We start from the raw sequence: 144179 nt of genomic DNA on the forward strand, positions 1-144179 counted from the left end.
TGTATCCTAATGATAGAATCCCTTTAATAGGGCAAGCCCCCAACTATCGAAAAACCATTTTATACTCCTGGTGTCCTTTCAAGTGGTAGAGAGGCAGGGCCGGCTCCAGGTTTTTATGGGCCCTTGGGCGACAGAGCCTCAGTGGGCCCCCTTGTAAAGAAGGCGGGGGAGTCGAGACACTGTGCGTCGCAGATGAAGCGAGTGGCGTCACGCAGGAGTGTGGCGTCACTAACGCCATACCTCTCAACTTTTGAAGAGTAGAAAGAGGGGCAAAATGTGTGCTCTGTGGGCTCTGCGCGCCACGGCAAATTTAGCTCCACCCGCTTTTATGTTGACTCCGCCCATTCTCATTGATTTTTCATGTGCTCCTACACAGTATAATCCTCCTACAGTCACCCGTAAATTATATGCCTCCTCCATCTCTCCCCCAGTTTCATATACACCCTTCCTCTGACCCCAGTTTCATGCCCCCCGCTCCATCTCTGTCCCCAGTTTCATGCCGTTCTCCCCCTTCATCTGCCCATAGTTTCATGTCCCCCGTCTCTGCCCCAGTGTCATGCTGTTCCACCCCCCCATCTGCCGCAGTGTCATGCCGTTCTCTCCCCACCCCCTTCATCTTCCCCAGTGTCATGCCGTTCCCCCCCTTCATTTGCCCCCCAGTTTCATTGGGCCCCCTCCATCTCTGTCCCCAGTTTCATGCCGCTCTCCCCCCTTCATCTGCCCACAGTTTCATGTCCCCCGTCTCTGCCCCAGTGTCATGCCATCCCCCCCTCATCTGCCCCAGTGTCATGCCGTTCTCTCCCCACCCCCTTCATCTTCCCCAGTGTCATGCCGCTCCCCCCTTCCCCTTCATTTGCCCCCCAGTTTCATGGGCCCCCTTCATTATGTTCCACCTTAATGTTTAATACAAAACAAACACTTACACTCACCTTCCATCGCTCCCCCGCCGCTCCTCTCTCCTACTCCATTCATATAGTTGTAGGCGCAATGTGACGTCATCACATCGCACCTACACACGCCGAAGCCGGGCCGCAGCGTTAAAGCAGGAGCTGAGCTCACAGCTCCTGCTTTAATCGCCTATGTATTCAGCTCATCGGCGTCCGTCGTGGGCCCTGGCACTTGCCCAACTATACTGTGCGCTGACGCCAGCCCTGTAGAGAGGCATTAGTTACCATGATCCAATAGAAATCTGCACCTACAATGGACATGCCATTTAGTTCTAATTAAATTAATTCTGTCCATCTGAATTTTGGGGAGACATGATGGGGGGCATTATGAATCTCCTGCCTTGGAGATTGTCCCACCACTTGTTTTAGGGAGCTATTTTCCCCATTCGCTCTAGGCTGAATCTCTGTGAGGCTACAGCACCCAACATATAGCTATCACAGTATACATACTAGGAGTTGTAATTTTGCAACAAATAAAGTGCGCGGCCTGTTCTAACATAACAGAAGAAAAGTCTTCATCCGGCTTCCAATGCATAATGATGAGCAGATCCACTTAATGTTAAAGTCAGCTGCATCCAAATATGACAGGTTCAGCAGACATTAGAAATTTTTTTTTTTTTATAGCACAAACTAATATATTCTCTGCCTCTGGTGAGAAATGTATCCGCAAATATCTAAAACTCCTAAATTAAATAAAAATGCAGATGAATGGAAACATCTCTGAGTTCTGCGCAGCTGAGGTCCCCAGTGGTGACGGGATTGTGATGTTTCCAGGGCATTTTACATTTCAATGTTTCTTTACTTTCCCCTGACGCTCCCTGATGGAGAGAATTGTAGGGTTCTAGTCATGTGGATAGTTAAGTTTCTTATTTAGTATGTATTTTGTGGCTGGGGAGAATATCCTACATTAAAGGGGCTTTCTGGTAATGCAACTTGATGATCATCTGTGTGTTATTGTGGGGACCAGACCCTAGGATGCCACCAGTCAACAAAACATAAGGGCTGCAGTGAGAGCTGAACCTCCTTATGTGTGGACTATACCTGGTACTGCAGCTCTGCTCCCTTAACATAACCGTTTTTGCTTTGCTGATCAGTGGGGGTCCTTGGCGTTGACCTTGATGATCACACATTGATGCCAACTAGAGATGAGGGAACACTAAAATGTTCGGGGTTCGAAATCCGATTAGAACAGCCGCACACTGTTCGAACGGGTTTCGAACCCCATTATAGTCTATGAAGCGCACTAGAAGCGGGCATGCGCAGTCGGCTCCGCCCAGGCCCAATGTCTGGCAGAGTGAATGAACAGCCGGAAGACACCGTGGGGAAGCTGCACGGAGAAGACTTCTAAAGGTAGGAGAAGATCCAGCATTGATTGGCCGACTGTATAGCATTTGGCCAATCAATGCTGGTTCTGCATCGAACTTTTACAATCGAACAGCTAGTAGTACTCGATCGAGTACGAGTATTTCGAATACCGTAGTATTCGATCGAATACCTACTCAATCGAGTACTACTCGCTCATCTCTAATGCTAACCTTAGTGTCATATGAATTTGTGTAAAGCAGAATATATGCAGCTCTGACCACTGTGGAATGACCTGTATATGATTTCACTAGATCTGTTGAACGAGCAAATGGGCTGCACAGAGAAACCCCCGGACTGTTTCACGGGGTATACAATAGTCAAAAAACCAGAAAATTACTCCAGCATGCCCAATTATGTATAAAATTTAACTTTTACTTCAAAAATTTAAAACCATAGTACTTTTTTAGCCCCAGTATGGGAATTGAACATGTCAATAGGACCCTTCACCATGACAACGCATTGCAGGGGTGCCAATGATGAGAGCAAACACTAAGAAAGCTTTTAGATTCTGCAGTCATTATTGAAGGTGGCATTTAAATGGTTAGACAGCCGCAAACATTTTACCACTTTTACCAGCATTAGAGCAGCTGACAAGCACTCTCATAGTGCTGGCTATGTATAGACCCATCTGCTGGCCAGTATGGATGCTTCATTGTGTAATTCTGAAGTGGGTTTCAGGGAGCTGGATATAATAAAGGGTAGTGAGTTTGTGAATGCTAGTCTATCCCGGCTTCTGTTATTACACAGGCAGATGGAGCACAAGTTAATGCAGAATGGCCATTGCTGATGCTGATGACTGCTCTAGCCTATTATTAGAAGTATGTCTGCAGCTATATGCCTCTTTTCTACGTTGGAACATGTTAATGTAAGAGGAAAGTGAGTGCCACACTCTCTCTATCTTCATCTCAGAGAAAGAAGATGGAAGACCCTACTAGACTTTAAAGAGGACCTTTCATGTCTTCATGCGTATGGGGTTTTATATACTGCTAGAATCTACTGCAGAATTCAGCACACTGTTGACTTTCCCAGTATTTGCCCCGGGTTTGGAGATATTGGTGCCATTAATTTTGGCACCGATATCTTCCCACTGTCAGAAGGGGGTTCTTCACAGCCTAGCATCATCACTGGGCTGTGAAGAATGTCTCCAATGACAGTACTCGTCGACAGAGTTGTACTGGGGGGGGGGGGGGGCGTTTCAGACAGCTCAGTGTCATCGTAGGGTGGTAAAGAACGCCCCGTCTGACAGTACAGGACAGTGAGACGCTCTTTTGACAGTGGGGAGCTAGTGATGCCAAAATTAATGGCACCGATATATGCAGCCCCGGGGAAAATACTGGGAAAGCACAGCGTGATCTGTTGGCTTCTTAGCGGTATATAAAACCACATATGCATGAGGACTTGAAAGATCCTCTTTAAAGTAATACATAAAGTGTAACTATATATAGAATGGAGAATGAGGATACAGAGCATGACACAGATTCGAAGAACACCAAAATGATAATCCCTGTGTCATTCCCTACTCTAGACTGACTCCGGCTAGTTGTCTGTTTATAAAGCCTATTTTGCTAAGAAATTCTGAATTAATAAAGGATTTTTTAATGTAGGTCCATTATCGTTTTGCTTGAGGGAGTCTATCTCTCTGAAGGAATTTGCATTGCCCAGACAGCCCACTGATTTCAATGAGAATGATGTAATGCTTCACTTCCCTTGTGCTACAGGGAAATTGGACATGTACTCCGTAGATCGTAGCTGATTTCTGGGGGTCCCAGAAGCCAGGACATCGTGCTGTGATCAATGCGCATACCTTCTTATAATCGGGAAATGTTCAATGCGGAAAACTTCTTTAAGGCCATGGTCTTACACAGCAAGCTGCTCAGAAAAGACTGCACCGGATTGCGGTTTTGTCCACAATGCTTTTCACAGAAAGTCTACAGAATTTTCCTCTGCGGACTTTCTGTCCTTATTATACCTATACAGAAAATGCCAGTGTTTCTGTAGGGATAATTGACATGCTGCGATTTACGAAAACGCAATCGCAGCATTTTCCTGCACTGTATGGATGGGACTAGCCAGGTATGGTAAATGTGGTGCCCTGCCCAAAGACTATTCGATTTGTAACTAAAGTTGTGCACTTATAGATAAATGAATACTGGTACTTGTGGTTCCACATCACCCTGATCTACTCTGTTTTCCGTTTCCTCGAGGAATACAAATGAAGAGGATTTGTACATCTAAACAAGTAAAGCAGGAAATCATTGCAGGGACAATTTCATTAGGAGATGTGGTTATCGGTTGAAGGTCTTCATTACACACTGCTTATCATCCATTTAGGAGGACTTTGTTTTTCAGCGAGAATTCCTCTTTTCAGACAGACGTGCTGGATATAATGATTTGTTTGTGTCAGCTGCGGCTGCCGACAGCTGCTTAAGAAATTGTAAAGCAATTGAAAATGGGTACGCCAGGGTGGGAGGAAGAAGAGGAAAGATTCCATAGCTATGGATGAGCAGGAATAGTCATGAAGTCCCAATTCTAGTTTAGACATATCAGGCTGAGAAAGGGTTAAAGGGATCCTCATTAGTGTTGAGCTAACCGGTGCCTGCAGTGCGCTGGTCGCTCCCTTTCATTCCTATGGAGCGAGGTATTCGAAACTAGAGTTTCGATTATTATTCGCTCATCTCTACTCATGCCTTGCAAATGAGGCTTAGCAATCGCACAATGAAAAGTTATGCAACTTTCTCATACTTTGTTTCATCATGAACTGGTTTTTCCCACACAGCCTTGTTCTCGTATATCTGATCTTTCAATATTTCACACTTGTCTTTGTCAGTGAATAAAATTTTCTTCCTGTGGCTAAAAAACAACACAAACCTACTTGTAGGCAACGAATCCACGTTGCGAAAATGGAGCTTTTTTGGTTGCAGATTTGCCACCAAGAATGGCCACAAGGAATGGGAAATATATAGCTAGTAGTTATACTTCTTCCTTCTGTTCAATCCCATGGCTAAAAAAAATGCTGCAAAATCTGCAACTAAAAAAAGCTGTGTCTCCACAACATGGGGCCAAAGGCTGGTCAGTCCTTCTCTGGGATTTTTGCTTTATGAGTGGTCTTTCGGGAACCTTACAATGTGTAGTCCTTCTCCATGTAAACGCCACTCTTGGTAGCACAACATCCACACAGCATATATACAAATATGACACAGTGGCTATCACTGCAGCTTTGCAGTGCTGGAGTCCTGGGTTCAAATCCAACAAAGGATGACATCTGCAAGGAGTTTGTATGTTCTCCCCATGTTTGTGTAGCTACTCCCACACTCCAAAGACATACTGATGGGGAAGAAAAAATATATTCATGGATGACGGAAACATAACATGGGAAACATAAATCGTATAATACGCTCCACCATAATCCAAAGCAATAGTCAATTGTAAACTTTAGATGGGGGGGGGATGCTGACAATAACCATCTGGTTTACCTCTCCTATGTACTACTAACTAAGGGATTGCTATAATTATGTCTATTTTAGACAATGCTCTGTGAGCTACATAATTCAACTGCACACATCTCCTCATTTGTTACAACATATTAGTGCAAGTAAAATGAATCAATCGCGAGTCCAGGCAGTTTACATCACAGATGATGGATACCTGTGTTACAGACATTCAGCTATAAGGCGTATTATTAAACTGGAGCCAGCTCTCAATGGCCGCAAGCTCAGATCTTAATAAATGGCAATAAATGTATACAAAAGATAGATTAGTAAATTGAAATTTTCATTATGTGACAGTTAAGTTTTAGATTATTTTCTAATGACCAAAATGTATGGTGAGTCCATTTCAAGCTACACAAACAGACGCCTTCCAGGCATGGTAAGTGAGCGACATGCATGAGAACTAGTGCAAACCATATAATATTCCATAGAGCACCAACAAAAATATATAGGGGGGGGGGGAGGGGTATCAAGACTGCTGTTGTGTTCACCAGTCTTAATCTAAAGTATGCTGTAATTTTATAAAGAGGATCTTTCATGTCCTCGGGCACATACAGTTTTATATACCGCTAGAAAGCCGAGAGTGCGCTGAATTCAGCGCACTGTCAGCTTTCCCTTTATGTGCCCTGGCTATCGGCCCCTCCTGACAGTACTGTGTGTAGCGCTATACTGTGAGGGGGTGTTCCTTAGATGCCAAGACCCCCCATCAGTACTAGTCTATGGACGAGTAATATCAGGAGGGGGGGGGGGGACACGTTTCTCACCGTTCAGCGTCTTGGCTGGGAGGTAAGGAATAGCCCCTCTGACTGTATAGCGCTATACATAGTACTGTCAGGAGGAGAGTTCCCAGCTAGACTGCAGGAATGCCCTTCTGACAGTGGAGAGCTATCGGTAACTGCACCAATAGCTCTTCCCCCGGGGCACATCATGGGAATTCAGTGCACTGTCGGCTTTCTAGCGATATATAAAACTGCATGTGCCCAAGGACATGAAAGGTCTTTTTTGAGAGGAACATTTTTGTTGTATGACACCTCTGGCTGTCCATTAATCTTCCAATCTTCTTCAGCTATGAGTTAGCACACATGAGTATAACAATTCACACCAATTTCTGACATAAATGATAGCATAATTGTTGAAACACAGGAGGTTCTGCCCCCACCCTGTCCATTTTTTACAAAAATGGTGAAAGCAGTGTAAAATTGCAAAAATAGGGGCCACATGATGGCTCACTGGTTAGCACTGCAGCCAAGGGCAAAAAAACCATCTGCAGGGAGTTGTATGTTCTCCCTGTGTTTGCATGGATTTCCATCCCATTTTCCAAAAAAAGACATACTGATAGGGAAAAATGCACATTGTGAGCTCTATGTGGGGCATTTACATTTAAAAAATAAAATAAAATTGCAAAAATGACCAATTCATACACAAAAAATGCATTAATTTATAAAAATGTTGAATAGCAGATTTAACGATTAAATGCATAGAGATTTCAGATATCATATAATAATAATCAAAATACTGTACATCCAGATCAAGTGCAAGGGCAACAACTTAAGCCAGGTAGGAAAGAACAAACAGAATAGAAATAGAAAAAAGATACCATAAAAATGTTTAAAAAAAAGATCAAAATTGTATGAAAAATTAAGTATGCAGTCCAAGGTTTACCCCCCCCATTCACAATGCACATTTCAGAAACAACTTTGTCTTATCACCCAAAACATAGCTGTTAGCGCTGCAAATGGAAGATCTGCTGATGTGAACCCAATACTAATCTATCAACAGACTTTCTATCCCACATAAGATCTTCTAAAGATAGAATATCTACAGATACAATGTTCTCTAAGACAATATAACTGTCACTGGCAGAGAAAGGACTCAACTATAGAATTTGGACCAATCCCAATTGGAACTTCAAACCTTTCAAGGAAGTGCATGCAGTGCTTGGTAGGCTACATGACACTCTTAACTATACACCAAGTTGTGTAGGATTTCTATATCCAGTCATAGCTTGGTATTTTATAAGGAATAGGTTTTCTCATGGTGTGTGAGTCATACATTATAGTCACCTACCAATCTATGACAACCTCATAGCCCTGGCTGATATCATAATGGATAATAGTTCTGCATAGTAAGGACTGTTAGAGTGAGGTCCCACGTTGTGGAAATGCAGCTTTTTTTGTTGCAAATTTTGTTGTGTTTTTTTGAACCAAAGCCAAGAATGGATACAAGAGGAATGGGAAATATATAGGAAGCTCTTATATGAATACCTTCTGCTCAATCCACTCTGGGATTTTGCTCAAAAAACTGCAGCAAAATCTGCAACAAAAAAAGCTATGTTTCCGCAACGTGGAACCATAGCCTTAGTGTGGCCTGATCCACATTGTGATATTGGTGCATTTCTTGTCCTTCAAGAGTCAAAGAAATGATGAGGATATATCAACCATTCATATCATCCACATGATCAGGTAGCTACTTCATGTGTTATTCAACCAACTGACCTCAACAAAGCTAGCTTAGTGGACTAAAGGTACAGTGGGGGTTACTTGTAGTGAAATACTCCTCACTATAAAGTCTCTATAAGAATACCGTCTTCCATTCCTACAAATTTCTGACTCGACTGCACTATTCGACGGTAGAAGTGGAGAACATCTAGAGCAGTTGTGACCAGTGGTTCCCACATAATATTACCACAAATTTACTTCTTGTTCTTTTTGTGGCAGCTCCAACGCATATATACAGTATTGCAGTCTATGCAGATTTATAATAAAATCCATCAGTTAAACCTTTTTTTAGTTATAATTCACCCATTATACAGTCTAACACTATTAAACAGTTAATACATTATACAGTCTAACTCTGTAAAATAACGGACGTAAAATTACGGACATAAAATTACGGACGTAAAAATACAAGCGTATTTTACTATAGAACTCAATGGAAACGTCTTTTTACGGCCGTAAAAATAAGCACAAAATAAGCACAAAAAACGCCTCGCGTTACTCCGTGTGAATGGAGCCTTAGCCTGTGCTAATCTGAAAAAATAAACCTCTTGTTATTTAATGTTTTTTTCCTTCTTTACTCACCAGTACACATAAATATTTGCTCTTTGTTGCTGTTGAAATATACTGTACTGCAGCCTGTACAAATTAGGGCGGGTTCACACCTGCGCCCGTGCGTGCTTTAAGCAATCCAGCTGGGTTTCCATCATCTGCCCCGAGAAACTGGACAGGGGACGGAAACCCAGCAGTCAGTTTTCAAACCCATTCAAGTGGATGTGTTTGAAAAGTGAGTGCCCGTGTGCGTTTTGTACCTGTCAGCGGAGAAACCGTTTTTTTTAAACTAGACACACAAAGTCCTGCATGTCTGACTTTGTGTCCGCTTTAAAAAAACGGTTTTGCCGCGGAGACCACAAAACGCTCACGGGCAGACACTTTACTAATCCATTCAAAAGAATGGATTTGAAAAGTGACTGCCAGTTTCCGTCTTCTGTCCAGTTTCTCGGGCAGAAGACGGAAACCTGAAAGTGGTGACCGGGCGCAGATGTGATCTCGCCCTGCCACCTCTTAGTCAACATCATTGCCCTGGTTTGATGGAGGAGAGTGAGGGTTAGGAGGAACTGAAGAGAAACTGAGACTCCTAGACTGGAAGAGGAGATAGACTCTCTCTTTGATGAAGAGGGTTCCCTTGATATGTCACATGCACACAAGATGATGATGATGATGATGATGACCATGCTGGACAGGAATACCAACTATGGCAGGCCCCTGGGTCCATGCTAGCAAGCATGGCAGGCTGTATGCTCACCCACTTACACAGTGACAAGCGTATTATTAGCATCTAGCAGAGAGATTAGTATTGGTTGACAGGACTCTTACCACCATCTCTATAAAACCAAAGCCAAGGAACTCTTCCATGCCTCCCAAAGGGAAGAAAAATTGAAATACTATCAGGTAAAGCTTACTGCAGCCAGTCCCACATGTACCCGGGTTACTTCTGCCAGCTCCTAGTTCACCTCCTCAGCCAGTGCCACAGCTACAAGTGTCTCAGCTATAAGAGTAACAAGCAACAGCAACAGTAGCCAGGCCCAATACAGTTTCTGTAACATGATGGGCCAGAAATCTCTCAGATCACAGCGCCAACCGGAGCCACAACAGGTAACAGACACTCACCAGCTGCAAAAGAATGGACCTATATTCTTGCAGATAATGGTGACTCCATGGAATTATAGGCCAATAGGTTACAGTAGTGGAAGGAGCTGGCCCATTTTGCCATGGGAATTTTATCTTGTCCAGCCTCAAGTGTAATGGTCGAGAGAGTGTTCAGTGCTGCTGGTGACATTGTAACACCTAGAAGAACGAAATTGTCCAAACCTAGTGGGGAAAAATTACTTTTGTGAAAATGAATCAGGCAGCTGATGCCTGTCAATGGAGGTGCCACTGTCCCCCTCTATCATCATTCCCATTTACTGTAATACTGATGCTACCTGCTACTCCTACCCAGCTACCACCATTGCCACCAGTCAGTCAGACATGTCCTGTGGTATGGTCCACCATCACATTCCACTATACCACACTATGCCACAGCTTCATGTGTGTTGTAGCCAGAACGCTAGGCACATCTTAGATAAATGGAGAGCTATTCTGTCAGCCTGATATACAAGAAACCAAACATATGCTCAAGCATTTGGTGTCGTCCTCCTGACTGTACGCCTCTGTAGAATATGTCGGCAGTATGTGAATACTTTTCTTCAAGTCTCATGATGCATCAGGGGAATGCAAAACATTTTGACAGATGATCATTCTAACAGTTTTCTTCCTCCAGAGACTCCTTGCTATGTTGTTTCATTTGTCAGATTTCCACTATATATATATATATATGAGCCCTCTGCTGGCCAGACATGGTAAAAATGTGTCACATGCACAGTTGGTTAAGGGTTAAAACATATTAAAAGTTATTCACTGGCTAGGTAATGTGGTTGTCTAGCCCTTTCCAATTGCACTTTCCACCATAGGTTAGAAAATATTAAAGACCTTGGCCATGAGGTAGCAAACATAACCCTTATACTAAAATTCTATTTATGGCTAAGGCCCCGCTAAGCGCTCTTCACAGAAAGTCCATAGAGTTTTCATTAGCGGACTTTCTGCTTCTATTATACCTGTATGGTAACTGCCAGCGTCACTGTAGGTGTAATTGACTTGCTGCGATTTACAGACCCAGACACCAGAACCCCACACAAATCAGCTGTTGTAGCAGCCTCCAGGTGCCATAAGCTTCTGTAGTGGACTGGGACTGTATGTAGATGCCCTATAGCGATGGTTTTGGGGAATCACATCACTGTTCCTATGATGCTGGGTTCACACTAGCGCCCGGACTCCGTTCTGAGCTTTCCGTCTTCTGCATGCAGAAGACGGAAAGCTGTCAGACCGGGTCTGGCCGTGAGCTCTGGTGAGCGTTTTATGCACTCCGCCGCAAAACTGTTTTTTTTTTAAACCGGACACAGAGTACTGCATGTCTAACTCTGTGTCCGGTTTTAAAAAAAACGGTTTCGCGGCGGAGAACATAAAACGCTCACAGGCGCTCACGGCCGGACATCTTTCAAATCCATTCAAATGAATGGGTGAGAAAGAGTCCTGCAGCTTTCCATGTCCTGCCTCTGTTTTATGCAGGAAACGGAAACCTGCAGAACAGAGACCGGGCGCAGATGTGAACGAGCCCTGAGTTAGACATTTTGCTAGAAGGTAGAAGTTAGAAGTGGTGCTAGATGTGTTGTCCATCCAGTAGCAGCTTCCACCACCTGGAGGCCTCTGCAACAACTGATAGGCCGAGAAAACCCCTTTAGGCTAAGGCCCCATGCAGCAGGCTGTAGTAAAAAAGCGCTGTTGGAAAATGCGGGGTTCACAGAAAGTCTGCAGAGGTTTACATTATAACACAGTGTTTCTTCCACGATCAAACCGCAGCACTTATGCCACATGGTGCCCTGGCCTTGAAGTAAAGACCTGCACAATGTACATACATAAAGATCATTGCCAGTTCTGGACTGATTCATTTTAATGCCTTGTATATCTTTTGAGTCAATCAGCCCTTCCTGTAATAAGAGGAAATTATCCTATAAAACCAAGAGCGTCTTTAGATTTATAGAAATGAAGGAACTGTACACTATGATGCACTCAACTCTAACCAATGCTTCTGTAAGTAATAACAGACCATTATACAATCACGACAATCATACATTTCCATACAGTCATTGCAACAAGGGAGTAGTGACTCTTAATACAACAGTATAAATATTATATGGCCACGAGACATACAAGAATTTCATCCATAAATCTATCAATTCCATTAAGACAAGGACTGATGGTTTATGTCAAGTCCATAAGAGCATTAGGGAAGTTGGGTCTTTAAAGGGAGTCTGTCACCTGAACCTAACATGTAACAGATAGGTAGGTTATGGTCACCTGAATTAAACTATGATTTCCCCTAGTGAATTGGTGTCCCCGTGGCTGAGATATTGCTGTTTTTGTCAATATGTAAATGCAGTCTTTGGAGCGATCAGAGCATTGTTGTTTTCGTGGCAATGACTTTGCCTTAGTTGCTCTAAAGAGCTCATTCTATATACACAAAAAAGTAACATCTCAGCAACGGAAGAAAACCCCTTTTGATTTGGGTAACACTAACCTATCTACAGCACTAAATTCATATACCGAGTTCTGGTGATAGACTCCCTTTTAGGTAGCTTAAAGGGAATCTATCAAGTGGTTTTTCCACCATAATCTGACCATCATGTGCTGCATTAAGTCATCCTCTTTCCTTTCCTGCCCTGCTGTCATCTTTCGGTTGCAGCAAAGTGAAGTTATAAATGTCTGAAAGCATAAAAAGTCATCTGTAAAGTAACCAAAGTAGTCTCGATGGGCAGGGAGTGTCAGCCCAGTCACGCGGCCCTCTTACTAATCAAACCACCTGGGCAGGACTGATATCTCCTCACAGTCCCCTCACTCCCCACATCACCAGGGAGATATCATTACCACCCAGGGGGAGTGATTAGTAAGGAGACAGCGTGACCACACTGATGCTGCCGCCCGTCCCCCATGACAAATTAGGTTACTTTCCATATGACATTTTATGCCTTCAGACATTTATAACTTCACTTGCTGTAACAGAAAGATTACAGAGGGGCAGCAATGGAAAGAGGATGACTTAAAGGGGTTTTCCGGACAGAAAATCTTTTTTTTTTAGAAAGTTGTGTTAGTGCTAGTAATGGGTTAATAAATACACCCATATACCTTTGGCAGTGTTTAGAGTGATTTCTGGGTGTCTCTGATTCCTGCTGCACCCTCTGCCTTTGTTTACTAGGTGTTAGCTTCCTGCTGTGCAGCTTCCTGTGTAGCTCACACAGCCCCCCCTCCTTTATCACTCCGTTACAAAATCCTCCCTGTCTCACTAACCTAGCTCTTCCCACTCTCCCTGTCTCACTAAGACTAGCAATCCCACCCATTACTAGCCCCTCCCAGCCCCCCTCCATGTCTCCCTAGCTAACCTTTTCCACAGGACAGGAAGACAGGAAGAGGGAAGGAACAGTTCCCCGGACATAGGAATGCTTGGTAAGTATCGATGGGGATAGGGGTGGGGGAAGAGTAGTGGTGATGTTCCATTTCAGAAGCAGTGAAATGAAACGTCACATGACTGCTCCAGGGATATGGATAATTATAGATTTTTTTTTTTTTTTTTTTTTTTTTAAGGAAGTAAATTAGAAGTTACGTAGGGGGAAGGAGTTTAGTTTAGGGGTTAATTCTCAGTTTATCCTGGACAAACCCTTTACATGATGGGGACAGTTTATGGTGGAAAAACACCTTACCTGATCTGTCCAGTTATAGGTGTCATCTCATATAGGAGACTCCAGTAAAGGGTCATCCACATACTATTACCATACAGGTTACAGTAGTGTAACATTGTTATTGGGATGACCTCTCTTCAGTGACCCAAACCATAAACTGTCTCAGCTATTATACCTCTCCACCAAACATTATGGTTCTCTCCAGATATTGTATTAGGGTAGGAAGTCTTCCTGGTATCCACCAAGCCCAGATTCCATTATCATAACATAAGATAGTAAAGAATGTATTACCACTGACCCATAGACTGACCTTTGTATTATGCATAGTAATCTCAGGCTTGTGCATGAATGGTCCGCTATGGTGACTCCGCTCCAAGAAGCTCATATTAACTATTGTTAGGGTGACTGCTTGCAAAGTAGATTTATGTCAAGCCCAGGATGGAGGAAATGGTTCTGGGTTGCCCCCTACCACAGAAGGTGTAACATCCACTTGGAATTGCAATGTAATATTTCTTGTTATCATTGCCCACATAACATGTATCATCAATAAGGGATCATAAATTATTTCTGAATTAACCCTTCCAAAAAAAGAGTGCCTTGATCCTAATTCATTTTTAAAAGGGATTGTCTACTGCTGAACCTTTGGGACCCTGCCTTAAGAGCCCTCCAGGGGATCCTCTGGTATTCTGGCGGGTCAGTCCGACCCTGGCTGCACCCTCTATCCTTCCCACAGAGACTACTTGTAGAACAATCCTGACCACAGAGACTACTGTAACCATAGCAACAAAGACATTTTAACGTTATCCAGGGACAGTTCTGCCGTATCTTTTATATGTGCACAAAAATCCCATCACCAGAGTGTCACCTCTTTCCTAGGAATAGCCGAGACTACTGTGCATTTACTCACTGTGTCACTAGATTTACATTGGGGCTGTTTTGTAAATTCCTTTAGCTACTTTCATTTAAAGGGTAAGTCCATTTTAGACAATTTTTTTTTTGTATACCCCCAGAATAAGCTTACACATGCAAGACCCCACGTAATAGTAGTGTAGTGAATTGAGTTTAGTGAACTGCGTAGCATTTTCCCTATATATCCTCCATAGGTGAAATAAGGTCTGATCAGAGGGCTGTCCATGTAGACAAGGATCTGTTCTTGACATAGAGACATATGCTTTGTATAGCTGTTCTCTAGTAAATAATATCCCCCTTAATATCCATACATTAAAAATAGGGCTCCCATTCAGTGTTATTGCGCCCCCTGTGGGTGGAATAGGTAGATTATTATTGCATTGTTTGTCTCGCTGCGCTTCTTCGGATGGGGGGGTTCGGATGTCCCTCCACACTTGTACCTCTCTCCTCTAATTTGCACCACCGTCTTCTTACTTCTTCCCGGGGTCTTCATAAATGATAATGCCAGATGCAGCGCAGCTTACTAAAGCCAGGATAATCTCATACTCTACATGAGAAAAAAAATCTTTTCATTTATCAAGATTGTGTTTTTCAGATGCCATCCACTAGAGGGACCTATAGCTTAGATCATATTGTTCTTCCACTCATATGAATAGAATGCCAAATTTTTAGTTAAGACTGACATATCAATAGAAAATTAAGGGAGAGATGATATTCATGATCCATGGAAAACTAGAATATAAAGGACATCATAAGGATCTATAATTCAAGAACTGCATCTGAGGATCTGCTTCAAAGAGAATGTTATCAGATATCCGAAAAATCCTTATCGCACCTTTCAAATAATTAGATTTTGGGAAAGTTGGGTGGTAAGCTGCATGCTATCAAATTATACTGAGCAACATCCCATCCTAACCACTGCAAAGTCAGCTTAGCCATTCAGGAATCTAAAAAAGCTGGGTCATAAACTTGAAGAGCAGGGCTGACTTCGTCTTGGCAATGTCCTAGGGATAGCTTTGTTATTACATAGAGGGCTATGGATGAAACCTAATGAGCTTTGCTGTCACAATGCATAAATAATGCAATGTCTAGAGAGCTGACTGACACATTCAGCTCTGCTACTTCTGTATTCATTGTACTTGAGCTGCAGACGGATGGCTGTCAGTCTCATCCCCCCACCCTAAGCACTGTGCCCGCATCAGGCATGGGGGCTCATGTGATGTAAGACCCCCTGTCTGCCCAGCTGAGGAGTGAGTGCCAGCTCCCTTCACCAGTAGAATATATAGGAGGGCTTGTACCAAGCGCAGGCAGCGCAGGGAGGTGCGGACTCCTCCAGGATCCTGCGCCCCGGGCTCTGCTGCCTCCTCCAGGCACAGGCTGTGCTCAGCACCAGGACAGCTCCCCCCGGCCCCGGCTGCTGCTCCTGTGGCGGGCACTGATGCCAGGAGGAAGGAACCTCGCCCCCTCTGTCGTGCAGCTAAGTGGTAGGAGCCCAGATCAAAACAAAGGAGAGCGCCACATAAAAGCCTATAGAAGCCGAAGAGAGCAGTGTGCAAGCAGGGAGCAGCAACACAGGCAGGGAGCTGGCGCTCTACTCTATCACCAGATCCAGCAGGGAGCCCCCGGCAGCACCCACACAGCACCCTGCTCAAGGTAAACACAGGGGAGGGGGCGTAATTGTATGGAGGGGATTCTCCAATACATCAGGCTAGGGGATGCGAATTATGTGTGGAAGTTAAGACAACTATATGTGTAAGTGCATGTATATTGCTCTAGAGAGACAACTATACTGTATGTACTGGTGTATATGCATAATGGTACAAGGATAGCTATACGGTAAGTACTACTGTGAGTAAGAGGGGATGGGGGTAACTGTATGTGTAAATGCATGTATGAGAATACAATAGGTGTAAGTGAATGTATGTGACTATGGAGGGTAACTATGTGTGTGTATGTATAAGGGTATAGAGAGGTATGTACTGGTGTATATGCATAATGGTACAAGGATAGCTATACGGTAAGTACTAATGTGAGTACGAGGGTATGGGGGTAACTGGATGAGTAAATGCATGTATGAGAATACAATAGGTGACTATAAAGGGTAACTATGTGTGTGTATGTATAAGGGTATAGAGAGGTATGTACTGGTGTATATGCATAATGGTACAAGGATAGCTATACGGTAAGTACTAATGTGAGTACGAGGGTATGGGGGTAACTGGATGAGTAAATGCATGTATGAGAATACAATATGTGACTATAAAGGGTAACTATGTGTGTGTATATTTAAGGGTATAGAGAGGTATGTACTGGTGTATATGCATAATGATACAGGGACAGTGATAAGTACTAATGTAAGTATAGGGGTAACTGTATGTGTAAATGCATGTATGAGAATACAATATGTATAAGTGAATGTATATGCTATTGGAGGGCAACTATGTGTGTGTATGTATAAGGGTATAGAGATAGGTATACTGTATATACTGGTGTATATGCATAATGGTACAGGGATAGCTATAAGTATTAGTGTGAGTATGAAGGGATGGGGTAACTATGTATAAATGCATGTATGAGAATACAATAGGTGTAAATGAATGTATGATGTCATTAAGGGTAACTGTATGTGAAAGTATGCAAGTATAAGGACAGCTATATATGAGGGTATGGGATATATGGCTATGTTTGAGGGAATAGGGAAAGCTATATATGTGTATGTATAAAGGTACAGGTAGAGCTATTATATATGTACTAGTCTGTATGAAAATATAGTGGATAACTGTATGTGCAAGTGTGCATATGTGTGAGGGTATGGTCTATAAGGGTATGTATGAAGGTATAGTAAAATGCTATATATGTCTGTACGTACAGGGTTACAGGTACAGATATACTTTATCTACTGTTGTGTGTATGAGAGTATAGTGGGTAACTGTATGTGCAATTGAGCATATTTATGAAAGTATGGGCTATAAGGATATGAATGAAGCTATAAGAGGAAGCTATATATGGGTGTAATTATAAGGGTACAGAGACAGGTATACTGTATGTACAAGTGTGTATGAGAATATAGTGAGTAACTGTACGTGCAAGTGTGCATATATATGAGGGTAAGTGTATGTGTAAATGCATGTATGAGAGTATAGTGGGTATTTATTTACTATGTTTGTGTATTTATAAGGGTAACTATATCATTAAGTGGGTGTATGTATGAGGACATAGTCGTAACCATGGGTATAAGTGTATGTATGAAGGTGTAGAGAGATAATTATATGTGCAAGTGAATGTATGAGGATGTTGGGGTAACTATATGTATAAGCTAATGCATGAGCTATGGCAATATATATATATATATATATATATATATATATCTGAGGTACAGTATAGGGGATAAATATATGTGTGAGTGCATGTATGCTGTGTAAAGGATATGTATGAGAGTATAGGTGGATACATACTGTATATTGTGTATGTTTTTATGAGTTATGGTCGATAATTATAAGTGTAGGCATGACATAACTATGTACAGGAGGTAACTATGTATAATAGGTATGATGATAACTATATGTTTAAGTTTATGCATGAGGTATGGGAATATTTATATGTATAGGTGTATGTATGAAGTATAGAGGATAATTATATTTATAAGTGTGTACATATGTTGTATAAAGGATAGTTTTATGTATAAGTGTATGAGTAGATAATTTTAGGTATATGTGTATTGATAAGCTATAGTGGATTATCTATGTATGACGGTATGAAGAGTACAGGGTGTGACTATAGATGAAAGTATACGGTTTTAGGAGGTAATTGCTGTACATGTAATTGCTGTACATTGCTGTACATGCTGTATATGTATAGTATCATACCTATACCTATATACATGTGTGTAGGTATAGGGGAATTATTATTTATATAAGTGTATGTATGAGCGTATCGGGAGATAGTTATATGTATAGGTGAATGTATATGGGCGTAGAGGGATAACTATATAGATACATGTATGTATAAGGGTATGAGAGGTAACTATATATGTATAGTCTTTCTCCCTCTCTATATAAGTCTATGTATAGAGTTATAATTATATGCATAGGTGTAATTGTAATTTTCTGTTTAGGTATATAAATGAGTGTTTGTAGGTACAGAATGTTTAATAAGTGTATGTATGAATGTGTATGAATGTATAGTGGGATAAAGGATAATTACCCTAAATGTATACATTTTTGTATATATGAGAGATTAGGAAGTTACTGCATGTCCAACTGCATATACATGTGTACAGTGAAATATAGGAGTAACTGTGCACAAATATGTACAGATAGATAGATAGATAGATAGATAGATAGATAGATAGATAGATTATAGATAGATATTCTTAATCTCAGTTAGTATTTACATTTGCATAAACTTATTGCCATGCATACACTTTCCCCTTATATCCCATATATGCCTGTTATAGATATGCATGTGTGTGCATAAAATCTTAGGATATGTATATGCTGTGTTTATCTAATGTATGGGAAATACAATTTTGTTATTAATTATCAGTTATTACATATCAATTGGGGTTAATCCTGCTACTACCGCAACCTCCAATTTCCAGTATAATTATTTGATACTAATATTACTATAGATACAACTGCAGCAATGCTGGAAGTTTGTGCGGTGGAAAGTAGAGTTTCGATTGTCTACAGAGCCACATGGATGGTCTAGTGTTGGTGGTGGGGGGCTCTCACTGCTTCATATAATGGCAGAAACCCCCATCTAGCAATAAAGACCACATTTCATAATGAGGTACACAGTATAATCCATGATTTTTATACAGGTATCTAAATCTTTGCCATGTCTATATACAATGTCTCAGTATAATATCTGCATATATAATATCTCAGGATATAATGTATCTGTATAATATGTTTCCACATTGTCTTTCATGATATAATGTTTCAATATAAAGTTTCAGGGTATAACATCTCAGTAAAATGTCTGTGGATCTAATATCCTTGGATACAATGTCTCAGGATATATCAGTTTATATCTCAGGATATAATGTCTGTTCCTGTGCACACCTGGCTATTCAGGTCTCCTCTCATCCTAACAGTGTCTTCATTCTCAATTCACTGTAGGAAACCCCACTCTGGCAGTGCCCTGGTATTTTCCTGGCAGTCGCTGTGCTGCCTGTGTAAAATGGGTTTATCACTACTTGTCCTGACATCCAGTTACATGCAGGAGAAAGCCTTTTTCATATCAATCTCTCCCATTAGCCGTGCCCATCTGCCTCTATAGCCCCAAAGTCCCAGTAAGAATCAGCTCTCTGACCCCGTCCTGACAGGGCATCATGCCCATATCCCCTGTGTAATCCAGTGTTTGACCTCATTACACCACCACGGAGTGTATTAGTCTGATGTGGAGACGATGCAGAGCTTGTGCCTTTTATACACAGTGACATGCATATTAATGCTCTGCCAGTCTACTTTCTGACTACCTCTCACTCATTACCCTCATAATCACATTTTAGTCTTTGCAATTAACACCAAGTTCTCGGAGCCAGATTGGCGTGCCCAGATCCCCTGCTATACAATCGCCCAGTCTCTTTGTTCAGGTCCCTTGTGCCTGTAATGGAAGCCTTTGTCCTTTAAAGCCAGTTTTATTGTGTTTGCTGCATCTTCCTGCCATGGAGAGAAATCTAATTCTATGCAGATCCAACCGTAGTAATAGCTATGTGGGGAGAAAAATCGCATGTAACTCCTTCATTACTGAGGCATTCTCTGTCTTTACATTTACCATTGCATATAACTTTTTTCTGAGTGATGTTTGTATATTTGCTCAGACCCTGCGCCTTGGTGTTGGCTGTGCCAGCCCTTTTGAAGGTTCCCTGCAGTCCCGCCACCTCTCTGCCTGCGTATTATTAACTCCTTTTAATGCATATGGATTAAACCAAAATTTAGCACTGGCTCATTTTTAATATCTATATAAGGGTATTAATATAGAGTTTTATATAGACCACAGACATCAATATAACATTTTGAGTTTTTGCAGTCACCACTAGGGGGAGCTAAGTCAAACATTTATTTATTTATTTTAAATGTAGATTGTGAGCCCCATATATGGCTCATAATGTACATTTTTCCCTATCAGTATGTCTTTGGAGTTTGGGAAGAAATCCACACGGGGAGAACATACATACTCCTTGTTGTCCTTGGCAGGATTCAAACCCAGGACTCCAGCACTGCAAGGCTGCAGTGCTAACCACCGTGTTGCCCCCTCTAAGGGTCTCTGAAACCCCATTGATGTATAATATGTAGCAGCTGGAGTATAGCAATAAATAGAAATCCATGAACATTTAACAGCATGGTGTCTGCCATTATAGTCCTAGTGGATACAGGGAGAGGGAATCAGGGTTGAATACCTGATATCGTATGCAAAGTTGCTGTCAATTCAGAGGACAAACACTGTCCCATACGCAGTCAGGTATTGTTGTTCCCCCACAAAGTACTAGAAAGATGCCTGGTGAAAATAACAGATCAGTTGATAGCAGCTTGCTGATGGTTTCATGTAACAGTCAGCGTACACTGACCTTGACAGTACATAGTTATCGGCTTTTTTTCTTTTGTGCAGTCATTTCATGGTTAATCCACTCTGTATAGTTCTTCACCGGTACAACATTTACCAGTCTCTTTATACTGGTAACAAAACTTTACAGCGATGTCATTGACGGTTCCCGATGACTGAGGGGTCTTATAGGCTTTTGTTGCAGCTGATAGGACAAGGCTCTGGCAATGTTTTGACCGTGATGTTTTTGTAATATTTCCTTATATAAGAGGAGTTACCATGAGGACTGATTGTACAAGGTCGACAGGACAATGTTGTTGTCTCTACTTTCAAGGTTGGAATCTGCATTACTTTGCTTGCTAAGTGAGTCTTTTCTAATGTAAATGAATCTGTGCTGAAGTCAAACAAGATATTTACATTGAATTTGGAAATGAATGATGACAGAGCGATGGATTCTGTGATTAGAGGTTACTTTTGTAGGAAGACATTGAGAAATGTAAAGATTTAAAGGATTTTATTTTACCTTTTTACAGAAACAGCGCCACATTTGTCCATAGGCTGTATTTGGTAATGCAGCTTAGCTCAAGTGTACATAGTTCTAATACCCTAGAGCTTGTCCTAGAAATCTTAGAGTTTGCCATCCTACTGACACTGAGAAGGGTCACTGCTCAATTCTTCTAGCACCTCAAGTGTATATAGTTCTAATAACCCAAAGTTTGTCTTCCGTGGCCCTCGGAATATTATTGTAGGGTTTGCCATCCACCTGAAACTGAGAAGGGTCATTGCTCAATTCTTCTAGCACCTCAAGTGTATATAGTTCTAATAGCCTAAAGATTATCTTCCAATGTCCTAGGAATATTATTGTAGGGTTTGCCATCCTACAATAATACGATAATACAATCCTCAATTCTTTTTTGCACCTCAAGAGTTCTTAGTTCACCTACGTGCCAAGGTCCGAGGATCCCAACCACAGGGCGTACAATACTAATGCCACCTTGATTTTTCCCCAAATATCCATACTTTTTAACACACAGGTGCCATTTTGCAAAGGTCATAGGAACATGACCATAGGGTATTCCAAAGATCATAATAAGTCTTTATATTGGTTTGTGCTCCATTTTCCTGATATACAGTTCCTGCACAGTCATTGTGTATAATATAATTCCCGCCGTCTACCACTAGGGGGAGCCTACGATCTTCTGGATACTGTTTTATTACTGAGTTAAATTTATTTAGGAAAATGAAAAAAGCTCTTAAGCTCCCTCTAGTGGTGGCTGAAAGCAGCTATAACTTTAGTGTTTACTTCTACTGTTTGTCTATACAAGGTTTTCAGAAGTGTGCATCTGCAAAAATAAGAATTTCAACTGCTATAAATCTACTTATATAGATGAGAAAAAATGAAATGGTATGTAAGATTGGTTATTTACTGTAAAAACGTGGTACACATGCACATAAGGAGACAGAACACATGTAATTACACTATTTTTAACCTAAGGGTTGATATGCATGAACACATTACGGCAGTGTACATGAGGTGCGTTAAGGGGAATATACTTCCATAGTATTTGATGACACGATCCGTAGTACTAACCCTAGGGACTACGTGTTGTTGTGCTGTGTGTATGAAGCCTAATTCCTCTTGCATTTCTTTAATGAGCATGGAATTGTGGAAAGATGACATGCCGACTATTTTTCAGGTTTTCCACAGTTCTGTAGTTATTTCCTGCATCTACTGTAAGAATCATTATATAGTGAATGCAATCAGGGGAGTCTCTGACAAACCCTAAATACCTCTTCATCATTTCGCCAGATGCACCAAGAGGATTTTTATTATTTTGCCTTTTGCTTTTCTAGCGTCCAAAAGATGTATGCATGTGGGGGAGGGTAGTGTTAACTCCCAATGTACCCTGACAGCTTGATAGAGCATGTATCTCTAGAGGACCAGGTAGTAACGGTGCGGGGGAAATAAACACTCGCTTCCAGGTTTTTTTGCAGATCATGTCTAGCAGCAGGTCACCCTGTCATCTGCTTTTTTTGGCGGTCAAATCTAACAACAAGAAAGTGCTAAAAATGTCCACATTTTCTTTTATTAAGGTTGATATCTGGAAACCATCAACAAGAGCTGTTGATGGATCCGGTATTCTCATTGTGGCTCTCTATTACTTTGAGTGTGATCATTAGGATGTTCATGCATTGTGTCCCATTTGGTTTTTCCTGTAACATTTTTATGGCTGGATTAGAAGTAAGACATCTTGAAACACAGTGTACAAACTCCGCAGCCACAAAAACACATTGTAACAAAATGGCAACCAGCACACAGTTTTGCTTGTTTCTGCCCATGTGGCGCACTACTGCTTGGTCTACAGGAAACTTAATATCTGATGATGATGGTTACGGTTTCAGTCATGCCGAACTGGGTATTCACAGAAGCCAGAATCAGAGTAAAAATAAAGCTAGAATAAGATCTGCCAACAGCTGCTACCCTGCTTGTTCATAGAATAAGATCTGCCAACAGCTTCTACCCTGCTTGTTCATAGAATAAGATCTGTCAACAGCTTCTACCCTGCTTGTTCATAGAATAAGATCTGTCAACAGCTTCTACCCTGCTTGTTCATAGAATAAGATCTGCCAACAGCTGCTACCCTGTTTGTTCATAGAATAAGATCTGCCAACAGCTTCTACCCTGTTTGTTCATAGAATAAGATCTGCCAACAGCTTCTACCCTGCTTGTTCATAGAATAAGATCTGCCAACAGCTGCTACCCTGTTTGTTCATAGAATAAGATCTGTCAACAGCTTCTACCCTGCTTGTTCATAGAATAAGATCTGCCAACAGCTGCTACCCTGCTTGTTCATAGAATAAGATCTGCCAACAGCTGCTACCCTGCTTGTTCATAGAATAAGATCTGCCAACAGCTGCTACTCTGCTTGTTCATAGAATAAGCTCTGCCAACAGCTTCTACCCTGCTTGTTCATGGAATAAGATCTGCCAACAGCTGCTACCCTGCTTGTTCATAGAATAAGATCTGCCAACAGCTGCTACCCTGCTTGTTCATAGAATAAGATCTGCCAACAGCTGCTACCCTGCTTGTTCATAGAATAAGATCTGCCAACAGTTGCTGCCCTGCTTGTTGATGGCTCTATATAGAAATGAAAACGAAAAGGACAAAGTAAATAATAAATTATTACATAGTTGCTAGATCTGCAGACTGTACCCGACATTAGCCAGCGGTTCACTTCTCAAATGGATTGTACAAGATAAAAAACAAACATGGCTGCTTTCTTTCACAACAATGCCATACTTGACCACAAAATGTGTGGGGCTGTGCAGTTGAGCCCCATTTAATTCACTGGAGCTGAGATGCAATACCAGACAGAACACATCGACATCGATGTGGTTCTGCTTTTAGAAGAAAGTAGCTAGATTTCTTAAAACCTGGAAAAGCCCTTTAGGCTGAGCCCCTACTTTTTTGTTGCAGATTTTGTTGCGGTTTTTTGAGCCAAAACCAGGAGTGGATTGAGCAAAAGCTAGAAGCATAAGAACTTCCTATATGTTTCCCATTCCTTTTGTAGCCATTCTTGGTTTTGGTTCAAAAAAATGCAGCAAAATCTGCAGCAAAAAAAGCTGTGTTTCCGCAATTTGGGGCCTCAACCTTAAAATGCAGATTTCATCCCTTAAGATATAAGATACTAGCTTCTGCCTGTGACTTCATCTTCGTGGTGTTGGTGTAGATGATCCGCCTATATTCAGCAAATTGCTGCCGTTGATGGTTTGCCTACTGTGGCATTGCGGCAGCTCTCAAGTTGGCCTGCCGCTGAACTTGTTCCTCGTGCCGTGCCTGTGCCTGTGCCTGTTCCGGCATCTCAGCAGCTGACTTGGAGGCCATATAATGTGCGTGTTGTTGGCTTCGATAATCTGTCTGCTCCTGCGTTTTGGCAGCTCTCAAGCTGGCCTGCCACTGAACTTGTTCCTTGCACCGTGCCTGTGATTGTTTCAGCATCTCAGCAGCTCGCTGGGATGCCATATGATGAGTGTGTTGTTGGCGTTGAGCTCCGCTTGAGGAGATGTCTGCTGACTTCTGGCTAACTTCATAGCTCTCGTTTTTTGAGAAATTTGCGACAAATTAGATTTTATTTTTCCCAAAATGTTCAAAATTGGGAAACTGCCAATGTGGATTAAAGGGGTTTTCCTATCTTAGTGTCTCAGCACACTGCCTGGAGTGTCTGCTTCTCACTTCGTGTATTTGCCTTCCCCCCTACTTCCTGTGGCTGAACAGGACAAAAAACACTTATGCAGATCAGATAATATGCAGATGCTTGTACAGAATGGACTTAGTGTTATCTGTGTGTTTACATAGAGAGATCACAGACCAGGCTTTTTCAGCAACGTGCAATTAGATGAGATAAAGTGCTGCCAAGAGCAGTTTAATATAGTATATGAACATAAATTCATAACAGTCATGAAGCCATGTCATTTACCGGGATAAAACTTAACCTATATGTTAATCGAGGTTACAAACTATATGAATTTCATCCAAATCCATTCAGTCGTTTTTGTGTGATTGAGTAACAAACACAGAAACATCCAAACTTTCAAATTTATAATATTAGTAGGATATACAGAAAACAGTCCTGTACGCATTTCTCCTGGAGTAGTAGAATCTGAAATACAATAAGATTTTTTGGAAACTGATGTCATTGTGCTTTCTACAGATGTCTAGGAGCAATTTTTATGAATGAGGAAGTGTCACCTCTTATAAAACCATTGTGGGAGATAAATTGGAGCAGAAGTGCCAAGGGTCTTAATATATCATACGGCTCCGTATTTCATGTATTACACATTGTGAAGGTCACTCCATGTGGTTGTCCATCTCTCATCTGAGGTCTTCAGGGCATTGTACCTTGAGAGAGCATAGTGCATGTAATGGTCTCGCTGACATTGAGCAAACTGGCTCGTCTCCAGTAGGTAAAACAACTTTGATATTTACACACCCATGTGATATTTGCTAACCCCATCTTTCCTTTACCTAGCATTACTGTCAGTACCCAAGGCAATTCCATTATTTTGAGAAACAGATCAAATAATACCTGACTGTTCTCATAAAAACCTTATGAATGGTTGCCTGACTTATAAACCTTTTCTACTATCTTATTAGGGCATTCTGGGGTAGTAAAGGGTTGGCGAAGTACAGGACACTCATCTATTAGCCATGTATGGAGCAGATACTAAGAGCAACTCTCTAGATGACTATACTGTATACTCCTGTGATAAGTATATAGTCAGGGGACAAGAAAAATGAAGGACCCTTTACAGGATTTCCCCTTTTGCGATATGGTAGTTGTCTGTATTTGGTACCTTGCAGTCAGTCTAAAGTTGCTTCTTCTTACCTTGTTTCAAAGTTCAAGGGCGAGTAGAAAAAATGAGTGACAATGTGTAATTATTGGTAGAAGTAATGAATATAAAGTGAATTAAAAATGTAACATGCATATAAATTGATACATAATCTTATAATTTGTGCCAACATCTCACGGACTCTTCAATTTCCCCTCTTGCCAGCACTCCGACTGCATATTAATGGGCACCGTCCACAATAAAGACTATATGTAGATATGTAGTGACACTGACCAGTGCTGAGGCTGCAAATTCTAAAAGATGGAAACCTTGAAGACTGTTCTGTAAAAAGGTTGTTCGTTCTTAAAAAAAAGGTCTGCCCTTTTCCCCAGAATATAGCACCACTTTTATTAATAAGCTATATCTGGTATAGTAGTGGAACCCTATACAGGTATATCTCAATAGGGATATGCTGCAATACCAGACACAGCCTGTGGACAGGTGTGGCACTGTTTCTGCTTAATCCTGGAGAACTACTTTAAGAATTCTTTTTAAGCAATAGCTCAGCGCTTTGGCACTTCTGCTGTCTTGAGACTAAAGCTCATACACACTTACTTGGCTGTTTTCGGAATTCCTATAAAAGTAAATGGAGCATGCTGGGAGTCACATTTACACAATAGCTTTGGTGTTGAAGGTTTCTGAACACTGCGAGCGTAAGTCATAAACCCAGAATAAAAATGAACCTCCATTATTTTTTAATATGAATTATGGGCATTGTAACATTTTACATTAGGAAGACAGTATTTATAGGGGAACTATGTATGTAATAACAATGTGGCTGATTTATTAAGACTAGATTTCCACTCTAGTCTTGATAAGCCCTGCCCTGCCAGAGTTTGCACCTTAAGGGTGCATGCACACTACGTAACGCCGGGCATGTATGAGAGCCGTACACGCCGGCATTACAGCAGGGCTGCCGAACACTTCCCATTCACTTCAATGGGAGCGCTCGTAAACGCCGCTGTTACGAGCGCTCCCATTGAAGTGAATGGGAAGTGTTCGGCAGTCTGCCGTAATGCCGGCGTGCACGGCTCTCATACACGCCCAGCGTTACTCAGTGTGCATGCACCCTAACTTTGCAAAATTACGGCCGCAAAATAATGCGGCGTATACGATCCAGGCTCCCATTGAAATCAATGGTAGCGGATACGGCGCTCAAAGTCTCACACGTCGTATATGTGCAACATCACGTGGCACGTTACTCCGTGTGAACTCCCCCTTAGGATTGGCTACAAAAGGAATGAGAAATATATAGGAATCTGTTATACCTCTACCCACTCAGCCCACTCCTGACTTTGGCTAAAAAAAAACGCAACAAAATCTGCAACAAAAAAAGCTGCGTTTCTGTAACGTGGGGCCTCAGCCTTAGGCTAAAAGCCTCACATTGTGGAAACGCAGCTTTTTTTGTTGCAGTTTTTTGAGCCAAATCCAGGAGCGGATTTAACAGAAGGTAGTGTGAAATGACGTTCTTTGTTTTGTATCTGTCTGTATCTGAACCCTACAAATTGTACAGCGCTACGGAATATGTTGGCGCTATATAAATAAAATTTATTATTATTATTATTATTATTATTATTATTATTATTATTATTATATACTTCCCATTCCTTTTGTAGCCATTCTTGTCTTTGGCTCAAAAAACTGCAACAAAATCTGCAACAAAAAAAGCTGCGTTTCTGCAACGTGGGAGCTCAGCCTTAAAAGGTTTTTATGACTTGTACAAAAAATGTAACTTTTTCATGGCTTGTACGTCAATTTTCAAGTTCATAAGGTGCGTAATACATCAGCCCCAATATTCTTCTGTACCCTTTATGTCATCTCTTACTTTTATGAAGAGAATTATACAGATTCTGTCTGTCGTCTTGATTATAAAAATCGCTGTCTCCAGTCAGTCGTTCTCTTAACTACAGGCTCCATGATGTCTTATCCGAACAGGGAGATGTGTCCAGGTCTCAGTTATTAGAAAATACTATGCTATGTTTTAGTTATAACACTGGAGTCTTATTATTTAGCATAGGCAGGACTAGGCCCCTCCAGGAATGAGGGCCAGGTGTAAGTGCTACTAATGTAAACCCCTATAGCAATGTCTTTGGAAAGGCCTGTAACTTCTACTCTAAACATATCACTGACTGGTTCTGAAACTAAACTGATATTTCAGACCTAATATGGGGAACAGTAGACGTTGCATTTTATGTAATATATGGAAATGTCAGTGGTTTGTCAATGTTCCACATCAGGACTCAGTTGTCATAAAACCACATTATAATATGATGGAAATCTTACATCATAAAATTGAATGAACATTCATAAGTCCCTGCCGAAAATCCTAGTAGAGGAATAAGCAGCTTTGCTGTACATTAGGTAAGATGAAATCTAAAATATGAGAATTTAAGATGAGATTTATTGCTTGAGGTTGTAAAATTTCCTTTTTCAGTTAAGGATACAGACATACGCTGACACAAATGCCTGGACCGCCGCCACATCCAAAGCCTTGCCATCAGTGACCTGAAACATGGGATGGCCCTTGGGATGGAATGTAACCTGTTCTGTACCCTAAGAGTGACGGGTTTAGTGTTTGGGGGGTTTGTGTTTGTCACAGTTGTGTCTCTTGTGCCAACAGTATAATTTTTCCAAGAGAAGGACTTAAGGAAGAAATATTTATTTGATCAGTGTTAAAATGGTGAAAAATTGACCATTGGGATCCCTCAAAGTTTGCTTGCTTGGACCACCCTGGACCCCTGTTTTTCCTAGATGTATGATAAAGATATGGAGGAGTTTAAAAGGGGAAGGACACAAGATCATCCTCTCCTTCAGTCATACTCTTCCTCAACATCATGTTTCTGTCATAGATATGGGACAGTGGTTTCCACCCTGTAGAAATCGGTGAGGGATCAGTGAAGGTTGTGGAGCTGGTTCTGGTGATCAATAAGAGGTCCCAATAGGAAGATCCCCACTGATTTAACAGTCAGAACCAATGCAATGGACAGGGTCTTTAAGTTTATGTAATAGAAGGTGATGCATGAATTTCCAACTAAAAGGCTCCTCCCATCTGCTATATGATAGCTGAAAAATGATGTGTCTTATGATCCCTCTTGACCAATCCTTATGGCCATTTATCATTGACACATTTTACCTCTTGGGTTTCTTATTGGCTAATAGAAATACCAATTTATATATTGCAGTCAGGACATGGTAAAAGTTGTAGTTTTGCAACTTCAGATCAGATGAGGAGTAGATCACTGTTTGCAACCTTTGGTCATTCAGCTGTTGCAAAACAACAGGCCCAAGCATGGCCAACAGCACTGTCAGGACATGGTAGGAGCCAGTGGTGTAACAGTTGCAGGAGGTACGACTGTGACTAGTCCTGGAGAGGTAGAGGGCCTACATCTAGCTGGAGATGCACCTTGATAGCTGTCAGAGAAAAACTGGTTCCCTGACCACTATACAACTTATCTCTGCTGCCTTTGGACAGTGCCGTTACCGGAAAGGGGCCTGGCATTATGTGAAGTATGTACATACTGCCCGGCCCTTTTCCAAAAGAAAACTGCCAAGGGGAGGTGAGTAAAAATAACACTTATACTCACCTTTCCTGGCCCGCCAACCATCCCAATGTCCTTCTTTGGGACTCTTCTGGTCTGTGACTGATGTCACTTGCCCAAGGGTTCACTGGTGAGGCCTGTGATTGGGTCTCAGTGATCATGTGGCATGTGCTGACATCAATTGCAGGCCGGAGAGCACAGTGTATAATAATAGCACTGAAACAAACTGGAGGGCTGAACCTCACAAATCGGCTTCATGCTTCCTTTATATACACTTGGGACAGGGGGCTCTTGTGAACATTTTATACTGTGTGGGACCACTGTAGGGAATATACAGTATTATACTGTGCTGTGTAGGTCCACTGTGGAGCATTATACAGTCGGAGGGCTCTGGGGAGCATATTATACTGTGTAGGGCCGCTGTGCAACAATTTACTGTATGGGGGGTTCTAGGGAGTTTATTATCCTGTGTGGGGTCCCTTCACTACATCATACCCCATCTCTTGTATAGCAGCCCTGTAATGTAATTACATTGCACAGTCACTATAAAACAGATACTGTGCAGCTTTGCTTACATGTCTGACGCTGCACTGCTCACTCACCTATTCCTGATAACTGCAGTTATATCTATATCTGTATCCCTTTCAAGTATCTGAGATACCACTGCAATACCCATAACCATTGCTATCAAGAATATACTGTAGGGAGGGGGTAAGGAGCCCCCAGTCAAAGTTTACACCAGAGCCCACAAGACTTTAGTTATGCCACTGCTTGGAATTGTAGTGTCACAATGGCTCAGCAGCATGGTGGCTCAGTGGTTAGTATTGTAGCCTTGCAGCGCTGGACTTGGAGTCCGACCAAGAACAACTTCTGCAAGGAGTTTGTATGTTCTCACCATGTTTCTGTGAGTTTCCTCCTACACACCAAAGACCTACTGATAGGGAATGTAGATTATGAGCCCTCTATGAGTTAATATCTGTAAAGTGCTGCAGAATATGTTGGCGCTATACAAGTAAGCGAAAGTAAATACATGATATGGTCTCTCTAGGGTGAGATCCCCTTCACCCCCATACATTTTGAGAGTTATCATGTAGTTAAAGGAATATACAGTTTCATTTTGAGGATGAAATTTCTTTTTATTGATAATTTCCTGTTAGTGCTGTTAATGTGCTCGAATTCCCTGCCAGAACCTTTCGCACTGCCATATATTGACTCTGCAGAACAATGTGCGCTGTGTTCATTGACCACCTAATGGACTGGTGCGTTAGTGGTCAATATTCAATTAGCTGTATTTCCCTGTTTCGTCCATGACTCTGGTAGTGGTACAAAGAATGAAATTTACATTATTTCATATTCCTGCCATAATATAAAGTATGGATATATCCTGAGACAGCCCTCACCTCTGATACCATGTCGGATTAACAATTATGTAATACTTGAACGATGTGCTTTTGCGCCTCCTGATATTGAGTTGCCAGAACAGATTATGGGAATTGTGTGCTGTAGATTAATTTTTCCCAATATTGTTCTTAAAGTGTATGTCCACCTTGGGAGCTATTGTATAGAAGATAATTGCATAAATAAGTATACCATGGATAAAAAGTTAAGTAACTATAAATAGAATACATTTCTTATCTTTTATTGATCCTTTGATTACAATCTTTATTATACTCCAGAGCTGAACTCAGTATTTTGCTGGTGAGTTCATTGTGTATATACATTATATCACTTGTCCTGTACTGATTCTTTAGTTACAGATTGTAGTGCAGTCACTTCTCTCCATATTCACCCTCCATTCACTGTACAGACAGCATTAGAAATACATTTCTGTCCTGCTTGTCAGCTAAAGAACAGTTGCAATAGCATGGCAGTATAGCTGAGAAGGCTTCTGCTGCAGGGATTGTAAGAATGGACTATATTACCGATGGCTAGTGGGGGAAGGAGACTGATTTGTCTAGAGCCCACCCCAGCAGCAGCTTTGCAGTGTTAACAAGTGGGAGAAATGGGAAAAAAAATTAATTTAACAGCATTTCACAACTTTTTGTATGAAAATAAATCATGTGATAACTCTTTAAGAAATGTGAATTGAGCTCTGGAGTATAATAAAGCCGGATACTCAATGAGTGGCATGTCAGTGAGTGAGTTAGACAACATAGTCAATCATTGAGCAGGTTATGTCGACAACAGGTAGATGTGGACCAACTGTGTCCCCTAATCTTTTTGACTGTGAACCATTCAGGTATTGTCTAACGGGTACACTAGTTTTCACCCTTTACCCTTATAAAGAGATCTAGACTTAACTGTAGGGCCTGCAGGTTGCTGTCTCTAAGACTGATCACTCTGTAGGTGTCAGCTGGCCTTGTGGGCAAAGAAACAGACAAGAAAGTCCGGGTACAGGTTAAAGTAAGCAGAGTTTGTGCATGGTTAGTAGTTAGGGAAAAGGTGAAGGTGGGTAGCACTAGTTCAATAGTCAGACTGGGCTCAGACATGGCCATCCAGAAGGCAGAGACAATGTCAAATCCAAGGATATACACAGGAATCAGATACGCAGAGCAAACACTTTGGGCATTAAGCCCAAAGCTAGGAACCTTAGCTCAGGCACTTTATTGTGTGTGAAGCAAACTTATATACTAATATAGACAGGTTTGTGCAGATATTGACAATAAGTCATTTTTGGATGTTAGTTCTTATGTAAATAAGGGGAAAAGTGCATTACGCAGGAATCTATAGCTAAGACATCCGTAAAACACTTTTCCATTCATCTGCATGTGAATAAAATGGCGATTTACGTGAAAATACAGCTCCAAAGCTATATAACAGAGGCATATTTGGTAACTGTAGACTGTAGTCTCGCCTCTACAAGGTACTGAGATTAGGTTTATAACCTGACTGCGGACAGAAAGTGTAGAATAGAAAGTAATGAATCAGTAGATAATTCTGCATTGCAGGTGGAGTTACTTTCTAAAAACTTATACATGTAATATAAAACAATATAAATGGTAGATTTTTTTTTAAATTATTTATAGAATATAAAATTTTCAGTATTATTTCTCTAATATAGAACCCTGGAGACTAGGCTATGGTAGAAGTTTCCATGCTGACAATACTTTAGAAGCTTGTGTTGCCCCAGGTGGAGCTAATATCAAGACTTCATGATCAAAAGAAGACTTTGTAAAGTAAAAAAAAATATATATATATTTTTTTTGTTTTCTCAATAAGACGGCAATAAGAAGGAATCTTGTGTAAAGCTGCAAAGATCAAGATTTATGAATGGATCCTCTAGAAATAGCTTCCAGACCCGATACCCTATTGATTATTTTTATATACTTTCATGAAAATTGTGTTTAGATCAATAGCAAAAAAAAAATAAAAAAAATCTGTTAAAAGGATATGAAGAGATAAAACGAAACCAAAAAAGGTATACAAGTGAAAACCTACAGTGATAACATCTCTTTCATCCATATGTCTACCATATCACAAATGGCCACAGTACTGGGTGTCTCCCCCTTCTTTTTGAAGACTTCAAAGTAAAGCAGTATGTGGCTAGGAGGCAGATTGCTCCAGCAGGAACCTTCCTCCCTGCTATGCTTACAATGGGAGATCATTTTGATCTAAGCCCAGCCCTTCAGCCTGACTCTCCTGAAATGGAAAGGATGAGAAGGAGATGGAGCTCCGTCCGTGTTTTTCATCTCTTAATGTGAAGACAAGGATTTTTACAAATCTGTCATTTTTATTACCGTAGTGTTATTCAGCACTGAACGATTAAGTAGAGATCACATAAAATGGTAGTGTGAAACTATCCTTATCTGAATAAACACTGTGTAATACTTCATAATCCCCGTGGGGGCACTGCAGAGGAAAACATTTCCTGCTAAAATATCCCATAGATTACATCTGATCTGCTTATTGTCAAGGGATCCTCCTAGCAAGAAGTGAATGTTTAAACTGGACAACCCCTTCAATTTGCTCCCCCTCCATTCCACCTTAAACTGTGCTGCTCACTTAGTACACCTCTCCCCTCTGCCAATCCCTTCACTGGCTACCTGTTTTCCAGCAAATAGAGTTCAAGTTACTAACACTGACATACAAAGCCATCCACAACCGGTCCCCTCCATATATCTCTGCACTAATCTCCCGCTACCTGCCCACACGTAACCCCAGATCCTCCAAAGACCTCCTACTCCGCTCTGCTCTTATCTGCTCTTCACACAACTGTCTCCAAGATTTCTCCCGTGCATCCCCCATACTCCTTGCAAGACACAAGACTGACCCCCACAATCACAATCTTCAAGAAGGCCCTGAAGACTCACCTATTCAGGAAGGCCTACAACCTCCAATAACACTATCACCTCACTGCCATCTGTACAGTCTCCCCCTCTCCTTCTGTCTCTATCCCTCTTCTCTCATGGATTGTAAGCCCTCGCGGGCAGGGCCCTCTACCCCACTGTGCCAGTCGGTCATTGTTAGTATTATATTTACTTTGATATTTTGTGTACCGTATGTAAACCCTCAAATGTAAAGCACCATGGAATTAATATAATAATGAACAGCACCATGGAATTACTATAATGTACAACACCATAGAATTACTATAATAATGTACAGCACCATGGAATTAATGTAATAATGTACAGCACCATGGAATTAATATAATAATGTACAGCACCATGGAATTAATATAATAATGTACATCCCCATGAAATTAATATAATAATGAACAGCACCATGGGATTAATATAATAATGTACAGCACCATGGAATTAATATAATAATGTACAGCACCATGGAATTAATATAATAATGTACATCCCCATGAAATTAATATAATAATGAACAGCACCATGGGATTAATATAATAATGTACAGCACCATGGAATTAATCTAATAATGTACAGCACCATGGAATTAATCTAATAATGTACAGCACCATGGAATTAATGGTGCTATATTAATAAATAATAATAATAATAATAATAATAATAATAATTATACCACAAAACATCCAGTGAAGTCATATAGCCAATGAGATGGATACCACAGTGAGAGAGGTCTTATTGTTGCACATTTGCTAGGATTGCATTATTTTGCCTTACTAGTGGACATATTGCTCAACTTCACACAGCGAACAAAGGCTTGTGCAGGCGCACACTGCTGTATTATATTCACGCAGCCTCTTATCACATCATAGATAATCATAGCTTGTATTTAATGGGATCTGCTGAGCAGCGCGAACCCTCATCTCAGGCTCCGGCGCTATGATGTGTGGATCTGTAGTTAAGATATCGACACATCTAACAAAATGAGGAGTGGAAAAACCACACGGCTGGAAGTTTTCAATTAGTAATGAAATCCTGTGTGCAGAGTATAGGCGCTTTTCCGCTCCATTTTTGCACCACCGCTTTCAGGCATTCAACATCCTTCTGTAGAAAACGAGCCCGCTATGTTCTCATCCTCCAACAAAGTTCTTATTGACATAATGAGTGGAAACTAGGTTAGGCGGACTGCTGATTTCCCCATTTAACTCCTTCCTAGAACATTAAAGACTGTTTTAATTGGCAATAACTGAAAGACCGATTATCGACATTGCTATTCGACCCAGCGTGAGGCGCTAGGCTCAGCCTGTTTACTCTATGCCCAAATCTTTTCGATTGATTGAAAAATTAAGCATGTGTACATTTTATGTGTAGAGCTTTCTTTCTCCCTTACATCCACAGTCATCAGCTGGCGCCATAGAATTTATTTCATTCCATATTGTTGCGTTATGATGGCCTTAGGTCACAGTGCTCAATATGGGTTGTCCCAAGATCTAAGGCTTCCAACCTTAGGGTGCATTCACACGATGTAACGTGCCGCGTGATATGGCACGTATACGCCGTGTGAGAGTTTGTGCGCCGTAAACGCTCCCATTGATTTCAATTGGAGTTAGGATCGTATACACCGTGTTATTTTGCGGCCATGATTTTGTGGCCCCTATTAAATTGGAAACTCCCTCAGTCCCTATTGGATATTCCTGGTGTATGATGTCATAGATCTTTACAAACTCACCATTTCACTGCTATGGGGTTCCTGGAGAGAAGAGGGTCACTACTTGTTCCTGTTACTAGGTGACAAGGAAGTATGTAAGCAATCACTGACATTAGGGTCCTAAAAAGGAGAAACAGACATTTGGGATCTTCAAGTCTCCTGGCCAAAACCGCCAGGGAGTCTATGTTAATCTTTGCTATGAGACCCACTTTCCACTAGTCTGAATTGTCTAGTCAGAGATTTGATGCAGATGATCTTCATATGCGACATGGCATGGCGGGACACAACAATGCAACTAAATGCACAACCACATTGCTCATATGTAAGACACCTGGTATGAGACTTAACAATGTCCTCAAGACACTCTAATCGGTCCATAGTAAGACTGCCAACATACATGCAGTTTTTATGCAGTTTCAGATTAATTTTTCATGGTGCTTTATGAGCCAAAGCAAAATAGATCTAGCAGGAAAGAGAAGTATACACCCATATTTTCCTATTCCTTTTCAATCCTTTGCTGGGTTTGGCTGAAATTACTGGATTGGAAACTACCGTATATACTCGAGTATAAGCCGAATTTTTCAGCACAGTTTTTGTGCTGAAAAAGCCCCCCTCAACTTATACTTGAGTCAAGCAAAAAAAAAACATTCTTTTTTTTGGGGAGGGGTGTCTATGACCAACCGCAATAGTAATGTATAGAATCTCGCATAAAATAGTAAAAAAAAAAAAATATAATAAAAAATTAAATTAAAATTCTAAATCCCTTTTTTCCCTAGAATACATATAAATATAAGTAGAAAATGACTGTGAAACACATACACATTAGGTATCCCTGTGTCTGAAAGTGCCCGGTCTACTGAATATAGGGGATCTGCAGTGCTCCTGTTCCATCGGGAAGGGGTTAATAGGAGCACTGCAGATACTCTATATTCAGCCAGGCTGAATTCCAAGTGGGGGAAAAAAAAAACAGTCCTCAAGCTCAGGGAAGGGGCAGACAGACAACCAAATCACCCCCTCCCCTTCCCCAGCACCCAACAACTGCTGCACCCAAAAGCTCCGACCATTTTCATTTTGGAAGTTTTCCTGTAGCTGCTGCATTTCCCCCCTAGGCTTATACTCGAGTCAATAAATTTTCCCAGTTTTTTGTGGTAAAATTAGGGGCCTCGGCTTATAGTCGGGTCGGCTTATACTCGAGTATATACGGTACCTTAAAAACTGCATTTGTGATGAATGTCTAATTTGTCATGAATCCACTTTAATCCTACATTTCCAAAAATGTGGGAGTCTGGTGAATAGAAGTGAGCGAGTAGTATTTGATCGAATACCTCCCACTATAGGTATTCGTGTAAGTGGCCGAACACCAAGGGGTTAGGCGTATTGAACATTCCATACGTTTAACCCCTTGTGGCTCAACTGCTTACATGAATACCTATGGTGGGGAGGTATTCGATCGAATACTACTCGCTCATCTCTACTTGTGAATCACTTAAAATGGCGGCATTATTCTTGGTCAATGAAATTATGTAATTTATCTACTTTCAATGACTTTCAAAGTTCACATCTGCGTTTGGTATTCCGTTTGGAGAGTCCGCTTGGGGAACCGAATACCGATCACATTAAAAAGTGATTAGCTTAGAAACCTTATGAACCCCATAGACTTCCAAACACAGATGTGAACCAGGCCTTATTGTAACCAATGTACACACTAGTCAATGAAATCTGTAATTAACTTAGAGCTGGTATTAATCATATGATCCTGAATGTTACCCTCAGCCACTGAAACTAGGTCATTGACCTAGTTTCGGTGATCTAGAGTAATCTCTCAGATCACAAGATCAAAACCAGCCAATGAGAGCTGGAAGCTAATTACAGCTGTCATTCATTGATGTACATTGGTTACTCTTGCTCATTGAAAGTAGGTCAATGACTAAGAATTACTAGTTGAGCTTTATTGGAAACGTGTTGTAATATCATGTGTCCAAAAAGTCCAATAAATTTCTGGCCAGGGCATTTGAGAACTTTCAATTCAGAATGAAAGAATTTGGAGTGAATTGAGTCTGCTGGCCTTATAAAGTAACTCTGATACAAAACGAATTTCACAAGATTCGCTCTCTTTTATCCACCACTAATGGGGTGCCATATTTTTGCAGAAAGCAGCAATGGACCGAGTATGGCAGGAACACTATGATCTGTTAGTAATGACCTACTGGGAGATAACTTGCAGCTTCATCCTTTTTTTCCAGTTGGTGCAGGGCAGAAACACTTTGCAAAGGGTTGTTTTAAAAATAGACTTTAAAGGTGTTTTTTTTGGAAATACAACCCTTGTGTGAGCATTTTCCATGCACATATTAACAGACTGTATCAAGACTGGAGCCAGAACACTGCTTACTTCAGTGCTGGAAGGTAGCAGTAGCTGGCATATTGGAGCCAAGCTATAATAATAATGTTGAAGAGCTCCAGAGCTTGAAGAAAGATCTTGGCTCTTATAGCTACTGCCATTCCTGTGAAGAAGCATAAAAATAGACAAGTGTTGTCTCCAACTAAGCGGTTATACAATTCCAATTTCATATTATATGTCTGGAAAATGAATAGTTTATCCTAGCATTATTCATATCACTATATACAAGAAGATGTATTTTATATATACACATTATACACATCCTCCCGTGATATCACCCCTGCACTAATACAGAACACCAGTGGCTGTCTCTTTGCTATCTCAAATATCATGTCTTCACTATCTGTAACTGAATCTCTCAAACACTGAACTACTACTGTTTCCACCATCTAATAGATCTGTCCCTGATATATCCATTGTAGTCTCAGGCCTTACTATAACTCCTAGGCAGTATGCCCGCTGCCTTGGGGTTGTGTTTGACTCAGACCTTTCCTTCACCCCCATATCCAATCACTCGTATGCTCATGTCACCTCCACCTCAAAAACATCTCCAGAATACACCCTTTCCTTACCAGAGATACACTAAAGACACTTATTGTCTTGCTGATTCATTCTTGCCTTGACTCCTGCAACTCCCTTCTAATCGGTCTTCCCCTCACTAAACTCTCCCCTCTACTATCTATTTTGAATGCAGCGGCCAGGCTCATCTATCAGGCTATACTCTACAGCGATGCCTCTGGTCTGTGCCAGTCGTTACATTGGCTGCCTATCCATTACACATTACAATATAAACTTTTTTTCTAAATGTAGATTGTGACCCCATTTAGGGATCACAATGTACTCCCCCCCCCCCCTATCAGTATGTCTTTGTAGAATGGGAGGAAATCCACACAAACACAGGGAGAACATACAAACTCCTTGCAGATGTTGTTCCTGGCAGGATTCAAACTCCAGGACTCCAAGGCTGCAGTGCTAACCACTGAGCCACCGTGTTGCCCCAATATAAACTTATCACCCTCATCCACAAGGCTCTCCATAATGCTGCACCTCCCTACATTTCCTCCCTCGTCTCTCTCTATTGCCCAACCCATGCACTCCGCTCACTCAATGACTTAAGATTAACATCCTCTATTTTCAGCAACTCCCATGCTCATATAGAGTACAAAACTTCTCTCGAGTTGCACCACTTCTCTGGAATGCTCTACTCCGGACAATCAGATTAACTCCCAATTTCTACAGCTTCAAGTGAAAAACTAAACACACATCTTTTCACATCTATTATTATTATTATTATTATTATTATTATTATTATTATTATTATTATGTACCAGCTGTAAATATATTTAATTACACACCAGAAAATGCTCAGGTTTGTTCATATCATTTTATATAAGAAGGTTTACAACCTACACTCCTCAACATTGAAATTCCAACACCACGAAGGAAAAATCTTGGAATTATGGAAATCACAGGATCAAGAGACATGTTAATGATATGCAAATTGTAAAAAAATGGAAACAAAATATTCAAAACATCTTGATTTATTCAGCGTGAGCATCAGGCACATAAATACACACCGTACACGCCTTGCCATGCTGTCACCAAGGATACTTATGGTTGTTATGCCACAGTGAATGTGATGGTTTTGCAAATCAACAAAATTGGATGCTGGCAGCTCACTTTAATAATAATAATAATAATAATAATAATAATAATAATAATAATAAATTTTATTTATATAGCGCCAACATATTCCACAGCACTGTACAATTTGTAAGGTTCAAATACAGACAGATACATAACAAAGAACGTCATTTCACACAATGGGACTGAGGGCCCTGCTCGCAAGAGCTTACAATCTATGAGGTAGAGGGGGTGATACAAGAGGTAACAGGGCGGCATTGCTTATACAGTATTCAGACAATTTTGTAATAGAGGTTACTTTCATTACACAAACAAAACTTTATGAGCCGTCACTAGTGGTGTCCTGTAACATGTGGATGGAGCTTGGACCTATAAAGTTAGTATGAGATGGCCTCATATCATGTGGGGTAATGTGGGAGCGGCGACAGAGGAAGGTTAAATTTTGGGGATTCTAATTATAGTACGGAAGTGTTTACGTTAGAAATTGTGAGAGGCTTGTCTGAAAAGATGTATCTTTAGTTTGCGTTTGAAACTGTAGAAATTGGGAGTTAATCTGATTGTCCGGGGTAGAGCATTCCAGAGAAGTGGTGCAACTCGGGAGAATTTGCAATTGCCAACTAATGACATCCCTCATGTGCTTGATACAGAGATGGTGCAGGACATGGTAGCACATTTAGGCTATGCCAGTTGCTCACAGTAGTGCAAACATCATGCGGCCTTGCATTGTCCTGTTGAAAAGTTGCTTGTGGAACACTTTGAAGAAATGATTGAACCCCTGGTTCCATAACCAAATCACTGTAATTCGGAGGTGTCAGTGTACGTGAAAAGAAGACTACAGTGGTCTGGTTATCATACATTTTACCATCCTACACCATATTCCTGAGACTAGGATCACTTGGCTGTTCTCTTGAGAAGGCCTCTTTGTGGTGTTGCCCATGTGCTCTCCAGACCAAACTCTGGTTATCATTGCATCCAAGACAAAAGTGGGACTCATTGCTGAATATGATAGACTATCATTCCAACCTCCATTGCTGTATCGTTGTACATGTAGCCCAATGTCGTGAAAATACCTTCTGATGGTTTGCATTAGCACCATTTTTGCACCCTAGGCTTGGAAAGTCACGTCCATTTTCACTTTCAGTACAGAAGGAAAACTACATGCCATTCTTCTAATCAGACAATCCTTCCATGCAGAAGTTCGCCTCCATGGACCTCTTGCTGTCAATCCAGTTCATTGTTGTTTTCCCAACCACTGGGACATACAACATTGAACAGTGCTGACATCTCAGTCTAAGCATATAGGGATAAACCAAGGTCTCTCAGTTCAAGGAACCTGTCCGTCTCAGTTTGCGACAAGTGGTGATAACTGGCATGTCGATAAACAGAAAGCATCCTGCACCATTTGATCTGATTTTTGAGTTTTCATGTGTCTAAAAATTTTGCATTCAACCTGGCGTATATGCCATTCCCACATGCCGTAGATCGGAGCTAGGTGCTTGGAAATTTGATCATTTTCAGATCTGGGTGACACCTGCTACCTCCTCAATTTGCATAAGCTTACAACTTTTCCTTCTTAGTGTTGCAATTCCAATGCTGAGGAGCATATATCAGCTGTAAATACCTGTGCAGAATTATATATCAGAAGATGCTTAGGTTATACCAGCAGGTCCATATCATTATACACATGAATATGTATAATTTATACCATCTGTACGTACATAATCATGTTGCAGAAGACACCTAGGTTATATCAGCAAGGTCAGTATCGCTATATACATGAACATGTGTAAATTATACCGGCTGCATGTCTATAAATATATACCAAAAGATGCCCAGGTTTTATATCAGCATGGTCTATATCACTATATACATGAGGATCCATAACAGATCTGCATCAATGCAGATATATCAGCCCTTTAAAGCTGTACAAACACACTATGCGAAAAAGAACAACACACAACCTGCTGTTTTCTACTCCATCAACTTCCATAGAAATCCCCATACAGCAAACCGTATGTATCTGAGCCTATAAATAGTGCATTGGCGGACCTGGAGGTGAGACGCTCTGCTAATTCTTATCAGCAGTCACAGTGATAAGATCTCTTAATCAGCAGCAGTCACATTTTCAGGATGGCGCTCGCTATTTTTTACTGTCGTCCTGAGCGGCTGGCGCTGCTACAATATAAGGCACGAGGCTACGCCAGGCTCACATTACATCTCTGAAAGATTTAGAAACCTGAACGTTGAGCTGAACGTGAGTTGTAATTGAAAACAGGAACTTGCGGGTTTTAGTGCCTGTGAATAAAATCAAAAAAATACTAATAAAAGCGATAGGCCGTCTATTATGGAAGGAGCGTGGGGGAAATTGAATTAGTGTAGTTCTGATTTATCAGCGTGCAGCGCAGGAATGATTTGATTTACTGGGAACACAAAGCTGCAATATGACTGAAGTGACAACCTGCAGTATTGTGATCCCGTCAAGTCATAGATTTCCAACATGTGACATTAGGAGTAGGGGAGGGATTGGGATCACTGTGTGATGTCGCCTCTATGATGTTTTTAGGCTTGTTTTTCTATAGGCTTACATTGTGTTACCTTTATATGCCATCTTTACTGTAGTTGGCTTTAGTTATGGTCGCCATTTTTCACATGAATCATGGTGTAGATAGCATAGTGTTGCAGTCCAGTGAAAAATTCTTTTTTCATCCTTGCACCCCTCACCTGACTGTCTTTTATACTTTGCACTTCTTGTACACTCATATGTCTTAAGTTCATCATCTTAAGTGTTAGATGCCGCTTTCTTTGTCCTCTGGTATCAATCTCGTGATGCCTCAGCATGGACAGCTAGAGACAGTGTAATCTCTACCTTGTAGGGGAGTGTGTGAGCTCTCTTTATACTACCCTAAGTATTCAAAGAGACCATTAATATATAATATGTGAAATCGGGGCTGTCTAGTGGAGATCTTGGGTGGTACAGTCCATTCAGTTTCAATTATACAGGAGCCCCTGATGTCTTATTTTCTCAGGGGATCACCATGAGATCACATGACCAAACTATAGAGAAGTTTTCCATGTCATTTTAGATGGAAAGCAATAACTATATAAGGTAATATTTACTAAAAATCTTCGTTAAAGGGCTTGTCCATGTTCATATAAATAAATCTTAAAGGGTATTTCTATCTTGGCATTTACGACTATATGCATCAATTCATTGGAGGAAACAGGGTGGCTGGAATCTTGAGTGGGGAATTAATGTAGCATCGTGTACCAGGCAAATCCTTTTTCTTATGAGGCACCTGTAGCAGGCACACTAAAAGTTCTGAGGGTCTTTTATCTTCTAACTTATCAGATCATGTATCAGAAGCTATCAATCTATTCAGCAATGACTACTCCCTGCTGTAGAGGACAATCCGACTTAAGTCTGACCGAACTTCTTCTAATGTCTGCCTCTGCTTGGTAACGACCGTGCCTCAGTTTTTATATGTTTTGGATGGTTTGGATAACACTAACTTTAAGGGAAGCCTCAAAAGCTGAGCATTTGCTAAAAATGTCACTTCCAGAGCACTGGTTCTTAGCCACCGCACATATTCCCTGAGACTGCATGGCATACCTCCTGGGGTACACGTACCACAGGTTGGGAACATCTGCTGTAAGTGCCCTTACACTACACAAAATTGCACTAAACCCCTCCATATGTCTTCTAGCAGTTGAAAGCAGCTTACTTCTTCTTGTCTCAAGGCTGCAAAATACTTACAAAATCTTGGTTCTATCTCTGACACTTTCCATATGTTCCTTTCAGGGCTGACTGGGGCACTTCTTCACAGTTTGAAAGCTGTGTGAAGTGTCTTGGTCTCCTTATACTTACACAGAGCCTCGCTGACGGACCACAGATGCCCCTATAGACTGACAATTAGATATTGCTTTTTTCTGTTTTATAGGTATACCCTGCATTCAAAGTAACAACAGTCATTATGTCACAAAACATATGACATCATATTATACCAAATGTCTATCCATTATAACTATTCTATCTATTGCTATCTATCAAAATGCAACTTCACATGGTCCGCAAACAGTACTGTATATTGTAGGTAGCTTTGTGGAACCAATTCTCAGCTTTTGGGAGTGAAGATCACAACTTGCAAACTATTCAGTCAGTTTTAACTCTGAAAATATCGTTTGGCCTGGAACTGTCAAAACAGAACTAAAGTGTGAAAGGGCGAGGTGTAAAGGGATCTCACATGGAGGAATACAGAAGATGGGTCGGAATTAATTTACATTCATTATCAACAAGTTAGTCATAGAGGAGTTAATAAGGTTTGGAGAAGGAGGGGGGTGAGAATAATGTCCTATCAGAATCATCATTTACCAGAATATTAAAGCGGGCCTTTCATATCCTCGGGCACATGCGGTTTTTTCATACCCTTAGAAAGCCGACAGTGCGCTGAATTCAGCACACTGTCAGCTTTCCCGTTATGTGCCCTGGGGAAGAGATGTCGATGCCCTTACCAATAGCTCTTCACTGTCAGAAGGGTGTTCCTGACACTCTAGCTGGGAATACCCCACCTGACAGTACTGTCCGTAGCTCTATACTGTCAGAGGTGGTGTTCCTTACCACCCAGCCATGACGCTGAGCGGTGAGGAATGCCCCCCAGTACTAGTCTATGGACGAATACTGTCAGGGGGAAAGTGGTCAGCCTCATGGCTGGGCAGTAAGGAATGCCCCCTCTAACAGTATAGCGCTATGGACAGTACTGTCATAAGGGGCGTTCCCAGCTAGACTGTCAGGAACGCCCTTCTGACAGTGAAGAGCTATCAGTAAGGGCACCGATATCTCTTCCCCTGGGACACATAACAGGAAAAACCGCATGTGCCTGAGAACATGAAAGGTCCTCCTTAAAGGGTTGGTCTGTCATAGGAAACAACCCATTTTTGAACATCCCACTATTTAATAGGAGAATCCCCAGGGGGACCCTCCTATTAGGACCCTCCTATTAGGAAGTCACTACCGGGCCTTGGACTCTGAGAGGACACCAAATGCACAATGTGAACACAATGGTGAGTTCTACGGAATGAGACCATGTTTTGGTCATGGATGCAGAAAACTTTGTTTGTGTACAAGGATATTTCCATCCCCTGAACATAATGTTGCTAGATTTCTACTGCAGGTTTATTAATGGTAGAGGGATTAGGGAGATGCTGAAGATATGGATTGCCAAAGTCCAAAAGACCAGAAGGGAAATATTGGCATTGCTATAGGGCCCCTCCTTCTAAATAAGCTTATCAGAGTGTAAAAAGAGCTGTTCTACCCAATGCATGACATGCAGACATATGCTCGGTGTAATTCACATGACTCCCAGAAACGGCTCTATGAACAAGACTGAGACTAATTTGCAGCCATGAACCTGCACATGGCAGAGGAGCTCATTAGAAGCGTCTCTGTCATCCTGCATTTTGCAGACAGCCCTCTCCTGCCTTGCTGTGCGATGTTCGAATTGAGCGAATACATTGGGCTTGATTGATTATTTTGCATACTACAAGGATGACCCCAAAGGCGCTGATTCCTTTTAAGACATCACCGCCTAGCATAGATTCATGGCTATCAAATATATTGAACTGGAACCTGTGAGACCAATTATATAGAAAGTCAGAGACACAAGCTCCATGTCGATGTCACTGTGAAGCCGCTAGTGACAGCTGACAGGTCTGGGTCTGTTTGGCACGTGGCTGAGGCTGTCATATCTGAAGAAGATACATCTCTGGAGTGAGATGACTCTATTTTCATATTTGTACAAATGTTATCACTCTGCATACAAATTCCAATCTGCTCCTTCATAGACGCGGCAACCAGACATGGTGAAATACGGAAGAAGGTCATTGCTCAAAGGCAGTCAGTATGGTAAAATGGCTCAGTAGGGAAACTGAGACACAAGCATTGACATGTCAGTAGGGAACTATTAAAGGGAACCTGTCACATAGAACATGCATTTCAATCTCCAGGGAGCATGTAACAGAGATGGAAAATCTGAGCCGATTGATATATAGTTTTGTTGGGAAATATTCTGTATAACTTGAACACTTTCTGTTGTATTTCCTGCTCATTCAGGGTTTATCGTTGTGAGGTCCTACTTGCTGACAGTTTTCTTTGTATACACACTTATACTGATAAGACTGCCCATTGGACTGCTAAACAGAATATTATCCCACAAAATTAGGTATCAGTCTGCTCCGCTCATCCTGATTTACCATGGTATCCACTCATAGGACAGCATGTTTAATTTGAATCTTCTCCTGTAGACAACATATTGTTCACTTCTATTATTCTATAGTGACAAAATGGCTCCAGCCCTATAGAAATGTACCTAAATGGTGGCAATTGTCTAAATAAATAAAAAATCTGCCATAACTCACTTTTTACAAGTCCAAAGTTCCAGTGGCAACTGCCTACAGCCACCACTAGGAGGAGCCAAGGAGTGTACTATAGACTGTGCTATTTATGAGTTCAAGGTAGAAACAGTATGCAATAAATTTCTAATCTGGTCCTAGAATTGTATTATCTGTATCTGTGATCTATGTCAGAAAAGCTCTTTGGCTTTTTTTCTCAAGACTGTTGTAAAAAATGTCTGTGAAAAATAGATGAAATATTCCAATTTTTGCACCCAAGTTTCATGCCTGGGGCACCCATTATCATGGATCTCTCAATGGGCTTTAGTTTATGAGGGATTTGTGAAAAATAGACAAAAATATTATGTCTTTTTCTTGACTGACCGTTCATGTTTTACTGCTCAGCAGCGGTGTAACGGTCACGGTTGCAGGGGGTGCGACCGCAACCGGGCCCAGCAGGGTAAGGGGCTGGTGGCCAGATGGAGATGACTGGGGCTCCAGACCACTATGATAGCGATCGTGGAAAGCCTGGTTCCCCAGCCGCTATACATACTGTTATTGGAAAGGGGCCCTGGCATATTGTTAGGCCCCTTTCAAATAGATGGCAGCCCAAGAGAGGTGACTGAAAATAATAAATACAAATACTCACCTCTCCTGGGCTCAGCAGCCTTCTCTACGGCACTCTTGCATCTGTGACTAAGGCATGTGATTAGGCCCCAGCGGTCACATGGGTTCAGTGGCGTAATGACATCAATGCGCCCCACATGAACAATGAGGCCCAATCATAAGCGCCAGCAGTGTCATCTGAAGAGGGCTGAATATGCAGAAGACAGCAGAAAAGAGAAAGGATGCCCAGGAAAGGTGAAGCAAGGCGAGTATGAGTGTTTGTTGTTTCTAATCACCTTCCCTGGGCTTCCGATTATTATATTCTGGGGTCTGAGGAGACCCCAAAGTATAATAATAGCAAAAAAAAGTGTAGGGGCGCTATTGGGAGCATATAATATTGGGTGGGGGCCACTGTAGGGAGAATATAGTACTGGGTGGGGGCCACTGTGGGGAGCACATAATACTGGGTGGGGGCCACAGTGGGGAACATATAATATTGGGTGGAGCCACTGTGGGGAGCATATTATACTGTGTGTGGTCACTGTGGGGAGCATGTACTGTGTTTGCTGTCACTGTGAAGCATATTATACTGTGTGGGGGGGGGGGGGGGCACTGTGGAGCATATAATGCTGTGTGGGGCTCACTGTTGAGCATATACTATATGCTGGCCACCGTGGAGCATTTTATATTGTTTGGGACTCCGTTACAATCAAGAATTTGCTGTAGGGAGGGAGTAGGGGGCCTCTGAAATCTTCACTGCAGCCATTGACTGGCATTAGCATTGATGCTGGCAAGTATGGCACGTGAGTGTAGAGACCATTGGCACTTCATTACTGCAAGACATGTAAACAGAGACGTAATGGCAATTTGAGTAACGTGTAGTTTGGGTTTTTTGTCTGTTTTTAACATTCTCTGCTCCTTATAAAATGTTTTAAAATCCTGGACGATCCCACTAACTTTCTAATATACTTTGTGTTTCTGTTTGTCACCTTTTATATGCATAGGCTAAGTATCTATAGAAATCTAAGACTTTTCAAAGCTAAGGATTTTATTATGGGTTATTGACACTACCTTTGTTAGCATCTGTCCGAAGATGTCAATAATGGACACTAAAAAATCTGTCAAAACTCTGTAAAAATCCCATTGATTTCAATAGAATTTGATGTGTTGCCTATTAGTGTCCATTTTCACCAAATCTGTCACCATGTACGTCATTGTGGAGGAGATAATAATACAGGATGCAGGACTTTTGGGTCCGTTCAAATAACAGAAATAACAGACTTATTGTGGATGTGAAGTCTCCTTATTTTTTTAACATTAATGTCTATGGTCAACAGACATATGACGGATGTAATAGATAATTTATACCTGATTATATCAGCCTCACAGTTGCACCCAGTCTGGACAATCCTCTGTGAGATAAGCCATGTGGACTGATACATTGTATCTGCTGCGACTGTTATTAAATCAATTCTATTGTATCCATTTCTAGATGTAGACAAAAGCTATCATTCACCGGCAGTAGGCACAGCAATATGATTATACGATTATTATTAGGTAATGTTAGTACGTAATATCATTTTTTGTCTGGAGAGAGAAACTGTTGTGCGGAGAAAATGCAGGAGACTTCAATTAATTGTCTGGATTGATGGAGGGCCCATATGTTGCCACTATAACCAAAAAAGGAACCTAATGATTTGTCATATCTTGCATTATGACATTATAGAAGATGGTAATTCCCCTTTAATAGCTTGTTTTCTTGGCACAGTCATAAAACGGTTGGGTGCGCGGAGCAGTTTTCGCAGGTTCTTTACTCATCCAGCATTTAGATAAGGGGCCTTGTATCTGTAAATATAAGATATTGTAGCCATAAATCAGATCCTGTTTTCTGCACAATGCATATATAAATCAGAACGCCACAAAAAGGTTCTAGTGCGTAAACTGATTACATTTTATTGTAGCGAGCGGCGATCCCATAATGGAAATGCAGCTGCAGAAAGCAGGAATCAGGCTGACATTTAGTCCTAGGCAAATTGTATAAAAAAAGCAATAAATGTATACAGGAGCAGGAATGTTCTCTTCCTTTCTAATAAACCATCTCAGTGTTGGACTGATGTACTGAGGACCACAGAGGGAACAATACTGGAGGCCCAACCTATTTATTCTTTTGTAGACTCTGCTCGTTGGTAAGGACTATTACAAATTTACATTGCAAAGTTCAAATGCATTGTCCATCGCAGGACCTCAGAGGCCACCATTGCACACCTCATGCCAAGTTCTGCCATAGATTATAGCCGATTGTTGGAGGGTATTATATTATAGTAGAGTCCTTATGGCCAACCATGCCAATGGCAAAGCTACTATGATACCATAACTTCCTCAGACAAGTGCTCACTCTGTAGGGAATCTTAAGACCATCCAATAGCTTTATGATGGTCAAGTAAACTTTCCTAGCTGCTTGTTAAAGGTAGATGTTATGTCGATAGAGGAGAAATATCTCTGACTTTAGCCAAGTTACCATTAAATCTCAATATTAAGTCTTGAATTTAATGTCCAACTGTGTTGAATGTCTTGAGTTAACCTTGATATTTTCCTCATGTTCTTTGTGCTTCAGGGACTATGGACACAGATGACCCCTTGTTACAAGATGCTTGGTTTGATGATGAAGACGATGAATTGTCCTTCAGGTCACCTATATGTAATGCCTGCCAGTGGACTTCTAAGCCTTTAAAAGATGCCATGCCAACCTGTGAATTTTGGAACATAGTGGGATGGATATTCACAAATGTTTATTGTGCCACCTTTCTATTGGTTTTAGGATGTCTCGTCCCTGTGGTCCTTTCTATCATTATGTTTGTACATTACCCGACTCTTGATATTGACATCTCCTACAATGCTTTTGAGATTCGCAACCATGAGTCCTCCCAGAGATTTGATGCTCTCACTCTTGCTCTGAAATCCCAGTTTGGCACCTGGGGTAGAAACAGAAGGGACGTTGCAGATTTTACCTCTGAAACGTTACAACGGTTAATCTTTGAGCAACTTCAACAACTCCACCTGAACACATCTCAGGCTGATAGCTCTATAAGGGTTAAAAGGAACTCTGTGTGGCACAATAGTACAGAGAGAACTAACTTAACAGCCACTGAATCTTCAATTCCCTTGTCCTCTGCTGCAAACCAGTCCCGTTATCCTCGTGGGGCTTCGGTTAAGGAGTTTTCAGGTGGTTACGTGACTCCTAACACTCAAAGCCATGCCCACTGGCGGATTGAGCTTATTTTTTTAGCCAGAGGAGATGAGGAAAATAACATATTTACAAAGGAACGTTTGATGACCATCCATAAGATAGAAAGGAAGATCATGGATCACCCCCACTTTCGGGAATTTTGTTGGAAACCCCATGAGGTTCTGAAGGACCTTCCACTTGGATCATACTCTTACTGCTCACCTCCAAGTTCACTACTCACTTACTTCTTTCCCACAGAGAAAGGGGGAAAGATCTACTATGATGGAATGGGGCAAGATTTGGCTGATGTCCATGGTAAGTATCTATACTGTTAAATTATGTTTGAGGTCAATTTTTCATATACATAAATAAAACCATGGAACCATGGTTATCGAGTCTCCACATTAGCTCATGAAGGGTGGAACCCAAGTGGACAAGCTATGTTTTGTAAAGCTTTATGAAAACCAATAAAATATTTATAATACAAATATTCTACAATTAACCCCTTAAGGACCAGGCCATTTTTTGGTTTCGCATTTTCGTTTTTCCCTCCTCACATTTCAAGAGCCATAACTTTTTCATTTTTCAGTTCACAGAGTCACATGATGGCTTATTGTTTGCGGGACAAATTGTACTTTGTAATGGCATCATTCAATATGCTGTGCAATGTACTGGGAAGCTGGGAAAAAATTCAGAATGAGGTGCAATTGGAGAAAAAATGCATTTGCGCCATTTTCTTATGGGTTTAATTTTTACAGCGTTCACTGTTTGGTACAAATGACATGTTACCTGTGTTCTATGTGTCAGTACGAACGCGGTGATACCAAATTTATATAGTATTTGAAATGTTTTGATACTTTTAAAAAAATGATAAACTTTGCAAAATAGAAAAAAATTTTTGTGTCATCATGTTCTAACACCTGTAACTTTTTCATATTTCCATGTATGGAGCTGGTTGTGGTGTCTTTTTTATGCGGGACAAGATGACGTTTCTATTGATACCATTTGGGGAAAGATCTGATGGTTTGATCACTTTTTATTCAATTTTTTATAGGAGGCAAAGTGTTGAAAAAAACGCTTTTTGGCTGTTTTTATTTTTTTGGCCGCTACGCCGTTCGCAGTACGGGATAAATGTTTTAATATTCTAATAGTTCGGGCATTTTGGAGCGCGGGGATACCTAATATGTTTATGTTTAATGTTCTTTAATTACTTTTATAGCTAATCTAGGGAAAGGGGGGTGATTTGAACTTTTATATTTTTTTTATTTTTTTTAATACTTTTAAAAACTTTTTTTTTTCTTCTGTTACATTTATGATCAGACCCCTTAGGTACCTTGAAACCTAGGGGGTCTGATCGCTCATACTATTCACTGCAATACTACAGTACTGCAGTGAATAGCAGAATCCCAGCACTTCTATTAGACGATGCCTCTGGCATCGTCTAATAGATCTCGGGCAGAGACAAGCCTGGAAGCCTTCAATAGGCTTCCGGCTGTCATAGCAACCGATCACCGCCCTCACGTGACGTTCAGGAGGGCGGCGATCGGGGAAACATGGCGGCGCCCATGCCGCCTGCGCTGTTTACACGCTGCGGTCGCGTTTGACCGCAGTGTGTAAAGGGTTAACAGCAGCGATCGGCTCGGGCACCGACCGCTGCTGTTATTGGCAGGTCCTGGCTGTATTATACAGCCGGCATCTGCCGTGTATGGAGCGAGCTCAGCGTGTGAGCTCGCTCTATACATCCCCATGCGACCCATGACGTACAGTTACGTCAAGGGTCGCTAAGGGGATGTCCATTTTTTAGAATTCCATCAAGGAGTCAAAAAAGTCCACTTATGATAACCTCTTTTCTTCTTAATTGTTTCTGCATCAGTCAATGTCCATTATTCTCCATCATAATGAGTAACACCATCAGAGCTTTAAGTAGCACAGTGATCCACACTTTTCACACATTGCCTGCAACTCAAGAAAAATGTCAACATTTTGGATTTTTACTAACAATCCTTTTCTTTTAGGGTCTCTTAAATTGGCAATGACCCATCCTGAGTTCTACTGGTATGTAGATGAGGGTCTCACAACAGAAAATCTGAAGAGTTCTCTTTTGCGCAGTGAAATATTATTCGGAGCTCCATTACCTAATTACTATTCAGTGGAGGATCGATGGGAGGAACAGCACAGAAAGTTCCAAAACTTTGTCATCTCCTACATAACCGTCTTGTCAAAAGAATCCACAAGGTATAGTTATATACCAATATAAATTAACAAAAAAGTTTAGTATGTAGAAGGTAATGACACTATTCTTTTAGACAAAAACGTTCCTAAAATGAGAATTAGGAGTGAACAGAGTGGATCTCTCTAATGGAAAATGGTCATTAGTTGTTCAGACCACATAGCCACCTTGCCCAACTCTTCAAACATGACAATCTAAAAAAATCACCAGGTGGATAAAAAAGAGGTTCATTTGCCCTTAACTGCAACTAGTATCCCTGCAGTACTATATCCCCTGAGATATCAGCAGCTATGAGACTGCCTCAATACATCTTCTCTAGGTCTCACTACAGCACAACTAGCAAAAGTCTCATATGGTAAGACAACGCTAATGTACATACTATAGAAGACCAGATTAAACTGTCAGCTAACGCGTTTCTAAGCTGCTATTAATGCAGCTATTCATCAGAGGTATAGTTGCAAATATCTAGATCAAGAACTATATGGTCCCGCTCCCCATCCCGGCATAAGTTTGCAGCCTGCTATGTACAAGAATATTACTGTAATAATGTCCCTATGTACAATAATAATAATACCCCTATGTACATTAAAGGGTTTGTCGGACCAACTTTTTTATTATCTAATAGGGCTGCTGACAAAAAAAAGTAATGTTATAATGGCCCATTATGACTAGAGATGAGCGAATATACTCAATCGAATACCTTGGCCGCATAGCTCCTAGTGCAAAAACACTTCCGGGGCTTCAGATTTTTACTGCCCCTCCCACCTTCCCTGCCACCGGGAGCTATGTGGCCAAGGTATTTGATCGAGTGTATTCGCTCATCTCTAATTATGACGCCCACATCACAGGTTCTAGCCCTGTCCTGACGACACAACAACATCTGTCACCTTTGTAAAAACTATTGTACAGGACAGGAAAAAAACTATGTTAAATATTTTCAGTAGCATTTAGCACTATTAATAAAAATTAGAAAAACGTGAAAAACAGACACGTTTCTGTCTTACTTTTTTGTTCACATTTTATTGGATATTAAAATAAAGGAAGTACAAAAGTTGCAAGTTACAAGAAGTTGCAAAAATAAAGCCCTTTCTGTCACTGAAAAGAGATGTAAAATTATTTATACCCCAAAAGATAAAAAATGTTATAGCCCTCAAAACCACATGTACAAATATAATCCCAAAAATGAGTTCGCTCCAAGAATACAACTTATATAATTTTGCCTCCTTTTTACAAAAATATAACTACTATAATATTGCTCCTATGTACAAGAATATACTATAATATTGCTCCTATGTACAAGAATATAACTACTATTATACTGCCTCCTATGTACAAGAATATACTATAATACTGCCTCCTACGTACAATAATATAACTACTATAATACTGCCTCCTATGTACAAGAATATACTATAATACTGCCTCCTATGTACAAGAATATAACTACTATAATACTGCTCCTATCTACATGCATACAACAACTATAATAGGGTCTGCTATGTACAAGAATATAACTAATACAATACTGCCCCCGATGGATTTGTGACTGCTTCAGTTGTTTTTTCCTATTACTGATGTGCTGTAAAGTTGACCTCACTGCCTGGTTGTCTTAGTGTTATCTCGTTCTTCATGTTGGAGAGATAAGCAGAGCTGATTATGTGACTGACATGGCATAATTACTTCTTGTACTGGAGGTTTGGGTTTCGGAGGAAACGCTAATGTGAAGCGATCTCTGAGGTTAATTTAGAATTTTGTAAAGAGTTTAAGTTCTCAGAGACAATTACGGCTTTGTTTTATGTGATTAGAATTGATTCCTAATTACCAGTCACTTGTTTAACGTACACATATGCGTAATGTTCGTGTCTTAGGTGTTGTTTGTTTTTAATTTCACATTTGTAGATTTACTTAAATACATCGTTTGGTTGGTGTTCTTTATTGGCTGTGTATATATACTCTGTGAACAGTAGGCATGACGTCCATAATAGGATCTGTAGTTTCACATCATTAGACTGATGCACATAAGAATAATTCCACGTGCAAATGAGACCATTGAGATAGTTTGAGGATCCTGGTGAAAATATCTTCTAAGGACCGACCACCTAAGCATCAATTACTTTATACACACTACATATGACCAATGTGAAATCATACTTACTGGAGAACAAGGGCATTTCTTTTGTCACACTTTGGATCGGTACTCGCCAATCTGTGGAGAGAGCACGGTGAGTCTTATGTCTTTCGTTAGAGCCCGTGAACAAGGTATTGACTACCAAAGATAGAAGCTATTGCCAACTGCTAAAGGAGACGTTAATTAGGTCGGACACACCAAGGTTGACAACCATTAGCTGGGGCATGGGCATGGTTTGGGCCACAGTCACAGGCAAAGGCATCAGACAGGAAGAGGAGGTACATAAAAAAACAGTAAACCATGATAACAGAGACATCGGAGATGTATAGCTAAACTCTAAATAAGTGCACTTCACTCTACATGTAATGAGACCCTACATAAGTATGGTGAGATACAAGATTTTGTTCTGGTGGATTTAGAGTTGGAGTCAAATCCATTATGGGAAAACTGAGTATACATATCAGTCCATACAGGTCCAAGCAAATTACAAACCTCTTTTAGTGATTTAGGAATTCTTTAGACCACTCATAAAGGTTAAGGCACTCTAAGGACCCCTACTAGTGGACCTACGTTACTCTGTAGGCCTCGTATGTAGGTCATATATTCAAAAGACCACTGATCATGGTCCTGAAATGAGATCCATGTACTCTAGAGACCTCTGATAGAGGTCAAAGTACACTGCCAACCTTTCATAAGGAACTGGACACTTTCATATAGACCTGTCCTACATCATTTACTATATTCCGACCTCTAATAGGAAGGGACTCTATAGACTAGTGACTAATCCACTAATAGAAATCCCATTACTCTTTGGATTTATTATAGGGGCCACCTACTCTATAGACCTCGGTGCCACAGGAACTCTAAATACCTTTCCTATGGGTCCATATAATCTGCCTCTTCTACGGGTCTATAAAACTCTTATAGGGGTTCAGACAATCTATAGACCTCTTATACCTACTCAGGTTACACTATAGATATACTATAGCATTTCAAGAACTCTATAGCATTCTCAGAGTGGTCAAAGTCCAGCGCTCCGACCTGAATGTGACTGTCCGATCAAGCACATGGATGAACACTGGGACAGTGAGGATACTGATTTGAAAAAAACAAACTCCAGTGCTTATAAGCAAGACGTCTTACACCTTATTGATGTAGTAAAAACACAATAAAACTGTGTATTCATGGAGGGGAGGTTGCAAGCTGCCAACATGTTTCAAGTGGACCTCCTGTCCTTTGTCATGACATTTCTCTATATAAACCTCATAAGCAATCATGTAATGACAATGATCCTGTAACTCTATTGATCACTTATAGTAATCCAAACATTCTATAGATCTCTTATAGAGGTCAAGGCGCCCTACTGACCTGAAACACCCTCAATTATTGAATTTAAAGGGATTCTAGTTTATGAGCCTCTAGTTATGGAATCTGATGGTGTAGCAACATGCCATAAGTATTATTATTCCTGGACTCTCTTCTAAATAATATATATATATATATATATATATATATATATATATATATATATATATATATATGTGTGTGCTTATATATATATATATATATATGTATATATATATATATATATAATCAGTATCAATGGAATATATATATACCGGGTATATCCCTGTACTGAACTCTGCACAGATGTCACTTCCCTTTTCCATCCTCTCTCGCCTTGCTGACAGTGCATTGTAGACCTCACCTGCGCCTCTCCGGATTGACACCGTATTATTCTCTTAAATAGGACTGTCTCTGCGTATCTTCCCACATTCTACTGAAAAAACGCTATCTCTAGCTGCCTTTCTGTAGACATCAGCAATTTTCTACAGGAGAACAAAGTAGAAAAACTGCCTGACGAGTCTGACAAGCCGGAGAAATATGAGAACAGAGCCGATTATGAATTTGCAAATCAAGTTACATTTTTATGATACAGTCTAACTCTCTATGGGTTATTCCTATGGCTGTATATATTCAGAAACTGCTCTAGAGCCTATGAGAAATAGGTTAGTGGTTCATGACCTATTAACCTGAGCAATGGTTACACTCTCAAAAAGAGACATGAACCCATTTTAATTAAAAGCCTTGAAGTTGGGCTCCGTCTTAAGTATGCCTTTTTTTCTGCAGTAACAAAGAACAGGAAGCCATATAAAGTAATAGAAGAATACGTTCTCAGGTCTTATGTCCCAGATTGCATGAACCATCACTCTTAGAAGGGGTCTAGTTTGTCTTCACTATTAGGTGCGTTCTTTTCTGTGTAGACCCTATGAAGAAGTTTAGATATAGTAGATATTGGTTTGGGTTTTGGATATGTTAATAGTTTCTTATGGGACTTGTTGCTAAGGGAACCTCTACATAAGAAGACATCCGTATAAATGGAACATGGTAGGTGGGGGCCCTGTTTCAGATTTTGTATTGGGGGACTAGAAACTTCAGTTGCACTTTTCAACTAGATAATATGTAAGAGCTGTATATGTAAATTATATTAAAATGTACCTTAAATTTTTTTTTTAAAAAAAAATCATATTTGAATAGTTCATGTCAATATTATTTAACAGATTTGTTTACTTCTCCATTTATACACTCAAGTTACTTTTTTTATAGTCTGTTGGTAGACCAAAGATTAAAAGGGTTAAAGTTCATGGGTTAAAGCCGACAGTGCGCTGAATTCAGCGCACTGTCAGCTTTTCAGCAGTATATAGAACTGCCTGTGCCCCGGACCATGAAAGGTCCTCTTTAATATAGATGGAAGTAGTTCATACTGAAAAAACTGCATGCAGTTTTGATACTGTTTTTGCATGGTTTCTTAATTTTACAAGTAAAATACATTTGTTATACATATATAACCTGTAAAATGGGAAACTGCACTAAAAGCAACATCATACCTGCATGTAGTTTCTCCTGTTGCAGTTTTGATGCAGTTTTAATTGCACCCAGCAGCATTATGTGAATGAACTTTAACCCCTCGTTCACATCTGCGTTGGTATTCCATCTGGGGGAGTCCACATGAGGACCCCCGAATGGAATACCAAACGCAATTGCAAACGCTGTGCAGTATCCCCATAGACTATAATGGGGACTGTGTCCTTGCCGCCAGATCTCCGCAGTGATAATGTGGACAGGAAAGTAGTTCACAATCTATTTTCCTATCCGCATGATTCGTGTGGGTAGCGCGCGGCAAGCACATGGACCCCATTATAGTCTATGTGCTCCGTGTGCTTTTACTGCACAGTGCTTGAAATTGCGTTTGGTATTCCATTCGGTGGGGTCTCCATGCGGACTCCTCCGGACGGAATACCAACGCAGATGTGAACGAGGGGTTAGACTGAGGCCCCACAATGCAGAAAAGCAGATTTTTTTAGGCAGATTTTGCTACAGTTTTTTTGAGCCAAAGCCAAAGATGGCCACATAAGGAATGGGAAATATATAGAAAGTTCTTATACTTCTGCCTTTTGCTCAATCCACACCTGGCTTTGGCTCAAAAAATGCAGCAAAATCTGCAACATGTAGCCTTAAGCCCCTTGAATACGACTGTGCTGGGTCATTGTGATATTCGGGATTTTCCCAGATAGCACACTGACTTATTCATTTCTGTGGGCCTGTGCACATGACCATGAATTATATGGTCCCATGTGCTGGCCAACAGTCTGAGCTGCAAAATATGGAGCAGTTCTGGGGCAACATGGTGGCTCAGTGGTTAGTCTTGCAGTGCTGGAGTCCTGGGTTCCTGCCAAGAACAACATCTGCAAGGAGTTTGTATGTTCTCTCCGTGTTTGCATGGATTTCCTCCCATTCTACAAAGACATACTGATAGGAGAAAAAAATATGCATTGTCATCCTTATATGGGGCTCACAATCTACAAAAAAAAAAAATATGGAGCAGTTCTTGTTCCTGTCCAGTTTTGCGGCCGTGCTTACATGGCTCCTATTCATTGCAACATGTCTTAGGGTAGATGCTAAAGGAGCCATCATAGAGTAATCAAGATCTTTTAATGGGACTCAATATTAGTTTCATTGCAACAAAGCTGCTCCCTTCAATCTGTTTTGCAAGGTGGTATTGTAGGTAAGCGCTTACCCTTCCCGCCAGCCCTAGTAGTCACTGACTGTCTCTGTACCCCCAGTAAACCTCTCCTGTAAATGGCTGCCATGGGTGCCAGGTTGCGAGTTTCAGAAGTCGTTGAGGACCCTATCAAATTTTTTACCAGGGAATTTTCCCAATTTCAGTCTGTCCTGATTCTATCAAGTGAAATGTAATCTCAAGACAAAACAGTCTGAATTCTATCTGAATTTTAGTAACCTTTAAATATACAATACAGCCTTTACCATATAAATGATTAAGTAAAATAATTAGCACTGTGAAATCTAATGATATCTCCAATATATTGTGTTATATGGCGGACTTTATTAATGCATTCTCTTTGTAGACTGTTATTGAAGAAATCGGTTTCCATGAACAGGCTCATAAGATAAATTAGTGAAACCTAACCCATTAAGTGGATACTAACGGCCCATTAACAAGTGGCAGTAAAAGGCAGTAGTAAAACATTTTCCAACATTAAAGATGCAATAAAGAAAATTGAATCTGGATCTTGTTTCTTTACTGCCTCCGCTGGTGGGATGTGGGGTGTGCAGGCATAAAAGAGCTTCTTGATTTATAGCCAGACTTTGAGTCCTACATTCATGTCTCAAGGCGTTTTGTATCTTCTCCTGCTTTTGCAGTGCTGCCATGTTTTTATGATGCGAGTATCTGGTATAAGTATGACTACAATGCCTGATCAGTCACCTTGGACTGCGTACTTGAATACCCAGAATCCCCTTACTTATCAGATTGTTATCGGAGAAGTGACATTATCAGAAGAAACCGAGCATTACATCAGACTCTGCCGCTGACACGATGTTCCACTGATTTTGTCTTATATGTTCAAGATATTTTTGGAACATTTTCTTGAGATTTTCATTGTTTGTCATTTCAGTGAATTTCTACGCAAATACTTTGCTATACAGGGAATAGCTATTTTTTTCTGAAGTAACTTATATTTCTACAATCCATTGTCTTCCATTTTTTATTAATTAGATTTTTGACAATGCACTTCCCTATATACTATAGATAGCTATAGGTCAATTCAGTGGCGTAACTAGGAATGGCGGGGCCCCCGTGGCGAACTTTTGACATGGGCCCCCCCCCCCAACTGACGCCGACGACCTTGACCGACCCCCTCCTCCGCATTCCTGCGTGTTCTATTATATCCCTTAGTGGCCCCTGCACACAGTACTCTGTCCCTTATTGGCCCCTGTACACATTATTATGCTCCTTTGTGGCCCTTGCACACAGTATTATGTCCCTTAGTGGCCCCTGCACACAGTACTCTGTCCCTTATTGGCCCCTGTACACATTATTATGCTCCTTAGTGGCCCTTGCACACAGTAATATGTCCCTTAGTGGCCCCTGCACACAGTATTATGTCCCATAGTTGCCCCTGTACACAGTATTATGTCCCTTAGTGGCCCCTGCACACAGTATTATGTCCCTTAGTGGCCCCTGCACACAGTATTATGTCCCATAGTCGCCTCTGCACACACTATTTTGTCCCACTGTGGACACCCATAAACAATTATTATACTTCAATAATATTGAAGACCCCAGAGTACAATAATCGGAGACCCGGGGGAATAAGAACATAAAAAAACTACTATTACTTCCTGTCCCTCGGCTCCTATGCTGTCGGCCTTTGCTGCCGTCCTTCTTCAATGACGTCAGACCTCACATGACCCAGGACGCAGGCCGGGTTTATGTGATGTCAGAGACGTCAGACAACTAGGAAGGAGGCCTGGCAGGATCGTGGATTGGTAAGTAACAGTGTTTTTTATGTTTCTTACCTCTCCCGGGCCTCCGATTATTATACTCGGGGGTCTGCAAAGACCCCCGAGTATAATGATAGTGTTTGTGGGGCCCGCGGTGTCATTTACCGATCCCGGCTTAGCCAGGATCGGTAAGTAAATAGGGCCCGTAACGGCCTATTAAAAAAAAACAAAAAAAAAAAACGCAGCGGTAGCGGCTGTCACTGGGCCCCCTAATGTCCCAGGCCCTGTGGCAGCTGCCTCTGCTGCTATGGCGGTAGTTACGCCACTGGGTCAATTCGTCCAGATAAATCTGTTTACATGGTTCCTAAAGGACTAAAATTCTCCTCTTTCCCAGTAGTATGGGTAGTGATAAGACTACATAATATTAGAATTATAACTATCATTCAGGGTCTATAAAAAAACGCTGGTATTTATTATGGCCATTGCATTGAAAGCCACTTGTAGCAGAAATGCAGTAACCACTAATACGGAAGGTTTACTTGCTCCATGTGAGACCACACATAACAATGTCGTCTTGAGTTTTACCAATTGATAAAGTGTACCGTCCTATATCTGGAATCTTATAACTAAACCTTTCCACATCTTCACAACTTATCTCTACTATAATATTATTGTTATGGAGGGATTATAGGTCACAAAAGGCCCCTACACCCTTGTCTTGGCCTTGGGCCTAGTATAGATCTCTGTTCCACAGCCCTCAGGATGAGAGTACATATCAATACTGTGGTATCAGCGTACGTAAGTAATAATATATGTATAACCTCTGTTATGATCTTTTACTGATTTTCCTGTCGGGTTGTATCTGGTAATACAGTTGTTTTTTTTTCATTCGGATATGTCAGTAAAGTACAGGTGCTGTACGGGGGGACTGACCTATTCGACTATGAAGTGAGAACAACGTTCAATAATGACATGTTACTGGCCTTCATCAGCAGCAGTTGTATTGCCGTCCTAGTATACATCCTCACCTCCTTCTCGGGTACAGTGTCACCTCCAGAGATTGTCACATCACCTTCATGTGCAGATTAATGATACCCTTCTCTGCTTATCTCTATACTATACCTTCCCCTCAGTTTTCCCTTTGCTTTTCCTATTCCCGCTGTTTCCCCTCTTGCTTCTCCTTAACGTTCGTCTTTTATGCCTTCTTATACTTATGTTTCCTCTGCTCATATACCTTCTCCTTCTATTTCCCCTTATATTCATCCCTTTTGCTCCTCCTTCACTACTTTAATTTTACCCCCCCCCCCACCCCCCTGCTATTTCTTTTTCTTCTCCCCCATTTCCATATATTTTTGGGATTTTGCTCCTCTTTTTTTCCCTCCTTTTCCATATTTTTTTCTTTTGCTCCTTTCTACGCATTTCCTCTTTTACTTCATTTTCTTATATTTTTGTCCATTACTCCTCTTTTCTTCTTCATTCCCCTTTTGCTTCTCCTTTTCCTTTTCTCCTTTTCCATCTATTTATTCTTCTGTACCTCCTTCATTATTTCTTCTTCATTCTGTTTCTCCTCCTGTCCTTGCTTCCACTTCTCTTTTTTTTTCATCCTTCATTTTTTTTCTTATTATATTTATTTGGATGGGAGTTTAGGGACACAAAGATGTCTCACCAATCATCCCAGTTAGGGTGCGTTCACATCCGCGTCATTTAATTGGTTCCTCTGATCCATCTTACGATGAGAAAAAAGTTTAAACAACAAAAATGTTCCATCTAAAGAAGAGACCAGAGAGGAGTGAACACTGTTCGGATCAGCCGATCCGAACAGCATGCACCCATAGAAATGAATGGAAGCACCTGTGACGCCGGCCGGCTGCCGGCAAAGTCAGCGTCACAGGTGCTTCCATTCATTTCTATGGGTGCGTGCTGTTGGATCGGCTGATCCGAAAAGTGTTCGCTCATCTCTAGAAGAGACCCTTTGACTATAGTGGGGTCCATCAGGTATTCCCTATATTTCCGCTGATATTGCCGGATGAAAACAGGCAGGCTAGGACTAATTTCAAATGGAATCTGCGCTGGGTGAACTCCAGGTGCAGATGTGAACGTAGCCTGAGATCTTTACATTTTTGTGGGTTATCCATATTAATCCTAAGGGTCATAAACTAAAAAGCTGGATTTGCCCATGAATTGTATAATTCATTAGATTCTCTTCTTCTGTGCAGTGTTCCTCACCTTCTTTGGAATTGCCAGTATTGGTCTGAGTTGCCTTGTGGCCCTGTTCCTGTATCACGTGGCTTTTGGCATACAGTATCTCGGGATCCTCAATGGGGTGGCAGCCTTTGTCATTGTTGGGATTGGTGAGTATTTTATAGTACTGCAGATGTCTTTACATTGTTTGCCTAGATTGCACATGTCTGCATTAGTCCTACATGTCCTCTGTCCACTTCTCTACAGATGTAGTGTGCTCTAAACTTTAGAGGATCTAAGTTGTAGGTAGTATTTGATAGTCTTGTGTAAATGTATTGATCTACAGGGGGTATATGTGAACTATATGGGGTTCAGGGAGGGTTATAGTGATCTGGATAAACATGTCCCACACCAATGTTGGGTAGACAGGGGGCTGCTGTATATGTAAAACTGCTCTGTATGGCTCTATTATTTGTTCATCGTATGGCACTTATTAAGCAGACTATGTATGGTACTATTATTTCCTTTGTGTTTCCTTTTTATTTCCCTCCTACACACACTTTATGCACACACTATTATTTGCTGCAGAAATACATTAAAGTGCGAATGTAACGCTGGTCTTTTGGACCCCATACAGCTGTGCAGAGCTCATATAATAGTGACAGTGTGTATGAGGCAAGCCGGCAGGTCTGCACCGTGATGTCAGCAGCTGTCTAAACAGACACTTGAAAAGAGGCAGACAAAGCCACGAAAGTGATGTATCTTCTAGCTGATAACGCCACGGAGATCAGAGGGGTAATTGCTCTGTGACATTATGAGCATCTATGATCTGCAACGCTCCCCAGGCTGAAAGCTCAGCTTAGAACAAGACATATCCCACAGATTACGATGACGCGTGGCGAGACTGACACCTCATTGGAAAAGGAACAGATAGTGGAGATGAGAGCATGTCCTTTTACTGTCCTTTTTATATGCAGCATTAAAAAATCTATTTTGCATTACCTGATACAGTCTGGTGTACACATGTCAATGGTTGCACATTTTATTGGGGCATAGCCTGAATAATGGTGTTTGTGGACCCATGGGTTACAGTCTTAGTGTACCCTGGTCATCTATACTTTAGTATGACTCTTGTTGCAAGACGGTTTACCCCAAATGCTCAAGGCCTCCCAAACCCACCTAATTTCTGCCCAGATTTCACTAGTGTGGACTGACACAGACGAGATGCATATTCACATTACTGTATTGATATCAAGTTTATTATTGGTATTTTACCCCCTATAGAAGGCTGGATGCTGAACTATGTAACATGAATAATATCAAATGGCACCCCCTGCTGGTCCCTGCCACTACAACCTATAATAATCAGCACATAGTAAGGAGCAGCTCATTAACCCTCCACCACGCTTTTCAATCCTTCATAACATGAAGTGCAGAATTACTCCCTAACAGGGATGCGGATATTGGAGGTGCAGAGGTAGCAGTCTCTACCAGGCCCTGAAGATGGGCGCCCAAAGGCCTAATTATAGTATAATAAGATACCAGTATTACATAACACATGGCAAATAGGGGCCCTGTTAAAGATTCTGCATTGAGCCCAGGAGCTTCTAGTTATGTCTCTGCATCTTAAGCATTTGCTCCATACTAGTTTGCAATTTGGCTCTACTGCTCCCTCTCACAGCAGAAGTTTTACACATAGGCTATAGCAGAGGGACTGCAGAATCATCTCCCTCCTCCCATCTACCTCCACTAACAACAGGCTTTTTAATGCTCTGTTTAGTCAGATGTTCCACAGTTCATCCAGAACAGTGTTTCATGGGAAGTCCTGATCCATCCAACTGGTTTCTCATTGAATTCCCATAAACAGAATTATTCTGTCGACTTCTCTTTTTTTGGCAGTTTTGTTTGTTATATATTTTGATTCCCCAGAATAAAATCCAATAAAAAAAGAAATTTGCCATTTCTTGCAGTGAAATTGTCAATGTCTGTCTACTGCAATTTTGTGTTTATATTACATTTCACTTTTATCATTCAGTTGCTTTTAGATCAGCATCTCTTTTGTTTTTGGTAAAAAAAAAATCACATCTTCTGCATTTTGACGGAACATACTATTTCACTTTAAGATCTGAGCCGCATAGCAGTCATTCACTGGGTACTTCATAGCACCATTCAAGTGTATAACTCTGTAGTGTACTGACAAACTCTAGATTATAGCACTGCAGTGACAGTATGAGTCCTGATGTTATAAGGATGCAGTGACGATAAGAGTATTGATTATTACATTGTTGCAGTGACAGTATGAGCCCTGATACTATAATGATGCAGTGACTGTATGAGTCCTGTTACTATATTGATGCAGTGATAATAAGAGTACGGATTATTATATCGTTGCAGCGACAGTATGAGTCCTGATGTAATGTTGCAATGACAGTTTGAGTCCTGATATAATGATGCAGAGAAATTAAGAGTACAGATAATAATGAGTACAGATTATTATAATGTTGCAGTGACAGTATGAATGCTGATATATCAATGATGCAGTGACAGTAACAGTATGGATTATTATAATGTTGCAGTGACAGTATGATTCCTGAATTTATGCAGACACAGTATGAGTCTTAATATTATAATGATTCAGTAACAGTATAAGTGTGGATTATTATATTGTTGCAGTGACAGCATGAATCCTGATATTATAAGGATATATTGATAGTATCAATCTTGATTATTGGAATGTTGCAGTGACAGTATGAGTCCTGTTATTTTAATGATGCAGTGACAGTATCAGTCTGAATTATTATAATATTGCAATGACAGTATGAGTCCTGATATTGTAGTGATGAAGTGACTGTATTAGTGTATATTATTATAATGTTGCAGTGATTGTATGAGTCCAGATATTATAATGATACAGTGCTGATAGCAATCTGGATTATTATACCGATGCAGTGACAGTATACATCTGAATATTATAATGGCACGATGACAGTATCAACCCAGATTATAATAAGATTACAGTGACAGTATCAGTCCAGAATATTATAAGGTTGCATTGATTGCATGAGTCATGATATTATAATGATGCAATGGTAGTATCAATCCAGATTATTATCATTTTGCTATGACAGTATGAGTCTCAATATTAGTCACTGTTCTGATATTATAATGCTGACTGTTGGGTGTTATAATGTTGCAGTGACACTGGCCCAAGTTGAGGAAATGCAGCTTTTTTTTGTTGCAGCATTTTTTTGAGCCAACACCAAGAATGGCTACAAAAGGAATGGATACTTATATTTCTACCTTCTGCGCAATCCACTCCTGGTTTTGACTAAATCCTGAATATTATACTGCTGCAGTGATACTATAAGTCCTGGTTATTATAATGTTACATTGACACTATCATTCCTGATTATGATGATGCTGCAGTGAGGATGTAGTTCCTGGTTATTATAATGTTGAAATGACAGTATAAGTCATGATTATTATAATTTTGCAGTGACACTATAAGTCCTCATTATTAGGGTCAGTGCACACAGTGTTTTTTGGTGCTGATTTTGAGGCTGAATCCGCCCCAAAATCAGTCTATAAAAATAGAGTTCTATTAGGAGGCTTTTATTGGAGGCTGATTTTGAGGCAATTTCATTTTCAAAATCAGCACCAAAAAAATCAGTGTGCACTGACCCTTATACTGCTGCAATGATTCTATAAATCCTGATAATTATAATTCTGCAGTGTCACAATAAAGCCTGATTATTATAATACTGCATTGACACTATAAATCCTGATTATTATAATGTCACAGTGATACTATAGGCCCTGATTATTATAACGCTAAGTCCTAATTATTATAATGCTGCAGTGTAAGTAAAAGTTCTGATTATTATATTGCTGCAGTTACAGTATAATCCTTATTATTATAATACTACAGTGATACTATAACTTCTGATTATTATAAAGCTGCAATGACACTAGAAGTTCTGATTATTATATTGCTACAGTGTCCCTATAGGCCCTGATTATTATAGTGCTGCAGTAACACAGTAATGCCTGGTTATTATAATGCTGCAGTGACACTATAGGCCCTGATTTTTATAATGCTACAGGGATACTATAAATCCTGATTATTATTATGTTGCAGTGACAGTATAGGTCCTGATAATTATATTGCTGCAGTGATACAATAAAGCCTGGTTATTATAATGCTGCAATGATACAATAATGCCTGATTATTATAAAGCTGCAGTGACACTATAGGTTCTGATTATTGTAATGTTGCAGTGATACAATAAAGCCTGGTTATTATAATGCTGCAATGATACAATAATGCCTGATTATTATAAAGCTGCAGTGACACTATAGGTTCTGATTATTGTAATGTTGCAGTGACACAATAAAGCCTGGTTATTATAATGCTGCAGTGACACTATCGGCCCTGATTATTATAAAGCTGCAGTGATACTATAAATCCTGATTATTATAAAGCTGCCATGATACAATAATGCCTGGTTATTATAATACTGCAGTGAGAGAATGAGTTCTGACTATTATAACTAACACACTCTGTGGGACTCCCTCTTGGTGATAGTATGAAGAGAACTCTCAGGTTGTGTCTATAAAATAAATGAATGTCCTTCAGTAAATAATGTAATGGCTTCTTTCACAGGAGTGGACGATGTCTTTGTGTTCATAAACACCTACCGGCAGGCGGATCGGATTAAGGACCCTCGCCAGCGTATGGTCCATACTGTACAGACAGCTGGAAAAGCAACATTCTTCACTTCCCTGACTACAGCATCGGCCTATGCAGCAAACGTCTTCTCTCAGGTTGGAAATCCATTTTGATCCATAGAGCTATTGAGTTCAATATTTGGTGTATACATCCATATGCCATTAGCTGCCCCTAGTGGTAGTTATATGAACCAAATTTATATCATTTATCAAGTCAGGAAAAAGTTCCCCTATACAAATATTTGGTAACATACTAAGTACAGAATTATGGATCTAAAAACAGAAAAGCTCACAAATTGACATTGAGAAGCAATATGGATATTTGCATTTAGATTCTTGAATGTTTACTAGCCGCATTGTCTGTGACAGTGTGAGTCATCGTCATCTCTTGTCTCTCCGCAGATTCCTGCTGTTCACGACTTTGGTCTGTTCATGTCACTCATTGTCTCCTGTTGCTGGGTGGCTGTTCTGTTTATTATGCCGGCAGCCCTGGGTATATGGGGAGCCTACATCTCTCCACTGGAGACGTCATGTCATTCAAAGTGAGTGGAATATATTCTTTTTACCAGATATGCAAGGAAAGGAGCATCTCTAGATAATTTAGATACACCTAGACGCTAGACACCTTATAAATAGGACACAGCCTGGGGCTTGATAGGTAATTCATTATAACGCTACTTCTGTTTTATGTATACAGGTCCTGTGCAGACCTCTGTGTCTCTATAGTTACAGACTACAAACAAACTGTGAAGTCTGATCCTGAAGTCATGTTCTACACCACTCCTTTACATATGGCTATAGGCTCATATCTTTGTAGTCTTTATACATGGACATACAGTATAGGATATGTATGCACAAAACAGTAGGATACATAGAATCTTGAGTGTTTACAAGGTTTTAGATGATTTGGAGCAAGATGAAATTTACTACAACGCCGTCAATACACAATACATAATGGTTTCCAAAAGCAATTAAGACACAATTTCTCTTAATGGGAGTTTGCAGAACACCTCCCGGAGGGAGGCACATACTTTTCTGCACTGTTTGATTTATGTTCACACTTTTATCTCTTCTGATTTCTATACATACATTGCCCAAGTGTTAATTGCTATAATTACTTTGGGATGTGCTCATTTTTCTCTCCATTCAGTGTGTGAACATGGAGTTTATGCTGTGAAACACGATGGACAGGTTTTTTTTGTTTGTTTTGTTTTTTTTTAGCATTGACTGCACGATCAGTGAATGTGAATGTGATTACGGTTTCTTCTGTCTGTGGGAGGTGTATAATAAATTCCTCTATATATGTATTCACACTCCACTGTTTCCATCTGTAACCACAGACTGCTTTGCACAGTTACTAAAACACATCACACCTCATACTGTTTAAGTGTAAATATATACCCAAACTCAGGGGCCCGTATCTGTCTTCACAACTATATACAACCTGTTTTAAGTTACCAACTACATCTATATTAAATGGAACCTGTCAGGTGTATTTTTTTTCTATAAATTGGTCTGGACTGTAAGGAGCTGTGCACCTGTGTGTGCATCACATGACCACGGACTGTATATCACATGACCACGGACTGTATATCACATGACCATGGACTGATTTTTATCCGCTGGAAGTAAACAGAATGAATGACAGCAAACAGAAATATAGAAAAATGTTAAGGGTTAATATCGAAAGTATATTGGAAGATTGCACAACTTTTCATTTAACAAACAATAACGTTTGTCTCTCAATATTAGTCTGAAACTGGACATCCCCTTTAAGGTTAGGCACGGATGGAACTGTCATAATGACGTGGTCTTTAAATCTCTTCTTGACAGGGACTGTAGAGACCGTCCTTGTGTCGGTTTTTCTAGTAAATGTGGTTGTGTGTATCTGAAGCATCTTGTGTCAGGTCGCAGCTTTGAAGAGTGCTTCAAAGATTTTACTTCAGTCATTAGTAATTCACATGAGAGGTTCTTGTTCTTATCTCCATGTTCAGCTGCAGTGAAAGGTGCCTGAAGAAAGACAGTTTGGACATTCATGAGGATCTACTTTTAGGCCAGGACCCCTATTCCAGGCCAGTTCCTGGCACAGTTCCATATCTTGATGATGACATTCCCCTCCTGACGGTTGAAGATGATGCAGGTAGGTTTATAGAGTGATGACCAGTGATGCTTATTTATAGTCAGAGTATGCCAAAATTAAGGTGTCAATTACAGTAGTCTTATTACCTTCCTTGTCTTGTATTGGCATTGGTATAGCAATACCCCATAGTATCTTGTAAAACCTTAGATTGACACAAAATGTGCTATTTACACGAGGCCCATATCAGTAGCTTTCAGATACTAGCACACCCCTAACCACTTGTAAATGGAGGTTCTGATGTGCTGGCAAACATGGAACCATATGTGTAGACCACATCCCTATATTGACGGAGTTAACACCTACCTGGAATGGGCCCCCTTACCACAAGGGCCCTTAACAGCAGCATGGTCTGCCTCTATGGGATACGTCATGGACTATAGAGACAGATGATTAGTATGAGGAACCCACCAGTAATGAGGGTTTTAAACTGGACATATTGGCCTTTACAAATATATCTTCTGGAACAAAGACATTATGAAGCATTCATCCTTTTAATGTAGTGGCTCTTGAATATGGGGACGTTCCTCTGGTTTCTGTCCTGCCGGATCATTTGGAACAGAAGACAGATGTAGACAGAAGAGACCAAGTGATACAGTGGTTCCATACTATCCTGCACCATTGTGTTCTGTGGACGTCTGATAAGGGCCGACACATCACTGTTGGTAAGAAATACAGTTTTCTAAAGGACCACTCCAAGCAAAACAAATTCACTGTTATACCTGGTATGGGACATAAGGGGACAGAGCATGACACAGGGATTGTCTCTTCAATGTTTTTTTGAATCACTGTGTGATGTTCCACTCCTTAGGGCCTTATATCAGGCAAAAGACAATGAGGGAGATTTATTATGCTACCTATGTCAGAATTACTTAAATTGATAAACAGCATACCTTTGTTATGTATGGCACTTTTGTAGTTATGGAAAAAAACAACTTTGAAGTCTTGGTGCACTTTGGGCGGCCCTCCAGCATCTTGGATCTATGCAAAATGTTTGGGGGAGGTGGTAGACTGCCTTGAAATAGTAAAAATACAATCGTCAAAAATTTTCGAAATGTTCCTGTAAGTAATTATGGACCTCATTCATTTCCAGGTATTTTTGTAGTGGTCCTCATCCTCTCTATATCCTTTGCGTCCCATCTTCATCCAGCCAGCCGAGCTCCTGTCCTCTTCAGGCCTGACACTAATATCCAGCTGCTCTTAGACCTCAAATACAATCTCAGCGCAGAAGGAATATCCTGCGTGACTTGCTCAGGTAACTTCTTAATACATCTGTATCGAACAATCTTTGTACATTTTAACAGTATTGTTGTGTTGACTGTGAGCTAGTATGTGTTTAGTCACTGACCAAACAAATAACACATTGCAACACAAAATACTTCCGTAGCACCGCTAAACTTATTCTACAGTGAAGCACAAAATACTGCACCAGAAGCACCAAATACTAAAGTGGTGCACCAGATTCCACTCCCACACAAATATGGGGAGAACATGCAAACCCCTTACAGATGTTGTTCTTGGCTGAATTTGGACTCCAGCGCTGCAAGGCAATAGTACCAACCACTGAGCCACCTTGCTGCTACCATGTTTAAGGCCTGGCCCCAGAACCCCCAAAACTGGACTGACATTAACGGGGTTGTCCAACATAAACTGATTTTTTAATCTAAGCCACCCCACACTCCCTGTCTACCTTCTAAATTACTTAGGTTACCAAAAATCTAAATTTGCCGAGATTGCAGGCGCAGTCATGTGACCGCCCCAGGCACATTTTCTGATTTTGTGGCATTTCTGGAAAGGGGAAAAATGGAATATCAGCTACACTAACCCCCACCCCATCATACTTACCTGTCTTCTGGTCCAGACCTTCTAGGCAAGGGACGTAATGTCTTCTGGGTGGCCATCAGGCGTCAAGAAGAGGAGGTGCTGGCCGCCCAGAAGAAGTAACATCCAGTGCCCAGAAGGTGAGTATGATGGGGTAGGGGGAGTTGAGTTAGTTAGGAATGGCTAGTGGTGGGCAGGCTAGCTAGGGAAACAGAGAGGGGGAGGAAGTGAGAAAGGGAGGAGGAGGGAGGGAGTGAGAGAGGGAGGTGGTGCGCATCAGCTCTGAGTGGCCCACGGCATCATGGTAGTTGTAGGAAAACAGAACAGGAAGATTCCCATGTAATCAAATGCAGAAGATGCCAGGAGCTCACAGAGAAACCGAAAAATGACTCAAAACACTGCTAAAGGTATTTGATTGCAATAGCACTAACACAACTTTTTTTGTAAATAGTTTTTTTTTTGCCCGAAAAACCCCTTTAAGAGCTAGCATTATTAATGGCCATTTATGAGAAGATATAGAAGATATATCAGACTGTTGGAATTTCTGTATTATAAATTATTGTATTGAAATACCCCAGCTACGTTCGTAGTAGGGTACATAGAAGTTATCTAAAATGGAGACGCCGCTAAGAATGTCCCACAAAATATTCGAGAGCTCATTCTTTTTATTGTGTGTCTAATACCTGTTATATCCCTGATAGTATTATTGTGGCTGACCTTCCACTTTATCCAAACAGAGCCCCTGACCTGCCGCGACTTGTGTTATCCCTCCGAATCCGCTTGATATTACATTTAATGTCACATTGGGCTGGTTTAGGTATTTTTATGAACTGAAATAGGTTTGACATTTAATTAAATTGAAAAGAGTAAAGTACAAGAAGTTCTCATTAGATGCTGTGCTGCAGCCCTTGTCTTAAAGAAGGTTTCACCCTAAAATAAAAAATAAAATAAAAAAATCTGTACTTCATGTCAAGTCCTTGAGTTATCTTCTTACCGTATATCAGGATATTTTCTTTACTGTGGTGGGAAGACATAGCTTATGTAAGGTAAAATACAGTCCTATGAAAAAGTTTGGGCACCCCTATTAATCTTAATCATTTTTTGTTCTAAATATTTTGGTGTTTGCAACAGCCATTTCAGTTTGATATATCTAATAACTGATGGACACAGTAATATTTCAGGATTGAAATGAGGTTTATTGTACTAACAGAAAATGTGCAATATGCATTAAACCAAAATTTGACCGGTGCAAAAGTATGGGCACCCTTATCATTTTATTGATTTGAATTCCCCTAACTACTTTTTACTGACTTACTGAAGCACAAAATTGGTTTTGTAACCTCAGTGAGCTTTGAACTTCATAGCCAGATGTATCCAATCATAAGAAAAGGTATTTAAGGTGGCCAATTGCAAGTTGATCTCCTATTTGAATCTCCTCTGAAGAGTGGCATCATGGGCTACTCAAAACAACTCTCAAATGATCTGAAAACAAAGATTGTTCAACATAGTTGTTCAGGGGAAGGATACAAAAAGTTGTCTCAGAGATTTAACCTGTCAGTTTCCACTGTGAGGAACATAGTAAGGAAATGGAAGACCACAGGGACAGTTCTTGTTAAGCCCAGAAGTGGCAGGCCAAGAAAAATATCAGAAAGGCAGAGAAGAAGAATGGTGAGAACAGTCAAGGACAATCCACAGACCACCTCCAAAGAGCTGCAGCATCATCTTGCTGCAGATGGTGTCACTGTGCATCGGTCAACTATACAGCGCACTTTGCACAAATAGAAGCTGTATGGGAGAGTGATGAGAAAGAAGCCGTTTCTGCACGTACGCCACAAATAGAGTTGCCTGAGGTATGAAAAAGCACATTTGGACAAGGCAGCTTCATTTTGGAAACAAAAATTGAGTTGTTTGGTTATAAAAAAAAGGCATTATGCATGGCGTCCAAAAAGAAACAGCATTCCAAGAAAAACACATGCTACCCACTGTAAAATTTGGTGGAGGTTCCATCATGCTTTGGGGCTGTGTAGCCAATGCCGGCACCAGGTATCTTGTTAAAGTTGAGGGTCGCATGGATTCCACTCAGTATCAGCAGATTCTTGAGAATAATGTTCAAGAATCAGTGACGAAGTTGAAGTTACGCCGGGGATGGATATTTCAGCAAGACAATGATCCAAAACACTGTTCCAAATCCTCAGGCATTCATGCAGAGGAACAATTACAATGTTCTGGAATGGCCATCCCAGTCCCCAGACCTGAATATCATTGAACATCTGTGGGATGATTTGAAGCGGGCTGTCCATGCTCGGCGACCATCTAACTTAACTGAACTTGAATTGTTTGTCCAAAATACCTTTATCCAGGATCCAGGAACTGATTAAAAGCTACAGGAAGCGACTAGAGGCTGTTATCTTTGCAAAAGGAGGATCTACTAAATATTAATGCCACTTTTCTGTTGAGGTGCCCATACTTTTGCACCGGTCAAATTTTGGTTTAATGCATATTGCGCATTTTCTGTTAGTACAATAAACCTCATTTCAATCCTGAAATATTACTGTGTCCATCAGTTATTAGATATATCAAACTGAAATGGCTGTTGCAAATACCAAAATATTTAGAACTAAAAATGATTAAGATTAATAGGGGTGCCCAAACTTTTTCATAGGACTGTAGCTACAGTGCCCCATACAATGATAATCATAGTACACCTAATATGTGTTATGGTGCCATTGGTAGGTCAGTGACAGTATTGAGGGTCAGACTACAAGGATACACACAGGTGCAAATGTATATTTGCAGATTGCAAGGTCAAAAGCCAGTCCATGCTGCCATCACTGAATGGTGATGACATACCAAGGAGGTCATAACTACCAGGTTAACAGATATAGCAGCTGGTATGGGGTCCATCAACTATGGTGCCCAATTCCACTGAGACCTAGGGTGCAATTAGTGATAATTATGGCCGATGAAGAGGATTTGGAAAACTGAATACACCTCTATTACTTACTGTGATAACATAATACCTGCATATGATATCATTATAATTATTTACTTCATATGCTGTCTTTTTGTGTGTGCATTATCCCTGCACTGTAACATCACTGTGTGTGTTATCCCTGCACTGTGACATCACTGTGTGTATTATCCCTGCACTGTGACATCACTGTGTGCATTATCCCTGCACTGTGACATCACTGTGTGCATTATCCCTGTACTGTGACTTCACTGTGTGTATTATCTCTGTACTGGTAAGTAATAGATCTCCACACGTAGATTGTGTTCAAGATAATTTATTGTAGCGAATGAGTGAGTACTTTCGGTCTTTTTTCGACCTTCCTCAGACTCTACATAGAACATAAAGAGACACTCCGTCATAAAAAGTTGCAACATGTTATAGCAGCACATGCTGCAAGTCAAACAAAAATAAATATAAATGAGAAACAGCACATTTACAACACAAACAAATCACGAACATAAAGCCATGTGTCAGTAAAGATGGTTGTCCATCAGCAGTGCAGTTAGAGCCTGGATAATAACTGTAGTATATTGTGGTCAAGGAAATATAGTCAAATAACAGTAGGAAATGTAACACTCGAATCAGACAGTTATATATGGTAACACTGGTATATAACAATCTAAAGCTGCACGTAGTATCCCATGGATCAAGAGTATAGCAAAGAAAAAATGGTCACCTGTTAGTTAGGTAGTCCAGTGTGCTAGGAGTTAACTCAGTCTACCTATTAAATGAAGGTACAATGTATAAGTAAAAATGTCCCCATAAATAGAGGAATACAGATGATGATGATGACAATGCTCGTTGTCAGGGGTCCTTACCTCCCGTCCGTCCGGGCCCGCATAGGGTTAATCAAGTGTAGGAGAAAAAGCAGCAAAAGGTGCAGAGATGCGCAGCAGGGAATTGCCTATGGCGTAGTTGAAAATGCGCGCCATGTCGGCATCCCCGTCCGCCCTTAAAAGGGGGAAGTCGGCCTCTTCCCATTGGGCCGACGCGCGCTTGCGTGCAGACGCATGAACGTGGTGATTTCCACTGCGCATGCGCGCGCGCCCGACACATGAAGAGATTGCCGGCAAAGCTAAAAAGTATCAGTCCGGGAGGAGCATGCGCACTATAGAAGTGCAGTGTCGGGGAATGGCACGTGTGTGTGCGCTTACTACATGAAACCCATGCCGGCAAACATAAAGTAGGTATTTAGAAAAGAGAGTAAAAGTGGCGTTGAAGATTAAAGACAGGGATGAGAGATGGCCAAAAGGATGAAAGTATCAAGTATTAGAAAATAGAGAGAAAACAGTATAAGGGAATTATGAAAGACGATAAGGAGTAAAGAAAAAGGGGGAAAAGAGGAAAGTATGAAGGAATGGAAAATATACACAATAAACAATAAGAAAAATAAGAAAAAATAAAAAATACAAAATAAAAAATAAAAAATAAAAAAATGTAAAAGATGATAAAAATTAAACCAAAACAAAAATAAAGAATATAAATAAGAATTAAAAAAAAATTAAAAAATTGATGAATAAAAAAAGGGAAAAAGGAATGAATAGTGAAAACAAGTGAAAATATGATAAAAAGAAAAAAGAAAAAATTGTAAAAGGATATATTTTCTCATGCGGGCCCAGGCGACAGTCGGGGAGCAGTCCTTAACGAGCCTGTGGAAAGAGGAAAAGATGGATTATCAAGATAATGGGAACGACGTGCAGCAAAATCAAATCAGATGTGTCACAAAAAACAAGTGGATACACCTTAAATAAATGCCTGTACTTCGTATTCGCGGTTGAGACCCCTAGGCTCCATCGTTTGGAGCCTATGAATCCAGTACGCCTCTTTTTTCTTTAGCATCAGAATTCTATTACCACCCCGTCGAGGAATGCTCACTTGCTCCAATACCTGAAATCTTAGTTGGGAGATGTTGTGTCCCATTTTGTCAAAGTGTGCCGGTAGGGGGAGTAAAAGGTTACGGCAACGAATGTTTGATTTGTGTTGCTTGATGCGGTCTCGCACACGTTGGGTAGTCTCCCCAACGTATGCGAGACCGCACGGGCACTTTATCAAGTAGACAACAAAACTTGAATTGGATGTAAAGTAATCCCTGGATAATATGGTTTCCCCTGTTTGCGGGTGATAGATCTTTTCCCCTTTTAGCACGTTAGAGCACTGATGACAACAGAAACACGGAAAGGTGCCTTTCTGTGGGGTACTGAGAAAAGATTGGCGTGACACCTTAATCTCAGAACCTAGATCGGCTCGTACTAATCTATCTTTAAGGTTCTGTGGGCGTCTGTAACAAGGGCGAAAGTTTTTACGAAAAGATGGTATCTCGGGGTGAGCTCTGGCCAGGAGTGGCCAGTGTTTTCTAATGATGCCATGAATTTTATAGACAAAGGGGTGGTAGGTATGTACTAATGTGATTCTACTGTCATCCTCACCATGGTTAGGGATTTGTTCCCTTGGACGATCTTGCCTAGTTTGTTGTAATGAATCTGAAAGTAATTCCTGAGGGTAACCTCTGGCTCTGAACTTGTTTTCCATCTCCCTGTATCTTTTTTCTCTAGTCTCAGGGTCCTGAACAATCCGTTTTACTCTACAAAACTGTGATTTTGGGAGGGATTTTTTTGTCGACGTTGGGTGGCAACTTTGGTAATGTAGAAGACTGTTTCTGTCCGTCTTTTTTGTGAAAAGATCCGGACAGAGTGTGCCATCCTGTTTTTTGGAGATCATGGTGTCCAGGAAGCTAATCTTTTCCGTACTGTAATGAAGCGTGAATTTGAGTTCAGGCCAGATGTTATTAATGTACTGAGTAAAGTCATCAAGGCTTGAGACCGGTCCCTTCCAGATACAGAATATGTCGTCTATGTATCTCTTCCAGGTCACAGCGTGATCCTGGAAGAGACAGTTGGTGTAAATATAGGTCTCCTCGAAGAATGCCATATAGGCATTCGCGTACGGAGGTGCGACGTTGGAACCCATCGCGGTTCCACGTTTCTCAGAAAGAAATCATCTTGGAACAGAAAATAATTTTCCTCCAAAATTATTTGGAGAAGATCCAATGATAAATCAATAATGGGTTAGTCTACCCTATTGTGGTTATTATCCCTGTACTGTGACTTCACTGTGTGTATTATCCCTGTACTGTAACATCACTGTGTGTATTATCCCTGCACTGTGACATCACTGTGTGTATTATCCCTGCACTATGACATCACTGTGTGTATTATCCCTGCACTGTAACATCACTGTGTGCATTATCCCTGCACTGTGACATCACTGTGTGTATTATCCCTGCAGTGTAACATCACTGTGTGCATTATCCCTGCACTGTGACATCACTGTGTGTATTATCCCTGCACTATGACATCACTGTGTGTATTATCCCTGCACTGTAACATCACTGTGTGCATTATCCCTGCACTGTGACATCACTGTGTGTATTATCCCTGCAGTGTAACATCACTGTGTGCATTATCCCTGCACTGTGACATCACTGTGTGTATTATCCCTGCACTATGACATCACTGTGTGTATTATCCCTGTACTGTAACATCACTGTGTGCATTATCCCTGCACTGTGACATCACTGTGTGTATTATCCCTGCAGTGTAACATCACTGTGTGCATTATCCCTGTACTGTGACATCACTGTGTGTATTATCTCTGTACTGTGACATCACTGTGTGTATTATCCCTGTACTGTGACATCACTGTGTGTATTATCCCTGTACTGTGACATCACTGTGTGTATTATCCCTGCACTGTGACATCACTGTGTGTATTATCCCTACACTGTAACATCACTGTGTGTATTATCCCTGCACTATGACATCACTGTGTGTATTATCCCTGCACTGTAACATCACTGTGTGCATTATCCCTGCACTGTGACATCACTGTGTGTATTATCCCTGCACTGTAACATCACTGTGTGTATTATCCCTGTACTGTGACATCACTGTGTGTATTATCCCTGCACTGTGACATCACTGTGTGTATTATCCCTGCACTGTGACATCACTGTGTGTATTATCCCTGCACTGTGACATCACTGTGTGTATTATCCCTGCACTGTGACATCACTGTGTGTATTATCCCTGCACTGTGACATCACTGTGTGTATTATCCCTGCACTGTGACATCACTGTGTATATTATCTCTGCACTGTGATATCACCGTGTGCAATATCCTGACACTGTGACATAACTAAGGCTGGTGGAAGAAGTGTTAAAACTGAATAGTCTTCCATTACTTACTGTGATGTCATAATATTTGCATGTGACATCATTATTTTCTTCATATGCTGTCTTTCTGTATGTGCATTATCCCTACACTGTGATGTCACTGTGTGCATTATCCTAGTACTGTGACATCACTATGTGTATTATCCCTGCACTGTGATGTCACTGTGTGCAATATCCTGGTATTGTGACTTCACTGAGTGCATTATTCCAGTACTGTGACATCACCACGTGCATTATTCTGGTACTTTTGCACCATGCTGTGCATTAACTTGATACCAGGGCACCACTGTGTGCGTTTTTCTTGCACTGTGACATGACTGTGTGCATTATCTGTACTGTAAAATCTCTGTGTATGTCATCTCTGTGCATAAAGGAGACCAAATAATCGAATACTTTAATGTCTGTTTTATGCACTGAGGAGGTCACTGATGTGTATTTTGCATGAGGTCATTTATAGCCAGACCCCTGACCTGTGGCTGCACAGTCTCACCATCCCCAGCACTTAACAGATTAGAAATACCCTTTTCTTCCAGCTGGATTATATTTCCACCCCTATTACATTGACATTATTTTGCCTGGCGAAGGTATTCTAGTTTTTGTAATATTTCAGAATTTTCAAAGTGCAAATTTCAGAGAAAACAGACTCTGAGCACAGCAGGAATTGTTCTTATTCACATCGAATCAGAAGATCAATCTAAGTATAGAAGAAGAAGGACAAAGGAGAATTTTAAATTGGTCTTCCTCACATCTTGAAATCTCCCAGCATTCCCTGCATGTTCAGTTACTGCAGGTGAGCATGTTCTGGAGATTGACACTCAAGGAAGAGTTACCTTTACACCTGACACTTTACAGAAATCTAATGTCATAAAAACTGCCTCCTCCTTTTTGCATCATAGGAACTCAGTTAATATGATATGGGTGTGTTTGGCAACAAACTTACTGACTGTTTTGAAATTGTGAGTGCAGCTCTGGAGTACAGTCTGTAACCCAGGATCAGTACAAGATAAGTAATGTATATACAAAGAGACTACACCAGCAGAAATACGATTGCAACTCTGGAGTACAGTCTATAACCCAGGATAAGTACAAGATAAGTAATGTATATACAAAGAGACTGCACCAGCAGAATTACGAATACAGCTCTGGAGTACAGTCTATAACCCAGGATCAGTACAAGATAAGTAATGTATATACAAAGAGACTACACCAGCAGAAATACGATTGCAACTCTGGAGTACAGTCTATAACCCAGGATAAGTACAAGATAAGTAATGTATATACAAAGAGACTGCACCAGCAGAATTACGAATACAGCTCTGGAGTACAGTCTATAACCCAGGATCAGTACAAGATAAGTAATGTATATACAAAGAGACTGCACCAGCAGAATTGTGGGTGCAGCTCTGGAGTACAGTCTGTAACTCAGGATCGGCACAAAATAAGTAATGTATAAATATGATCAACAGAATAGTGAGTGCTGCTCTGGAGTATAATACAGAAGGTACTGTAACTCAGGATATGTACATGAAATTGGCACTGAAGCCAGGAAGTATACAGAAGACCAGATGAAACCCCAGATGAGAAAATCCCTTTAATGAAGAGGTAGAAGACCTTTCATCTCTGTCTCTATGCAATGCATATCTCATACACCCACTGTGCATTGAACTTCAGCATAGCCTATGGGACTGCATTGCATTATTCTGTAGAGTAAGTGGATGGATCCAGCACTGTGCAGATATAGTTACAAAGTTGTAATCCCTTCATGCTTAGAATTTTTTGTTTATTAGTAGTTAGAGCCTCCCCCCCTTCCCCATCTTCACCGATTTGGTTGTGATGGGGTACCTCTATTCTCATAAGATGTGTAAAATGTTTCTTTAATGGAGGTTGCGGGGTTTTTTTTTTTTGTTTTTTTTTAAATCAGATAATTTTTACTAACAAATTTTCTGTACATAAATTCAAACAATCGACAAAGCAACAGCAACACAACAACAATTCAAAGTAAATATGGAGACACAATCTGACATAAAAAGGCGAGAAGTCCATTACGACCCCCCCCCCCCCACACACACACTAAATCTCCCAAACATCCTTCGATTCATAGCAAATACTAGCACTCAGGGGATCATGAAACAGATAAAGTAGAAGTGAGAGATCTATCCCTAATCAGAGACGGGGAGGGAAGACCAGGTGTATCCAACCATGCCCCCAAATTTTTTCAAAGTTAGTTTGGGCCTTTCTTTGTGTATATACTCTCCTCTCCAGCCTAATAGTATTATTAACTTTAGATATCAATTCCATCTGAGAAGGAGGACTCTGGTCCAACCAATGGTAAGCAATCAATTTTCTTGCTTGGTACAACACCTAGACAACCCTATAAATTCTGGGCTTTCCGGATCCACACCCTCCCCCAAATGACCTAGGAGGCAAACTAACGGTGAGAGCAGGAGGGCAACAGAATATACCTGGCCAAGCATGGACGGTACCTGATTCCAGTAATCGGTTAGCTCCCGACACTCCCACATCATGTGCAGGAGATGAGTGGGTTCCATACTACATCATAGGGTCAGGGCTAACACTTCTCCCCACGTTTCCTCGTGCACCACACCAACATCCATCTCCCACCTTTCCCTAGGAGGTTACGGTTTGGTTGGACATGTGGCCTCCTGCACCTAAAAATAGAGTACTATATCTTAATGGTGCAGTGATCAGTGTGCTCCGATAATTCTTAGCATTGATGACATCTTCATAGAGTTGCTGAGGCTCAGTGCCAGGGAAGACATCATACCCAAGCTAAGAAGTTAGAATAATCTTTTCCAATAACAGTATTGATGTCTCCTTTTGTTGCACAGAGACTCTCAATAAGCTGTGCATTGATCGGCCAAACTGGTGTTCATTTCTTCCGAATAATTGGTCACTTTGGGGGTTTACTGCATCGTCCCGAAGAGGATTTCTTGGTCTAATCTTCATTTAGCACTATAAAGGTCACTTTAAGAAACAAAAGAGTCAAAAAATAAGCTGCATGATAGAGGCATATGCAAGACTTAGCTGGGTGGCACACATTCTTCTTGAACATTCTTCTGTGAAGAGCTGGAACTAATCCATAATGGGTACAAAATATGCTACACATAAAGCCATGTCACATACGGTCATCATTATAGATGTTCCTGAAGTTGTTGGTGGCTGAATATATATTTTTAAGTGTATGTGAGTAGATAGACAGAATAAGAAGACTTCTGACAGATACACTATAGTGTAGTATAGCTTACCCATCTGTAACACAATCTTGGGGCTCCTCCATGGTCAGTTTGGCCACGTTGCTGTGTAAACCATACTCTCCTCTGCTCTTGCCTCTGGTTCGGATTCCTGATAGTCTTGGATGTTCTAGGTTCTGACCCATTACTCCATTCATGGTTCCTGCTTCAGTGCTTTTGCCAGTCCGATTGTGATATAGAAGGTCTATTACTTGCTTTCAATAACAATTCAATATATTGGAAAATTGTATATCTTTCATTATAGAAACAATAATATGTATTTGCTGAAACTGGACAGCCCCTTTAAGGACACAAGGCAAGACTCTTTCCTTGCACTGATGGCACCTCAGGTCCTCCTCTAGATACTTCATCTCTAATGTCCCCACACATACACACTTACATGAAGCTTAATGTCCATCAGTCGTATGTCACTCACAAACCTAACACAGTCACAACAGACATAATTGTTAAAGGGAATTCTATCATTAAAATCACATTTTTTGTCGATCACCCGTAGGAATAGCCTTAAGAAAGGCTATTCTTCTCCTACCTTTAGATGTCTTCTCTGCGCCGCCGTTCGGTAGAAATCCCGGTTTTCGTCTGTATGCAGTTGAGTTCTCTCGCAGCACTGGGGGTGGTCCCTAGGATTCAAACAGCACTGAGGGCATCCCTAATGCTGCAAGAGAAATCTGCAGCGTCGCCTCCATCTTCTTCAGGAACGGCCTCTCTGCGCGTCTTCTTCGAGAGCTGGGTTCAAACTTTGGAACCGACTGCGCATGCCCACAGGTCACAACATTTTCTTGTGGCCTGTGGGCATGCGCAGTTGGCTCTAGATGTTTTAACCCAGCTCCGGAATAAGACGCGCAGAGAGGCCGTTCCTGAAGAAAATGGAAGTGGCGCTGGAGATTTCTCTTGCAGCAATGGGGACACCCCCAGTGCTGTTTGAGCGCTGGGTCCGCCTCCAGTGCTGCAAGAGAACTCATTTGCATACAGACGGAATCGGGGCTCTCTACCGAATGGCGGCGAAGAGAAGACATCTAAAGGTAGGAGGCGAATAGCCTTTCTTAAGGCTATTCCTACATGTGATCGACAAAAAATGTATAATAATAATAACAATCCTTACTATAAGAGAAAGCTACTTCCAAGGAAGTATACGTCTCTGGCAGTCCGCTGTGCAGTATAAGATTACATACATTACGCAATATAATGTGCACATTGTAGTAACATCATAATGGTAGAAAAGTGGAATGTCCATTGCAGGAGGGTCAGTGGGTAGTAACCCATACTACAATATAGATGCAGTTGTCAAGTGTTAAAAACAGTGGGTACTGTATTAGATTGCCAAACCCAATTTTCAACCCTTTTACCTAGGATTCATCCAGTGGTAAATGGTTCACTCTGGCCTTGTGAAAGGAAATATCAATTGCAAAGAACTAACTCACCAGTCTGCGTTGACGTCTTGGGTCATCATAACTGCTGTGTGAACAGGGCACTGTATCTCTCATGAATGTTAATCATGACTGCCAAAAGGAGAGCAAAGGGAAGACTATGACAGCTATAGGGTGATAAGAATTGTAGAATAAGAAGCCTGTAGTGGGTTTAGGTGTAATGATAACTTTGGAAATAGACGTCCATTAGTAGTATATTTACATAATTCCCATGATTCAGTCTGACATGGTAATGCTGAGATATAGGACTGGCGCCAACAAGTCACTTTGCCTTGTCCAGGGTGTTTAGGTAATTTTAGAGTGCAGCAACCTGAACCTTTGCCTTGGTCACGTAAAGGTTAGCCATGGTTCTGCTCAGTAGTAAGATATTAACTAAAGACACACACTTGCAGGGATATTGATATTGGCACCGAGGTGGCTCAAACCTTCTCAACTTCATATACATCATCACTTTGTTTGCTCTTTATTTATTCCTGGCACACCAAAAAGAACAATACAGTGTAGAGACCCTTGCACTCCCCGATCTGTAGAGAAGCAGCAGACAGGGTTATATAAGTTTGTGCCCAGTGACTGGCTGCATGTTTAGAATCAGAGCATCATTTATTAAAACCTTTCCTGGCAGAAGACTTAATTTCTGCTCTCTCTTCCTGAAAGTTGAAATAAGAGAAGCGTAATGAAGGGAACCGCAAGCCTAAGGGAGACAAGCTGAAGTAGATGAGTCCTGACAGGCGCCAGGGACGGGAAGACTCCCCCCGCCTGGAGTTTACTGTATAAAAGTTACCCGGAATAAACTGTAGACTGATTTAATGGGTTATTCATATGAGCTCTAAAACACAGCAGGTTAAATCTTAGATAATAATATAATATTTTGTATGGTTTATACTAAAGAGGTTTTTCGGGCCAAAAATATTGATGACCTATCCTAAATTAGTGGGGTCTGACACCTGGCACCCCCACAAATCAGCTGTTTTCTGCAGCTGATACACAAATAATGGAAAAGGAAGCAGTCAGATGTATTCTCTGTATATTGGCCAGAGTTAAGCTGCAGTGACTCAACAATGCCACTACATAGAGAACAGCGCTGCCTGCTTCCTCTTCCTCTCTTTCTCTGTATACCAGCTGCAGAGAACAGTTAATTGATGGAGGTGCTGGGTGTCAGACCCTACAGATCTGATATTAGTGATATATCTTTATAATAGGACATCAATCTTTTAGCCCAGAAAACCCCTTTTATATTTTACTAGCTATAACCCGCGACTTTGTCTGCTGTCCCCTCACCCTTGCGCGAACCACCTGCAGCGCAGCCCGTGGCCCCCCACGGCCCTTTCCTTGTGGCCGGCACGGGCCCCTCCCACAGCATCGTGGGCCAGGACCCCACGGCCCAGCTGCTGCACCTCCGGCCCTCCCCTTTCCCCGCACCCCCGGCTCTCCCCTTACCCCTCACCCGTGTCCCCGGCCCACTTCCCCCCTTTAGAGATTACAGTCACCTCCTACAGCTACCCCTTCCCCCCACCACCACCCACCCGTGACCCCGGATACCCTCCCCCCCTTTCCACATGTGCAATCTGGACCCCCTCCCCCCTACTTACCTTCTGCCCTCTGGTGCATTACAGTACAGACATACTCTTGATCGAAATGATCGCCTGACACTTTTTGCATAAATTTCCAAACCACTAAAAGACTTTAGCCAAGACATACAGTGAAATCTCTGAAACAGACCATTAGACCACTGACATGTAGACCATATTTTGCTCCTCTTCTTTGAAAGGACCACCCAGACAAGAAGACCATTTTTATCTGCAATTTTGGGTGGTTGTTGTAAATGATGGGTCTGCGCAGATACACGTATACTTGTATATCTCCATGCTGTGAAGGTGTGTAGGAGTACAGTGCCTCCAAGGGTAAAATCTGTGATGTTTAGAACGAGAAGCTTTTGCTCCAAGGTAGACGCCACAGTTTTATAGATTTGCCTCCAGAAAACTTTCCATTTAAGTCATAATGGCTAAAGAGACGGATGCCTCAGTATGATCCATTAACTATGTAGGTGGAAGTGGTCTTCTGGCAATATGAAGACTAATGAACTTAAGTAAATAAACACATTACTAAAAGTATAGTAAAGCCTAAAAGATACTTGTTCCTCACAACATGACAGAGCTGAAAGGACTTTGATTTGCATTGATTTGATTTGCATTGTAGGTTTGTTCCAGGAAAAACCCCGGAGCCTTCAAAACAACATAAGGACCTCATCAGACAAGAAGAAGAGAGGCTCATTGTCAACATGGAACAAGATGACCATCGGTGACACTGGACATGAGGGTGAGATAGATTGAATGTACAATATTGCTTCTGTACCCATCCACACTAGTACGTCTTTCTAGTAGTCCTTGTGTGACTGCATGTCTGACTTTGTATCTGGTTAAAAAAAAACGGTTTTGCCGCGGACAGGTACAAAATGCTCACGGGCGCTCACTTTTCAAACCCATTCACTTAAACTTGAGACATATTTTCTCTTGTACTGTTTCCTCCTGACCTGTGCGTCTGTAATTTTTAGATTTGCAGAGAACAGTGTATGTCACCAGATGTAAATGGGAAGGACGAGCCACTATTTACCGACTGTCCTTTAATGCTTCTTCTACACCACCCTGGCAGTCTACCTTGCCTGGAGATGATGACGTGACCTCATTTCAGGTAAGAAATCAGATGTCCGCTCACAGTGCTTTATGTATTTGATTAATTTTTGTTTCTTGTATATGATAGATGCAAAGTATCATAATAATGGGCATGGATTTTAGAAAGGGTCAGATTTGGGTTGTTAAGGACTGAAAGTGAGCATCTTATGACCCACCCCTTTAATGGCATTGTTCAAAAACAGTACCTCACTTATCCATAGGTTATGTGTGGTATTGCAACCCACGCACAGCCCCTGGACATGTGTGGCACTGTTTAAAGAAATTAAAGGATGACTTATTTACTCTACTTAATTCAAGCATCATTCATTTGCAACAGAACTTTCAAATAACCCATCATTGGGTAACATATTGTAGGACTTATTCCCTGGCTAGTACAATGGATTTACAGTTAGCTGATGAACAGAGATCACTGTGTTGTTATTATTGGTAGGCATTCTGATGAAAGACAACTTACAAGTGGTATATCTCTAAGGCCTCGTTCACATCTGTGTTGGTATTCCATTCAGGGGAGTCCGCATAGAGACCCCCCGAACGGAATACCAAACGCATTTGCAAATGCTGTGCAATAAAAGCACATGGACCCCATAGACTATAATGGGTCCGTGTGCTTGACGCGAGATCTCCGCAGGGAACATGTGGAGAGAAAAGCACACGGACCCCATTATAGTCTGTGGGATCCGTGTGCTTTTACTGCACAGCGCTTGCAAATGTATTTGGTAGTCCGTTCGGAGGGTCTCCATTCGGACTCCCTGAATGGATTACCAAACGCAGATGTGAACAAGGGGTAAGGATACATCGCTGTACCTGTTTGCTGACAACACAAAAGTGTCTAATAGGGTTTATATTCCTGTAGAGATCAGGGTTGGTTCACATCTGTGATAAACAGTCTGTTCGGGAAGCCCAAATAGGGACCCCCTGAGAGGACTACAAAACGCATTTGCAAGTGCTGCGTATTAAAAGCACACGGACCCCATAGACTATAATGGGGTCCATGTGCTTGCCGCGAAACCTCTGCACGAATCATGCGGAGAGGAAAGTAGATTGAGAAGTACTTTCCTCTCTGCATGTTCCCTGCAGACATTACGCGGAGAGCACACGGACCCCTTTATAGTCTGTGGGGATCTGTGTGCTTTCACTGCACAGCACTTGCAAATGTTTTTGGTACTCAGTTCAGGGGAGTCCCCATGCGGGCTCCCCCGAACGGAATACCAACGCAGATGTGAACAAGGGGTCACACTGAAAACATCTAGCTTTACTGGTTGAATGGTCCACACAATGGAAACTAGAACCATCTATCCAATATAGCATTGGCTGTTCTGTGCTATCCTGGACATCAGAAGAGAAAGATCTAAGGATCCTGATATCGGACAGCTTCAACAGTGCAGTCAGGTAGTGGGTAAAGCAAGTAGGATGCTTGGCTGCATAGCTAGAGGTATAAGCAGTAGGAAGACAGAGACTGTGATCCTAGTGTACAGAGTGATGTGAGATTACATCTGGAATACTGTGTCCAGCTCTGGAGACCCCACTTACAAAAAAAGAAATAGATAGAATAGAATGGGTGCAAAGGCAGGCTACAAAAGTGGTAGAAAGTTTGAAGCCTAAAACTTATTAGGAGAGGCTTAAACATGCCTCCAGTTATATATAACTTTACATAAATGAATAGTAAAGTAATAAACTTTGTAATATATATTAATAAGGCAATATGGTTTCTTCACCACTTTTTAAGCTGCTCTTCTTGTCCTTATCTTCAATCTGATTACTTGTTTGCAGTATATCTTCCTCTATATCTGTATTCAGCCTCACGCACAGAGCTGTATGGAGAAAGCAGAGGTTGAGTAGCTGGCTGCTGCCAGCTAGTTAATTTATATATTGCCTCGTTCTGTGCACTGGTAGCCTCTTATGTACAAGCCTACCAGTGTTAAAAGAGCAGAGTGTAACAGCAGCAATTATCTGAGTGTGTTTTCTATCTGTCTCATCCTAACCCTCCCATCTTCATAGACTAATAAGTAGAAAGTAACTCAGTCTGAAAATTGGAGAACAAAACATATTTCTTCATTAAGATATATTACAAAGTTTCTTGTATCCACCTGTACCATTCTAGAGTTATTCTTTAAAGAACTTACACTATATAGCCTTGGAAAGAAGGGAAGGGAAACTTTACACGTTAGAGATATCAATAGTGTTCAGAAGGAAAGTGTTTTTTTATAAAATACTAAACACAAGAACAAGAGGCACAATCTACAATTAGATGGGGCGAAACATCAGAAGCAAAGTCAGGAAATATTTCACTGAAAGAGTAGTTGAGACTCTGAACAAACTTCTCGCACTTGTGGTTGGGAAATCTATAGTAAGTGAATAGAAATATGCCTGGGATAAATACGTCTATCCAAAGATAACACGGTAACAATCTACTAGTCTTCTATGTTTCTATGTAGGAGGTTCTAGGAGCGGGCAAAGCATCACATCATTCATCCATCTCCAGAATACTCAATGAAGCTTGAGCTGAAACTTTCCATTTGTACCATTGATGTCTAAGACATCACGATAGCCATGGTAGCCAGAGCTATTTCCAGAACATTCTTCAGCATCTTAGTGCCTAATCCCCCATCACAAAGGTTTCACTTCATTTTTCGAGCATCCAGTGTTGCATTATGCATTAATCCACATTTTCTTTTTATGACTACTGTACATTGTTTTGATTATTAATGCCATAAATATGAAAAGGATAAATGTAAAACTAAAGAAAAACGCCTAAAAATACTCCCATACCCTTGTCAGTATTTGGCTGTGATACGCATGCAAAGCAGTAAACTGTGAGGAGCAGATTGAGCCGGGAGGGTCGTGTTGATGCTCTGTGTTTTCTCATTACTAAAGACTGACATCTCTTTAGCGCTGCTGCCCGGCGGCCGCTTCTCTCCACTTGTTGGGCTCGGAATGATGAAGTGTTACATTATAAAGCAGACATGTCTCCCTTGTTTAAAATAATTTCGCCATTGTGCAGACCTATTATTATAGCATCTTAAGCAGGGACTGAAGGAAGCGCGTCTACGGATGAGCACCTGAGGATTAGCTTCGACGCTTAAGGACGGGCAAATGTGACACAAAGGATAACGATTTTCTTGGCAGAAATCTCAGGCTGCAGAGCTTTTCTAAGCAGCTCATATCTTGCCAGGCATTCAGAACGATCCTGCCCAAGCGCTGATTTGCATCAGTGTAGATAGCACAGATGGAGAGATTGTGTCGAGGCAGCTCACACCAGTTGTGTTGTCTGTTCCTCTGCTAGAAATGCATTTCTCTGGCATCCGAGAGGGTCCTTCTACTTCTGTAGAAGGGAGTTGACCCCCTACCCAGTTCACTAGTCAATACTTGAAGTGGTTCTCCAGGACTAGGTTATTGATGGTCTATCTTTAGTAGTGGTAAGTGGAGGAGCTTTAGCTGCAATACAAGGCACATCCACTACAAAATGTACAGAGCTGCGCTTGATACACATTGAAGTAGTTCCTGCATTCATCTGACCACAAGGGTGTATATACTGTATACATATGCAACCAGTTATATTTTATGTTCCTCCTTTAATACGAATCTATAAAGGTTAGAACTTTTCAAACATTCTTGGCTAAAACTTGTCCTACCAGTGTGTGCTCAGCTCCTAGGCCGACTGATGTGTTTCTATAGTTATGTGAGGGGTTAAATACAATTATGTATCTTTATTTAAGCCATTTCGCTCTATATCCTCCATTTTATAACATGTTGTTCTGCACGTAGCCTGCTATGCCTTGAGAAAGGCAATTTAACATTTCCTTATCTGTTTACTGAATGCAGAAACTTAATCCTATAGTAGACACAAAGTGTACATAGACTAAAGAGCAGTCTTAACCACTTGCTTCATGTAGCTAGCACTAAATACATACATATATTTATATATATTTATATATATACTGTATATATATCTGTGACGTGTAATAAAGATTAGAACATTTTGAACACAGCATCTGAGAGAGTGTCTGTTTCTGTGTTCTCCAAGCTCGTCAGCCATTTTGTTTTAATTTGGAACCAACGGCATCCATTCCCTGGGGTGTTCCCCCAACAAGTCATCAAACAAACCCTAACTAAGGGGAATGAAGCAATTTGTGTGTTCATGCATCACGCTGCAACCCCTGCCCCTTTCCCTTGGCAGAAAGTAAATGCATAACTAAGGGATCAGACTACAAAGAGTAGCCATGGTGATCTACAATCTGCATAGTAGCTGTATACATAAATTGGTAGGATTATTTTAACCAAAACTGTTTATAACATTGGCAGGTTTTTTTTAAGTTTAGATCCTTCTGACCTACAAAAAAATTGTTGTAATAGTTTGATCTAGTTTTAAAGCAATAGCTTGTCATGGTAATAGATGATCAGTATTGTCAATGGGAAAACTGAGTAACTTAATTTGGTCCTTTTCAGTCCTCTGGGTAATTTATTATAGGTTAGAATTTCTAAAGCTGCCCATATAATGTTTATCAGCAGAACCTGGCGTCTAATGTGTAATATGTATTGGGGTAATTTGGAGTCTATGTGTTCATTCCTTATCCCCCCAGCATCTGACATTCAGGAGATAAGGATCAGGAAGTTGGATTTCAGCTTTCCAATACTTTTGTTCTTTGGAGTTAAGAGACTCCTCTGGCAGAAGCTTCATGCCCTCTACCAGTTTAGTGCACATGTACTGCTGAGTTGAGTGTGCATGTGAGTGTTTTTTGCCCAGGATAGCTGTTGGCAGTCCAAGGGAGATTTGAAGTCTTTTGAGACAGGAAGCCTGGTCTTACAGCTCAGCGTCATTGCTGGGCTGATAAAAACACTTGCATAGACAGCAAACTCATACCTTCCAACTTTCGAAGAACAGAAAGGGGGACAAAATGTGTGGTGCGCTATGCGCGTCGCTGCAAATTTAGCTCCACCTTACGTTGACTCCGCCCATTCTCATCCATTTTTCATGTATCCCCATACAGTATAATGCTCCTACAGTCATCCGTACATTATATTTCCCTACATTATAATGTTCTCTTCCAACTGCCCCCCACTATTAAGTTCCTCTCCTGGTGCCCCAGTTTAAACTGGGGGAAACAAGAGGGGGATATGAAACTGGGGCAGCTGGAGGGGTACATTAAACTGATGGCAGAGATGGAGGGGGGGCATTAAACTGTGCCCCCTTCATCTTGTTTCGTCTCAATTTGCCCTCAAAGTTTAACATAAAAAAACACCGATACTCACCTTTTCTCACTCCCCTGCCGCTTTGTCTGCAGTCTCAGTCACGGAGCTGTAGGTGCGATGCAAGTGACTTCATCACATCGTGCCTACAGCTCCAGGGGGCCAGAGGACTGTGGTGAAGCAGGAGTTGCCTGCCTGCAGCTCCTGCATCATTCACCAGTGTATTCAACTCATCTGCGTCCTCCGAGAATGTCCCGCAGAATCCAAGACATTCGGGAATCTTAGAGGACACAAAAGGTCCTTCTTAAAGTGTATGGGCTGTTTAAGTGACTGAACTATTATCCAAGTGCATATGGGGAAAATACAGTATATACCCTATGTGAAAAGGTGACCGGTAGAGTGTTGGAATCCAGGTTTCTGACGTATGTGGTCCAGGGCGGATCTGTAGTAGGCCTCAGCCCAGATGTAGATCCTTTGCTCATTACTGGGTTATAAAGGCTGCAGCTCTTGCATTGCAGTGCAGTGCCATGAGGTGAAAGGAGGTGTATGGTTCGGTCCTGTAACCCTGAGTCCAGTGAGACTATATTGTGCCTATTCTGTTCATGCAGCTGGAAGTAAGCTACACATACAGTTAGGTTATCCTTTCTGTTTAGCTAGTGGCTCAGACAAGCAGTATTTTAGTTTGTTTTTGTCTGAAGTTAAGGCTGTATTTTGTTTTGTTATTTTGTGCCTGAAGTCAAGGATTATTTATTTTCCTGTTTTTTTTCTAAATAAAACAATTTGCTGCACATTTTGTGTCCCTGTCTTGACTGTTTGGGTCCACACCACTGCTTCTACTGAGCTAACTTCCCCACAACTACAATGGTCTAAATCCAAAAATATGCACTGAGCAGATCACGGCAGCTCACGACAAAATGGAATCTAAGGGTGCATGCACACTACGTAACGCCGGGCGTGTATGAGAGCCGTACACGCCGGCGTTACAGCAGACTGCCGAACACTTCCCATTCACTTCAATGGGAGCGCTCGTAACAGCGGCGTTTACGAGCGCTCCCATTGAAGTGAATGGGAAGTGCTCGGCAGCCCTGCTGTAACGCCGGCGTGTACGGCTCTCATACACGCCCGGCGTTACTCAGTGTGCATGCACCCTAAGGTTGTAAAGTGCATTTGCTAAATCTCCTGCTATCCACAGGATATAGCAAAAGAGTAAATAATTGAATTATACATAGCTGGCTCTCATGACTTTCTAAAATTCTTTAGTATTACATCATATAAAGTAAATATAAAAAATAAAAAACCATAACAATAAAATCAATATAACTATATAAGGGTCCATTCACATGGAGTAACGTGCCGCGTGATGTAACACGTATACCTCGTGTGAGACTTTGCGCGCCGTAAAAGCTCCCATTGATTTCAATGGGAGCCTGGATCGTATACGCCGCGTTATTTTGCGGCCGTGATTTTGTGGCTGCAAAATAACGCGGCATATACGATCCAGGCTCCCATTGAAATCAATGGGAGCTTTTACGGCGTGCAAAGTCTCACACGCCGTATACGTGCCACATCACGCGGCACATTACTTCGTGTGAACGGACCCTAACTGTGCTATATAACACATCAAAAGAAAACAAGATACAAAAATCGGGTATCCGTTGTATATCTGTTTGGCTAAGTAATAGTATGACATTATACTATATGCGCCTATACAGTGGGGCAAAAAAGTATTTAGTCAGTCACCAATAGTGCAAGTTCCACCACTTAAAAAGATGAGAGGCGTCTGTAATTTACATCATAGGTAGACCTCAACTATAAGAGAAAAAATGAGAAAACAAATCCAGAAAATCACATTGTCAGATTTTGTAAGAATTTATTTGCAAATTATGGTGGAAAATAAGTATTTGGTCAGTAACAAAATTTCATCTCAATACTTTGTTATATATCCTTTGTTGGCAATGACAGAGGTCAAACGTTTTCTGTAAGTCTTCACAAGGTTGGCACACACTGTTGTTGGTATGTTGGCCCATTCCTCCATGCAGATCTCCTCTAGAGCAGTGATGTTTTGGGGCTGTCGCTTGGCAACACGGACTTTCAACTCCCTCCAAAGATTTTCTATAGGATTGAGATCTGGAGACTGGCTAGGCCACTCCAGGACCTTGAAATGCTTCTTACAAAGCCACTCCTTCGTTGCCCTGGCGGTGTGCTTTGGATCATTGTCATGTTGAAAGACCCAGCCACGTTTCATCTTCAATGCCCTTGCTGATGGAAGGAGGTTTGCACTCAAAATCTCACGATACATGGCCCCATTCATTCTTTCATGTACCCGGATCAGTCGTCCTGGCCCCTTTGCAGAGAAACAGCCCCAAAGCATGATGTTTCCACCCCCATGCTTTACAGTAGGTATGGTGTTTGATGGATGCAACTCAGTATTCTTTTTCCTCCAAACACGAAAAGTTGTGTTTCTACCAAACAGTTCCAGTTTGGTTTCATCAGACCATAGGACATTCTCCCAATACTCTTCTGGATCATCCAAATGCTCTCTAGCAAACTTCAGACGGGCCCGGACATGTACTGGCTTAAGCAGTGGGACACGTCTGGCACTGCAGGATCTGAGTCCCTGGCGGCGTAGTGTGTTACTGATGGTAGGCTTTGTTACATTGGTCCCAGCTCTCTGCAGTTCATTCACTAGGTCCCCCCCTGTGGTTCTGGGATTTTTGCTCACCGTTCTTGTGATCATTTTGACCCCACGGGGTGAGATTTTGCGTGGAGCCCCAGATCGAGGGAGATTATCAGTGGTCTTGTATGCCTTCCATTTTCTAATGATTGCTCCCACAGTTGATTTCTTCAATCCAAGCTGGTTGCCTATTGCAGATTCAGTCTTCCCAGCCTGGTGCAGGGCTACAATTTTGTTTCTGGTGTCCTTTGACAGCTCTTTGGTCTTCACCATAGTGGAGTTTGGAGTCTGACTGTTTGAGGGTGTGCACAGGTGTCTTTTTATAGTGATAACAAGTTTAAACAGGTGCCATTACTACAGGTAATGAGTGGAGGAAAGAGGAGACTCTTAAAGAAGAAGTTACAGGTCTGTGAGAGCCAGAAATCTTGATTGCTTGTAGGTGACCAAATACTTATTTTTCACCATAATTTGCAAAAAAATTCTTACAAAATCAGACAATGTGATTTTCTGGATTTGTTTTCTTATTTTGTCTCTCATAGTTGAGGACTACCTATGATGTAAATTACAGACGCCTCTCATCTTTTTAAGTGGTGGAACTTGCACTATCGGTGACTGAGTAAATAAAATACTTTTTTGCCCCATTGTGTGTATATATATATATATATATATATATATATATATATATATATATATATATATATATATATATTACAGTGTCATATATACATACATATATATATATATATATATATATATATATATATATATATATATATATGACACTGTAGTATATAGTATTTTAATGCAATTGAATTGTTCTTATCATTGACTTTATGTATAAACATACATACATACATATGGATGGTCTAAAAGTAAAGTATCTTAAGACATCTTGAGAGCCACCAAGCCATTATTTATATGCACAATTTCCCCATCCCAGTTACACTGTTACCAGCAGAATATGAGGTTGCAGCTGCACTTGCACCTGGCCTCTCAAAGCAAATCGCCAGTATTTTCCATACATTCTGTCTGGAATGTATGGATTCAGAGTTGTTACATAGTAGATCATTTGTAGTAGTGTTTGTAACATATGTTATGCATTATTTTGCAATTATTGTGTCACCTAAATGTTGGGGGGTGGGGGAGAAAGAGAGATACATTTACATAATATCCTAAAGGTTCCTCTTTGAAGTGAAGCTGTCAGATAGATAGATAGATACACAGACAGAGATAGAGTAGCTGTGACAACCTGCCATTCTTTATGATATGGGGTACAGTTAGCACAATATGTCGGGTGGAGTTCCCTTTTAAAACCCATTAAGAATACCTCTTGGAGCCCGGGGGCTTTATCCAGTATTTTAGTGTGTCATTGGGGCTCATTACACACAGGGCACACACAGAAGCTCAGATCTGAGGGTGTCACATTGTAAATGTTTGTTTTCATTAATCCATTGTTTAGGTGTATAAGATTCCTTACGGTAACTACACCTGGAAGCTGACAGCTTGTATGTCCACCATAGGGCTGCAGACAGAGATCTGTCCCAAGAAATGGATGATCACGTCCTCAGGGTGCGACACACGGAGAGGATGGAAATTTGACTTCAGTTTCTATGCTGCAGATAAGGAGCAGTCCTATGCAAGGTAATACTTATGTTGTATTGGGTAAACCTGAATAAGTCCATTTCTTACTGTATATCCATTGTAAGTCCTAAACCAAACAATCCGGCAGAGACACTAAAGGACATGGACACCATTTATAGTTTACATACATAGCAAAATGCAGCTCTGAGAAATAATACATGCAAGAATTCAGATTAAGTACAGGATGATTGATGTAAGTACGTAGTGACTACACCAGCAGAATAGTGAGTGTAGCTCTGAAGCATAATATACTAGGGAATAAATAAACTCTGATACAGAGGCACCTTTTACAGTCTATAGTGGATGTAATGATGGTTCCAGGTCTGTGGTTTTATCTATAGAGATGTTATTGTCTATTGTAATTTCCCTGTCTTGTATGTGATATAAATGAGGTGGCTACAGCAAAGAAAACCCTTACAAAATTGGCAAGTATCAGTATATTATTAGGCTTAGTGGCTAGGGTTTAATTGCAAGATTTAGCACTCTTTAAAAATATAGAAAAAGCTATGGAAAAAAATAATCCTGAAAAATTGGTTACACAGTCCCTTTAGGCACCCAGTTTCCATTCAGGGATTCCATCTCCCATTCCACCTGAAAAATGCATTTTTCAGGAGGAGACATGGCTGACCCTATTACAATCTGTGGGGTCCGTGGGTTACCGCTTTTTAAGTGGGCTGGGTTTCTGTTTCTCAGGTCCACAAGCAGACCTGAAGATCGGAAACCCAAGCACAGGTGTGAACCTAAAATGAATTGCACCACCATTTAATACATGCTCATGGTGCATCCATCTCTTTTGCCTTGTCTATGTGTTCTAATTAATTTAGGATGGTCCTGACCTGGGCAATCCCTTCCCCTGTAACATCCATATGGACAAAGGCTGTCCTAATAAGACAGTCGCTTTGAGAGCTTATTAAAGTCTGTTTACAGTGTCTGAATGAGAGGGCCTGTTGTGATGTTTTTGCTGTCTCTTTTCTGTAGTCTTTCGATTAGAATATTCAATGCTGAATTGATAAAACATTTATGGACATTTATAGCGTTTGAAATTACAAAGTAGACAGCCGAGTCTGCAGCCATTAAAGTTGTGATAGTGCTGCTTGGAATAAGTTAACATCTGTGACTTCATTAACATTCAAAAGAAATCTGGGAATTCCTGTGTATCTGCCCAATGCCTGTCACACAATAAGCCAAAGTTAAAAATGCTGCAAACTTAAAGGGAAAGTGTAGTCTTACAGTATTCAATAGGATATCACAACCTGAGCTGACCTGAATGGAAAGAGGTTACAATCTCTTGCATTGGAGGACTTGTCCTACCCTGTTTTAAGGTCGGTAACGGGACCTTAGACAAGGTTTCCTCCTAGATCTTTGTTCTTTTTTAACACCATATAGGGGAAGGAGCCTAACAACTTTGTATCCCCTGCAGACCAATACTATCATATAATCATATAACCATAGTTAGTATTACCTCTGTTGGAGTCACACCAGATCTTTTTCACCAAACATATTGCTACAGATTGGGTGTGCAACAACACTCAGTTTTAAGAAGGCCAATGTTCCCAGGTCAGGTTAAGGACTGTACTTCAGGATATGCTGGATTCTCTGCTATGAGTGGTATACCCCAGGATTCAGTACTGGCTCCTCTGTTATAAGTAGTGTACCCCAGGGTTCAGTACTGGGTCCTATGTAATACGTGGTGTACCCTAGGGTTCAGTGCTGGGTCCTATGTAATAAGTGGTGTACCCCAGGGTTCAGTGCTGGGCCCTATGTAATAAGTGGTGTACCCCATGGCTCAGTACTGGGTCCTCTGCTATAAGTGGTGTACCCCAGAGCTTAGTGCTGGGTCCTCTGTTATAAGTGGTATTTCCCAGTGTTCAGTGTTGGATCCTCTGCTATGAGTGGTGTACCCCAGGGTTCAGTACTGGGTCCTCTCTTATAAGTGGTGTACCCCAGGGCTCTGTACTGGATCCTCTGTTATATAACTTATTTATTAATGATATAGAAGATGCAATTAATAGCACTGTATCTATTTTTGCGAATGTCAACTAACTTTTTAGTACAGTGCAGTCTATGGAGGATGTACATAGGATGCAAGCAGACTTGGATAGGCTAAGTGTTTTGGCATACACATGGCAAATGAGGTTCAATTTGGATAAAGGTACATAGAAGAGCCACAAAACTGATAAGAGACTTGTAGGACCTCAGTAGAGATAAAAGTAGTTACATTTGTTTAGTCTTGAAAAGAGGCATTTAAGGGGAGATATGATAAACCTGTATAAATACTTATAAATGGCGCATACAAGAAATATGGGCAAAAGCTATTCCATGTCAAATCCTGTCAAAAGACAAAGAGCACTCCCCTGTCTGCAAAAAAAAGGTTTAATCACTTCACTGTAAGGACTGTGAATCTGTGGAATAGCCTACCCAAGAGCTAGTCACAGCAGTCACAGCTGAAAGCTTCTTACAACAAAAAAACATTGCTGCTTACGTAAATGTATAGAATACTTATTTCCTCCCCTCTTCCCATTAGTAAGCTGATTCTCATTCTTTGGTTGATGACCAAGAGGACTTACAATGGACAGAGAGATGTGATGTGTTTATTAGAGATGAGCGAACAGTAAAATGTTCGAGATTCGATATTCGTTTCGAGTAGCCCCTCAATATTCGACTACTCGAATTGAATATCGAACCCTATTATAGTCTATGGGGGGAAAATGCTCGTTTCAGGGGTAGGCAACGTTCGATCAAATTATACTTACCAAGTCCACGAGTGAGGGTCGGGCTGGATCCTCCGAGCAGTCTTCTCCGTGCAGCGTCCCCGCGGCGTCTTCCGGCTCTGAATTCATTCTGCCAGGCATCGGGCCTGGGCAGAGCCGACTGCGCACGCCCGCACTACAAGCGGGCATGCGCAGTCGGCTCTGCCCAGGCCCGATGCCTGGCAGAGTGAATTCAGAGCCAGAAGATGCCGCGGGGACTCTGCACGGAGAAGACTTCTAAAGGTAGGAGAAGAACCAGCGTTGATTGGCCAACTGTATAGTATTTGGCCAATCAATGCTGGTTCTGCATCGAACTTTTCCATTCGAATAGCGAGTGGTACTCGATCGAGTACGAGTATTTCGAATACCGTAGTATTCGATCGAATACCTACTCGATCGAATACTACTCGCTCATCTCTAGTGTTTATGTATAATTCCCATGTCTTGTGCTTACTCTTCTTAGATGATTTTTGTCATATACAGTCCTATGAAAAAGTTTGGGCACCCCTATTAATCTTAATCATTTTTAGTTCTAAATATTTTGGTATTTGCAACAGCCATTTCAGTTTGATATATCTAATAACTGATGGACACAGTAATATTTCAGGATTGAAATGAGGTTTATTGTACTAACAGAAAATGCGCAATATGCATTAAACCAAAATTTGACCAGTGCAAAAGTATGGGCACCTCAACAGAAAAGTGACATTAATATTTAGTACATCCTCCTTTTGCAAAGATAACAGCCTCTAGTCGCTTCCTGTAGCTTTTAATCAGTTCCTGGATCCTGGATAAAGGTATTTTGGACAAACAATTCAAGTTCAGTTAAGTTAGATGGTCGCCGAGCATGGACAGCCCGCTTCAAATCATCCCACAGATGTTCAATGATATTCAGGTCTGGGGACTGGGATGGCCATTCCAGAACATTGTAATTGTTCCTCTGCATGAATGCCTGAGGATTTGGAGCGGTGTTTTGGATCATTGTCTTGCTGAAATATCCATCCCCGGCGTAACTTCAACTTCGTCACTGATTCTTGAACATTAGTCTCAAGAATCTGCTGATACTGAGTGGAATCCATGCGACCCTCAACTTTAACAAGATTCCCGATGCTGGCATTGGCCACACAGCCCCAAAGCATGATGGAACCTCCACCAAATTTTACAGTGGGTAGCATGTGTTTTTCTTGGAATGCTGTTTCTTTTTGGACGCCATGCATAACGCCTTTTTTTTTATAACCAAACAACTCAATTTTTGTTTCCAAAATGAAGCTGCCTTGTCCAAATGTGCTTTTTCATACCTCAGGCAACTCTATTTGTGGCGTACGTGCAGAAACGGCTTCTTTCTCATCACTCTCCCATACAGCTTCTATTTGTGCAAAGTGCGCTGTATAGTTGACCGATGCACAGTGACACCATCTGCAGCAAGATGATGCTGCAGCTCTTTGGAGGTGGTCTGTGGATTGTCCTTGACTGTTCTCACCATTCTTCTTCTCTGCCTTTCTGATATTTTTCTTGGCCTGCCACTTCTGGGCTTAACAAGAACTGTCCCTGTGGTCTTCCATTTCCTTACTATGTTCCTCACAGTGGAAACTGACAGGTTAAATCTCTGAGACAGCTTTTTGTATCCTTCCGCTGAACAACTATGTTGAACAATCTTTGTTTTCAGATCATTTGAGAGTTGTTTTGAGTAGCCCATGATGCCACTCTTCAGAGGAGATTCAAATAGTAGAACAACTTGCAATTGGCCACCTTAAATACCTTTTCTCATGATTGGATACACCTGGCTATGAAGTTCAAAGCTCACTGAGGTTACAAAACCAATTTTGTGCTTCAGTAAGTCAGTAAAAAGTAGTTAGGAGTATTCAAATCAATAAAATGATAAGGGTGCCCATACTTTTGCACCGGTCAAATTTTGGTTTAATGCATATTGCACATTTTCTGTTAGTACAATAAACCTCATTTCAATCCTGAAATATTACTGTGTCCATCAGTTATTAGATATATCAAACTGAAATGGCTGTTGCAAACACCAAAATATTTAGAACTAAAAATGATTAAGATTAATAGGGGTGCCCAAACTTTTTCATAGGACTGTATATAATTGAACAATTTCCTTTTTTTCTGGTGTGATTTTATTTTTTCTATGATCTATTTCTTTTGATTTTTTCGTCTCGCTCCACAGAAAACTATACTTCACATTGGTGCATAAAAACCCCACACATGGCAGAATCTGCGCCTCTGCCTCTGGATGTTTGGGATCGGGGTCAGACATATCAAACAGAGGCTTTTTCTATGTACCCACTGAGAAAGGTAAGTCTGAGCTCAGACATTCGAGTTGGGATTTGTGTTGCAAATGTCATTTTCTCAGTATGTTGGAGCACAAATATTTGATGGTTACATCCTAGATACACTGCAGAAACAAGACCCTTAACATGGAAATAAAAAGAGAGAAAAACTGAGTTTTTAAAATCCTTTTGTTTCAGGCTGTGAGCCCTGTAGATATTTGCAGGTATTAGAACAGGGAATAGTTAATACCCAGCCAGGATTTTGCTTCCCAGTGAAATTATCATAAAACTTTAAGTCCCTGCGTTTCATGTTGCTGAGCTGTGAACATTTAGGTATACTTCTTACTCTTTCTGTACATGTCTCTCCAAAGTGAAGCAGAAAAAACATAGCAAGGGTAGGAAATAACCACTGAGTAATACAGACGTGAAATTAAAAGGGAGGAGAGACTAGGTACATGCTAAAATAACACTGTAGGCCTGTAGTTAGAGAAGAAGGCCAGGAGACCAGACTGTAAGCCAAAGCTATGCCAGACAAGAACATCAGAGTTTAGGAAACATTAATGTGCAGGATTTCAATCTGAGGCCTGGTTCACATCTGCATTCGGTATACCGTTCAGGAAGTCCGCTTGGGGACCCCCCGAACCGAATACCAAATGCATTACAAAGCGGGGAGCAATGAAAGTACACGGACCCCATAGAATATAATGGGGTCCGTGTGTTTTCCGTGAGATGTCCACACGAGACATGCAGAGAGGAAAGTAGTATCTGAACTATTTTTCTCTCCACATGACTTGTGCGGACACCGCACGGAAAACACAAGGACCTCATTATAGTCTATGGGGTCTGTGTGCTTTCATTGCTCACTGCTTTTCAATGAGTTTGGTATTCCGTTTGGGGGGTCCCCAAGCAGACTCCCTGAACGGAATACCGAACGCAGATGTGAACCAGGCCTGATAAAGAGTTTTCCTCTGCAAAGTTTCTTCTTCAATTATATCTGTATGGAAAATGCCAGTGTTTCTGTAGACATGCTGCGATTTACAAAAATGCAATGGATTTTTTAACTCACAGCATCTCTGCTGCGGATTCCCAGAATCCCATCCACTTTGCAGGTAATGTAAAAAGCCGCATTTATGCTTTGTGGGGCCCCAGATTAAAACACTGTTTGATTCAAGTGATTCCATTCTATCTATCTGCAGGGCTAGGTTGATATGTTGGGTTATGGTGACAGGCTCCCTTTAAGTACTAGACTGCCGGTACTTTCCTTCTTAGTGACATTAACGTAGAACAAGGTTTTGTGCAGGCTTGTAATTTCAGACAGGGAGACCAGGCTGCATGCCAATGAGATGCCACAACTTGACATACCAGTCCTGGTTATAAATGAGAAGATATTGACAGCTAAACTATGGAGAAAAAAAACTTCCCAGATTACACTTGTAGATTCTGGAGCCCCAAGATAATTACGTGATGACATAGAATTCCATATGCTAATTATCCCATACCCTGCTGAGAGCCTAATACATTTACATCAGGGTGGATAATGGAACTAGGCAGCTGTTAAGCGCGCTACAATTGTATGTTGTATTACTTTCCCTTTGCGTACTGCAGCTCACCAATTGATTCAATATAAGCAACACGTGAGCCTCCTCCAGAATGCTGAACACTGAGCATAAGGGCCGTTCAGACACAGATGTGATTTTATTACAAGACTAAAACAAATTCATACAGCAGCTAATTAAGAACCAAAAACTGCGTCTCATCACATTAACAACAATGGGAATCAGCGGCGGCACTCGCAGCCCGGGCCAAAGAAAATATTCCTAAAGTGATGAAATCTAATACAATGAAATAAAATGGGAATCTTTCAACTCTCCTAGCCACCACCGTCTCCCATTTAATAGAGAAGCAGTTTACGCTTCTGCGCGGCTCTTCTTGAAGTTGCAAATGTAGCCATATTAGAGACTACGGCATCTTCTGCTCAACCCGTCACCCAGCTGATAATTCCTTTACTCCTTCTTCTCCAAGTGTATGCCAGTATTTTGTAGGTTCCTGTCTCCCACACTTCTGTGCATCCTGCGCTTATGTACCCTGTAAACAGCAACGTAAATGCTTCCGCTTTAATTCAATGGAGGCCACTGCTTGCTACTGTATATATAGTTGGTCCATAGCTAATGCCCCACATAACGGCCAGCAGCAAAAAAGCGATGTGGGATAAACCATGTCAACATTGCATCACGGTTTTTCCCACTGCGCTATTCACAGAAAGTTTGCAGAGGTTTCCTCTGCGGGTTTTCTTCTTCAATCATAACTAGATGGGAACCTCTGGCGTATCCGTCAGTATAATTGACATGCTGCAATTTCCCAAACAGTCAAGACAGGGACACAAAATATGCAGCAAACTGGTTTATTTAGAAAAAAAAAACCCAGGAAAATAAATAAACCTTGACTTCAGGCACAAAATAACAAAACAAAATACAGCCTTAACTTCAGGCAAAACAAAATAAAAATCCTGCTCGTCTGAGCGACTAACTAAACAGAATGGATAACCTAACTATACATGTGGCTTACTTCCAGCCACACAAACAAAACAGGTGCAATATTGTCTCACCGGACTCAGGACAGAACCATACACCTCCTTACTCCTCATGGAACTGCACTGCAATGCAGGATCTGCAGCTTTTTCTGGCCCAGTAATGAGCCAAGGACCTATACCTGGGCTGAGGCCTACTCCAGATCTGCCCTGGACCACACATATGTCAGAAACCTGGGGGTGATATACCTGGACTCCATCACTCTACCTGTCACCTTCTCACACAAGTTTTATACTTCTCACCTATCGCTGGATAGACAATAACTTTTATCAGTTTTTACATTTTATCAGCGGGGGATCACATTATCGCCCCATTCATCTCGTGCACAGTGACCTTCCATACAGATGAATGGAGTGTTAATGCACATTGGCTGCCACTCAGACAGGGAGACACGAAACCCCCCTTTTTGTGGGCTCAGCAGTCAGACACTTATTATCACTACCAGTGGATAGGTGATAAGTATAAATGTAGGACAACGCTATGATACGATAAAATATAGTTTGCCACTTGAGGCAGATATTGCATACTGTGTTATTATTAAAATTTATGCTGTCAGCTTCCAAACGTCTTCTTGTCATGACTGCAGGCTGCCAGGATTATATTATTTGATGCAGTGGGGTATCTATCGGTCTTTAAAATGTACAACATTTATCACAAAACTATTCTCTGTAGCAAATGTGAATTTTTTTATTCTCAGTGAATTTTCAAATTTTCCACCTTTACAATCTAGATAAAAACTGGTATATACAAGTAAATATTTGCTATAAGGTTTATGTTAGTTTTAATTGTGTTTCTGTTCCTGTTACAGGTGCTCCAAAGAAGTTGTCTCCAACATTAAACTTTAATCCTTGCTTAAATACGGCCTGTGGTAAACCTGCAGTCCGCCCCCTTGTGGACACTGGGGCAATGGTGTTTGTTGTGTTTGGAATCCGAGGAGTAAATCGGACAAGGGTCCCAGATAATCACGTGCTTGGAGAACTGGTAGGAAGCTTGATCACATGGCATTACACTAGTGTTAAAAGTGCGGTCATGTGTATATATAAATATATATTGCACTTAGGTAAATTGATTCCCATATACTATTTTGGAGTTTCTCCCACTGTAGACATGAGGTTTGGTTGTCTTTTACCAAGTGATATCCGTTTATGAAACATGAATTACCATAAATAGGTGTCTGGATAAAATATTATATAACTATGGGGCACCCAAACCCCTTACAGGAGAGACAAACTCAGAAATGAGCCATGCAAATAGGGCTACCAAATAGACTACACGTAGGTAGCCCCCGTCAGGAGCGTAACTACTGGGGTAGCAGTGGTAGCAGCTGCCACAGGGCCCGGGACACTAGGGGGCCCGGTGACAGCTGCTACCGCTGCAGATTTATTTATTTTTTAAGTAGGCCGTTACCTGCTGGCATAATTCCAGCACGTAACGGGCCCTATTTACTGCAGCGCCGGGGGCTGCCTGAAGATAGAGAGGAGCTGTCTCCTTGAACAGTCAATCTTTTAACAGTAGTAAAGCCAGCAATTGCTGCCTTTACTATTGTACCAAAGCAGAGGCCGCCTGCTGTCCGGGCCCCTGCTGCCTCTCGGCACTTGCATAGTGACAGCGGGCACAAAAAACTTCTATCTCCTGCCCGCAGTCCTCAAGCCCTGTGCCGGCATCTATACTAGTAAATTGGAGGACCTGAGACATGATGTCATCAAAGGTCCTTTAACCTACTAACATAGATTCAGTCTTTTGTGGGCGGAGCTACCCGGATCGTACAGGTCAGCTTACAATTGGGGGAATGGGTTGTAGGCTATCTGTGAGGAAGAGAGGTACATGGGTGTGCAGGCTGTGAGCAAGAGGAAGGAATGGGGGGTGTGCAGACTGTCAGCAAGAGGGGTACATGGGTGTGCAGGCTGTGTGTGAGAAAGTCTGCACCCCCATTCCTTCCTTTCTCACACACAGCCTGCACACCCATGTTACCCCTCTTACTCACAGTCTGCACCCCCAATTCGGTCCTATGTGAGCAAGAGGAGGTGAAGGCTGTGAGTGAGCAAGAATGTGGTGAAATGGGGGTTTCCCCCTCCACATCACCCTCTTGCTCGCACACAGCTTGCACCATCATTTCCCCTCTTGCTTAGACACACCCTGCACCCCACGTCACCCTCTTATTCACATACAGCCTGCACGCCCATGTACGCTATGTTGGAGGGGGCCCCATTTCAAAAGTTTGCCACGGGGCCCCACCATTCCTAGTTACGTCACTGGCCCCCGTTATAGTGTCATGACAAGCAAGGGAAGAAATTCCAGGATCCTATAGTAGTTCCCTGCCATTTTTTTTTTCTTATAGGGATCAAAATGTACTTTTTTTTTCCTATCAGTATGTCTTTGTAGAATGGGAGTAAATCCATGCAAAAACGGGAGAACATACAAACTCCTTGCAGATGTTGTTCCTGGCGGGATTCGAACCCAGGACTCCAGCGCTGCAAGGCTGCAGTGCTAACCACTGAGCCACCATGTTGCCCCTCCTGCCCTTCTTTTTTGTAGGTGCGCCGCTACTTCCAGTAAAAATACAGATTTCTGAGTCTGGAAATGTTACATGTAATGCTTTAACACTTATCTCTTACATTAAGTATAACTTTTCCATTATAATCTGCCTGAATCTTTCTACTTCCTTGCTTTTGTCTTTTTTCTGAAAGGGCAGGGTGATCTATGATGACAAGTTTGATCTCTTTAAAGAAATCGGGAATTTGTGCCGACTGTGCAAGGTGATAGCCAGTAATAGTGACTTGGTGAAGCCGGGTGGAGCGCAGTGTCTCCCTTCAGGTGTGTGCACTACTTTTCCACTACAAGTTGGATGTTCTTATCAGACAGTTTCAGTGCTTCGGCTTTATTGCAAGGATTTCTTTGGTGTGAATGGTCAAGCTGTACCAACTTTCTTCCCAGACTTCAAGGAGTCATTGGTGGCACAGAGTTGCCATATTGTTATAGTCCATCAGAATAGATAGACTTGCACATATCCTGTAGGAATGTTTCTTCATAGCATGACTGCTTTGACCACAGAGCAAACAGTTCATCTGAATTATGCCCAATGGTGGTGGGAGGCCCTTAGCCGACTCAGACCATAGGAACAGTCTGCACTTTGGGTGAAGTCTCTGTTCCAGGCATCAGGTACCGTAGAAAAAGTTGAATACAATGGTGGAGCACTGTCCGCTTTATGCTCCACCATCTAAGCTTCGGCTGCGGAGGTTTGTGGCAGGGAAGCGCGAAACGCCTAGCCGATGACATCACTTCATATGGAGTTATACATGGAAACGAGGTTAGGTAAGTATAACTTTATTTTTACACTTATGTATTATATTAATACATAGTCACTGAGGGGCAGGGGGAATTATGTCGGGCGGGGGCTACTTAAGGAAACATTATATTTTATCAGCCACTTGAGGGAACATTAAATTATGTGGTGGACCCACTTTTGAACAGGTTGTACTAACACTAATGTGATAAAACGGCCCTGTTTCATTGTACTATGTGAAACTAACTTTCTGTAGGGTCTGACCATTTGGGACCAATGGGCAGACAATGTTTGCAAGTCATAGTATATTGTAAATTTGGATTATGGTATTAGACACGTTTCGTTACTATATATTTTATACTTTTTCATTATATTGGCGGCCAGATATTTTCCTCTATAATAGGTAAGACTGTTTCATTGCCGTTAGTAGACATTTGCTATGCACTTATCCATGTTACACCCACCATGGTAGGACCGCCAATACATTTGGCAGCGAGTGCACTGATAAAGAACCCTTCAAGAGGTTACCCCTAGTTTGCTGATCTCCCCTTTTGAGTGAGGAGACCAGATATATCAGCTGACCATATAATATTCTGCAAACCATCTCATGTGACGCCAGCTTGTTTCATTTTCTGTATCCCAAAATAATTTGTCTCCTCAGGTTACAGTATATCCTCCTTTCTTCAGATGTTGCATCCTGAATGCAAGAACATCCCTGAGCCAAACCTTCTTCCTGGCCAGCTCTCCCATGGGGCTGTTGGTGTGAAAGACGGGAAGGTCCAGTGGATCTCCATGGCATTTGAATCTGTAAGGATGAAATTCCTTATTATGGGTTTGCAGTTCTAAAAAATCAATTTCCCAAAATTTTCGAACTTGCCGGTAGTCAGCCAACTTTCACCAAGTGTATGCTGGCCTTATTAGTCTTTCTGTATCATAGGATAACTAGATTTAATGAGTTTTTCTTGGGTCTTTATTGGGTAACCCTAAACTATCTGAAGATTTTGCTATTCTTTCTTGTGAACTGTTCTGTATCTCCATACACGATTCTCTCCTGGTTTATGTTTTAAACATCATTATACCTGGGTGCTGTCCCTCTTAAATTGACAGACAGATTTACTGCATCCCCAGAGTCAGCCCAGAACTGCCTGTGCTCTTTTGCCTTATTCATCTCTGTATTATGACTTCATGAGAATCAGCAGAATCCCTGTAACAAGCAGAGTACAGCACATCCACAGTGTCCTGACTGCAAATATATATTATATATACCTGTAACAAGCTCCAGATGACAATGTGATGTCCTCCTAATGCATTATCCATGTTTCCATGCAGACGACCTACAAGGGTAAATCCTCCTTCCAGACATATAAAGATTATTTGAAGTGGGAGTCCTTCCTGCAACAGCAGCTGCGGCATCTCCCTGCGGACTCAGCACTGAAACGCGGGTTCCAGACATGCGAGCACTGGAAGCAGATTTTTATGGAGATCATAGGCAAGTAGAACACACACACACACACACACACATATATATATATATATATATATATATATATACAAAATTACTTATCCATTTTCTTATATCATTGTGATATTTTACAAAGGATAGTGATGTGTATAGGCAATAAAGGAACAATATCACACTGGTTGGGGTCTGACTATCAGCACTCTCCCACACAGTCAGCTGAAGGGTTTACAACACTCATTGACTTCCTTTTGCTTACACACACAGAGCGCTGTTCTTCTTGTGGTGGCTGTGCCTGGGCATTGCAGCTCAGTCCAATTTAGATGAACGGGACTGACCACAGGCAGAATCACAACCCTGGAACACTTCAGGCTCTTCATTGAGCTGGCCAGTTATGTGCCAGATATTGGACCTCCCCAAACAGATAATAACCTATCGGATAACAGAGTACCCAGGGACATAGCTAGGGCGCTGGCAGTTTCTGACTCCCAAAATGGAGATGCCAACAAGCTACTCTGATCCGGCCATCAGATACAGGGTTAGGGCAAGAAACTAAGTCATTTAGGGGTACCCACAAAGAGTAATGAATGGGGCAACTTAGGTGGTGGGAACCAGTATCACTAGAAGGCACAATTTTGATTATGGAATTAATATGTTAGGAAATACTCCAGCGGTGAACTCTCTCAGCATTCCCTGCATGTTTATCTGCTCAGATCTTCCTCTGCTTGTCTCTGCACCATACACTGTATACTAATATGATGCAGGAGAGAATATCCACTTCTCTGCATTATAGAAATTCAGCTAAACTGTTTGGGGCATGTCCAACAGCAAGCTTGCTGACTTTTTCCACTAAGTATAAGGTATAATACAGGTTGTAGGATTAGTTCAAGATACATAGAGCACATATAAAGGTGATGATGTGCAGTGTTTAACCCTGTTCCAACTTTCAGGGGTCCAGAGCGCCTTGTACGGTCTCATCCTATCTCTTGCCATCTGTGTGACTGCTGTGGCTATCTTCACTACACATGTTCTGCTGCTGATCCCGGTGCTACTCACTATATTAGGTATGAGTCGTGATTTCTATTATGAGGTTTATCTGCAGTATAATAGCTATTGTCTAAAATAAGCATTGACTATAATGAGCATTGCCGCATCCAGCCTTTGTCTATAATAAGCCTTGCCATGTCCAGCCATTGTCTATAATAAACCTTGCCGTGCCCAGCCATTGTCTGTTTTCCATTCCGATATTGCGCAATTTCTCGTACAGTCAATGTTTCATGGTCTATTACAACCTGATGATCTGCAGATACAATGAGGAATTGTGTGGCATTGAGTCTGTTTAGCAGTCACTGGAGCAGAGCATCGTATTCATTAGGAATATTGTTACTGCTCCATTGTCTGCAAACAGGTATGAGAAGAAAGAGGGAAGGAGGGAATTATAAAATAGCTTTATAGTATGGTTGTCATTTATAGCATAATGTTCAGCATTCATTCTACAGTTGTGCCAGTGACCCCTTTCACTATACTATTTTTTTGAGTTGTCTGAGGTGGTTAAAATGAATGGCAACATCAAGACCCCGTTCACACTACAAAGTGAGGCATTCGAATATGCTCACTTTTTAAATTTTCTGTGATATACTTGCTTATATGAGGACTTCTGATCCATTCTGTTTCAATGACACGAAGCAGGGTAGGATATTCTGTAAAGTCATCAGAACGGAGCAGAGCATTGGATGTCCCCTTGACAGAGCCTTGGTCTGCGCACTCTGTCGTGTGCATTAGGTCTTAGAGAGTGAGTTTCTGTTGCTAGATATTAGTGTGAATGTGGGTTGTTCCAGTCTCGGAGCTGACTCGGTGCTCTAATGGAATTTTTAAGGTGCCCTTTTTAGCATTCGTTATAGCTGTGCTCCTCCAGGGCATGTCCTTTCATGAATTGAATTAAATCTCTGAATGGCTAACCCATAGGTGGCATGTGGGCCTTCTTATGCCATTGTCTTGTGTACTACGCATCACAGAACTCACCAAGAATAACATATCCCAAGTTTACAGTCATTAACTGAGTGTTGGGAGAAGAGAACAGGGAAAATCTTACAGATACAACTCTTAGAGGTGTTATCACTAAGCTTTTCTTAACACCTGAATGGCAAATCTACTTAATTTTACAGTGATATGGCAGCAGAAGATGAATTGCATTGAATCGGCAGTAGCAGACATTAGGATGTCTAGGTTGTTATTCGAGTAAAAGTTTTCAACGTGGCCAAATGGCTGTCTTATTTTTAAAGGAATAGTCCAGTATATACCAAAGACATGAGAATCTGTGATGTCAATGAAACCTGTATGAAGCAATGTCCAGGAAGCATATGTAAAGAAGCAAAAATATTCTTCTCTTGTGTTATGTTATAGGTGTTGTGTGTCTGGTGGTGACAATCATGTACTGGCTTGGATGGGAGATGGGAGCTGTTGAGGCCATTTCTTTATCAATACTTGTCGGATCTTCAGTGGACTATTGTGTTCATTTGGTGGAAGGATATCTGCTGGCAGGAGAAAATCTTCCTCTTCATCTCATAGAGGTAAATAAAATTTTTGTTAGGGACATATTTATAGTGTATGTAGTTGGATATCAAATCCCTTTTGGCTCTGACTCTACTTAAGATGCCAAAATACATGAAATGAAAGTCAACTGAGCTCTTAAACTCAATGGGACGCTCTAATTTATTTGGTGGTGTCGCCACTGGCCATCAATAGCAGAGTAGGATCAGTCATGTTGGATTTTAACATGTCTGGTCCTTTGTTTCTATAGGACATAAGCTGCTGATAGAGGTGTGTGGCAGGTAGTTATTCCCCTCTATCTCCCCATTGAGAACATATAAGATAAGATAATCCTTTAATCGTCCCACCATGGGGAAATTCAGTGTGTTACAGTAGCATGGATAATACAGTAATATAGTGCAAGAAAGAACACATCCAAGCTCAGAATAGCAGATAGAAAAGATACTAGGAGTCATAGCAACTAAAAAAGAAAAGAGTAAAACTTCAGGATCATTTAGTTATCTGTGCGAAGTGATTTCATATGCATGCTCAGCTGAGTGCTCAGGCAACAACTGTGTGTCTTAAGTGTTTGGGCAATCTTCAATCTGGTGATAACTAACATAACTAACCTAGAGAGGTATCTTACTCACCAGGCTAATCTTCCAGTGATCTACTGGAGCTCATAGGACATTAATGAACCAATTTTTATTGTATTGTTAACATAACACCAACCAGACTAGTATGTTGTGATACGTAAGAACTGAATATGCGTATCATTATATATCAGGTATACAAACAAGCTATAGTACTGTATATAACGTGCTAACCTTTGCTCCCACACCAACATAGAAGGGAAAAACAAACTTAATGCAATTTGATATGAACATATTTGTTATATTGTATCCCAATAAATAGTCCACATATATTCATTATCCTTCAGCCATTCAGGATGAGTTTATACCACAAATTCCATTATTTCAGGTCATGCTGTACATACTGAAATACCTCAAACCATTTTCTAGAAATCCTATTTATTCTAATATTTTGGAGCCTGCCTGCCATCCTGCAGTTTCCGACTTTCAGCAGATCAAAGCCTCAGTGTGAGCTAGTGTCACTGTATTATTCCAAACGTTCAGGAAATTTACATTCAAGCCATTTGCCGTAAATGGGTCGAGATTGTAATGTCCATCACAGTATTACAAGTCATTAGTGTCCAGAAGCTCAAACAAGACATTACATTTTCCACGGTGATGTATAATTTATTCATTGGTCGCTTGTGAAGGCCGAGTAAAGGTTCGACCAGAGTATTCGCAAGCTCAGTTTGCCACAGACAATTTTATAACCTTACGCCATATGACTGCTACTCTTTTATATTGCACCTCAATAGATTTATACACAGTTACATTCTTGTGGTCAAAATGTTATTTATAGTTTGTAACCAAAACTACAATTTTAGAAATCATTTTTCTGCTTAGGCACGGTTCACATCTGCATTTGATATTCCATTTGAGAAGTCCATTTGGGGTTCCCCTAAATGGAATACTGAACGCATTGACAAGTGGTGAGCATACGGACCTCATAGACTATAATGGGGTCTGTGTGTTTTCCACGAGTCATGTGGAGAGGAAAGTAGTTAATGAAGTACTTTTCTCTCCGCATGACTTATGCGGACAGCGCGCGGAAAACACACGGACCCCATTATACTCTATGGGGTCTGTGTGTTTTCATTGCTCACTGCTTGTCAATGCATTCAGTATTTTGTTCTGGGAGTCCCCAAGTGGACTCCTCGAACGGAAATCTGGACAAAGATGTGAACCAAGCATTAGATGTTTCGAGCTAACTGATACATTGTCATCCAATACTTGGCTTTTGACATACCCACTAACACAATGCTTAACAATTCATTACCTTTGTTGTATGTCTCCTTTTTTAGGATCAGCTGGCATGTCGACAATGGAGAGTGACGGAAGCAGTGCGCCACGTTGGTGTAGCTATCGTGTCCAGTGCGATTACAACTGTCATCGCCACCATTCCTCTCTTCTTTTGCATTATCGCCCCATTCGCCAAGTTTGGAAAGATTGTGGCTTTAAACACCGGCATTTCCATAGTGTATACTTTAGCCGTGAGCACAGCTCTGCTGACTGTCATGGCACCCAGTACCTTTGTCAGGAGCAGAACTTCTTTCCTTAAAGCAACTCTGGTGGTTGTTCTTTGCGCCGCTGGGAGTGTCCTTGTTTACATCATTTTGCTCAAAACAGGGTTGACCATCCCTATTCTCAACGGGACCCCGCCGTAGGGCAAACCTTTTTTCTAGAATTTTTTTGTACACAAAATGTGAACAGGAGAAGCGACACACTGTGTGTTTTCTTTTACTACAGAAGCACTTTATTTTTATTTTTTCTTCTTTCTTTACTTAGATGATGCATACAACAGCAGACATGGCGTCACTGCAATGCAGAACCTGAGGGCGAATACATGGTCTGCCCTCCACAAGGAATTTTTTTAATGCAAATGCAGCATTCGTGGCCTTATTTACTATGAAAGGTCTAGAACATGGTTTTATTCATCATCTTTTATGGGACTCGAATAGAAATCCTGATAACCCAATTCCAGGCCAAGGCTGTCCCAAATGCTGTATTGAATTTGCCTAGTGTGAACTGTTTCACCCTCTGGAAGGGATTTTAGTCTTAAATTCCAACCATAATTGTAATAGCCACGTACGACTAGCTAGAGTACTAACCCTAAATAGCCAATACTTACATCCACTTCGCCACTTGGTCACAAATACTGGTTTTTATATTAATAATGTTGCACAAACCATTCATACTTGTAAAAAAAATACTGGTATGACTTTTGTTAGTCTGTAGGTTACAGACAGTAAAGGGCATTTCCCCCAAAACAAAATTTACATCACTAAATATGAGTCCTTGAAGTTCATTGTATGTGAACCTACAGATTGTCAACTGGCTATACGACAGGATCTTCTGGTGGGTCCTGGTGGCTCTGATGCAATAATGGTCCTTAAAGGTCCAGCAGAAGACCCCATTTGTAGGTGACTTTAAAGGCAATCATATATCACTAGGGATTATTTCATATAGGAAGAGGAATTTATTCAAGGTATATCCTGTGTATCCTCTAAAGTTGTGCTGTCAGAATCGTATCATCTGGTGGGCCTAAGGAACCCCAATATGATCCTATACTTAAAAAGTTCACAGAGTCCTTAAGGGCACATCCTCCTATTAATATGGCTCCACCAGATCTATTGCCTTGTCAATTATTATCTTCACCATTCAGGACCCTTGTGGGAGACATAATAAGGGCTTCATTGGCAGTCACTCAGTTTCATAAATTGTCCAAATACCAAGCAATAAATAAGCCAAAATACTAATTAAATCTATCCAACCATAGAACATTTTGTCATCCCTTACTAGTATGCAGTTTACTTAGTTGTCATTGGTTAATGTGTCTATAGAAAGGAATTGTCCATCCTTATGTAAGTGAACCTTAGTAGTGGTATATCCTTATTTTGGGAGAGCAAACAGAGATCTTAGTAGTTAAAAATTAAAACAAAATGGACAATAAAAAGCTGTATAACTTTTTAATATAATAGCCTATTTTTCATTTTTCCCAGGGGAAATCATTCATACAGTATATTGTAATATACTGAGCACTTGCTTTGCCTCTTATAGACAAGGTTACTTAAAGGCCTACATACCATAGAGCCATACCGTGCAACATTTCTGTGGCCCTTGGAGAGTGGAGGTGCAGCCCTAGATGATGCCAAGCACATGGCATGAACCTATGCAGAACTCCCCTCCCTAGAGGAACTGCATTTCTACCAAACAGGAAGACGGGGAATTGGCTTAAGTGTTATAGAAAGGAACTGGAGGGGCAAATAACCTGACTTGCATAATCCCGAACCATAATGGGATGCAATTTGATCTTCGCTGTGAAATCTCCAATCTTCTATGTACACTGTGTTTACCAACAAAGATCGAGAACATTTTTTGGAAGCAGGACCACCCAAGGACTTATATTTACTGGAAATATAAACCTATATGGACAGATACTTGTCAAATTCTAACACATTGCTATGTGGATTGCCCGAAACTAATTTCTAATGAGCAATGCTTATTTTCTAAGCAGATGGTCTGGCTCTTTTGTTTTTTTATTGGCACAATTATAGATATAGTACCAGTCTTGACAACAGAGCTGGAGATAGAAGAGGATGCCAGGAATGAAGATCGGCCTTTTGGGACATTTCGCTAGAAACTTTTTGAAACGCTGGGAAAAAGATGCATGGTTACATCCCCCATCACAGTGACTGATGATCCAGACTCTTTGTTAAAAAGCACAATCGTGGCTCTGCTCTGAATCTTTACTGGGAAAACCAATATCGTTTTGATAATGAACAGACTGTAGACTCTTCAGTTTGTAATTTGTTCAATTAAAGCAAAACCTGAAAAGACCTGTGTACCGAAGGCTAATTAAAAAAGTTCTGGTGCCAAGTTCCAGCTGGCAGTGGTTATCGAGCCAAGCTATAACATCTAACACTCTGTAGAAGGATTACAGGGAAACTTTTTGGCAACGAAATAAATACATTAAACAAAAAATGATGCTGTAATAAAACAACATTACAATACTATTCTTGGCCATAGGGGGACATATTGAAGTAATTATATTGTTTTACATGGAGGGCAGTATTATAGTAGTTTTATTCTTGTATATAGTGGCAGTATTATAGTAGTTATGTTCCTCTTCATATTGGTTAGTATTACAGTAGTTAAATTCTTGTACACAGGAGAAAGTATTATAGTAGTTGTATTCTCTTACTTAGAGGGCAGTGTTAGGGTCCATTCACACGGAGTAACGTGCCGCGTGATGTGGCACGTATACGGCATGTGAGACTTTGCGCGCCGTAAAAGCTCCCATTGATTTCAATGGGAGCCTGGATCGTATGCGCCGCGTTATTTTGCAACCGGGATTTTACGGCCGCAAAATAACGCGGCGTATACGATCCGAACTCACATTGAAATCAATGGGAGCGTATACGACGCGCAAAGTCTCACACGCCATAAACGTGCCACATCATGCAGCACGTTACTCCAAGTGAATGGACCCTAGTAGTTTTATTCTTGGACATGACATCAGTTGTATAACAGTTATATTTTTATTCATATGGGACAGTATTGTAGCAGTTATATTCTTGTATATAAGAGCTGTATTATAGTAGTTATATTCCTGCTCATATTAGTTAGTATTGTATAAATTACATTCTTGTACACAGGAGAAAGTATTATTTAAGTTATATTCTTGTACATAGGGGGCATTATCATAGTAGTTGCATTCTTGTACATAGGGGGCATTATTATAGTAGTTATATTCTTGTACATAGGGGGCATTATCATAGTAGTTGCATTCTTGTACATAGGAGCAGTATTATACTAGTTATATTCTTATACATTGAGGTAGTATTATAGCAGTAATCGTTTTGTCCATATGGGGCAGTGTAATATTTATACTATATATATTTTTGAACATAGTGGGCAGCATTATTGTAGTTATAACCTTAAGGGAAATACATATATTCATATTCATGCCAAATAATGGTATTTAACAAATTGAAACCATCAAAAGAATTTGGACTAACATACCCTAAACAGCAAATCTGTAGTGCACTGCTGTTTGTTTCATTGCATTACATTAGAAGCTTTCTTCTATAATCTCCTTATTTCAGCATTTATATTCATTGTTCTAAACCTTAAGATGGGTGAAGCCAGGTAATGTATGCGCTTAAGGATCTTGACCAGATTTTGGCGAACAGATAAGTACATTGCAGTCACAGCCTCAAGTGCTGTAATAGGTGTCAGGATTATGAGCTCTGAATTCTGGGAGCAGATCGGTGGCTTTCTTTTGCAATTTTACTGTGATTTTGATAAATAAGCAATTTGGGTCATTTTAGACGAAGTACGCTCCTGATTGTGAGGGAGAGAAAGAGTTTTCTGGAAGATTTTTTTAACAGCGTTGTTACTGCAAGGATGAAATTAGAAGAAGGTTTCTATGCTATAAAATGACTCAAAATATGTCTGCTCCTTCTGGCAGCAACCTCAAGGGATCATAATTTATCTTATAATATCAACTCTCAAGTGCAAAAATCTATCTTGTTATATTTGCAGTTTCTCTGGTTCCAGTCAATTTTCAGCAACCAATAATCACCCTGATAATATGGATCACTAAGGTATTGTTATCCCAGGGGTGTGCACTGGGATCGGTCCTTATTAGAGATGAGCGAATAGTATTTGATCGACCTCCATTTGCATAGTTATTGGTGTACTCGGTCGAATACCACGCAGAAAGGCAGGAAATATTAGTTTCCCCTCCAACCTCCCCTGGCACCTTTTTTTTTTAACACCAATGTCTATGGAGGGGAGGTATTAGATCGAATATACTCGCTCATCTCTAGTCCTTATCAGTGGTGTAAGTCTTGTAGGCCTTGGTATAATCTTTTGCCCGGGGCCCCCTACCTCTTCCCTAAAGCAAATTCTTGATAGTGATGGTCACGGGTGCTAAGGAGTTTAATCATCCTTATGGTTAGGGTAATCTGTGGTCTCCTTGGCTTATGGGCCAGATGGAAGTTGCAATATCAATACTGATGCTAGTGCTTATGGGCCCTCTAAGGCACCTGGGCCCTGCTGCGACTGCACCCCCTCAAGTTGCGTCCCTGGTCCTTATTGCAAACTTACATGGGATAACTTCCTTCTGGTGAGGACCCTGACTCAAATTCTTACTGTATCTTCCCTCCTTCAACCCCTATGGCCACCCTTCATAATTGTTCACTCAACCAGGTTCACTGGAACTAACCCCACTAACGTTCTGCCAGTCCTCCAATTATGCAACTTCACACACAATTGCCATTGGCCACAATTCTGGCATCCATTCCATTGCCAGAAGGACAACAATGGATTGGATGACTTGAATAGCACGTACTACAATAACTGATTTCATATCTTTAAAATTGCAGAGAGGGGAAAAGCTTAGGGTATAGTCTTATACCTATAACATAGTCCTATAACATGACCAGGAACATACTTCCATGACCATTGTAAGGTATGTTCGGCACCTCCAATATCTCAAACCCTAAACAATGAAGACCTTCTTAAACTTTAGTGAAAGGAGTTTCTTTTAGGTACTTTCTGACCTGTAGGGTGGAGATGTTGATAGTCCTTCTCATCTATGATCGACTTTACACTTTGCACTTTTTATGTCCTTCTAAAACAGTAAAATTCATCATCTGATCTATCTGAACTTCTAAAAAGTTGAATAAGCAAGCCAGTCTCCCTTCATATGCTTGCCAGCGCTCTGTAAGCTGAATTGCCCGTATATCAATATTATGGCCTCTAAGTTCCTATCAGCATTTGTGAATGAGCCAGGGGAAGATCATTACATTATTATTGCTATTTATTTTTTTTTGGCGCATTGAGGATTTGAGTCAGCAAAAAAATGTAAAAAAAAAAATTTTTTTACAGTGACCCAAGAAACAGAATCAGGTGTAAATTATCAAGTCATAAAACATGGAGATGTGTTTATAGTCCAAGATGAGAAGGTTCCATAAAGCAGCTGTTTGCAGTATGAGTCCCTAGGACCACGGGTCCATCAGGGCATAGACATCGCTTTGATCAGTCATTGTCTTATGGAGTGTTTGGTAATCCAGTTTAATGTCAATCATAAAGATAACATCTTAATGTATTCTGTCTTTATATTAATATCAGAAAAAGTAAAATAATTTTATTTCACAATGTGAATCCCTCACAGTTCATAGGATTATATCAAGTTCTTAAATAGTTCATGTGACATATGTCACAGAGACGCTATCTAGGAGGTAAGACACTAGTGTAGAGTGTTGCTTTACGATGCTTAGTACTCCACCCTCTTTCTCAAGGACATGCTACCTGTCGAAATCTCATCTATTAATTTGACAACTAGAGAGCGAATCAGTTCCTACCGAGCCGGGTTTGACCCCAATATTCCAAATTATTTGGATTTTTACAAAACCAAATAAATGGAGATTCATCCCAGGTGAACTAAAATGGCAGACCCAAGAGTTTAATAGGTGGAGGACCAATGGAGGGAAAATAAATTAAAAACACTTCCATTCTCACCTTCTCTTAACACTTTTGGGCCTCCTTGTGGTGTCCAGCACTCTCCTGGTGATATCAGTAGCTCTTCTGTGATGTCATTGACCCAGGCTCAACATCATTGCTGACCTGGGCATGTTGAGCGTCATGATGTCATGACGCTCAATGTGACCATGTGACTGCTGCTGGCCCAATCACAGGCCTCATCAGTGACTCTCAGGTCCATAACGTCACAGAGGAGCACCGGATGTCACCAGGAGAGCGTTACCACAAGGAGTCCCAAAAGAGGTAACGGAAAGTGAGTATGCATGTTTACATTTTTTACACGTCCCCTGGACCTCCACACTCTGGGGTGTCACATTGACATAACTTCAGCTGTGTTTGCTTAGATAAATAGGTTTCTAGTTGCCCTGAGAGTGTTCTATATTATGTTTTAAGCCAATTTAAGTTGGGGTTCATACCAAACTTGTTTGATCCAAAACAAATCAGGCACCCGTTCCTCTGAACCTGAACATGAAACGAATCTTGATAGGTTTGCCCATCTCTAATGGCAACATAAGGTAACATGACAATTGTCAGATTTTTTGTAGCGTTTGTACACAAATATACCAAATAACGAAGGCTGAAGTCCATTGAGAACAAATGATGTGAAGATTGTATGATACCTAATGAACAGATTGGTTTCTCGATGTCCCTACTCAAGCTGAATTTGACAAAAAATTATTTACATTTTGGTTCTAACATTTATTTGTAGCTGCAGGAGACATTGTTGAGGTCCCCACGCAGCAGATTGATTGAAGCAAAGCTGGAAACATGTTCATAGACAAAGCCAAGAGATTACGATAATTTGCTTGAATGAAATAGTTTCCAAAACTTTTAAGGGGATACAACAGGGACTATTTACGTGTATTAGGAGGATCGGTAGCATTCAAGATGACTATGAGAAATCTATGACTCAGATGGCTGAGAAGGTAACGGAAACTTGACACTCAGGGAATTAAATTATGAAGGTAGAAATGAAGTTTGATAAGAATAGAACAAAATCGAAGAAGAAATCTGAAAACTCTGAGAAAAGCAACAAGAGATGTGCTTTGGATCATCTCTACATATGATGGACCCGCGTCTTTGATTAAAACCGCAGTCAATTGTAAATTGTCTATTGATAGGGGAGATCTCTATGTAACTGTCTTATGAGAAAAGAAACATCTTGAAATAGATGTTTTTTGGCTATACAGAGCTGAGGGACTTACTCTTCCAAATTTGTCTAAATTGTACTTCAATCATCAGGTAAAAAATTCCCTATTCTGGTGTATTTGTTAAAAAGTTCTTGGCCCAAAATTTATGTAGGACAAACATCTTGATGTGTTAGACCAGTTGCAGACGACCGTACTGCAACCAGCTGGCCATGAATTAAAAGCATGGGCAGTATACGTGAGGATATCCCCCATGTCACGCCCATGCACGGGCCGTGCTTCCGTGGCTCCTTTCATTAAATGAATAGGAGCCACGGAAGCAAGGGCCGCAAAATAGGGCAAGAATAGGACCTGTTCTATATTTTGTGGCCCGGACTGTCAGCCTGTACACGGGACTGTGAAATTCAAGGTTGTGTGTAGGGGCCCATTGAAATGAATGAGTGTGTGCTATCAGTGAAATGCACAGGTAGCATACAGAACACAGCCATGGTCGTCTGCAACCGGCTTCAAAGTTAGACTTAAATGGAGTCTACTACCTCCTCCATGCATATTCAACTGCCACCAATGTGTTACAGAGCACAGTACAGTGATAAACAACAGAGCTATGTTTCTTCTGGTACATAATTCACCTGCCATAGAGGTACATTATGGAATGATATCTACCTGCAGGCACCACTATGGGGAAATCGCTGCATAGGGATGTATTAAACTCAATGAAAAAGACAAATACAGAATGGCAAACAGAAAAATACCATTTATCCATTTAATGAAGCCCTTCAGCTTTGCTAATGTGTTATTTGCCATCTTGGTTCCTCCTTCTTTTCTGTGATTCCTCTTATGAAGTTTACACTTCCCTTTATACGTCTGGCTTTGCAGAGACAGAGAGGACAGACTCTCAGCACATTATACTTGCTCTGTTCCAAGTGAAAGGTCAGTGATATGGAACGTCTTCCCTCTAACTCACATTACAGTCTCCTTATATATTATGTGATACAGTTTTAGTACAAGCCCTGATTGTAATAGGATTTTCACTGTCAGTTCTCACAAGCAGGAGGGAGGTGAGAGCAGTATGAAACATGGCATCTCAAAGAAAAGATTCTACACACAGCTCACAGATAGAAAAGACATTGAGTGTGATTTAGGGGAGCTTGTATCTCTGCAGTTATCTATTTTATCAACTTACCTATTATATCACTATAACCATCAAAATAGTAACAATATATTAAGATGCACTCTATGCATGAATGTGGAGCTGGGTGGGGTGGGGAAAGGCCAAGAGCTACCAGGAGGGACTCAATAGCGGCCTATGTAATCCTACAGTTAACAGATAGAGACTGACAACCAAACTCTGGACTGTTAGCGAGACTGGTCGACCAAGATTATTTTAACATATTGGTAGGCTCAATACAAATGCTTTACAAATGTCCCTGTCCATCTGCCCCCATAGTATAATGTCCCTGTCCATCTGCCCTCACAGTATAATGTCCCTGTCCATCTGCCCCCACAGTATAATGTCCCTGTCCATCTGCCACCACAGTATAATGTCCCTGTCCATCTGCCACCACAATATAATATCCTCCTCCAGGTACCCTGACAGTTTAATGTTGCTGTCACGAACTGAACTCACTGGGTCTTGAACCCATGACTTCCTGGCTATGTTCTGCGGCCTTAACCATAGTACTATTTGGAATCCTGTTTTGTTCTGTGCTTTACCTTGTCTGGTCTTTTCTGTTGGAGTAATTGGTTATTAAGATCACCTGTTCTGTGGCCAATCACAGTTTAGCCCGTCCTATATAAACTCACAGCTCACTGCATCCTGTGCCTGATTATTCTGGCTGTCTGCTTCCTGTTGCCCTGAACTTTGTTGCCCCCAAAGTTTAATGTCCCCCTGCAGTTGCCCCCTGGTTATTGCCCCCCTCCAGCACTGCCCACAGTTTAATGTCCCCACCAGCTTCCCCCCAGTTTAAAGTCCTCCTACAGTTGCCCCCTATTTAATTCCACCCTCCAGCTGCCCCACAGCTTAAAGTCCCCCTCCTACCAAACAAAAATTAAAAAAAGAAAAAACCCAATACCCACCTCTGCTTGTTCCCCTGCTGTTCTGGTCCAGAGTATCCTGGGAGCTATGGTATATGAGGGCCACTAAACTGACATTGTATTATCTGAGGGCACAAGAGGATCACACAATGTGGGGAACTATGGAGGCATCTTCACTATGTTACATAAAGAAGAACAGCGGGGCACACAGGGACTGCGTGAAATGGGTGTTGTCTAATTGGGACATTGTTGGAAGTAGGAGATGGATTAATACAGGAAGACCTATTATGCTATGGGACAGATGGATGGAGACATTATACTGTGGGGGTAGATGGACAGAAACATTAAACTGTGGAGATATCTGGAGGGGAACAATATATTGTATAGGGCCAATAGGAAGGCATTATACTGTGTGAGAGCCACTAAATCAAGTATTTCTTAGTGATGGTGACGGGGTTGCACTTATAAAACCTTTGCACTAGGCCCACTAATGTGTATAAACGACCCTGATGGCAATGAGAAGTAATGCGGTTTACCTGGTGGGCTAACCATCTAGGAGGGTGAAGGGAACGCATTAAATGTACGCCAGCTGTGGCTGGGTAAAGAAAGGCTGCTGAGTTGACCTGTAATACCACCGACAACCTGCAACCCTGCTGCTGAGTTATAGCAAGTAATAAACTAAAAGACTGTCGCTGCTTTGAGCATTACTGCTTTGGTTCTAGTTCTAGACCAGCAGGGAAACCAGCAGGGGCTCCGCCACATCTCAATAGAAAAGGAGCCTGGCTGATGGCATGTATATATTCATGATTGAAATTTCTGGCACTGGCATGAGCCCCGTTCCGTCACCTGCAGAGAGAGGCTGCATTAATATTCAATGTACTGTGACATCAGCGTCAGTGCACAAAATACTAATGAAGCTGTCACCTGGCCGATGAGATGCTAGGTTTCCCCATTCTGACCTTGCTGAGGGATCTCCCATCTATTTAAAGTTTTATTAAGTTATATTCTATTCCTATTTTCACCAGGTCCTTCTGTATGACAGGCAGGCAAGCACCTTAGCAGCTGAGCCAAAGATGAAGCTGTTCTGAAAGAGATTTTCTCTAACTAAAAACCTCAAAAGTCAATTTATTTCCATGCCTAATGTACTGGTATGTATTAATGACATATCGCCATATTTCCAGCACACAATGCATGTGAAGAAGAGATGGAAACTGTATTCGACCCGAATATTCTAAATCATTTAGTTTTTAACGAATTTACATTTGACATTTTGGGATTTGTCTCGGATGAACTAACATGGCCTCCGTAAAATGATTTGTGGTAAATGATTGTAATCTAGGTTTTTTTCAGACCCCAAAATATAATAGATGTATATCCAAAGGAGTTGTAAAAAAACCCCAAAACTTATATACTCACCTTTTCGGCCCTGCTTGCGGTGTGTGACAATCTGTGTCCTCCTCTGCGTACGTGACATCACAGAAGATGGCCAGGTGGGAGTTAAATTGTTTATTGGCTGGGTGGGAATTGAGTGGTTTATATCAACCCATGTTTCCAATACAACCAGAATCCATATCAATAAGGGAAACGTTTCATGTATCAAGTAACCATTGTAGATGAAGGGCAGAGATTTTCTATCTAACCTTTTCAGGACCAAGCCTCATTGATGCCCCAATGCCCAGGCCAAACTTAGCACTTTGGTATACATTGCTTTACACAGCAATATTTTTTTAATGGATTTGCATTTCAATTATTTTTTTCATGTTTTTTTTCAGGACATATAAGGCTTGAAATAACTACCCTCATTTGTTAAATAAGTTGAATTTTTTTTTTTTTTTGCTAGAAGTAGAAGAATGGTATGAAATGTGAAAGAAATGTAAATTTTGATTCTTTTACCTAAAACAAAATAGTATATATACAGTATATATACAGTGTGTATATATATATATATATATATATATATATATATATATATATATATATACACAGTATACTATTGCACCTAAATGTATTAAAATTTGCTTTCCTAGTTCTTCTGATCACAGGGGCTACACATTTACATAGTTTTTTCAACAAAAATTAAGTTTAACATGGTTTTATATTCAGTATGGCTTATTTTCTGGACCTCAAGTCCATGTGTAACATACCCAGTAGTTTAATATAGTAGGGGGATGTAAATTGTTTTTTTTTTTTTTTTTTTTTTATCTCCCCCTGTTTCCCCGATAATAAGACATCCCCCCCCCCTTCACCTCCTGGACCACCTACAACCGGCAGTCATGCCGACGCTCCGCTAAGGAAGTGCTGGCATGACTGCCAATTGTCGCCCCTTCTAGCCACTGCATAAGACATTCCCCGAAAATAAGACAGGTCATATATTTCGGAAGATAATTTAATATAAGACACTGTCTTATTTTCGAGGAAACAGGGTAGCTAGGCTCCCTGCTGAGACTGAGCAAACATTCAGGAAGTAGGTGATGGTGGGGCTGGCAGAGGAGCAAGACCTTCTAAGCACAATGTGAATGGGAAGCAGCTTCACTTTCATTATGATCACTGTGAAGGTTTAAATTTTCTTGATAAAAATAATTATAAAACTGCTAAACGCTTCTCTTATTACAGTGTAACTCCTAGACAGTAACTTCAGCATGGAGATTCCAGCACTTATCACTTTTAGAGGATCAGTTGTAAATCACTGGTGTTTGACTTTAATAAACATGACTGCAGTATCGGGCATCAGATAAGGGGATGATGTAAAAGGGCAGATTGGCAACGTTTAGGGGTTAAGGTCAGAGAGCTGGGCATCTCTATGTGGCACACCTCCTCTCATCTATCAGAGACCACATGTATCGGTGTGTTGGGCATTTTTTCCAGTATGAGTTTCATCTGTATCTCACCTATCTCACTGGTACTGGTAAAATATTAATCCAATATAACCGTTTATCCTGTCTGGAACCGTGAGTACTTACCTAACATTGCTACATCTCACCAATTATCTACGAATCCTTTTATGATCAGTAACATACCAGAGTTTATTTAGAGTTATTGTATTATAAGAGTATTATATGTGTTTATTGTCTGGTCAGCTATGTTTGGTTATTTGTATATTGTCCCTGATGATGCGATGGGTTGTATCTAATATATGTACAGTATTTGGTATCATATTTTCCATACCGAGCATTTCTAATTAGTTGTTAATAATGTCTTGATAGAAAGTATATTTTAACATTCCTTTTGTATCTATATTTACTTGTATATCAATGTGGAAGTGTTTGGTCCTTTTCTGTGATAGGGTGTTTTATTAAGGATCTATTTATTATAATTGCAGTCTCTCAGTAACAGATGTGAGTCAAAGATGCAGACCACCGGATGACTGGGTGCAGATTGCTGTTTACTGGACACAGATTCATTTATGGCTGATGACTGGCATTGGTGTGGAGGAGGTGGAGAAGCAGATGTAGATGATAATGACAATGACCATGTGCTAGGTGTGAATTTGACCTGCCGACAAAGATGGTCATAGGGAGAAGGATTGAAATGTACTTGCTCACTTGATATCACTGCCAATTGCATTTTGCCAAATGAACTGATGACATAATTTCATGTGAATATGGAGAGAACTAGTTCCTGCACGCCCATGGCTAATTATCTGATTGCATATCTTGCATTTCACCATCGATTTGTCAGTTGGCAACGTACAAAAAAAAAAATCCCATGTAGCTGCTGTGGCCAAAACCAGCAGCAGTGGAAACGTTTGCCACTGCCACCACCATCCAAGTTTGCCTTAGATCTGCCTCAGGCAGGCATTTGGATGTTAAACTAGCAAAAAGATATGTATTTGTACTCACTGTAGGCTGTGGACTGTTTTGTTGCCTTATTTGGATGTTAAGGCTGCACATCGGGTGGAATTCTAATTATTGTAGCTGCACCACCTTCTTCCTGTTATGTCACCCTTACCCAGTTGCTAGGTCTTATCAGTAAAAGAATCATCATAGGATCCAGTCATCTTCCTCCTTTTTGTTATTCACCATGGCAATGGTGTGCTTCTATGCCCTCACAATTCCTAACAGATTTCAGTGGTCCCGGTGCTCCTACCAGCACAACTACCAGTAGCATACCCCTGCCACTACCACCTCCACCAACACTCATGTTATCCATCTCTTCCTCTTCTACATAAAAAAAACTCTTGACAGTTATTCTTCTTCCTTTTCTTGATGAGTTGAATAACAAGTCTTGGGTGTTATATCTCTTTCAGCAGATGCAACATGACTACTAGAGAATGGGATCTGTGTCATGAAGAAGACATAGTTGACATTACAGAAGAACAGTGTTACATTACAGGTGAAGGAGGAATGCAGAATCCTGATGCAACATTTGTGTTTTACTGCTTTCAAAAATACTTTTATTGTTAGGAACTACGATAGCACTTCAGCCTAACTATGACGGTCAGCAGGATATATTTAAAACAAACTAAAAGAAATAATATCCTGCAGAGCCCTCTGGACTCTGACTGATAACACCTAAGTGTGAAAACTTTTTAACAGTGTCACTGCCAGCTAACTAAAGAACCAGATGTGCTCTGTTAAATTCACAGAGCCACCTGTGCAGGTCAGAGCAGCCACTACAACAATTAAACTGTCTAGCCAGAACTCCTGGCCTAGACAGAGACCGACCAAACCCAGTGTGCTGCAGATCCACCCAACCACAAGGCAACTACTGCCAAAGCAACTAGCTGTGTGAACACAGACTTAGAAGTACACAGCTAGCTAAGGCCTACAGAGATTTTCCCCACTGAAACACACAAGGCAGCATACTGCCCAACTAACAGTGGCATTGCTATCACTGGGAGAATATTGCTAGCTAGGCCAAGTAACATTTCTTGAGGCTGGAACCCATGCACACACACACACAGCAATTAGGTTTTGTGATTTGATCTTAGAGCACCGGGCGTCCAGACCAGCCCCCTTATATAGGCAAGGGGCGGTCACAAGTAAAGAGCCCAAGTGGCCCACGCCCGAGCGTCCATTGGTCGACACCTATGTCGGTCAAACAGTTGACCACGCTCGGCTCTTGCAAGGCAGGTTAACCCTTGCAACGCTGGACTGTGCAGAGGAACAGGCAGCGATGCCCATGTCATGGTCGCACCTGCTGTACAATCCTAACACTAACAAGGCTGCCAAGACCAGAAGTAGTGTTGCTGTTTCCATCCACATTCTTATTGTTAGTACTTGCACAAGTGTTTCCTCCCTCCTCCTTTTCCTTTTACCCTAGCCCTGTATTTTCCAGTCATTTTTATTGCATACTGCTTAATTATAATAGTGATTGGCAGCATTCCTGACTTTTGTAGGGGGAGGGTTTCTCCAAAAAACTATTTCAAGAAAATAGAAAAACACAAAAAGCCCAAAAAGGGTGACCTGGTCATTGACTATAATACTCAAACTGTGTTAGTCAGCTGTTAAAATGGCAAAAAAAACTTTAACAACTGGAGATTTTTTTTAGATTAGTAGAATGACTCATACTGTTTATTGGGTTAGTACAAATAAAACCCCTTACATAACAGAGAATTTTATTCAGAGTAGAGCAGACTGCAAGATTGTATATTGGGTGAGCAACAACAAAAAAAACACTTAATAAATGTATATCTTGTTCAGATTACCATGCTTGACAAAACTATTAGGTGAGCCGAAAAAAGGCTTAAGAGACAAATATTTTTTAAATCAATATACTCCGTCACATTGTTTACCAAGTAAGCACACAAAAAAAATCTTAAATAGATAAAAAATATTTTTTTTGCAATTAACATAGACTGCATGAGTCTGTTTATTGGGTGTGCAACAAAACAACCATATAAATACCAGACCTTTTCTTTTCAAATTAACACAGGCAGAATCAGAGTCTTGCTGTTAGAACAGCAGTTCCTATGGATTTATTTAAATAAATACACTCAAGTTCACAAAAAAAACCCTTAAAAGATGTTTCACTAAACATGACTGACTGTCTAAAAAAAACTATGTGTAAAAGACTGTGAAGTTACATGAAACTGCTGTATTGCACAACAGACAAAGTGATATTATTGGCAATAAAGTGGTTAACTGTCCTTTGTCAGAGATCCTGACATGCCCATAATAAAAGTGATAAACACACAACTGAGCTGGGAGAAAACCAATTGCACTGCTTGAATTTTGCTGGTGAATTAGTGTTGCATGTCATAAAAAAAGAAATAGCTGTGCAAAAGCAATGAATGGAATTTTTAACCCTTTAATCCCATTCATATTGATGATGTTTCTTTGAGGACATAAAACAGGCATATTTCTATTGTTTTGTATGAACAATGGTATAAGTATACTGATTTCCTATAACATAGATATAATTATGGCCAATACAAGGACATTACCACTGTCGTATAACAATCCCATGACTGGAAATCAAAAAGTCAAATTGGGTGTTAGATTATGACCGCAAGTTGCATGACGCTATTAATCATGTTTTACGAACTAGACGGCAGGAAACTGTTCATATATTTCCATACTTTATCAGCAGGCCCACATATTGGTTGTAAATAACCCTGTGTGGATCCCATCTGGAGTCCCTGCGATTATCACCGTCTTCTAAAGACTGCCTGGAGCTCCTGCCATTTATAAAGCACGGCTGAATAACTAGGCATTGTTGATGTCATTGAGTAAATATCCTTCTCAGTTCATAATGGAATGAATAGAATGCGAGGGATTGTTTGTCAAAATGTGCAGCACTTAGGAAGAGTTCAAATTGACTCCCGGCCGACTGTGCGCTCAGCCTGGAGCGTAATGTAGCAGGCAGCCTATGGATGAGATCAGATCGCTTGTACTGTATTTCACTCATGCAAATGAAGACTCTTAAAATGTTTCATTAAACTGGATTTTTTTCGCCTTCGTTGGTAAAAGGAAAAATAAAGTTGTTTGGGTTTATGTTAATTAAAAGCAAATATGCAAAGTCCTGACGTATTTGAGGAGAATGTTGCAGGATACCGAATGCATACTCACATGGGTATGGTAAAAAAAAACATGCAAGGTTCTATCCAGCACTTAAAGGGAGTCTAAGACTGTCGCCAGTACTCTGCACATTACCCTAGCCCTGCAGATAGTTAGGTAAGGCCTGGTTCACATCTGCATTGGAAATCTGTTCAAGGGGGTCCGCACGGGACCCCCCTCGAACGGACTATCGAACGCATTGGCAAGCGGTGTGCAGTGAAAGCACACGGACCCCATAGACTATAATGGGGTCCGCGTGTTTTCTGTACAGTCTCCGCACGGAACATGCAGACAGAAAAGAAGTTCACGATGTACTTTCCTGTCCACATGACGCGTGAGGAGACCGTGCAGAAAGCACGCGGACCCCAGTATAGTCTATGGGGACCGTGTGCTTTCACTGCACACCGCTTACTAATGCATTCTGTGGTCCATTCGGGGGGTCCCCATGCAGACTCCTCCGAACGGATTACTGACACAGATGTGAACCAGGCCTAGATCAAACAGTATTCTCATACTAATTGATGTTACCACTTCGTATATTGTAGGGATCTCTGATATTCACCATAACAGTCACGCTTGACAATCTTTAGCGCGATCATAATCTGTGCAGCTTCTCTGATCTTACAGAAATATGCCTACATAAAGAAGAGTTTACAAATTCTTACAAACAGGAACATATCTCAGGAATAAACATTATCCATTTCTTATCTTTCCCCTTACGACTGGGACTTCAAAAAACGCACAAATGTAACCAAGTGGGATAAAGGAGTGTTCTGAACACATACGGCTAGAGATAAATAACTCTGGATCCCCTATGCATTGGAAGAATGGACATCCCTTCCGTTAAAAGTTACCAGATAATAGGGGACAGCAAAGGAAAGAGCTGGATGTGCAAGAATTCATTGTCCAAGGCTGTAAGAAACAGCAAAGAGGAATCATCATTTGCATGGATGAATAGGGATCAAAGAATCTGTGTTCTAAAATAGGGATAAGATGAAACATACAACAGTATATTTCATTTTTACTGGTTTCTGGTTTCAAGATCTCTGCTTGCTGTCAGTGATAGAAATCATTCTTGTTTACATCCGATGACTGAGAGTCTGTACTTGTCAAAGCTGAGCGTTAGAAATCACAGCCCTGGTTTATGGCTGCCAGTCTGAGAGGTTGGTTCCCCTGACTCCTGCTTCTAGTTTATGAGATTATATTTCCCTGATTGCCGAGCTCCTGATATAAATCATTTTCTTTGCTCTGGAGTCTCAGAGGAGATGTACGACATATTGGCCAGAAATTGTAGCTGAGAGTTGCACCTTGTGAATCCATCTAGAATTATAATCTGTGATATTACATTCATTCTGTAACCTGGAGAGTGAGGATGGAGAATGGGCCCCGCGCTGGAGTATCATCTTCACTATTGTAAATTGGAAAGCAGCATTACACAATGGGGGACAAGGAATGTTATTCTGTCTTAAAAGGAAATGCCATAAATCTCCAATTTCTATTAATATTTTATGTATCCATAATATTTTATGCATGTACATAGACATATCATAAATCTAAGTTGTACAGAATCATATTCTAGCATCTGTATATTAGATGGGTTCTGGTGAGGATAAAAGGGTCGAAGTTCAATCATCTTTAAACTGTAAATGAGGATTTCATATAGCACAAGGGTTTTCACCAATTTGTACGTGTAAGATCTGTAGGCTGGCCAAATTTTGTGTGCCATTGAGAAGCTACCCTTAGTTATGTAACCTACCTACCAAACATTTACATGTCCGGCTGTGACTGTCATATTCCTCAACTTTCAGGACAGAAGGAGGATCACTCTTGTGACCTCCAAACAGTATAATTTTCCCTTTGTGGCCTCCACACAGTATAACAGTGTAATGTCCTTTTGTGAGCCCCACAGTAAAATGCAAAAGCAAAGTAAAATTCACCTTTACCCATGTTTACTCCTCTCATGTAGTAAATTGGAGAAGTAAGCATTATGTAGTGATGTCAGTACATTACTTTGACCTGCATCCAGTCCACAGGCCATAGTGAATGATACTGAATAGTTGACCAGGGAACTGAAGCCTCTCTATTTCCATTGTCTTGAACTCTGGACACATATAGGATTAAAGCCGGGACATATCACTCCAGGTTGGTTGGGAGGTGTGCTGAAAGGGGATAGCTAGAGGAGTAATTCCCCAGTAGCTGCTGCTGTGAACCCTGGGGGACAAGACAGTGAGCCCTAAGCTAAATCCCCTTTCCCGTCCCTGCCTACTTGCCCAAACTGTCCTAGGCGACAGACATCAATTTGGTGGAAAAACTCTTCCTAGATATAGGTGATGACTGATGACACAGAATGCACATAAGACAAAGAACAACAAATGGGAGGTAAGCTAGCCAAGGGGGTCAGTAACACTCGAGCAACGCAATACAGAAACGGAATCCCAGAAAGTAGTCAAAGGTAAAGCCAGAGGTCAGGAATATGAATACAAGTAACAAATAGCAAGAGAAAATAGCCATCAAGCACCAAGGTGAACGTGATAAAAAAATAAATAGGAAGGAAGAACCCACCCCAGACCTGATAGGAAGATAGGCTGTCAATCACACTGGTAAGGCTAAAATTAACTATTAGAGGGGCAGAGGGAAACCAAGGTGAAGGAGATGGGTGTGGTGGGAAATAAATTACAGAGGTGAGGAAATAGGACAGTGTTCAGACAGAGCAACAAAAACCTTAAGCAAGGAATCAGAACTGAACATGCCTCCTGCACCGTAGCGTGTGAGTGGAAGGTACAGAAGATTGAATGGGTATGGACGAAACATATGCACTGTACAGATATTGGACAGCACGTCAACAGGAAATAATGACTTCTAAATTCTTAGCTTTTGAAGATTTAAAGAGGATCTGTCACCAAGTACAAAATACTAAATGCCACACATCATTCTCTCTGTGCTCCTGATCAATTTGGCATTTTCATTTGTGAAATCTCTCCACCCAATCAAAAGATACGGTCCCTGGAAGTGGGTGGTGAGAAAACCAAATGGTTCCCACCCAATTGGTGAATAAGAGCTCATTTACATACAATATTCCAAGGACCATATTTTTTGAATAAGTAAGCAGATTTAAACAATGAATGGCAAATTGATCAGGAACACAGCAAGAATGAAATGATCTTTGGTATTTAGTTACTCCACAGATGTGAATCGCAAGTTTCCTTTAAAAGTGAACTTTCAGGGTTATTCGAGGCACTAAGCAACGTGATTCTCATTAGACTCCTATATCCTCCCTGTGTAGCTCTTCACTGAAACTGGGGAAGTAAATCTCAGCTTCACATACAGTCCTTTTTATTTCAGAAGATATTCTTTCTTTTTCAGTTGGCACCCAGGCTAGGCACCTTGATAGTAGGCCCAAATATTTCTTAAAATTCTGTAAATTGTCACTCTGCTAACACAATATTGATGTGGCATGGGATCTCATACAGGCAGTGGCGTAACTAGGAATGGCGGGACCAGTGGCGAACTCTTGACATGGGCTCCCCTCCGCCCCAGCTGAGACCGATGCCAAAGACCTCAACCGACCGACCCCTCAACATTCCTGCGCACTCTATTATGCCCCATAGTGACCCCTGCACACAGTATTATGCCCTATAGTGGCCCCAATACACAGTATTATGCCCCATGGTGGCCCCTGCACACAGTATTATGCCCCATGGTATTATACCCCATGGGGGTATGCCCCAAGGGACATAATACTGTGTGCAGTGGCCACTAAGGGACATAATAGAGCTCGCGGGAATGTGGAGGAGGGGGTCGGTTGAGGTCTTCGGCGTCGGTATCAGTCGGGGGCCCATGTCAAAAGTTCGCCACGGGGCTCCGCCATTCCTAGTTACGCCACTGAATATAGCTGCCATTCGTGTTTAAAAATCCACAGACCAGTACCTTTCCCCAAAAAGTGGTAATTTTTTAAGTGTTTTAAATGATAAAATAGGTAAAAGCGAGTTTCAGTGGTGTGTATAGTTAAACTCTGAGTTTGTATCCACTGCTTAATGTCTGCTGTTCCATAGATATACATTTCACTTTGATATAACTTTGCTATATTTGCCTTAAGGACCTACAAAGTTTCTAGGAGCCCTGACAGTGTTAGATACTATGTCTTAAGCCAAATTAATGTCATATTAAACTTATTCAACCCAAAACAAATTTGGGACCCAAGCCACCAGAACCTGAAACAAAATCTAGAGAGGTTGGCTCATGTCTAGTATTTTTTATTTATGGGGTCCCTTCAGGGTCTGGGGCTCAGTAATGACTGGTATCACTACACCCCCTTTAGCTACATCCCTGGATGTGATAGTTTTCTAGGACTCATGAGTGAACCTGGACCCTGAAAAAGATCATGTAAACCGGAATGTCTGGCTGCTTGTCTATTCTGCTGCACCTAATGTATGCCATTGCTATACTATGTCTGCTGTTTTTTTGCATTTGGTAACACATTACTTGCTCCCAGATACTATATATAGTATGTACACTGTGTTTGTATTAATATTGGCATCTATCATTATTATCACCCAGAGCAAGATATCAGAGGTGAGGGTTGTCTAAAATTATCTATTACATAATGTATTTAGTCTGAGACTTCCCTTGACACGCTGAAGTTTCTGAACATCTTGTATGAAATTTTTCTCTTAAATAATGAATCATTTCTTAGGGCCCCTCCCCGGATAAGATCACCATCTGCTGAAGGAGATGGTATTGATTTACTGTGAATATTTCAGTGCTGTTACATCCTCAGGTCCCTTGAATATTGGATTCCTTAACAAACAGCCTTTAATTTAATTTTCCCCATTGAATAGGTTGTATTTGTATTCCAGAAGTATTATGTACATCTGTTGCTACTGCAACAAAGTCAAGGTGTCTGCAGGACCATAGAGATCCACTGTATCGTGATGACACTCTTAGTATGTTTAAGGAGTCAACTGTATATTAAGAATATTTATCTTTGTGAAAATTTCATAGCTTTGTACCGTAAATGGATTTTGGTGTACTATAAATATAAGCTAGTTCAAAAAGATATCGTTTGGAGCGCTGTCCATCCTTTGTAAGCATTCAAGTATTTTGGAGGGGTCCAACCAGCCCTCTCTGGAATCCAACGTCCTTCTCTTGAGAGTACTTCCTACCATTACCTTTGCAGGATTGCTTTGTGTGAACATTGGACAAAATAAATCTTCAGAGTTTCTCCCTTCTCTGGTCAGAAGCTTTTTTAGTTCTACTAAGGCTTATTCCACCGCGGCACTCCAAATCATCAATTTTTTTTTTACCTCCCCAGGGGAAGTCTCAGCCAGCAGGAAATACTAGGAAATTGCCACCTTGGTAAAGTCTTTGAAGATCTGGTAATAATAATTCAGTAGCCCTAGAAAGAACTGCAGCTCACTATTGTTCATGAGAACTGGCCATTGCTGTATTGCCTATATTTTCAAATCTAGGGTTGAGTGAAACTCTCAAGAGTTGTTTTGTTTTGGGTTCGTGGCTCAAGTTCCAGATTAGTTTTGCGTTGAACAAGTTTGGTTGGAACCACAACTTGAAGGAATTCTATTATTAGAATCCCTTTTTTCAGTACTACCACATCAGAATAGCCTTAAAGGGGCTCTATCATTGGGAAAACTCATTTTTAGCTAAGCACATACTTGCATAGCCTTTAGAAAGGCTATTCCACACATACCTTTTGTATGTTAATCACCCCAGTTGTTTTTGAATGAGCCTGCTTTTATATATATGCTAATTAGCCTTCAGTGTGCACCTGGAAGTCTCAGCGAGCACTCTCTGCTATGTGTACACAGGGGGAGGCTGCTGCTGCTGATGAGTACACTCGTGTAGTTCTACGGAGTAAAGAGCATACTGAGCATGCTCAGTAGCTCTGTACCAGCATCACGTGTTGGATGCCAGTACAGAGCAGTCTTGCAGGAAGAAGACGCAGGAGGATGTGCGCAGCTGTAAAAGAAGAAGGGCGTCGATGGAGAGTGTTCAGGCAGCACAGGATATACCCTCTGTGCTGCTTGAGTGCATAGGGACCATCTCCTGTGCTGTCTGGAGGCTAATTTGCATATGGAGAATAACACCGGAACGGCGGCGCGGAGAAGAATTCTAAAGGTAGGGGAAGAATAGCCTTTCTTAAGACTATTCCAATGTGGTAGTATTGAAAAAGGGGATTATAATGATAGAATCCCTTTAAAATGGCTTAAAGCATTGTACATTACACTTTCAGGGCTCCTAGGAACCTATCTATCCAATTTCTAGCTCTAAAGCAAACACAGGCAAAGTTATTTCAAAGTGAAAGTGAAATGTATATCCATGGAAAAAAAGATACTGTACATGCTGCTACTGATTTTACTCCTCCTTACACTTGTAGCTGTGGCACTGGCAGAAAAGGTGAAGCGCTGGCTGAGTGAGGTAAACTGGGAGCAGGTGAAGGTCAACTAGGTATGTATGCAATTGACTCATTTTGGCTTTATTGTGAGCCCTGCCATCAAATACTTACCCCTCTGCTTGATGCTAATAATACACTTGCTGTTTTGCAGCAGGACATACAGCCTGTCATGCTTGCCAGCATGTGCATGGACCCAAGGCCCTGCCATGGTTGTTTTTCTTGGCCACTGTAGTCATCATCATCATAATCATCTTTAAAGAAATAAGGGTCAGCCTCCTCCTCTGGCTATGTCTGTGATATATCAAGGACCCGCTCTGCATCCAAAGGATATTCTTCCTTCATCTCTTGCAGGTTAGGAACATGCAGAAGCCTGACTCAAGATCACATCACACTTGGATGCAATATCCTCTTCTAACTAAGATGAGCAAGCTAAGTAATCAAAAACTTAATCTTCATTCTCAGGGAGTATAAATATCCTGCAGCTACCAGCAGTACCACCAAAACCAGAAGTAGTGTTGCTGTTGCCACCCTCATTCTTAATGTTAGCATTTGCATGAGTGTTTCCTCCTCCTCTCTCCTTTCACCTACCTGTTGTTTTTTTTCCAATTTTACTGTGCGATAATTAATTATAATAGTGATTGGAAAGAATTCTGATATTGTGTATATGTCTTTTTTTGTTTATGTTTTTCTTTACAAAAAATAATTTCAAGAAAAGTAGCAAAGCACTAAAAGGGTGATCTGGTCAGTGACCATTAGACTAGAATTGCATCAGTCATCTTGTTTTTTTTCTGTCAACACTATAGCAGCAATTTGTATGTATATTGCATAACAAAAAAAAAAACAAAAAACAACCAACCGAGATTTCTTTTTCAGATTATCAGGCTCCATCACTGTTTATTGGGTGAGCAACAAAAAAAAACAGGAGTCAGGATTTTGCTGTTAAAACATCAGTTTGTATGTAATAATGAAAAAAGGAAATTAATTGCTGCCATGCTTCTCCAGGGTCTGAGCCAAGCTATATCACTTTCACGTCCCTGGTGACCTCGCCCAGTAATTGGTCCCCTATTGGCACAGTTTTCTTTATCATCAAGGAGCTTAAAATTGCAATGGTCCTGGTTGCATCAGCCAGCTCCATGCACCATTGGTATTTTGCAGTGGATACACAACAGTTATCAACTTAAACGGATCCATGGTTACACTATGCTTATTCTGATTCATGATTCTTACCCACAATTGCCTTCCAGCTTACTCTGAGAAAGCAAATGCAATAAAAGGTGTGCTTTAAAGTTACATATCTACTTGGCCATCTGCGTGGGAGCTTTACTATCTGTATAAGTTCTAGCCCAGGCTTCCAAATACTTGAATACAAATTTCAACATATTGACAGATGAGGATATTTCATACCGTTACTATTTACTGAGGATGCAGAATCTTTAAATAAGGGGCAGACAGCTGCAGAGCCATGCTACAGCCTGGTTAGCGGGTTGTAAACTGCAGAGTGATGAGAGGTACGGCTATCGGGCAGATTCATGTCTTCTGCAGTGGTGCATTAAATGCTGCTCGCCCCTGCTAACACATAATAAAAACTTGTCGATTTTGGCTACGCTCCCTGCACTACTTATAAAGCTGGATCTACTAAATACATTCCTGCAATGATTAACTGCAGCAACAAATGCTAATAAAGGTTTCTTCAGTACAGATACCATCACCGGGAGCGGCTGTGGGCACTACCCGCTGTCTCCATCTGCTTGCTGTGCACCTCTTACATGTCTATCAATCATCAACCTGTCTGGTGTGTGCATGTTACCCTCAGAGCTCTCGTCTATTGAGAGGCTGGTATTACAAATATATGATGAATGGAATCCTGTCCAAAGTCTGTGAAAATAAAATGTGTGAAGGTTTAATAAATCACAATGATGCAGATGGACGTGTCGGGCTTAAAATAATTCCGTTTGCATTTTAATGCTGAGATTTTCCATTTAAAAACATCATACACAGCAATAGTTTGCTTCATGGCCCAGGTTATACAGTCCTATGAAAAAGTTTGGGCACCCCTATTAATCTTAATCATTTTTAGTTCTAAATATTTTGGTATTTGCAACAGCCATTTCAGTTTGATATATCTAATAACTGATGGACACAGTAATATTTCAGGATTGAAATGAGGTTTATTGTACTAATAGAAAATGTGCATTATACATTAAACCAAAATTTGACCGGTGCAAAAGTATGGGCACCTCAACAGAAAAGTGACATTAATATTTAGTAGATCCTCCTTTTGTAAAGATAACAGCCTCTAGTCACTTCCTGTAGCTTTTAATCAGTTCCTGGATCCTGGATGAAGGTATTTTGGACCATTCCTCTTTACAAAACAATTCAAGTTCAGTTAGGTTTGATAGTCGCTGAGCATGGACAGCCCGCTTCAAATCATCCCACAGATGTTCAATGATATTCAGGTCTGGGGACTGGGATGGCCATTCCAGAACATTGTAATTGTTCCTCTGCATGAATGCCTGAGTTGAGTTGGAGCGGTGTTTTGGATCATTGTCTTGCTGAAATATCCATCCCCGGTGTAACTTCAACTTCGTCACTGATTCTTGAACATTATTCTCAAGAATCTGCTAATACTGAGTGGAATCCATGCGACCCTCAACTTTAACAAGATTCCCAGTGCCGGCATTGGCCATACAGGCCCAAAGCATGATGGAACCTCCACCAAATTTTACAGTGGGTAGCAATTGTTTTTCTTGGAATGCTGTTTTTTTTTGGACGCCATGCATAACGCCTTTTTGTATGACCACACAACTCAATCTTTGTTTCACACAGGACCTTCTTCCAAAATGAAGCTGGCTTGTCCAAATGTGCTTTTGCATACCTCAGGCGACTCTGTGGCGTGCTTGCAGAAACGGCTTCTTTCTCATCACTCTCCCATACAGCTTCTCCTTGTGCAAAGTGCGCTGTATTGTTGACCGATGCACAGTGACACCATCTGCAGCAAGATGATGCTGCAGCTCTTTGGAGGTGGTCTGTGGATTGTCCTTGACTGTTCTCACCATTCTTCTTCTCTGCCTTTCTGATATTTTTCTTGGCCTGCCACTTCTGGGTTTAACAAGAACTGTCCCTGTGGTCTTCCATTTCCTTACTATGTTCCTCACAGTGGAAACTGACAGGTTAAATCTCTGAGACAACTTTTTGCATCCTTTCCCTGAACAACTATGTTGAACAATCTTTGTTTTCAGATCATTTGAGAGCGGGCTGTCCATGCTCGGCGACCATCAAACTTAACTGAACTGGAATTGTTTTGTAAAGAGCAGTGGTCCAAAATACCTTCAACCAGGATCCAGGAACTGATTAAAAGCTACAGGAAGCGACTAGAGGCTGTTATCTTTGCAAAAGGAGGATCTACTAAATATTAATGTCACTTTTCTGTTGAGGTGCCCATACTTTTGCACCGGTCAAATTTTGGTTTAATGCATATTGCACATTTTCTGTTATTAAAATAAACCTCATTTCAATTCTGAAATATTACTGTGTCCATCAGATATTAGATATATCAAACTGAAATGGCTGTTGCAAACACCAAAATATTTAGAACTAAAAATGATTAAGATTAATAGGGGTGCCCAAACTTTTTCATAGGAATGTACCTGCATGGTCCATATCACCATGAATATTTATAACTTATATCAGCTGTACATGTATACTGTATATAATTCTATACCAGAGGGTACACAGGTTATACAAGCATACTCAGATGACTATATCCTGTACAAGAAAATGTATACGTTATAAGCTGTGCATACCAGAAGGTATGGAGCTTATACAAATATGGTCTATGTGACCATATACAGAAAAATATCTACCATATATACTCGAGTATAAGCCGACCCAAGTATAAGCCGAGGCCCCTAATTTTACCACAAAAAACTGGGAAAACTTATAGACTCGAGTATAAGCCGAGGGGGGGAAATGCAGCAGCTACTGGAAAATTTCAAAAATTAAAATGGTCGGAGTTTTTGGGTGCAGTAGTTGCTGGGGAAGGGGAGGGGGTGTTTTGGTTGTCTGTCTGCCCCTTCCCTGAGCTTGAGGACTGGGTTTTTTTTTCTCCCACTTGGAATTCAGTCTGGCTGAATATAGGGGATCTGCAGTGCTCTTATTAACCCCTTCCCGACGGAACAGGAGCACTGCAGATACCCTATATTCAGTAGACCGGGCACTTTCAGACACAGGGATACCTAATGTGTATGAGTTTCACAGTCATTTGCTACTTTTATATGTATTCTAGGGAAAGGAGGGATTTAAAAAACTTTTTTATTTACTTTATTTTTTTATTATATATTTTTTTTAAGCTTCTTTTTTCACTATTTTATGGGAGATAATATACATTACTATTGCGGCTGGTCATAGACCCCCTTCCCCCCTCCCTCACATAAAAAAATATATTTTTTTTTTTTGCTTGACTCGAGTATAAGCCGAGGGGGCTTTTTCAGCACAAAAACTGTGCTGAAAAATTCGGCTTATACTCGAGTATATACGGTAACTTCTACTAGCTGAACATACTGTATATCATATTTCAAAACATGCCTAAGTTTTACCAACATGACCCATATCACTATATACATCCAGCCGTACATATATAATTATAAAGTATATCAAAAGGTAGCCTGGATGTATAGCCTGGATGTAAGAAGATGTATAGCTTATTACTTACTTAGCTGTACACATATCATATTCTGAAAGATGCAACATAAATCATATCGCGAGATGCAAGAACAAGTATAATGTATACAAGCTGTGAATACATAATTATATACCTGTAGATTTCCTGGTTATACTTGAATGGTCCTTATTACTATATGCAAGAACATACAGAGAAAATGTGTTTCCCAAAAAATTTTATTTCCTGTAATCCGGAGCAGCACACAAATGGGTTAATATCCCCCTGGGTACAATTAGAAAAAAACAACTTAATAGCAGTGATAAACAATGAATTAATAATTCCCTCTAATATACGGCTGGAGAGGCCACACCACAGTTTTATGCTGCAAGGAAAATATATTTATGGGTGGGTAAGTTGTGTTGCCTCCTGACTACGGGAAGTGAAAATTTCAGTAAGCAAATTTTCTCTTTCCTGTACGTTGGGATTAGTAAAGCAGTGATAATTTGGGTAGAATCTCAGAGGTTTTTATTAGCATGGTTCTGCTGAAGACTAAACCCTCCATGCCATGCTATTCACAATGTATTCTCTGAAGGTGCTGCCACTCTGAAACTCTGCCAAGGGGGTTGATGTAACGCATGGCCGTGAGATGAATCTGTGACTTTTATCGATTAAGAGATACTGAGCCTCAGAATGGTTTGTTGACCTGAAAATAATTGAAGATTGTTGATGTGAGAATGAAATAGCCCTTGCTGGAAGATCCTGGTGAACTGGAATTTACTCACATCTGCACCTTGCTGTGAGGACAATACAAAAAAAAAAAAAACATTCTTGCTATGGAATCCACATTTTTGTTCTCCATCTTCTTGACAATTCTTTGTCAGATGGAAATGGAGTAATACAAAACATTAGCTTGTCCCGCTGATGAATATTTAATTGATGAGTGACCAAACCAAGATAGGCAGCAAACATTTTGTTTGGCATGGACTTGGTTTGCCTTTACATGGAGAGCTGAAGCCACATCTGCTTAATTTGTGGGAAGGCCAAAAATATTAGGCTCTACTCTGCAAGGTGGATGGAGCAGATGCTATGCTCTGCAGATTTCAAGTTACATGCAACTATCTGAAGTATTTTATCCATGTGCTCTTTGGATAATGTGAGACAACTGAGAACTTAGAATGGATTTTGCATCCCATCTTCACTTTTCACAGGTCTTGGCATACGATAAAAATCACAAGTAGGTTCTCTTGCCTGTTCAGTATTGAAGGACTTGTCCCAGGAAATTCTTACAATATAAATTCATGATATCCGAAGTCTGTCTGTTTGGAAATTCTGGTGAATTTGAGTATGTATCCTTTCACCGTGGCAGAAAACCCCTCAATGGTGGTGTTTGAAGCATGTCTTCATTGTTCCAATTATGACTCGCACTCAATCCCAGTTTGTTCTAGAAAAGACTGTTTCTCTTTAACTTTCCAGATTCTTTCCAGATTAGTTCTATGCTAGTGAGGGAAGGATGAGTGTAGAAAGATTTGGCCAGTTTACTCCAGTTGAAGGCTAGATTGTTGGTCTGAAGATAAGATAAAGATAAGATAATCCTTTAATAGCCCCACCATGGGGAAATTCAATGTGTTACAACAGCATTAATAATACAGTAATATACTCAAGAAAGAACACATACAAGCTCATAGCAGATAATAAAAAAAATACTAGGAGTTGTAGCAACTAAGAAGAAAAAGAAAGGCTCAGGATCATTTAGTTCACTGTGCGGAGTGATCTTTGCTTAGCCTGATGTATATTTGTGTGTGTGTATATATATATATATATATATATATATATATATATATATATATATATAATTTTTTTTTTTTTTTTTTAAATGTAGATTGTGAGCCCCACATAGAGCTCACAATGTACATTTTTCCCTATCAGTATGTCTTTGGAATATGAGATGGAAATCCATGCAAACACAGGGAGAACATACAAACTCCTTGCAGATGTTTTTTTATGCCCTTGGCGAGATTTGAACACCAGGACCCCAGCGCTGCAAGGCTGCAGTGTGAACCACTGAGCCACTGAGGGGCCCCTAGCCTGATGTATATTATACAGCTTGACCACAGTTAGGAGGAATGACCTCTGATAGCGCTCCTTCTCACACTTGGGGTGAAGCAGTCGGTCACTGACAGTACTGCCCAGTGCTGTCACGGTCTCATACATGAGTGGGAGTTGTTCTCCAGCATGGAGCTCACCACTTACAGTGTTCTTCTGTCACCCACCATCTGTACTGGGTCCAGGGGACTGCCACGACAGAGCTGGCCCATCTAACCAGCCTGTCAAGCCTATTTCTAGTAAAACAAAATGCAAAAAAGTCCTATTTCTAGTAAGTAATATGGAGAAGTAATCCATGATGGGATATTGTTGGTTTATGAAATGATGTGCAGTTCATACTACAGTAAAAGCCCCCATGTATTAAGATAAAGGTTTTAATTACATCTAAGGTGCTATACTACAGGATACAGCCCTGTAATTCATGAATGGTAGACTCTAGAGCAGAGGTTCCCAAGCTTTTTTTCTCGTAGACCACTTTCAATATTTTACTGGTTTCGGTGGACCCCCTGCTGCTACATTTCTACCATATTCCCAAAACTCGTCAAAAAATGTGAAGATTAGATCTAAGGATGACCCCCGTCGAATCTCCTGTGGACCCCTGGGGGTCCACCTGGACCACTTTGCGAATCACTGCTCTAGAGTCTCCTCTCTCGAGATACCATTTTGCAAACCTTGTAATAATGGGCTGAACCATATTCTCAGAGAGCTACAATAGAAGAAGTAAAATGTAATTCTTACAGGCAGCAACTGCACATCTTTATAGGCCCCATCTGCCTTTCTGCAAATCCTGTTACTGACATTTAGTAAACAGGGGATGAGTTGGAAAACACTTGTCATGATGTTTAGTACTATACAAATCCCTCTTTATTATGTTTACCTTTGTCACATACAGATCTCACCATTATCTACTCCTCTGATGCATTTTCATTCCGAGAGTGGACACTCCAAAAGAGGCTTTTGTGGATTCCCCCATTCTTTATGTTGGGATCTGACACAGTGGAAAATAGACAGACAGATTGACAGAGCGGCCTTTCACTTTATTTTCCTTCCTTGACTACCTTTTGTCTAATGATGACACCTAGGAGTAAGGAGCAGAAATTATTATATGCCCTCTATATACGACAACAGAATATACTGCAGCTGATATGATCATATATGCTCTATAATACCTGATACCAGATGACATCACATCGGTCACTGGAGATATAATCTGTAAAATGTTTGCCATAATATGTGATCACAAAGGTTATATGGTCTATAAGATTAGCATTAATAAAAATACAGCAAATATCAGCAGAGTATCCTACTAATATTATAAATGTGAAATATTATAAATGTGAAAGTTTGTATGTTTGTATGTTTGTTCCTCAATCACGCAAAAACGGCTCAACGACTTTGAATGAAATTCCGCACATACAGTAGATAGATTATAACTTCAATTAAAATATAGGCTAATAATAATAATAATAAATTTTATTTATATAGCGCCAACATATTCCGCAGCACTGTACAATTTGTAGGGTTCAAATACAGACAGAAAGATACATTACAAAGAAAATCATTTCACACAATGGGACTGAGAGCCCTGCTCGCAAGAGCTTACAATCTATGAGGTAGAGGGGGTGACACAAGAGGTAGCAGGGGCGGCATTGCTTATGCAGAGGTCAGACACTTTTGTAATAGAGGTGACTGTCATTACACAAATATAAGACTTTATGAGCCGTCGACAGTCGTGTCCTGTAACATGTGGATGAAGCTTGGACCTATAAAGTTAGCCTGAGATGACATCATATCATGTGGGGAAATGTGGGAGCGGGGACAGAGGAGGGTTAAGGGTTTACGTTAGACATTGTGATAGGCCTGTCTGAAAAGATGCGTCTTTAGTTTGCGTTTGAAACTGTAGAAATTGGGAGTTAATCTGATTGTCCGGGGTAGAGCATTCCAGAGAAGTGGTGCAGCTCGGGAGAAGTCTTGTATACGAGCGTGGGAGGTTCTGATAATAGAGGATGTAAGTGTTAGGTCATTGAGTGAACGGAGAACACGGGTTGGGCGGTAGACAGAGATGAGGGAGGCTCCTTTTTTTTATCCCAGTAAATGACATGGCTTCATGACTGTTATGAATTTTTGTTCACATACTATATTACACTGCTCTTGTCTCATCTTCTGAGAAAGCCAGGGCTGTTATCTCTCTGTGTAAACACTCACTAAGCCAAAGAGCTTCGAAATGTTATATTCTGTCATCATTATTAGTTAGCCATTAAAAAAGGTATCACCTACTGAAGACTCAAG

At 40.9% G+C, this 144179-nt stretch overlaps 1 protein-coding gene across 1 annotated transcript; it reads left to right on the plus strand.

Moving 5' to 3' along the window:
* The first annotated feature begins 15960 nt into the window (after nt 1-15960).
* Nucleotides 15961-113456, plus strand: DISP3 (dispatched RND transporter family member 3). The gene is made up of 21 exons (XM_075279994.1): nt 15961-16190; nt 49687-50613; nt 52314-52533; nt 61364-61500; nt 62678-62812; nt 67306-67466; nt 67773-67912; nt 69365-69510; nt 70011-70172; nt 70601-70762; nt 85469-85588; nt 85824-85960; nt 95283-95464; nt 100397-100524; nt 103896-104068; nt 105775-105901; nt 107032-107177; nt 107700-107859; nt 108780-108893; nt 110233-110399; nt 112292-113456. The coding sequence occupies exons 2-21, from the start codon at nt 49692-49694 to the stop codon at nt 112652-112654; spliced, it is 4002 nt and encodes a 1333-aa protein (XP_075136095.1). The 5' UTR covers nt 15961-16190; nt 49687-49691; the 3' UTR covers nt 112655-113456.
* The last annotated feature ends 30723 nt before the right edge of the window (nt 113457-144179 follow it).

The sequence above is a fragment of the Leptodactylus fuscus genome, chromosome 6 (assembly GCF_031893055.1).
Source record: "Leptodactylus fuscus isolate aLepFus1 chromosome 6, aLepFus1.hap2, whole genome shotgun sequence".
Lineage (NCBI taxonomy): Eukaryota > Metazoa > Chordata > Amphibia > Anura > Leptodactylidae > Leptodactylus > Leptodactylus fuscus.

What these genes read in the sequence shown, in the direction of transcription:
- DISP3 (XM_075279994.1), top strand. Translation starts at nt 49,692, where the DNA reads ATGGACACAGATGACCCCTTGTTACAAGATGCTTGGTTTGATGATGAA. An exon ending in GACGGTTGAAGATGATGCAG is followed by an intron (nt 69,511 to 70,010) that starts GTAGGTTTATAG and finishes CTTTTAATGTAG; the next exon opens with TGGCTCTTGAATATGGGGAC. An exon ending in TTCCTCTTCATCTCATAGAG is followed by an intron (nt 110,400 to 112,291) that starts GTAAATAAAATT and finishes CTCCTTTTTTAG; the next exon opens with GATCAGCTGGCATGTCGACA.